Source organism: Phocoena phocoena, chromosome 15 (assembly GCF_963924675.1).
Source record: "Phocoena phocoena chromosome 15, mPhoPho1.1, whole genome shotgun sequence".
In the NCBI taxonomy this organism is placed as follows: domain Eukaryota; kingdom Metazoa; phylum Chordata; class Mammalia; order Artiodactyla; family Phocoenidae; genus Phocoena; species Phocoena phocoena.
In genome coordinates, this window is record NC_089233.1 from 82,906,260 (window position 1) to 83,047,494 (window position 141,235).

General features: G+C 45.3%; 3 protein-coding genes across 3 annotated transcripts; 1 reads left to right on the forward strand and 2 right to left on the reverse strand.

Moving 5' to 3' along the window:
• Window positions 1-811: 811 nt before the first annotated feature.
• Window positions 812-10,490, reverse strand: ANKRD60 (ankyrin repeat domain 60). Its single transcript, XM_065893315.1, has 6 exons — window positions 10,442-10,490; window positions 10,216-10,377; window positions 9,890-10,183; window positions 5,024-5,154; window positions 3,315-3,480; window positions 812-1,116 (listed from the first exon to the last, which is right to left on the reverse strand). The coding sequence occupies exons 1-6, from the start codon at window positions 10,488-10,490 to the stop codon at window positions 812-814; spliced, it is 1,107 nt and encodes a 368-aa protein (XP_065749387.1).
• A 2,722-nt stretch (window positions 10,491-13,212) lies between these two features.
• On the reverse strand, window positions 13,213-75,436 carry LOC136135443 (serine/threonine-protein phosphatase 4 regulatory subunit 1-like). Its single transcript, XM_065893316.1, is given in 21 exon segments — window positions 13,213-13,370; window positions 14,203-14,344; window positions 16,739-16,873; window positions 17,676-17,796; window positions 19,974-20,074; window positions 21,255-21,340; window positions 21,343-21,415; window positions 21,676-21,861; window positions 25,932-26,122; window positions 28,121-28,599; window positions 29,681-29,844; window positions 30,380-30,547; window positions 32,140-32,205; window positions 33,000-33,107; window positions 41,779-41,925; window positions 50,700-50,842; window positions 51,949-51,979; window positions 52,824-53,007; window positions 57,256-57,388; window positions 74,967-75,260; window positions 75,316-75,436. Coding segments are annotated over 21 exon segments (3,231 nt in total).
• On the forward strand, window positions 75,435-120,956 carry RAB22A (RAB22A, member RAS oncogene family). Its single transcript, XM_065892555.1, has 7 exons — window positions 75,435-75,470; window positions 76,485-76,564; window positions 106,559-106,640; window positions 115,206-115,277; window positions 115,369-115,475; window positions 116,106-116,215; window positions 120,859-120,956. Exons 1-7 carry the CDS (start codon window positions 75,435-75,437, stop codon window positions 120,954-120,956), a joined length of 585 nt encoding a protein of 194 aa, XP_065748627.1.
• Window positions 120,957-141,235: the final 20,279 nt, after the last annotated feature.

Sequence of the window (141,235 nt, forward strand, 5' to 3'; positions counted from 1 at the left end):
CACAGTAGGGATGCTGGAGCTACCCCAGTTCTAGCAGGAAAGGAGAAAGCTAGCGGGAGGGGGGTGCTTGGACCTCTGGGGATGGGACAAAAGGAAAAAAGAAGCTCCCAGCTCGAATCCTCTCCCTTACGAGCTCATCACCTTTTACACCGTCTCCTCCAAATCCAGTGCCAGCTTATCACCTTTCACCAAGAGTAACCAGGCGCCCCTGTGGAGAACCAAGCTCTTAGATGCCCCCCAGGTCAGCCTGGCTTCTCCCCCCAGCCCCACCTCAGACTCAGGCAGCAGACCCCTCCAGGAAGGTTCGGGAAAACTTCTGGAACATTGCTGGCTTAGGGAGCATCTAGTGCCATGAATTTTACAAACTGAAATTCACAGGTCACGCTGCCCACGACCTGGTGACGTTTGCCCGCGCTGGTTTTGTACCGTAACAACAGAGCTACTCTCATCACGGCTATTACCCCTATTATGCCAACGTGTTAGATGGTGTCCAGACCGGAGAGAAGGTAATTGGTTCCCATCACCCCAAGCAGCGTTACTGGATACAATGAACAAATAGCTCAAAATTAAAGGCTGGCATGGGAGCCCATTAGGTCTGTGATGGATTTAGGAAATGAACACAAACTCACCCACTTCCATCAATACCCTCCTCAAGTCATTTGCAAATAGGACAGATGGTTTCGTATCTGATTCAGAGGAACTGCCACGTTTCCCGGCCTTCCTGCTCACCCAGGGCCACTGGCCACCGTGGATCTGAACCCAGGAACGTTACCCCAAGTCAGAGCTGACATGCAAACATTCCCAGGTGGAGCTATGTTTTGTTCTCCTTCTTGGATCCAAACCCGGCCTTGACTCTCTGAAAAGCCTTGTTCACGACAGGGTCCATCGGGTCCTTTGTCCCCAGCTTCACCATCCAGTAGAAGAGGAACGTCTGCCACCTGCTCTGGCGGTGGCTCAGGTGGCAGGCGAGGGACATGGGCGTCTCCCCCTTGGTATCTCTGTCGTTGACGGAGGCCCCATAGTTGAGCTGGAGGCTGATACAGTCCAGCCGGCTCATGGCTGCAGCCACGTGCAGGGGCGTCCTGCCCACGGGGGATCTGCCCTGACAGTTGGCACCTGGGAAATAAGAAAGTTGGCTGAGGGAGGGCCCCCTGCCGGCAGGAGCCAACCCTCTGGAAACCCGTTCAAGAAGAGAAGCATGGGAAGGGCCGAGGCTGGGAAAGGAATGCTTGGAAGGACGAATAACAGAGTGCACGGAGGGGGGCACTGCTGCATCTCCCCCCTCCCACCCAGCATCCAGCACTGCCTTCCCCCCCCCCCACCCCATGCTTCTCTTATAGCAGCCAATGACCTTCCTACAATGCCTGTACCACTCTCCCGCTCAAATCCCATTGTTGGCATCTACCACCCTTGGGGCGATGTTCTAGGTCTTTACTGCTCTGTCTCACCCACCCACCACCCTTATCACTCCAGCATTACTCCCCTCCGTGATCTTCCTCGCCCGCCCATGCTCCACTTACACCAGCCTTCTGGCTTTATCCCGTCAGTATACCTGCTCCCTTATCCTGCCCCAGGATCTTTGCATACGCCATTCCCTTTGCTAACAACACTCTCATCCTTTTTTTTTTTTTTTTTTTTTTTTTCCTCCTGGACTAACTCTATGTTTCTTGAGGTTTCATTCACTTCCTCGGGAAAACCTTCCTTAGCCCTCCTCCCCACAAAACCCCCTGCATTTGTTCAGCAGACATTCTGCGTCTCCAGAACACACCATGCACGACTGACCATGGAATTAATTATTTGTAATAATTTGCTGACTTCCCTTCATAAACTCCACAAGGGCAGAAAACACACTTGTTTTGATCACGGCTGTTTTCATCCCCGGCACGTAGCACGATGCCTGGAGAAGACAGGCGCCTGGGAAATGACAGATGATGGGCAGCCTGACTCATGGACAGACTTCACTTCAACTGAATTCCTCACTGCCTCCTACAGATGGATGGGCTAATGACAGGTGTCCCATACAGACTTGTTGAATTGAATCAAATAGTGGGTAACAGATATCATGACACAGAAAACAAGGCAATTCAATTACATGCAGTTGACATTTCGGGAGCCAGTGTTTATGAGCTATGGCTGGTCAGTGAGGTAGTTTTAAATAGGTTTTCACAACACTTAGCCTCAGCCCCGGCGCCTCTTCACAGCCACTGTCTGCAAAGGACAGAAAACTTTGCAAAGCTGGTTGTAATTTTTTAACTGGTGCTTTCAAATACATCACAGTTCTATCAGAGGGAAAATGACTTTTTATGAGCTTAACGGACTGCTGGGTTGTGAAAAGCCCATATTTCATCTTACAACAGGAGAAGTGCAGAAAACAGTGGAGGAAGGAGAGGAGGAGAGTCAGAAAAACCTCTACCCATCACAGACGTGCGGCCCCAGCATCCTGCCTGAGCACCTGAGATGCTTTCCCAGCTTGGTTGGTGGAAGTGGGGGAAGCAACACAGAGAGCCTGGGCTCAAGGCCGAAGGCTGGGAAGGAGGGGTCTAACTTGGAGGCTAGTTGATATGGGAAACCCTCAGATGAGGCCCCCTCCTGAGCTCTAAACCATTGACCAAATACCACATTCTTCCTTTTTCCCCGAGGAAGCCAGTGGCCTGGGATATCTGCAACTGTCTACTGTTGGTGAATGGTCTACACCTCAATCAGTGGGCCTCTTTTCCCCAAAATACTCTACATCCAGGGAAGATAAAATGTACTCCCACAGAACCTCATGCAAAGCCCTTTAACTCGGAGACAAGGCAGGCTAAGGCTTCTATGTCTATGGACAGAGAGAGAGTGAGAGTAATTGCCCTTTGGTGGAGGAGAGATGAAAAGAGGGTTTGGGGCAAATTCAAAGAGCTTGGAGAAAGGAGACGGGCTAGCCTGCTAACCACCAAGGCAGGGATGCTGGTTTGGGGCTAGACCCCTCGGACCACTGCAGAAACGGGACTTCGGGCAGGAGGAAGTAACAAACAGGATGGGAATATCCCCAGCGGAGTGTCTGGTCGGACGCAATAAACCAGGAAGCCCTGTGGCTTGGTGTCCTGAAAGGTCCATCTTCCTGAGCCCCTGCCAAGAGAGAGGACACAGCCTCCGATAAGCATGTCCAAAGACCCCCTCAGACAGGGATTGAGTGGCCCGATGGGGACCTCCATTGGTGGTTGACAAACTTGGGTCCAGGAAACCATTACTGAAGGGACCAGGAGGCAAGCCGCTGTGTCCCCCTTGCCCTCAAAAGAACCCCACTCTTGAATGTCCTCAGCTGCTATCAGAATTACCGTGTTCTAGAAGGTACTGAACAGCCTCCGAGCGACCCCTGTGTGAGGCAACATAGAGCGCCATGAACACTCTCTGAGAAATCCACTTCTTCCACTGCTTGTCATCAAAATGCTGCGAATCTGTTGTTCGGTAGAAAGCATCTTCGGCAACACCGAGGCAAGGCAGCTGGGCGAGGGAAACAGAGTTACGCACGTGAGTCTGGGTGATTTCAGAAGTGCAGATACACACGGGTGATGGGACACGCTCTGGAGGAAAAGTTCGCTTGGATGCCACACGCAGGCTGGTGATGGGATCAGAGAGCGGAGAAACTGGAAACGAGCCAGGGGAAGACATGTAACTCTCTCTACACGTCCAGGAAATACGCATTTACCATCAGCCAGGCTCGGGAGGCAGGAAATTCTTCCTGTCCATGTTTTGAACAGAGAAAATAGCTTTTCTGGGTGTCCAGAGGAAGGGGGTTACGGCTCTGAAGGAAGACCCCAGCCGACACGGCACGGCCTCCCCAGAGGGGCACAGGCGTCTCTGGAGATGGGATGGATCCTGGCCTTCCGGTCTATTTTTGGGCCCATTGTCTCCATTAACTTTTGGGACACTCTGAACTCTGCTCCCAGGTGAATAACAGCCCCAGGATATAACCATCACGTGGAGAATTAAGGCTCTGAGCACAGGAGGACGACTACGGATGGGCTCCGACAGATAGGAACCCGGTCGCAGATGTGCAGCATCCGGTGTGGGGCGAAGCGGGATGTGAGGGGCCCCCAGCGGGGTGACGGCAATTCTGGCTCAAGAGAGGAGGGACTCACCCATCACTCATGTCCAGAGCAAGAGCCAGAAAGTCCAGGCACGGACACAGAGCCAGAGGGGAAGCAAGGGAAGGCAGGGGAAGAGGAGAAAAGCAGGAAGGAACCAGAGGATTATGCAAACAGCTGGATGGGCCCCGCCCTTCCTTCTAAGGCTCAGGCTCCAGGGCAGCAGGTCCTGGCCCCACCTCCCCCGAGCCCACTCCCCCTTCCCAGACCTAATCCCAACGCCCCTCCCACAACCAGCCTTCCCTGACCCCCATCCCAGCCAGAAGTAAACTCTCTCTCCTCCACAAGCTCATAGCTTCTCATCCGAATTTATTTTCCAGAAAGAACGTGCACTTGTCCCCTTGTGTCTGAATGATTCATCTTCACTGTTGGGTAGACACCCTGATTTCCTCCTCTTGCCTTCCAACTCCCACCCCAGAGCCCAGCTGAGCACCCAGCTCAAGGCCCGGCCAAGAGTTAACGGCACCCACTGTGTTTCCAAGTCTCTCCCCCTTGGGTGAGAGCAGACCCCCCAGAGGATTTTTTGCAGCATTGAACACTCTGGGCCACACGTTTCCAAGTGATCTGGCATTCTCCACTGTTAACTTAGGTTTTCAACTTTACAGAGTAGACACATGAATAGAAAACGCCCTGCCCTGGCTCCTTTTGGGGCACGGTGAGTGGGTTACAAGTCACAGCTACGTGGACGCAGTGAAATCGCAAAAGCCAAACGGCAAATGGCAACACTCGACTTGATCACGATGACATGAGTCCTTGTTGTCTTTTTCCTCTACTCTGAAACTTTTACCCAAATATTCATATTAAAGACTAAGCAAATCCCCCGCCCCCCCCCCACACACGTCCACAATTTACAGCTGGTTCACGAAGTATAATATCCATTTAAAGAAGCATGAAAACACCTTACTGGAATCCCCTTCCACAGCCGCCAAAACCAGTTCCGTCCATCCATCATAATGCCAGACACATAATGAAATAATTCCACCAGGAACAACATCGTGGCACTTCAGCATAGCGTCATCCATCACAATTCCTACAGGGAATGAGTTTTTTCTTTAAAAAGAAAAATCGGGCATTAAAGATAAACTGTTACATTGGTTTAGTTAAGAGATTACCTGACCTTGGGTATCACAAGGATAATTTGAGAGCCTTGAGCGCTACTCTCATTTGATGACCCCACATCCGTCTGTTTGTGGTTATTGATGCTTTTTAGAAAATTAATTTGGCTTAGCTCAAAGAGAAGCCAAACCAAAAAAAAAAAAAAAGCAACGATTTATAAGATTCTGTAATTGTAACTTGACCTATGGCAAAAAAATACATGAGTGAATAAAAGTCATTTCAGGAGGCAAACCGTAAGTAGAGCTACTTGAACTTGAAGTAACTGTGTATTACAGATGTGGTGCAATGCGGTTGGTTATACAAGTTATAGATGTTAAACTAAAATACTAACTAATTTTGGTTAATGTCATCATCAGTTAGCTTAAAGAGGTAATAATGACAAAAATTTGTCGGGTCTTTCAAATTGTAGTCTGTGGCAGCATTTCTCAACCTTGGCACTCCTGACATTTGGGGCCAGACGCCCCTCTGCCGTGGGGTCTGTCCTGGGCATTGCAGGGCGTTTAGCAGCATCCCAGGCTTCTACCCACGAGATGGCAGTAGCCCACTCACCTAATCGTGACCACTGAAATGTCTCTAGATGTTGCCAAGTGGCCCCTGGGAGACAAAATTGCCCCAGTGGAGACCCTATGGTAACATAAGCATCTCAGTGACGTGGGGTGGAAGAGATCCTTTCTCTGTTTGGGAGGTTCTCCCCAAACAGCCCCTTCCTCATATGAAAGAATGGGGGTCGGGGGGTAGATCCACTCACACTTCCTAAATTCAGACCCTCTGGGGCAGACCATCAGAATTAGTAGAAGAGGATTGTGGAAAATTTTAAGAAAAATGCAGTTGTTTTTAGTTTACTTTTTAAAACACACACGCTTCTTCCTACATGGCCACCTGTAACCTAGCTGAAGGATAACAGAGTCATTTGTTATCTCCAATAAGCAGTGCCAAGAATGGAACCTTTCAACTCTGCCCAGGTTGGATTATCATTTATTCCGAGTAGAATTCATGAGTTTTTTGGTTTCATGATTGAGTGATTTCTAAGTGCCTGGACCCAGCACCCACACGCTCTAAACCTCACGACGAGCCAAGTTCGTCCTCTCCACGTGCTGCAGGAGTGGGCGGAGGCTCGCATGGCCAGCGAACGGCAACGCTGGGACTCCAGACCTGCCTTTCCTCGGGCACCAGGCGATGCGCACTCTAGATTTTGTTGGCACCCTTTGTTCCCCAGCAACTCCAGATGGTGGATGTAAACGCGGAATAGTGATTAGCAAATCTGTTAATTAGGGTCTTATTTGTGGTTCTAACACAGAGAATAATCAGTAATTTGCCTAAGTAAGACAACTCGAAGACTTCCTAACAACTTTGAAAAAAATGGAGCAAGGCTGTGTTTCCCTGAGAAACACAAGAGCACGGTTCACACATGCTAAACAGCTCTTAGAGAAATCAGAGCACATTCTCCTTTTACAGGCAGGCAGCAACTACCTTCACCTTAGACAAATACTCATTACCACAGGCTAAATAAATTATTAGAGTTGACAACAGATGTGGAAATGTGACCCGCCTCCGGGAAGATGTTCACCCCCCTTTAGACTTGTGTCTCTCAGGGTTTTCACACACATTATCTCATTTGATCCTCCGTGGCAGCCTTTGAGGCGGGTAAAGAGGCATCAGGCTGGTTATGTATCAGCAGAAGCCCAAATTTCTTCTACTGACGGGATGTACCTTCTCCCCTTCTTGTTTGCCGTCAACAGTAAGGACGGCAACCAAGCTTGAGAGCGGTCAGGCCTCTAACAGTTGCTAAGTGCTTGCTGAGTCATGGGATTGTGACATCAGTGTTAAGCCACTCCATCCCTCTCATTCCCTCTTAGCTTTCTTGAACTTATGTCTCAGCATAGCTCATCGGCAAAAATAAATTAGGGGTGCCAGACAGCCGTAGTTCAGGACACGTAATTTTCGAATTACTTGTTTTGGAACTCTTATCAAGTTCTTCCATAGCTCACTTCACTTTTAGCACGTTAAGCACAGGTACATCTCTTTCCCCATAAAGCCTCAAAAATGCTCCAAAGCATCTTCCAAATACCCCTATAGCAAAGCAAATACATCATGAAACATGCTTAACCGATTTCCAAGAGGGCAAAGGAAAGGATTTTGGCCTTCAATATACCTTCTGAGTCTCCCGAGTCACTTCTGCCTAAAGGGGGACACGGCACTGAGAATCCCAGAGCTCACGGGGCTCTGCTTTACGGATTAGGAAACTGAGCCCCGGAAGCGCAGGGCCTGGGAACACGATTCTCGTGGAGACCGGCTGCTTTCAGACCTCTGTCTCCATGGCTTCCCGGTCCCTGCAGTATAACTGCAATCTCTCTGCAATTTGGGCCGTTCACTTTCTCTGTGCAGCAGACCAGAGTTTTTTTTGTTTGTTTGTTTGTTTTTTGCGGTACGCGGGCCTCTCCCGTTGCGGAGCGCAGGCTCCGGACGCGCAGGCTCAGCGGCCATGGCTCACGGGCCCAGCCGCTCCGCGGCACGTGGGATCCTCCCGGACCGGGGCACGAACCCGCGTCCCCTGCATCGGCAGGCGGACTCTCAACCACTGCGCCACCAGGGAAGTCCCCAGAGTTTTTTATATCTTCGTTTCCTTGAAGTGTTTTTGCATTGATTTCAACTGGGTGGGGAGATGTTGAAGCCTGGGGACTTTGATCCTGTTCTCATATCCTAAATACGGTAGGGATGGGATCGGGACGGCCAGGTCCTCAGGCTGAGGGAAGGAGACTGATGGAGGGAGATGGGGCTCTAGGGCCCTTGCCCACCACGGGGTGCCTCCCCCATGGGATTTGTCTGGACAGGGGGCCTTGGGGTCCTGATTCAGTCACAGTGAGCTTTGGGCACTGGGTTTCGATTCCGATTGGGCTAGCTTTGAGCTCCTGACATCACAAGGGTGCAGCTTGAGATTCGAGGTTCTGATACGGACTGGGTCAGTGCCAGTATTCGGGGTTCAAACGTGGACAGGGTTTGTTTTGAGATCTGGGGTCCCAATGAGGGCAGAGTTTGCTCTGGATTGGGGTTCTGATGAAGGTAAGGTTTACTTTCTGTCTGGGAGTCCTGGTATGGGAAGGGTCTGTTCTGGGATGCAGAGTCCTTCTGTGGGCAGGACTTGTTTGGGGATTTGGGGGTCTGATGTAGGCCTGGGTAGTGTGGCAACTGGCGGTGAGGAATCAGACAGGTCTGCCCCAGGATTCGGGGCCCTTGATAGCGACAGGTTCGGCTCTGAGATTTGGAGTCCTAATATAGGTGGGTTTGGTCTAGCACTGGGGGTTCTGGTGTGGATCAGGTTGATGAGGGATTTGGGTTTTCAAATACAAGCAGAGTTTGCTTTGAGTTCGGGGGCCCTCGTGTAGGCAAGGCTTGTTTTGAACTTTGGCTTCCTTACACAGATACGGCTGGCTTAAACCTTGGAGTGCCAGTGTGGACGTGGTTTCTGTGGAGGTTGGAGGTTCAGATGTGGACAGACTGGACTTGAGTTTGGGGTCCTAGTGTGGGCAGTTCATCTCACGTCTCGGAGCCCTTCTGATGACACTTGGCTTCGGGTTCTTCTGTCGTCATGGTGAGCTTGGGAACTAGCTTTCAGGTGTGGGCAGAGCTAACTTTGAATTTGGGGGTCCAGGTGTGGGAGGAGTTCACTTTGAGCCCTGGCGTCCTTACGTAGACAGATGGCTGACGGACTGGGGTTCAGATGCACAACTGGTTAAGCAGAGTGGGGCTCAGAATCGGGTGTACCTGCTCTGGGATCTAGGGTCATGATCTGGGTAGTAGGCTTCACGCTCCGGGACTTAGGTTTCTGTCGTGAGCCGGGGTCACCTGAGGATTGTATCTGAGGTTCAAACGTGCATATGGTTCGTGGAGAGACATGGGGTCCTGAGGAGGGCAGAGTTTGCTTAAGGCTTTAGTGTCCTTGAGTCTACACGGTTGCTGGGAGGACTTGGGGTTCGGATAGTCACATGGTTAGCCTGGGGATTGGGGGGTTCAGTCTTGGGCAGGTTTGTTCTGGACTTGGGGTCCTTGCACGGACATGGCTGGCTGGAGGGCTGGGGGTTCTGGTGTCCCACAGCCCAGCACAGGGACTTGACGTTTAATTCCATCTGGGTCCTGACATGAGCAGCCTTGCCCGAGGTTGTGAGGTCCCGCTGAGGACAGGCGTTTCAGACTGGAGGTCTCGTGTGGCACTGCTGACTTTGGGACTTGGGTCCCTGATGAAGACGTGGGAGTTTGATGTTCTGGTGTTGGAGGGCCCTGCGGTGGCAGCGTCTGTTTCGGGATTTGGGGTCCTGACGTGCACAGGGTTGGGCTCAGGTTGGCAGGCCAAACCAGACGGCTGGCTTTGGGCCTGGAGTCCCAGCACAGGCAGGATTTGCTTGCGGATTAGGGTCTTGCTGTGGACAGGGTCTGCCTGGAGATTTGAGGTCTAACGTGAAGCTCGGCTTTTCTGGAGCTGGGAAGTCCCTATGTGTCCGGGGTTAGCTTTTCCACCCGGGGTTTCACGGGGGTGGGGTTTGTTTTGACATCTGGGGGTCCTCCTCTGGGCGGGCTTCCCTTCCCCCACTGCGGGTTCAGAGGGGACTGGGCGCCCCGGGTCGAGGGAGTACGCGGGGTCGGGCAGGGGCCGCCTTGGTCCAGGTACTGGAGCCGCTGGAGGCTGAAGGGGATGCCGGCTATTAGGTCCAGCTCCTCTTTGAGCTCCCGCACCGTCATGTCGCTGCGGCAGCCTGTCACTCGGAACACCTCCCCGGAATCCTCCAGCAGCACCCGCATGACGAAGACGTCTGAGGCCAAGTCGAGCGCCAGGCTCACAGCCTGCGGGTCCCCGACGCGGCTCCGGCCTCGGGCGCGGGGCTGCGCGGGGAGGGGCCGCGGAACGGCAGAGCCCGCCCCCCGCCCGTCCGGCCCGCCCGCATCGGGGTCTGGGCGAAGGGCGCCCCCTCGGCGGCCTGGCCGCCTCCGCCGCCGCCGGGTGCCGGCCGCCCTGCCCGCCGCGCGTCATCGCCGCCCCCGCCGCGGCGGCCCCTCCGGGACGGCCGAGCCACCAGCGCCCGCAGTGGGCCGACGGGCCCGCCGTTAACCAAGGCGGGGCTCCACGTGGACGCGGGTGACGTGTCTGCGATAAGGGGAAAAGGGCCCGGGCGCTTCTAAAACACTGGGAGGATGCATTGAGACCCAACCAGAGGCCTCGCCGAGGCCGCGCGCCCCGCAGACCCAGCACGGCCGCATCCCCGACTCCTCCTCGCCGCTTCGGAACTGCTCTCACCGTCAGTTCCTTGAACCTGGAAGACGAGGCGGCTCGTGGCCGTTCTTAGGCAGCTGTGACCTCCTCTCCATGTCTGTTTAAAATACAATCATTGCACAATTCGGGGCCAACTACCTGTAGGAATTATGCGTGAATAATGCTCTAAATCATCTTTGCATGCGTCGTCGACAGAGGGTGGTAAAGTGCAGACTTTAGCCATGCTTAAAAATCGTTATTTCTTAGCATGAAGGAAAAAACCAACATTGCAGAAATATGACCCCTTTCAAGCCGATCTGGGCCCAACTCGACAGTGAAAAAACCCGATACTTGGCCACTCCGGAAGTGGGAGACAGACCTTCCTGAAAATTTATTTGCAAAGCTACATCAAAATCCGTCCATGTTGAAAACGTTCTCGAATTCTTGAAGTGAGAAAGGCGCTAATGAAAACACTTAGCAAGGAGGAAATGTCCACTTGGGGAAAAGCTGAGATGGTTCTATTGTTGAGATGCCTTTCAAGGCAGCTGTACCTGTGAGAAACTATCTCGTGCTTTTCCATTAATTCACCGGAGGAGGCCGAGTGCTCAAGAGAACAGGAAGCTTACCTTCAGTGGTCAAATCACACTCAACTCTGCACCTAAGAACAGTCAATACGTGAAGACCTAAACTGGTGGAGAAGCTACAGGAGAGAACAGCAAGGGCTTAGGGAAATCTCAGTTGTTACCAACGAAGAATAAAACGCAAGCTTTCAACATGCTTTCTGCAGAGAAGTTAGTCATAAAAATAGCTTTCCACTGGAAAGGCATGCATATTAAATTATAGAGGAATTTTAACACATAAACTGAAAATTTAAAGGTTAGATTATTTACCAAAGAGTCTCAACAAATCTGTACCAGCACATCTGATTCGGGAGGCAAACCCTACACATCACACCAACTGATTTGTCTTTTCCTTAATGGAAAGTGAAGCTCCGCACAGAATACAAGATTCCAGTTGGGTAATTCTACTTGCTGCTAGATCAACAGATTTTAACATGATAAGCTCAATTTCTAGGCAATAAAAATAAATTAAAAATTGCTTGCTACTGAAGCAAAACAATACCTCCGTCTATTTACTTTAGGCAAGTACTAAATACAAGATAGATTGATTTTTTTTTTTCCTCATTATGTAGTCTCCAATGTATTAACTTCACTCTTTGCTGAAGTCATCAAAATGCTATCCTGGGTTGCAATTCTCATACATGTGCCTTATTTTCTTTGGCACGGTATAGATTCCTTCCTTTCTTTTTAAAGAGTCAGCCCAGTGGAATTTGGGGGAGGGGAAAACATCCTGTATACCAGGAAATTCAATATATAGCTCCAGAAATTTTATCTTTTAAAAAAAAGAAAAGAAAGATAAGAAAAAGATCCAAGGGAAGAATGGAGACAGCTGGCGCGCCCTTTGCAGCTATAGCTCTGGGACCCCAAATGGGCTGCTCTTTCCTTCCCTTATGCTTGCCTTTGAGAAGATACAAATAGAAGCAAGAAAAATAACTTCAGCATACATGTATGCAGAATTTAATCAACTGTTTATAGAGCCTTGAGTTATTAACTAATGCAAAACCTGTTTAAATTCTAGAGTATCTTTCCCTTAGTCTAAATTTTAAAAGCACGAAATCTAAGTCCTGTGTACTTAGATTTGAAGAGTATCACAATTTAACCTCCCAAATCACTGGTATTTGTGGCCAACTATATAGAGTGATCAGAACTATGATTTCCTATTTTTTGTTAAGATTCTAAAGCATCAGATATAAAGTCAATATCCATGCACCTCAGTGATCAATTTCCCCCCACCCCCAAGTTCTTAAACAAATGATAATATATCCATATGAGAATGAAAATCTTTCTGCTTTATGCCTCTATCAAAGGCCAGTACCTATCTTTACGGAAACAGTTCCTGCAAGAAGAGGAGGGAGTGAGTGCTTGAGGAAAAGTTCCGAGTACAGTTTACAACAAAAGTACAATATTAGAAAGACTGCCATAAATCAGTCTTTAGTAGATTTCTTTAACTATCACATTTTTCAAAAGTAAACAAGTTGGGCTATATTTGCAGCCCAAAGTGCAAAGCTCAAAGTGGAGCATAAATTTAAATGATGTATTTGTTCTGTTCACTGATAGGAAGCTAATCTTACATTAATATATGTTCTTCCTGTCAAGAGTTATTTACATATGTACAGTATTTCAGTTAAAAATAATACCATAAACTATATTTTATAGGAAAGCATGAGGGAAGCCAAATATACAAGTCTATCAAAGACTTAAAAGCTTCTAATAATGTACTTTATTTTTGGGGGGGAGGTGTTGGCTGGGGGTTAAATAATATCGTCTGTAATAGAGAAAACAAACCGCTCACAGGCAGTCTGATGCCACGGAGGTCCCCCCACCCCCACCCGCAGTGAGCCACCTGGTTCTACAGCCTTTTAACAGATTTCCTGATCAGGCAGGTAGGGGCACAGGAGCGCAGCACCGGCCGGGCCACCTCGACTCCTGCCCATCCCAGCAGTAGTTCCCGCGAGTGCAGATGGGAAAGGGGTCATTTGAGCACACAACATCAGAGTTTCAGAAATCTGTCCTCCCTGGGCAGGTACGATACAATCAGTTCCCCTTCAAGGTACGGTAAGCAGCATATGCCACACATGAAATGACCAGACTGTGAGTGATCACACACTGGTTAATTCTGGTTTTCTAGCATGGTAGTGTCTATACTATTCCACCGCTTTGGTTCTAGGGTGGCAAAAAAGGAAACATCTTGGTCCCGGTCGGACTGCAAAGCTAAGACAATCTCTTCGACGACTTCAAGATGAGGGTTACCGGCACTTCTAAAATACACTAAAGGGAAAAAGACATGACATTGAATCACATGTGCCGTGAACTGTGTTCAAAAACATACTCTGGTTTGGTTTTTTTTTTTTTAAACCACACCTCAGGACAATAAACCATTTTTCATAGAGTAAGCCCTTTAAAATGATAAAATTGCTTGAATCAGAGTATTTCCTAAATTTTAAAGACAAACTTCTAAGAATAGGCATGCATATTTTTTCAGCTATAACTAAAAATCTTTTAATATTATCTTTTCTTCCCTCCAGTACAAAAGGATCGGCAACACAGAACACAGGCAGTGGGGAGCAGGTTGCTGGCCAGATGGGGTGGAGGATGGGAGGGAAGTGGCAACAAAGGGCTACGCAGGGCAGGAGATGAGATGTTCTCCCGAATACGTGGTGTAGACGTGAACTATACAAGGGACACAGTCTTATATTAAGTCCTGTTCAGGTTTAAAATAACTGACTAGGTTGGGGTATAAACTTTTTCTGACTGACCACAAAATCAATACGATTGAAACCTCACCATAGTTAATGCTTAAATTGACCACCTTTCATAATCTGTCTCTGTCATAACTTAAAGTTTATAAAAGTTTCCCTCATTTCTAGAAGACTATGTAATATTTTGCATTGCAGCATGTTTATTAAATATAAAACTGAGCTATCTTAATTCTTAGTCATTTTATAAATAACATAACTTATGCATAAAAATTAACATATAAATTTATATAATAGATCTGAAGTACGCTACCACACAATTTGCCACAATTCCCTAAAAAGGAGATTTGGCTGCTGCCAGATGAAGTTTAAACTCTGTAAGCTCAGGAAAACGGTCCGCGTACCCTTTCCCAACAGTGTCTGTTTTAGAGCTTTGGCTAGCAAAACCCTTACGTCTGGCACAGGATCTGATGCAAGGCTTGCAAGGCTGGGGAGTAAGTGTTCAACAAACTGGTCCACAGGGATACACTCCTCGCTCACCACTGCCTGTGATGAAGAGAAAGCCAGAGGCGAAAAACGGACCTTGTTCAATAGCGATGAGCACAGTTTTTCTAAAAACATACATTTCTGTAATTCCAAAGAAGTAATTTCAGGATCTTTTGGTCTGAGGAGTGTGTGTGTGTGTGTGTGTGTGTGTGTGTGTGTGTGTGTGTGTCTGAATTTTAAAATCTCAACCACCGAATTTGGTTAGAAACACAGTTAACACTTTTATAATTCATTACCAAGCACTGGGGTACAAGTGGTGTAATATTTGGTGGGGAAGTCAAAGGCTTTGGAGTCAGACAGGTCCAGGTTCAAAACCTAACCTGGTCACTTCTAGCTTCGTGGCCATGAGTAAGTGGCTTCACCTTTCCGGGCCGCGGTTTCCTCACCTGTACCGTGGAGTAGCAATGGGGATGGCGATCATTTTGGCAAAGGCTAGCGTAGCGCCCGCCAACAAGGGTTGGGAACCTTCACGCCTGTTACTCACCAGAGCTCAGGCTTTGAGGACAGGGGCCACGCCTATCGCATGACAGCCAAGTCCCAGACCCCAATTCAGTGCCCGGTCCTCTGTGAACAGCTAGCATTTACTGCTGCTCTACTTACAAAGAGTCGTACGTGGATTCTCCCATTTCATTCTCATAGCCAGCCACGGAAATCAGACTGAGCCTAGTTTTACAGGTGAGTGCAATGTTGTGGTGATACCCAAAGGCTCAAGACCCACAGGCAGCGGTGGAGATTCCAAGGCAGGAATGTGGATTCTGAATCCTGTAGCTCTTCCCACTACAGGGTAACACCAGCAGCTGATACGTGGTAAGTGCTCTCCAGGCTCCTGGCACCCTGCTTGGTTACTCGGGTACGTCAGCTCACTAAAGCCTCAGGGCCACACCAGGAGGCAGGCCCGTACCACGGGAACTCCATTTTACAGAACACGGAAAGGCCGTGCAGAGAGGGTGCTTTGCCCAAGGCCACCCAGCAGGGAAGCAGTAGACTCAGGCTTCAAAGTAACAGGTTTTGACTCCAAAGTCGGCCCCCCTAATCTCCAGGTTACGACATCTCCCTGCATTTAAATAGTAATCCATGTGCCCACTGGGAGGTTCTCTTGGCTGAGGACACTTTCCTTTTGTTTGTGTTACTGTAGGTTTTCTAAATCTTTAATGAAGGCACACCAAAAAACTGATTTTTCTTGAACAAAATTAGTCGGTGCCTTTTCCTTCTGTTTCGTCGCGGATTGTCTAAATCTCAGAAAAAGAATTTAAAAATAAAAGCAAAAATATCTCATTTACCCTTTCTCTACAAAATAGTGGGCAGCACTGACTTCTTCATGAAAGTCTGTGGTATCAGGCCTGTGCTTTGTGACTTTGGCACTGACCCTGCCCCCCACTGCCCTTCTGCAAGTAGATGGCCAAAGTACCCCTGTGATACCCCTGCGGGCCTACAGGGGGCCCTGGTGAGTTCCTCAGTAGGGAGGCCGGGTGGTTCCGGGGGAGGGAAAGGGGGCTGCTGCGGGGCCAGGGGTCAGGTAGAGCCCGATCACAGCTTTACTGTATTACTGACAAAGCCGGGTGACACGTACGTGCAGGTTCATTCTACTGTTCCCTCTACCTTTGTATATGATAGACCGTGTGCATGAGGAAAAGTTAAAACTGTGAAAATAACAGTTCAGCAGAAAGAAAATCATGGCTTTACACTTCCTGGGTGACCCTGAGCAATTTACCTAACCTCTCTGGGCTCCAACTCCTTCAGCTAAAACAACTGGTCTAAAAGTACATGGGTGCACCGAGCTCAACACCTGGCAGACCGTACTGTTAGAAGCAGGTGTAGGATGAGATGCCCGGCACACAGAGGCGATCAAAACTGACAGCCATCCTCCCCAGCCAAACATAAATCATGCCCTCATTTCCAAGATGCTAAGTAGAGAGGGCGACCTGAGGGGTTGACCTTCACCTGAAAGAGACGAAAGGTCCCCGAGCTGCCCCACTGCTGTGCCCCTCACCCCACCTTCCTCCTTCCCTACTGCGGCGGGCGCAGTGATGAGCAGCCCTGTGCTGGACATGACGGGAGCACGGTCTGGGCCTGGCCCCCACCTCCCTGGATGGAAAGTGCCGGAGAGCAGGAGGTTTTCCTCTTCCGTCTCCAGCACCTAGAGCAGGCCTGGCACACAGTAGGTGCTCAGTCACTACCCATAGGATGACTGCACAGAAGGGCTCGGTAACCCTGGGCAAGTCCCTTTTCCAAACTGGCTTGTCACAATCTCCTGTGAGATAAGGGGGTTCGGTCCGCTGCTCCCCAGGTTCCTGGCTAGTCCTCCGGGGCTGAGATTCTTTGCCTGGTGCTGTGTGTTGATATCACACGGCAAACATATGTGCAGGGTAGATGCTCCCCCCAGGCCCTGCTAACCTGACAAATGAAAGCAAACGCTTGCCTTCTGACCCACTTAGAACAGTGCCGGAACCTTAGGATGAGTTCATTGATGAAATTTAACCCCAACGCACTTTCACTGTTGGAATAGAACTTCTGCAGAATTGCTACAACCTGTGAAAAATATTAGAATAGCGAATTTAGAATGCTGCCATCTACTTGGATTATGAATACTACTCTACACGGAAACTAGACATTTTGATGCACCCTTCCACCTTTAAAACAAATTTATAAGCACGCGAGAAAGTCATTTTTGTCACAGTGATCATTAGAACACAGAGGAAAAAAGATGTTTAAATATATGGTGATACACACACACACACACACACACACACACACTCACACCCATAAAACCCTTCATAAAATGAAATGTGAAAAGGGACTGGCATTAGAAAAGTACATTATTCTTAAGATTCCAAGGTTTAGAAAATGTCCCCTTGCATAACATTACCTTTCAGAACATGTCATTTTCATAAAATTTTAGCACCATCAGAGTACCTTAGTAAATATTTTCAAATGAGAATGTTTTTCCTCAGTATTCAGCTGGTATAAGCCCACATAAAACAGGATCGGCTTTTCTTTGCTGAAGTTTTTGCTCACTAACTACTTTTCTACAGAACCGTGCTGGAGAGTCAACCCAATCTGTGTTGAAAAGAAACACTAAGCCATTGTTTAAAGAGTTTCATGCATAAGGTGACTTATCCACAATTTTCATCACTCAAGCATACTGCTTAACGAAAGAGCTATCTTACATACTGATAAAACTATAATACAGTTCCTAATTTCAAAACTTAAAAGCTGCTTTCATGGGTAAATGGACAAATTAAGCCCAGAAAAAATAAAGAAGTTAAAAAGGAAGAAACATAAATATTCCTTTTTCTACAAATCATAAACAGAAAAGGTCATGATTCCTTACTAGCTTGAAGGAGATCCACCGAACTTCAGAAACTTTATCTGCACACAACTTTAAGGCAATATGCACTAAATAATCATAAACATCATTGGGATTATAGAGTTCCAAAATCAGTATCAGCTGTCTGAAATTTAAAAAAAAAAAAAAAGAAAGAAAGAAATTGTTTGGGGGGTGAAAAACACATTATCAACCTCTCTTTATTCTCGTTTCATTTTATAGATAAAAATAGCCAGGCTGGGAGATCAACGGAAGCAGAAAGCTGAGTGAAAATGGCCACGCAAAGAAAATTGGGGGGAAAAAATCTTAATTCTTCATCTCTCTCACACACACAAATCAAACAGAAAGGAAATAAATTAAACTTTGTAAAACAGAGGCTGAGAAATTTATGAATAGGGATTCAATATTTCAACTTTAGGTTATCAGTTCGAAAGCACATAAAACTTTAAAAATCAGATAACATAAAAATAGCCAGGACGCCGAAGTTCCCAAAGATCGCCAGATCAAGGGAAAACACATGAGATTTCACTGTCTCCGCTGTGTTCCTGACGCTGCAAATTAAATTTTCCGCTTTTGCTGGCCGGCTCACGCACTGTTCACGAGCCTTGTCCAATCCAACAAGGTCCATCTGGAGAGAACGGGAGCACGAGCTCTACTCCCAGGGAAAAATTCATAAGATGGCTGGTGGGAAAAACCTACTACCAAAGCTTTCACTGTTTTCTAAACGGCGAAGGGGAGAAGGGTATGAAAATAAATGGCATTATTTCCACACTGGCAAAGAAAGGAAATGAAAAAGAGATCGGAAGGAAGCTAGAACCAAAAGCCAGGGGTGCCGGTGGATACGTTCATATCAAAAAGCACTGTTTTCAGAAAAGTGATACCAATATCGTGGGCATGGAAGCACAGAATTCATATCAGTGGCTTTGGCTTCAATAACCATCGCAGAGATGTTAAGTTAGATAGCCCGCGCTCGGAGATAACGCCGTCGGGCGAAGCGAGCCGAGCCGAGCCGAGCCGAGCCGGCCCGGCCCGGCCCGGCCCGGCCCCGGGAAGCAGGTCATCGCAGCCGGCACCGGCTCCGGCTCCGGCTCCACACCGTCCCCGTCGCTGGTCCCGGGTCCCGGGAAGCCGGTCAGCCGGTCCCCAGGCCCGAATCCATCCCCGGCCTCTGGCCCCAACCCCATCCCGGGGTCCCCAGTGCCCGGTTCCATTCCCATCCCCGGCCCCGACCCCATCCCCATCCCCATCCCCATCCCCGGGGAAGCAGGTCAGCCCGGCCCGAGACGGACCTCGCCGAGTTCCTGCACTCAGCCGCTAGAGGGCGCGATGCCTTCATGGAAAAAAACGTGGGCCTGTTTTTTTCCTCGGTTCTCTGAGAACACACGCCGGGAACATGGCATAATGACTGAAACCTCAATCTCTCAAATTAAGCATAATGATTAAGGATCACAGCAAAGAGAAAATCTCTCAGTTTGCCCCTGGCATCGGCCAAATCATATCCTGAAGAGCCGCAAAAGCCTGATGGATTTCTACAGGGAAGACAATTATTTGAGAGATTTCCAGATGAGGGCAAGAAAAATAAAAACTAGAGATACTGAAATAAATCTCGACAAGGTGAAAACTAAAACCCAAACAACAACACCACAAACAAATCCACTCAATACTGCGGAAAGCACATTATACACCTCGGGACGGAGAATTATTTAAAGTGACACTTTCACTCTTTTAGAATCACTAAAACCTTGAACATTCCTCCTGCTGGCACAAAATGGGGAATTAAATAACTCCTTCACACACAAAATGATGTACAGATCTGAGCCACCTTGGGGGACGTTTTTATTAAATAATCGCTTCATCTGGGTTAGACCTTTTCATATCTCTCACTGTAACACAATTTTCCTTAGTGGCTGAAGTGTATAAACTGCGTTGTACCCTTACACAGAGGGCTACACTCAGAATGTTCAAGAAAGCTTTGGCAAAAACTGCTCCGATTAATAGGAAAATATTGAAGAGCGGGTGATTCATCTTTCACTTGGTTCAAATAAATTGGCTTACAGAACAGCACAACACTCTAATTCCAAAGTGACTCTCGCCCTGCCTGCCTCTGAAAATGAATGTCTCCCCAGAGACTGTGGTATTTGTAACTTAGAGCTTTGGAATTCATTTTATCCCTTAATAAAAACATAATCTCTTTATCCAAAAGAACACTCCTACTGCTACTTTAGAAATCAATTATAAGGTAGGGAAATTAAGAATTATTCCATCTAGCTTGCCTTCTCATAACCCCAAACAGGCTTTACTTACTCTGTGAGTCCATATCGAAACCTCCAATTCCTGCTGTTATCGGTCACTACAGATTCTTGAAGCTGATACAGATATTCTCTCCTCTTGTCTTCATGAAGCAACTATTTTTTAAGAATGTATATATAAATAAAAATATATAATCCTTCAAAATGTCCCCAAATAGACTGTTTTATTACACTTCAGATTATACATTTGTCACCGGCCAGAACCACGCGTTTCCCTGACGCCTTGTACTCCATTACCCAGTGTGGCTGTGAATTAGCTTTGCTGTTAACGGACGTCCAACGCATCCCTGACTGCTTCCAACCTTTCTCCCCTGGTTCGTGTATGTGCTTGTGTGTTTCTACACGCCCCCTACTCATCCTTCTTTCACAATTTCCTGCCTGAAGAAAACCCAAAGCATGTGTGTGCTTGGAAGACAATGCCCCGGCTGCTTCCCAGGGAGGTGGCACTGCTTGTGTGCTCCTGCACCAGACAGGAAAATCTCCGGCGATGCGGCATGCGCCAGACTCCGTCAAGGGCAGCTCCTGGTCATGTGGACGCGAGTAATTAGTTTCTCTAGGTCATTTTTAAACTCTTAGTTTTACGCTCATTGCTCCTCTGGGGCGGGGGCGGGCAGGGGGAAGGCAAGAAGGGAAGCAGCAACATCTTGCAAGAAAGAGCCCTTCGTGCAGAATTGAGATTGGATTTCAGCTGGCTCTTCCCTTAGGTGACCCCGGGCAAGTCACACGCCACCCGGGAGCCCGGTTCCTTCTTTCTCAGAGTGTGCTGGGCCATCTGTCTACCATCCTCCATACAATTAGAACTCTAAGGGACGGGAGGATTAGGAGGAAAGATAAAAATATTTACCCGTCACTGAAAGAATGCCCACTTTAAGATTTTGGATATGCTTCAACTGAAGAAACCCAGACAGCTGTTTCTGGTTTTTTTTCCACTGATACTTTACATATCCAGGGTTTTAAAAAATTGTATTGGGACTTCCCTGGTGGTCCAGTGGTTAAGAATCCACCTTCAAGCGCAGGGGATGCGGATTCGATCCCTGGTTGGGGAACTAAGATCCCACACGCGCAGGGCAACTAAGTCCTCACCCGCAACTACTGAGCCCGCGCACTCTGGAGCCCACGTGCCACAACTAGAGAAGCCGGGCACTGCAACAAAGAGCCCACACGCCGCAAAGAAAGATCCCGTGTGCTGCAACTATGACCCGACACAGCCAAATAAATATATAAAAATTGTATTGAAGAGGGGAGATTTGTTTTTTGTTTTAATCCTTCTTCCTACCTTTATAAAGTCATACAGGTGTTTCAGAACTCCTATGCGTACTTCATCCAGGTCCTTTAAAAATCCATTGGAGATGGGCAGCAGTTGGCAGCCGTGAACTGATCCCCAAGGATCACAGCCAGCTCGTGGATGGAGAAGGCTAAGGCCTGACGGACCTTCCACTGGGGGTGCGCAGAGACATACGGACCACAAAAGGCAAGCACAATTCAGTGTTATCAAGAGCGTAAGTGGCATTTGTGGAGCCAAACTGATACTGCCAGGGGTTGACCACTTAAAGCTTCATTTGATCAGAGACCAGTAAACAAGCCAATGGCGGCCACATAAAATACAGGTCAGTGAGCAGCCTTGCCGCAGCTTCCCTTTCTCCCTAATTAGATGACCCATCCTATTCTGTGCCTGCCCCTGAAAAGGCTCCTTTTACCTGCACGTCGGAAGCCAGCGTCTCGTACGTATCTTTCAGGCAGTGCCAATTCTGCCTGCCCAGCGTCAGCGCCACCCCCGGGAGGCTGCAGGCACAGTGTTTGGCGATGTCGGTATCGACGGTCTGGGCTCGAGCTGGGTCAGTCATGGACACATACTGATCTAGCAGGGGCTGAGGCATTATATCCTGGGAAACAGGAGAGAAAGGGAACCATCATGCTTGCAGTAGAGAAGGAGAACACTCGTGAAAGACGAGGACATTGGAACCTGGAGGTGAAAACAGCAAAGCGGGGGTGTAAGAGGAACAAGAGGCCTTCCCAAAGCTCGGGGCTCTGGATTGCACGACCTTCTTGTTCAGCATGTCCTGAGTCAGCTTGGTCTTAAGTTAAAGCAGTGGCCACGCTCATCTTTCCTAAATTGGTCCAACACTGGATATCACAGAGCACAGTCTAGAATATCAGCGTTTGGCTGGTCTGGTACACACAGCTCTGGAGAATGCAAACTAGCTCCTCTTTTCTTATTAACTGCCCCCAGCACCTATGGCTAGAGCCACTACACTCTGCTCGCTACTACCTTTTTCCAACTGATGGGATGCTGCCTTCATAAGACGCCACCCACTTAACGTTTTTCTCTGCAAGGACAAGGGGATACAGTAATTGAAAACCTTTAAGAGAACTTCCATAGCACTAGAAGCTAATCCACAAGACAGAACAAAACCAAACACTGTTCAACAAAGGAAGCTGTCGAAAACTTTTCAGACAAAAAAAGGAGCTAAATGGCTTGTATAAACAGACACTAAATATTAATGTATACATGCCAAATTCTTTTCTCATCTTTGATCTGCTTTATTAAAATACCTTCGAGACTGTTCAGAAGACTTTAAACAATACTTGAGAATTTACTTTTTTTAAGTTAGAGAGGAAATACCAGCAGCACAGATTATGAACTAAGATACGCCATTAATATCGATGCAAGAAAAACATTTGGTTCCAACAGCCGTTCTTAAATTTAACTTCCAGGGAATGCAGTTTTGAGCCGCTTTTCTTTTCAAGGAACGAACCCGGGATTTAGATTTATCCTCTTCAAGTGGGCTGCAGCCATGCCTCTGGGCAGTCTCCAAATGGTCACTGGTTCCACTGCCAGGTTCACCTGGACCCTGCAGAGCTGATCCGGTACATTACCAACGTAGTCCAAAGGAGGAAGCTGTCCTGCCACTCCCCCTTCAAAGAATCCCCTTTCAAGGCCAAAAATGACTTCTGCAGACCAAGACCAGAGCTCCGCTGAAGTCAGTGGTGTCCCTCCAGATGTGAAAAAATACATTTGCACAGTTGTATATGATACCATACAGGTCAGTCATTTCAAGTGCATTTTAATCTCAAGACTGCTTGAGGCCCTTACAAAAGACAGGCTCTTGTTGGTGAGTACCAACAACTCGAGTCTGTATTTACCCTTCTTTAGGTCCCAGGGTCCCTGGTGTGGTTAGATGATGCCCTTAGGTAACGGTCGCACGTTTAAAGCAGAGGCCACTCCGGAAGGCAGGGCGAGGTCTGCAAGAAATGCTGAAGAGCACCTCCAGCATTTCTCAGGGATGAGAGAATACAGTGCTTTGGACTCCAGACAGAGGATGGAGAGGCGGCGGGCTGGGGGGACCCATTTAATCTGAGTGAAATGATGTGGCTGATGAAAGGGTATTTAGAAAACGGTCCTCAATTTTCACATGTACAAATACCTCTAATGTTCGCCGATGAACCTTTACATTAGGTTAACAATGAAAATGAGCTGGACCATCCAGCGGTGACATATTGGTCTCTGGTCATTGATTAACATTAACTGAGATGGACCTGACCTTCTCCTTCAACCATAACACGGATTTTCCTACTTGCACTTCAAATGTCATACCGTCTACCAGCTTAATGGATGCTGACAAATCAGCTCAATATATGATCCGGGAAGTCGGTTAATACACCGATAGATGCTTCGTTTGCTCTGAGGCATGCTACCAGAACCTTCAATTCCCGAGGTTTTCACTGAAATGTACTGCTTATTTTAACAGAGGACATGATAAAACAGAAATATTTTGGTATGATAACCTAAGACCCCAATTTTTCTAAGTTAATAAATTCATATAGATTAATAAGTAATAAATCGTTATTCTCCTGCTAGGAATTTTATTCCAAAGTCTTCAGTGCCGTAGTTACATACAGCACTTATTCCAGGAGCCAAGGTTTACTTAAAGTTTAAGTAAACCACCCCAAGTCAAGGCAACCCCAGAAGGAATTGGGAGGTCATTTCCCCAGAAAACTACCTGGCAGTCAAAAAGAGACAAGTGGGAAGAAACAGGCCCCTCCTTCCCCTGGGCATCTCGGGACCAAGTTGGTGCATGAAGATGGCGGAGTGGGAGCTGGACCGAGGTCAACGCAAGGGCCGAGGGCGAGCAGCTTCCCAGCCTCACCTCCTCTTCTGTCCTCATTGCTTAAGCTCTGAGTTTTTTTGTTTCTTTTTCCTTCTTTTGCAACTAGAGGCATCCTGCCTGATCCCTTAGGAACCTAAGAGTCAAATTCAAGAGCCCTGACATCCAACGCCATAAACCAAAAGCCCAATTATACAGGCCCCTTTAAGATCCTTCACTCAAGACAGCCAACTTGGAGGAATCTGTTCTCTCTTTTCCCTTTTCACTTCTGTATATGACAAAGAAGCCCGAATACCATCACGTCTCCCACCAAGGTAAACGTGACCACACCTTTCCACTTAACACAGGTGATTTTTATACTCCAGGTAACAAAGGTAACAATGTGAGCTTTCTTGCCTATTTCTTGAAGCAAATCAGCAAAACAGGATATCATCTCATTCCCTGCTAATCAAAGGCAACCTTAATAACCCTTGAACATTTTATATTCAGGCTTTTTTAATTCGTCTTTTGTTTAGCTTCACTGGAGTAGACCAAGGGGGTATAAGGAGGTGATAAGTTAGTTTAATCACGGACATCAAAATATAAACTGTGTGACTGGAGAAACAATTGGTGTTCTGACCCTGCAGACCACATTAAAGAGATTCTCCATCGTGGTACATGAAAATGAGAGGGGCCCACACATCATGACTTTATGATCACAGACCCCTTGCTAATTTTAATTCGCTAGTCTCACCACTACCTGTGAAGGACCCCAACTCAAAGGGGTCCATGTGCGAGTTTAGTAGGAATTAGGAAGGCATCAGAGCCTCCTACCACGAGCGAGCTGGAAAGCTCGAGAAACTCAAGGTGAGAAGTAAGTGCCAGGCTTCCTTTTCGCCCCAAACACGGAGTCCCAGCCTCACGGGGGCTGGTTCCAGACTAGAGGAGAAACAGTAGTGAGCTACTTGTCTTCTCAAAATCGCCCCTCCAAGGATTTCCCTGGTGGCACAGTGGTTGAGAGTCCGCCTGCCGATGCAGGGGACGTGGGTTCCTGCTCCGGTCCGGGTGGATCCCACGTGCCGCGGAGCGGCTGGGCCCGTGAGCCATGGCCGCTGAGCCTGCGCGTCCAGAGCCTGTGCTCCGCAACGGGAGAGGCCACAACAGTGAGAGGCCCGCGAACCGCAAAAAAAAAAAAAAAAATCTCCCCTCCAAGAAACGGCATCCAGCACCACTCCGAGCAAGCACGGGTTAAAGGAGGCCCACAGGACGGGCTGGAGGTAATGTGCAATCTCAAAGGTCACTGTCAACTTTACATTCTCGGAGTTGCATGAACTCACCTCCCCTTCCTACTGAAAGATATGAGCGTCGGTTTAGCAGTGAAATAAAGCATTTAGACCGTTAATCCCCCCAAAGAACCAGGTTGTCTTTGGAGAAGAGGGAAGGTGCTTTTGGTCTCCCCACGTTTGTTTCTTTCTTTGTGGTACGCGGGCCTCTCACTGTTGTGGCCTCTCCCGTCGCGGAGCACAGGCTCCGGACGCGCAGGCTCAGCGGCCACGGCTCACGGGCCCAGCCGCTCCGCGGCATGTGGGATCTTCCCGGACCGGGGCAGGAACCCACGTCCCCTGCATCGGCAGGCAGCCTCTCGACCACTGCGCCACCAGGGAAGCCCCCCCACGTTTGTTTTGTGGAGGAGAGTCGGGGTTATCAATCACCTGATTGATTCATTGTCTAGTTATCCAAAACATGACCTTAAGAATAAAATTAAATGTGCCATTTATCAATTCTGCCAGGATATATTAATAAAAGAGAACGCAGCTGCGTGATTTCTGTCACATCCTCGCCGGCTGAGGGAGAGGGCAAAGACTCACTGTGCTTTGTAGCGTCCTGGCCGCGGCGAGCTCATTCTGCGGGGGTGACACCACCGGGGCCGGCTGACTGCCAGGGCTGGGCTGGGATCTGAGCTGGGCGCCCCCTGGAGCCCCCGTCGGCGGGCGCTCGGGCTCATCCACAGAGTCTGGCTGTGCCGCAACCAGTGCAGCTGACGACACCTGAGCTGCAGCTGCAGGAAGAGAAGTTCCAGGAATTTGAATAACTTTATGTGGTTTGCAGGGACTGACTCACAACAAGACAGGCTGGACGTGGACGCACCGCACAAGCCCTCCCCTTCTGGACGTCGGGTGCCCAGCGCGAGCTCTCACCGAGGTGTTGATGTTTACAGCCATTAACTTTATTCCAACTAAATGCCAGCCACACACAGAGCGTCCGACCTGAACTCGAAAAGCCTCAGTTAGGAAAATCAGAGTCCAATCCCATCACCTTTCACAGAAAGACAACGCGATGCTCCTGAACGCTGCTGTCTGGGAGGCCCACCAACATGGGGGGGGGTCCCATCCCCCATTGATAAACCAGGGCGGCCGTTGCTGTGCCACACGCATATACACGCACGCGCGTGCTGGGATCAATCCATCTCCCTCCACACCGACGAGTAAAGACCGCGTGCACCCAGCCCCGAGCGCTACTCGTTCTTTCTGTCCACGGCACGGCTATTCGAGACTCTCCTAACGGTGCAGATGACACAGCTCACATGCCTTTCCGTAAAAACAAACTGATGTTTCCATGTCTCCAGCCTCCAAATACCACACACACACACACACACACACAATACTGCCTGCATCCTGTTTTCTACTAGTTCAATTCAACAAGAGTCCTTAAAATGTTTAGAGCTTACAAGGGCTCCCCACTGGGCCCAGGGCAAGGTGCCACCTCCTTAGCACACCCGAGGCCCTTTCCAGGGGTCTGAGTGACATTTTCAGCCATGGCCAGTTCACAAATACCCAACGGGTAGTTTATTTCTCAATCTTCTGGGGTCCCAGATCCCTTTGAGTGCTGATGAAAGCTGCGGGTCCTTCCTTACAAAGAAATTAAGTCTGCATATGCACACAAGATATTACAAACAACCATTTCAGGAAACTGGAAGAAACCTCTGAAACTCAACCCTCGACTTCTCGAGAAGATGGAGTCCTGGCCGTCGCCTAAAGCCTAAAGCCCACGTCAAATGTCAGCTGCTCTGCAAGGTCTTCTCCCAGATGCTTCCTCCGCCCACAGGCGGGACCGGCTTCCTGCCCTGTGCGCCCACGCCTGCCCCAGCCCGTGCCACTCCCTATGCCGGGTGGTTGTTTCCATAATCCCCTCAACCAGACCCTAAGGGCTTCACGTGTCGGGCATTACTGCCCCAGCACCCAGCCCGGGTCCAAGCACCGTATAAGGCAGCTTTAGAAATGTGTCTTCCAAAAACAGACCTTTGTCTATAACAATTAGAAGAGATATGTTACATGTGCTCATTCCTTCAGCAAACACTGACTTAATTTCCTTTATAAATTTAAAGACAAAGAATAATCACAGGGCTAACTGGATTTTCACATTTCCTTTCCCGAAAGCTTCACAAATCTTTGCCCGGCAACAGCAGCAAGTGTTGTTTTTTTCCAATTTCCCCAACTCAGGGAAGAATACAAATACAGCCCCGTTTAGAGAAAGAAGAGGCATGGTGATGGATCTGGACTGCGAGGCCTGGCTCCCGGATCAGACGCTCTGTGGGAACACCAGTCACAAAATGAAAAATACCCCAAAGAAGAAGTTGTGCTCCTCCTGGCTGTACAAAGGGAAAAACCTTAAGGTTTAGGTGAGTTAACAGGCTCCAAAAGGAGCACCATCCTTGGCTGTTCGTAACTAGAAAGGGCTTTGTCACATGGCGAGAGACAGAACCATGTCCAAGGAGCTAATAAAATTTCCACCGCTCCAGACACGCCCGAGAACTAGCCGCTTTTATCTGAGAACCGGGTCACACGGCTGAAAAGCAAGGAGGCAAAACCCTCGCAGAGACCTGCAACAGCAGGATCCCCGGCGTGAGGGCTGTGCGGAGACTGGGCCAGGCGCCCCCGTGGTGGGCGCGCAGGGTCGATGGAGGGAAGTACGCACACGTGTACAGCCACACGGGCCCGGCTGACACACAATCCAGAAAGATCCCGTTTTCTCTTTCATTACCGTGGACAACAGCTACCTTGCACACCTGGATCGTTCATCATATGCTCCTGCAAACCATCCAGGACTCTCTGAATCTCGCTCCTAGCCACACAGCTTCTATGCACGGCCTCGGGTGTGCCGCCACCTTCCTCCCGCGGGCCAGCCTCGCTCAGGAGCAGCTCTAAGTCCTTGCTTATGTCAGGGAGAGGAGTTCGCCAATAAAGGAAATTATTGAAAACGTCCTCAGGACTCCCTGGGCGGGCCCAGGCGTCTGGTCCAGGATGGCTGTTGACGGGGAGGTCGTTAATACTGGGGAGCTTCGTGGCCTTGGGGGAAAGCCTGGTCACCTCGGCTCCAGCCAAGACAGAGTCTTCCGTTGGGTTCTCCGTCAGGCCACTGGAGGAGCTACTGACACACGTTAAATTGCTGGTGTCCGTGGACGTGCCTTCCATGGGTAGAGCGGGCTCTGCCTGGCCCGGCTTTGTTGAACTAGTTTAAATTGAGGGAAGCAAATTTCTAGCACCGTGCAATAGACTGGAAGTAAAATGGGGAAACATCGGACCCCCATCCTCGCAAAGCCGGTCCTCCTCTCTACCTGGCTACCCAACCTCCCGTGTCTCCCGGTGCCAGAAGTTAATAACCTCACAGGGGATAAGAGGTCCAATCGGCGCCCTCTGCCCCACTGGGAGTATTAAAGCACTGAAAATGCCACAGGAAGGTTCACCCAATCCCTCCATTACACTCAAGCGGTGCGTCAGCCCTGGCTTCCGCGGGCACCCCTTCCGTGGCGAGACTTCATGCACTGACTGCTCATCAGTACCTCCACCAGGGGGCAGGCATTAGGAAATAAAAGGTGCTAGAGCTGCTAAGAACTGGCTACCGGTGAACCACTTGGAAAGTCTTGATGAGGAAGATGTGGCACACGGGCCCGACCTTCAGCAAGAACTCAATGCATTTTGGTGGAGAAAGATGGAGAGAAGGATGCACCAATCTTACGAAGCATCCGTGCCATCCGAGATGTGAATCACCTCCTCTCGCGGCTGAGGAGGAATACTCGCAATGGAGAGATGCGTGTAAACTACCTCGCGTGGCCTGCTTCGTACGCACCCATCGTCTTCCGAGGAAACAGGAAAAAACCCGAGATCGATCACTAGAACCTACTAGAAGAACAGTGTGGGCCTACTAACGGTGAGTCAGGAACGTCACCTTCATGTGCATGAAAAATCCTACGGCACAAAATTCTATTGGGGAGACTTCACATTTTCCCTGTGTAAATTATCCAAAGAACTTCATTAATCAAAAAGTAAGAGAAAATTTTCTTTATAGGTTATTTGATCACGACTCTGGGTGGATATTTTATCTAAATGTAGGAGACATAGTAGCTTCATTATTTATAACCCACTAGTCATGTTTCAAAATCATTATTGCAATTACTTTTTGCTTCTTTACATAATTAAAGCTCTAATATTCCATCGTGCCCAGAAGGTCACTGTTACTAAAGCTCCAGACAAGTTAATTGCTAGAATTTTAGGTGGATGCTTGAGGTGAAGCCGGGATCCTGATAACTACCCCAGCCGAAACTTACCAGGCTGAGGACATGTTCCCACGGCTGCCTGCTCCCGGTGACCCGGAGGTGAAACCCGAGTCCAAATCCGGAGCCGGTGGTCGGATGCTCAGGGTGCCATCTCCTCGAATATAAAGGCCAGCCCTGGAGGGGTTGGCAAAGGTGAAGGTGACGGGGCCCGGGGACTGGAAGGCAGCCTGGCGCACCCGAAACCAGAGAAGAAGGGCGCGGTGGACGCGGTGTCGGCCAGGTCTGATCCCAAGCTGAACAGATGGCTGATCACCAGCCAATTCACCGTCCGCCACATTATGTGTAAGCAAATGTACTGCTTTCTAAGGCAGTCCCTAAGCTCCAAGTAAACTATTTTTCAACAGAAAATCAGGAAAAATTTAGTGCCATCATGTAGTTTGTATGCTTCCAGAATATTAAATCTACATCAAATAATTCCAGACTTTGTACAGCATCTGAACAGACCTTATTCATCATTACGGGCATGGTTATGATCATAACAGAAGAGGCGACGATACAGTTACAGCTTTCTCCTTCTTCTCGTTTCTGTGATGTTCGTTTGCTATGACTGCTGAGGTGTGTGTCACTTCCTTACTACGCACCAGGCTTCTGAGACTTTAGGTGCCCTGATAATCCTCACAAAGTCTAAATATGCCAAATCCGTTACTGAAAAGTCACAGTAACAGTGCCCAGTCCAAAGTCACACCGAGGCCTGTGAGTGGCCGCACTCACCCATCGACAGGGGTCGCCGATCAGTGTGCTAAAGAGAGGCGAGAGCCTGGCCTGGCAGCCCTCGGGGGACGTGTTGTGGGACACGGCCACGAAGCACTCCGCACAGGCTTTCCTCATCCCCCATGCATTGCCTGAGCAGAGCTCAAAAAACTTCGGGAGCTACCAAAGCAAACAAAACCATGTCACCCGAAGGAAGGGCAGACCTGTTTCAATGATGTAGTTAAGGCAGAGCCTTAAGTTAATGACACAAAAGGGAACTAGCTATGAGTCCAAAAGGAATCCTCTGAAACAAACAGAAATTAGGATAAGTAACTTCCTTTACCTCTTAATCCTAGTAAATGACTGCGTTAAATTCAACAAGATAATACAGAAAACCTCCCCAAAGGCTGAATGACTGATATGCGCCTGTGAACTGTAGAGAAGAATTGTGAATGACTTTGACATTGTGGATTCCCCAACTAGCGGCCCCACCCAGGTGCCGCGGTCTTGGCTGGGGTACTTTAGTGAAAGAAGGCATACTGTTAAAACCTCACAGTACCGCCAACAGTTCCAGTCCACGGAACACAAACTGTGCGGTGGGATGCAATGGATTGTCATCACGCTGGATATACACGACTGTGAGTCCACTTACAAGTTCACACCGGTCGTCCTCGGTGTGACCGTAAATGTGCGGCGCTTCGGTTAAGCTAGCTGTGCTCCAGCCATACAGGTAGCACGCCCTGTCAGGTAAAGGCGGCATCCAGCCATACAGGTAGCACGCCCTGTCAGGTAAAGGCGGCAAGGGCTTGCTCAGCACGGTTCTCTGGGGGCCCGGTACTGGGTGGGCAGTGGAGAAGCAAAGGTGAACGTGATGGAGTGAAGTCCCCGTCAGCAACGCTGCAATGAGGCGTGGTGGGGGACACGCAAGCACTCTGAACAGAACGTCATGGAACGCTGAAAAGGGAGACCCAGTGGGTAGGTGAGTCCAGACAGGGAAGGAACCTGACAGAGGCAAATGCACACGCAAGCTGGGTGTGAAGTGTGAGTAGGGTCCCCCGCCAGGCAGGGAAGCCTCTGGAAGGAGACGGGCAGTAATGAGCAGGGGCAGGGAGGTGCACGAGAGCAGAGAGCTAGCTGCAAGGCCCTGAAGAGCCCCCCGGCTGCCTGGTGACGTGGTTCTCCAGACTGTTGTGCTGAGAATCACCAGGGACTTCAGCAAAAATACAGACCCCGGCCGTGCCCCCTTTCACCCTCCCTGCAGTTCAGATGCACGACAGAAGGTCAGGGCGGCGTTCGGGCCCGAGGGAGGCGAGTGGAGGTGAGGCAGGAAAGGTACTTGTGAAGGGAACTGAGGGGTCAACAAGGGTCTGGATTTTAATCTGTAAACCAAGAAAAAAATCCCACAGGTTCTGAAACCCAGGAGCGAGGTGGTGGAGCAGCGTTCTAGAAAGAGCAGTCGAGAAGGGACAGAGAGCGGCTTAGACAGTGAGAAGAGCTGGGGGGGGGGGGGGGTGGGCAAAGCGAGCAGTGAGGAAGCCACAGCAGAAGTCCCTGGGGAAGAGGGCGGGGCTGCCCCTGCAGCATCCCACACACCAGCTGCCTGAGGCTTATAAGAAATGTAAGCTTCAAGAGCCAAGAAACCTGAAACCGATGGATGCAAAACTGAGCTGCCATTCCAAAGTAACAGACTCATAAATACAAAACTTCACCACTGATTTCACAAGCGCCCTAAGAAGTGCATCAGCAAGTACAGCTGGCAAGACGTCACGTACCAAAAATTTCTCGGTGGCTTCTTGTCCGACAGCACGACAAATAGCACCAAAATTTGGGGCACAAACCTTAAAAAGGCAAAAGGCATACTCATTATTCTCCGATTTCTTCTTGTCTTAACAAATTGTGTAAACTAACAAGCAGGAGCCTTGAGAGCAACGAGTCCTCTGGTCGGGCAGCTAACAAGCACTTACTGAGCCCGGTGCCCCCACTGCACCGGAAACAGAAGATGTACAATAGAGCACCACACGTAGGACGCTGTGGCTCCTCGTCATCTCGACACGTGATGCTTTTGGTTAGCACTGGAGCAAAAGAGACCATGAATGTCCTCTGCGTGGTAAATGAGACCCAGCTCCTTGCCTCTGCTTCATGAGGGGAGACCACAGGGAAGACGGGCAGCTGCACAGCAAGGTGGACGGTGAGGCTGCTCGGGGAGGGGGCTGGCAACGGTCTTCAGAAGGAAGACTATGACAACCGAGTGACGAGCGATAAACGGGGAGGGCAGTGCAGGGGGCGCAGCTGGCAGGTACAGCAAACATGCGAGGGTCCTGGAGCCAGTCAGCCCCAGCGATGAAAGGCCTTGCACGCCTGGGCCCCAGCACTGAAGCACAAGCCAGCAATGTCTCTTCCTCCTGTGCCCAAGAGGGTCACCCTCATGGAGTCTAACCCTACGTCTCCACAGATGCCCGGATGGCAGGGAAAACTGGCAACAGTGTTCACTGTTTTCCTCACACAGTTCACACTGGCCACGTTTTTCATCCAGACTGTGTCTACTGAGGAAGTCCAGGCACTTTAAAGGAATCAATTTTGAATCTTGTTTAACTTCTTGAATTTCTCAAGTTTTGAAACTGTACGTCCCCACCTTCCGAACTTGAACGAGCTTCCCATCACCACACAGCTCACAGAACCGAGGGAGCAGCAGGCATTCAACCGCGCTCTTGCTCAGCACCGACGCCAGCTTGCAGGTTATCTACAAATAACAAGAAAACTTGGGTCACTTGGAATACCAAAGCGTAAATGTCCCACGTATCACTAACTGGATTCCGAAAGCTAATATCAAAAATATTGCCAAAATACCCAGGAGGTCAAAACAGAGAACACCTTCTTTTGCATTTTGTCGAGTTGTATCAATAGAAGGCCAATCGTTTTCAAGTTTTACTCAGATATGGTTTGTCTAAAGCTGAAGAGTCACCATTTGCCAGGTGCCTACCATGGTGCCCAACACGTGAATGAAAAATTTATGTGCATTACCTCTTTCATGTTCCTCAAACCCTATGACGTGAGTATCATTTATCTTCATCTTTCCAGATAAGGAAGCTAACGCTCAGAGAGGTTAAGTCATGTTACCAAAACCAAAGAGTAGTGAGGTGGGACATACAGTAACAGCTGGACAAGGCATAAAAGACGGCTCACAGGCGATCAAACACTGGTGGGGACTAAATGGAAGCAGACCCTTGAGAGGGGAAACCACACTGGGTACAACATGCACTGCTTGCCGCTGCCTTTCTGCCTGGGGCATCCTTCATTCTGTACAGCCATGCGGGGTAGCTGGACTTCCAAGTAAAAGCTACCGTTTTACTGGCTTGAGAAGTCAGAGGACAGAGACGGAGGTGGCCAGGGAGGCTGGAAAGTGAGGGTAGAAATCCTGGGAGGGAGGGAAGGATAGAGGAAGGAGGCTAAAGAAGGGAGAGCCCCCACCTCTGATTAAATCCTACTCTTATCCTTGGCTGAGCTCAGCACCACGTGGGCACAGGGGAGATGGTGAGTTTCACAGAGCAAAGCAATAGCTTGAAGGCAGAAGGATCTGTGTGGCTTCAGCTGCTGAGAACTGCAAAGGAAACAGAATCTGAACTGTTTGCTAGAACAATGTTAACACTCTTCAGAGGAAAAACACAGAATTCAGAGTTTCTGCAATGTTTCATTGAGAAGATACATTAGTCACAGACGTGAGAACAAATGGGAAAATGTGACTTACATTCAAGAAAAATCTCAATCACTAGAAACAAATCCACAGAAGATCCAGATGTTAGAATTAGTGGATTTTAAAGAGCTATTATAAATATGTTCAAGAACTAAAAGGCAAATAGAGTCATAACAAATGAACAGATAGGAAATCTCACCAAAGAAATGGAAACTATAAGAAAGAATCAAGACTTCTGGTAATAACACTGTAGCTTGGTCAGACTTACGCTCTTACAGGTAACAATTACAGAATCGTGAAAAAAACATAAAAAAACAATCATTTAAGAGTACTGGAGAGCAACCAAAAGGCAGAAACTGGAGCAGAGGCTGTCCTTAAAAGATGAACTGCAACAGGAGAAATTTGCAAATAAGGTCCAAAGTCTGTGTCTATATTTTGCTGAGATCTTTGGCTGCTGCTAAACTACACATATATGGGGAGACCCCAGGGACCCAGCAGAAAAGCAGCAGCCAGAAACTAAACAAACCGAGCAGAGGCATCAGCTGCTGCTCTCCACAAAGGAGACAGCTGGGAGCTGGAGATCAGACAAGACTACTGCCTGCTATGTAAAAAATCACTTTAGAAAAATAAAACAGAATCCAGATCTCTGTAGTGTATCATTTTTAATGTCCAGTATTCAATTAAAAATAACTATGTATTAAGAGGAAAAAGTGACCCATAATAAAGAAAAAATCAATCAACGGAAATCAACACCAAGATGATCCAAACGTTGCAACCACCAGACAATCACTTTCAAGGAGCTTTTATAAATATATTCAAGGATGAGAAAAAAATACAAGCATAAAGAACATATAGGGAATCTCTACATCATAGAGATATATAAACTATAAAAAAAAAGGTCAAAATGGGGACTCCCCTGGTGGACTAGTGGCTAAGAATCCACCTTCCAATCCAGGGGATGCAGGTTCGATCCCTGGTCAGGGAACTACGGTCCCACGTGCCGTGGGGCAACTAAGCCCACACGCCACAACTGCTGAACCCATGCGCTCTGGAACCCGTGCACCACAACTAGAGAATCTGCACACCACAACGAAAGATCCCACCTGCCACAACGAAAGATCCCACCTGCCACAATGAAAGATCCTGCGTGCTGCAGCTAAGACCCAACGTAGCCATAAATAAATAAATAAAATTTTTTAAAGGTCAAAATGGAAACTCTAGAGCTGAAAACGACAATAACTGAAATAAAAAATTTAATGGAAAGGGCTAATAGATTGGAGATGACAGAAAGAGTCACCAAACTTAAAAACAGATCAATGAAGGTCACTAAATCTGAACATCAGAGACAAAAATTACTTAAATAAACAAAACAAACAAACAAAAACAGAACCTCAAAGACCTACTGTTGGGACAATATCAAGGGTCCCAACTTTATAAGGCCCAGACTGAAAGGAGAAAGAGAGCAAAAGCACCTAAAGGAACAATAGCCAAACACTGCCCAAATAGGATATTTTCTCCACAGGAGTACGATGTGAATGACAGCTGACTTCCCCAGGAGACAACAGGGTGATATCTTTAAAGTGCTGCAAGGAAAAACGAAAACAAACCTCAATTCTATATCCAGTAAAACGATCATTCAAAAATGAAGGCAAAATAAAGACATTTTCCGATTAAAACTGGGAGATTTCATCAGCAGCCAACCAAATTCAAAAAAAGTATCAAAGGAAGTTCTTCAGGCTGCAGGGAAATGATACCAGATGGAAACTCAGACCTAGGAAAGGAAGCAAGAGCACCAAAAATGGTAAAAATGCGGGTATAAAGGGCTATGCATTTTTTCCCTTTTCTTACTTTCTCCCAAAGATAGAATTGTTCAAATCTAAAATCATAATACCACATTACCAGGATCATCATGTGATGTACATGTCATAATGTATATGACAACCACAGCACAGACGAGGAGAGGGTGAAGGGAGCTACGATGTTGCAGGGTCCCACATTTTTGAAAATCCTCAATAGAGAAATTAAAGTGCAGTATACAAAAATATCCAATTAGCCCGAGAAAAGGCAGGAAATAACAGAAGAACAAATGACACAAATGGAAAACAAATAACAAAATGGCAGAATTAAATTCAAATATATCAATAATTACATTAAACATAAATGGAATAAACACTCCAATTAAAAGGCAGAAACTATCAGATTGGCTATAAAACTCTATGCTAATGAAAGCAGGAGGATTTTAAATGTAAAGACATACAAGGTATTGAGTAAAGAGACGTAAACAAATATACTATGATGGGCAGTAAACATAAGAATGCTGGAGTGGTTACAGTAATATCACAGTGGACTACAAGATACAGATTACTACCAGTGATAAAGAAAGTCACTTCTTAGTAAAAGAGTCAATACATCACAAATATATAAACATTAAATGTATAGCTTTAAACACTTAAAGTAGACAAGAAGATAGGCTGAAAAATATTAAGCTTCCTCCTTAAGAAACTGGAAAACTACAAGCAAATTGAACTCAAGTAAGTAGAAGGAAGGAAATAATAAACAGTAGAGATTACCAGTATCATAAATGAAAGGGATAAAACTACAGATCTTCCAGGCATTAAGAGGTAAGGGAGGGGCTTCCCTGGCGGCACAGTGGTTGAGAGTCCGCCTGCCGATGCAGGGGTCGCAGGTTCGTGCCCTGGTCTGGGAGGATCCCACGTGCCATGGAGCGGCTGGGCCCGTGGGCCGTGGCCGCTGGGCCTGCGCATCCAGAGCCTGTGCTCCGCGGCGGGAGAGGCCACAACAGTGAGAGGCCCGCGTACCGCAAAAAAAAACAAAACAAAACAAAACAAAAAAAGAGGTAAGGGAATATTGTAAGCAACCTTATCCCAAAAACTTGATAAATTAACAACTTAGATGAAATTAATAAATTCCCTAAAATATACAGCTTACCTAATAACACAGATGAAATAACAACCCTGAATAGCCCATATCTGTGTTGAATCTGTTATCAAAAACCATCTCACAAAGAAAACCCTAGAACCAGAGGTTTTACTGGTGAATTCTAACAAATATTTAAGGGCAAAATAACACCAATCTTAAAAAAAATCTTTCAGAAAACAGAAGAGCAGGGAATACTTCCCAACTCATTTTTTGAAGCCAGAATAACCCCGATTCTAAAAGCTGACAAAAACATAACAGGAAAAGAAAATTGCTTACAATAGTCCACTTGAACATAGATGTGAAAATCTCAACAAAATGTCAGCAAATAATGGAGAAGGGAACGCTCTTCACAGTAGAGTGACAGCTGGAATCATCAGTGGATGCTAACACTAGTGGGTGAACGTTTGATGGACAGCAAACTTGTGTAGCTGCAAAGTAACTCCCCTTATTATGTCCAGAGGGGAAAAGCGGTGCAGAGAAACTTGGCAGACATCACCTCTGTCTAAGTCACCAGAGTTAACATCATCAATCTCAGGACGAACTGAAGTCCTGGGCCTCCTAACGTGACACATAAGGACACAACATTACTTCCAGGGCATCCCGCCAGAAATGCAGAGCCTGAATCTAGTCATGAGGAAACACAGGACAAACCTAAATTGGGAGACGTTCCACCAAAGCACTGGCCTGTCCTCTTCCAACATGTTAATGTTAACAAAATTCAGAGAAAGACTCAAGATCTGCCCCAGGTTCAAGGAGACAGAGGAGATGCGACAATTCAGTCCAATGTGTGATCCTGGACAAACGACAATATTTGAACATGAACCATGGGTGGGATATTAGTATTGTATCAGGGTTAAAATTCCTGATTTTGATCAGTGTACTATGGTTGTTTAGGAGAGAATTTCCTCGTTTTTAAAAAGGAAATATGCACTGAAGTATTTAGGAGTAAAGGGGCACAATGTCTCCAATTTACTCTCAAATGGCTCAGAAAAATATACACACATATGTGTATGTATATATCTGTGTGTGCACGCAGATGTGTAAAGAGAGAGGATGTGATTAAACAAACAGACGTAAGTATAAACCACTGGAGAAGTGAGATAAAGTATGTACAGGAGTTCACTCCTGCAACTTTTCCACAAGTTTGAAATTAAGACAGAATGAAAAATGACCCCCCAAAATGTTTAAAGAACTCTCCCACCCCCCCTCCAAAAAAAGAAAAAGGAAAGAAGGAAGGACTTCCCAGCCCTCATGTCTGCTCTGCCCACAGCACAGCACTGCCTTTTTTTTTTTTTTTTTTAAGCAGCAGAGCAGGCTCCTGGTTAGCAGTCCACCCACTATTCTACCTGGAACGTGCACATAGCAGACAAGAGGGAAAAGAGACCCAACTGGGGTGGGGGAGGAGGAAACTGTCCCCACAACACAAATGAGGCAAAGGCTGTGTCTCCCGAATTGAGGAGACACGTATTTCTGACCCGATGCTCGGCAGAACTGCATAGAGTGACAGCCACATAAATGAGCCACGAGGCTTCACATCCAGGGTGACGGACAACTAAGGAGGGCCCAGCGTCTCCATCCACCCTCTCCATCTGCCACGCCCACACGACCTTATTACTACCCGTGTGCAACAAATCCAGAAGCGTTCAAAAGTCAGCACTCCGAGCGACAAGAAATGACATTCCCGTGGCCCTGGGAACCACTTGTATGCAATGACGATCTTCACTCGGTTGCTGGGGGCCAACTATTCTTTATGGCACACAACCACAACATTCTTTTTAAATAAATGCACAAATAAAAACGAGCTCAAAACTAGGAAGACAACAAAACATAAGGAAGCCTTAATGTAAAAACGTGTTGTGAGAGAAAAATAGGCTTCTGACAATTAGTTATAATCTCAGAATGCTAATGGCCTTCCTGAGAGCGAGAGGAATTATAATTGGTCTCCGGTGGCCTGTTTATGCTGTCTAGATATAATTACAGGATACGGCGCTTCCAGGTTTTACCAATTCATTCATTCAACAACTAACATTTATTTAGTACTGACTCTGGGCCTGGCACTGTGCTGGGTGCCGAGGGCAGAAAGACACCTGTTGTTTAAGAAGCGCACTATTTTGAAGGAGAAATAAACAAACAAATGAAGTTCGCAGTTCGATTGCTAAATGACAGAAGACAGATATGAACCAAGCCTCCGGGATGCGTGAAGGAGGGAGTCGCTAATGTCACCTGGCATATTAGACAGACTTCACAGAACAAACCACACTTATCTGAGAAACCAGGACATAAGAAACCAACACATAATACATATTACCTGCACTGCACAAATCAATTTTAAAATGCCCATGCCATGTCCAGTTGGCTAGCTCCGATTCTCTCAATCATGTATACACTAGGGTTGCTGGCATCAGAATCGACTGATTGTAACTTCCAAAGGGAATACAAAGGCTAACGAATAGATGCACACTTTGTCTATAGAGGCACGCCGTTTCCTCGGAGCAAGAAGCAATTCCTTCAAAACGGCACTGTTCCGAGAGTGTGTGCCTATGGACATATGGACGTAGCAACATTCACACCATATGGCTGCAAAGAAAGCCCGAAATACAAGGGCATCGGAGCAGTGCAATTTGCTTCTTTTCTCACCTGTCACCTCCTCACACATACATGTTGGTAGCCACGGTGTTTGGGGTGTCACTCAGACCAGCTAAATGAGAGAGCGCTATCCTCCTGGGGAAGCTCTGCCAATCCCACACGTGGCCTCCGTCCCTTGAAGAATGAAATTCACTCCCTATTGTACTGTCATTTCCTAGCTGAAAAGAGAACAGCACCCTCTGTACTCCAGGACTCTGGGGGCCCAAGGAGTGAGACCCCCTCCAAGCCTCCTTGACCTCCAGGAAATAAGGGAAGACAGAGCAGCTTCTGGGTCTGACCCAAGCACACACGGGCCAGGCAAGGAGCCCCAAATCCTGCTTCCTTTGGGGCCCTAAGGGAGGAGAAGTGGCAATCTTCCAGAAGTGCCCTGAAACGCAGATGTGCCTCTACCTGAGGAGGGTTCAAGACCATTTCCGTTCTTTGCAGCCACGTTTAAAAGCTTGCACATTTCAAGTAATGAAATCGGCAACCCACTTTGAATAAAAAGTGCAGTTTATGTGAACTAATTTGTTCTGCAAGTGAAATGTGAAGAGAGCTTTTTGAAGACTTGTTATATTTTCCAAATATCTTCACCAAAAGAAGAATATTGCTGACAAGAATGGAGTGGTTGGAAACAAAACAAAATAAAAATCATGCAAAAACGCCTTTAAAATTATTTGTCATGGTATTTGGCAGTCTTTAGGAGTGAGATATTTGGTTGTCAGTTGTAGCTTTGGAAACTAGCCTAACCAACTTTCAAATGAAAAAGAAGATCTAGTTGGCAAAGTTTACCGCTCGACTGCCAAGCATCCCAACTAAATGACATTATCCAGGTTCATCCTGCAAAATGAATTTAATTTCTTACAGGGAAACTTGAAATTTATCAAAGAACCCTGGAGAATTTGAATTTTAATAATCAATTATTCTTCAGCCTGATTCATCTTATAAACATATGGAATATGCAAAAAATTAAATTAGTTAAAAAAGCCAGACCTTTAACTCATAGGTGAGGACAACTTTTACATAAATGAAGAATAATGGCCAAATGGTCTGATGCTGTATTACAAATTTTTAGCTCCATGGTGTACGTTTCCACTTTGAAAAAGAATTCCTTTTTCGAACATCATTCTTTCTCAACCAAGAAAACAACCATATCTTATTGTACTCACAATTAAGGCTTAAGATTTTGTAAATCCTTATGCATTTTCCTAAAATGCTGGAACATTCCTGGAGCTGTTTAGTTCTGTGATGCCAACACAAAGGGCCGGCCGGTGCAGCAACCCCTGCCTCGGTCCCTGGGGAGGGAGCGGCAGCTACGGAACACAAGGTAGCCTTGGAAGACCTTCCCCTGACCCACGAAGGAGAAGCCCGAGGACAAGCTGGGTCTTAGTCTAAGGGCAGCACGTAAAGGCCAGCACTGGCTCGTCAATAGCTAGTTTGTGAACAAGGGTTCCAGAAGCAAGTAGGAAGTCCTGGCTTGCATAATCACTTCATAATGGGCACAGAATCCTACAAACCCAAGGATACCACAAAATTAACTACTAAAAGTAGAAGACATTCAGTACTTACACTCTTTCTTTCATCGTATACCTTTAACTGACAAGAGCACAGAGACTTGGACACAGCATCTCCCAAACTGCTGTAAACATGATGGCCACATTCTTCAGATAGACTCTCTCTTATTTGCTGACATACCCAGCTTAGTCTCATCTTAATTTATAAAACAGACACACATGTCCATTCGATTTTTTTTTTTTTAATTGTCCAAGTACCACCTAAAAGCAGCTCCCATACCGCACTCGGTTCCTTACTTTGGGAAACAGGGTCCGTGACCCAAGCTGGCTCAAGGTTTACCTAATAAATCTCAGCATCTTGCCCAGCAGGAGTCCATGCCAGCTGCCTCACCTCTGCCCGAATCACTCTGATTTCCCAAGCTTTGCCTTCCGGAAACAACTGGATATAAGGATAATCACTTCCACGACAAGCTTGGATCTGAACTCAGAACTTTCTCTGATGGAGGCCACACCACCCGCTGCCTTGTTTATGGGAACAGAGCTGATCAGCACTGAACACACGTGACGCTTCGAGTCCCACACACGTCAAGTTATGGGACAGTCCGCCGAGGCTCGGGGCTGTCACTCCCCAAGGGACTTACACTCACGGCTTCTGCTTTGTACTCATCCTCACCGTCAGGGGCAGAGAGCGCCAGCGGGATTGGACACACTTTGTTTTCAATATCGTGCTGGAAAATTAGATCTTGTTCCAGAAGAATCAACAGCACCTCCTGACTTGATTTTCTAACCTGGAAGAGGCAAAAGGTGAAACACAGAATGAGCCAAAGTGCTTTCAGGATCAAAGACCAAACTTCCTACGGTGAGTGCCAGGCCGGCCCCTGCCTCCTTCCCCCGCCTCCGCCCGCCCCACCAAACGGATCTTCTGGCCCTTCGGTCACTTCCTCCCCCAGGCCTTAGATGAGGCCACCAACGGCACCGACTGTTCCTCTGCACTCAAGCCACACATCCCGTTTCCCACTCGGGTCGGATTCCCCATCTACACTCTGACAGCGTAACCAGGCTTGCACTTTGCCTTCACAACGCCTACCCCAGATTTCTACACACACACACACGCACACACACACACACACACACACACGCAGTTCTCCTGTATGATGACACATTGCTGTCTTCCCACCGCAGAGAGTGAACTTGGAGAGTGGGTACCATGCAGGCAGGGGGTGGGAAAACACGGCACTGTCCTCCCGACACCCTGTAGAGCCCTGGCGGGGAGGACCTGCTCTGCGAAGCGGGACACGCGCACAGAGGCTCCCGGGGCCAGAGACGGAAGGCTGGGGAGCTGCCTGCCCCTCACCGTCTGCACCCGGTGAGCGACCACCGGAGATCCAGGGCTCCTGAGAGGCTAGAGAGAGGACGTTTTGGGGAAGTGAAAGCACAGGAAATTCCAATCTGTAGAGGAAGTAATGAGACTGGCAGCTCACCGCAGTGATGGGAAGGCAGGAGAATGGAAACGGGGCCCAGAAACGTGCAGGCAGAGTCGCAGGTGTTAAGACAGGACCTGGTCATAAGGAGGCGAGCTTGGGAGGCTGGAACCCCGGAGGCCTGACAGCAGAAGTTTCTGAAGAGGTGGTGTTGTTCTAAGCCACCCAGTTTGTGGTACTTTGTTCTGGCAGCCCCAGGAGACTAACACCGCAAGCAGGAAAAGGGGAGAGGACAGCGTGCCCATGAGCAGAGAGGTGAACTCTGGGGAGAGGTCCCAGGTGACAGCATGGGGGCGGCGGGTGGATGGCGGAGTGCGAGCCTCAAGGGCCAGCAAGGTTGGAGCGGGAAAGGCTTCCAGGTCCCACTAAGACTTCTGGCGGCTACTGCGGCACCGTGGGAGCCCCAGGGTGGAAAAGCAGAGGAGTGACAAGATCGTCTTGGCCTCAGTGAGGGTGACAGCTTAGAAACCTCGAAGGCTTCTAAATGCTGAGAGCAGGCAAGGGGCTCCTGTGCAGCAACGCTTCCGGCTGTGACCAGGCATGGGCTTGGGGGCAGGGGACAGAGGGGAGAGGGGGTCCCTGCATGCATGTGGTCACAGAAAATCGAAGATGACTCGGGATCTTTGCCTCCAGGCACCAGTAAATAAAACAAGACTGAAGGTAGAGAGAACAGGTTTGGGTGCTGGAGAAGTTGAACTCTGCGGATCTGATGCAGTAGACCTCTAGGGAGAGCCAGCCACTGGGCTTTGGGGGAGGAGGTCAGCGACGCACCAACTCCGGAGGCCTGACTGAGACGCGGCATCCTGGTGTTCACACGCACAGGGACTTCCCCAGGCCCAGGGAGCAGATGAGACCCGGCACCATGAGAGAAAAAGACCAGACAACAGCCTGAAGGGCGGGCAAGGACCAGGGCTGGCGATGGAGACTGGGGAAGACACAGGCAGGGAGGGAAAGGCGGGGGGACGCTTCCGAGCCCAACAGGTGACACTGCAGTGGTGTGAATGCCGTGCCTGACCCGCGCTGTGCGACGATGACCAGTGGCGCCTCCTGGGCAGGGGAATCAGCCTCTTTGAGCCTCAATCTCTTCACCTGTAGAAGTGGGCAATGATAGCACCTATCTCACAGGTGGCTGTGGGGACGAAACGACCTCATATACATAAAGGACAGTGTCCGGGGCATATCGGGATGGAGCAACACTAATTGCTGAGTGGGCGTCCAAGAAAGGTTTCTTCAAAACCGCAAAAGCAGTTAACAGTGGCAAATGGGCAAAAGGATCAAACAAAGGAAAAAGGAAGTCACTGGACAAATAAATGGTGAAAAAAATAGAAATGCAACACCATAAAATAGTTCAAATGAGTGACCAAGAGCTCTCTGGATCATCGGGGATAGATCTTAAAAACGGGGGGAATAAAAGTAGGTGGCAGAAGGGAAAATACAGCCTGATGTCGTTTATGTGAGGTTTTAAAGCACCCGAAACAAGACACTCTCTTATTCAGGGCCACTTACACAGGCGGTGTGACTATAAAACCCAGCATGGAAGGGACACACCAAGCCAGGGTGGCAGGTTCCTACAGAAAAGGGAGAAGGGAGAATGGGATGGAGGAGGGGCCCGGTGCAGTTTTCACCGTACCTGCAACCTATAAATAAAAATAAAAAGGTTTGAAGCAAAATTGCAAAATGTTAACATTTCTCAAATATAGGCGGTTAGGGATATGGGTGTTTATGACATAATCCTCCCATGTGATTAAAATATTCTATGAAATTTTAAAAATTAAGACTATTTTTGAAAAAAAACAAAACATCAGATTTCACAATGAGATTAGTTGAGTCCATGGCAAGATACCTCTCACTGGCTTCGGGACCACCAGCTGCAGTACAACGAGCTGACCCCTGAACGGGAGCCCACAGAGGGTCAAGGCCACAGTGCAGACACTTGGAAAAGGAGTGATGGTGCACTCAGGGTCAAGGCCAGGGGACACAAAGATGGGAGACTTAGCCATGATTATAACTGAAAGAGAAAAGAGAGGGACTGGAAAATAAGTAAGCTATGAACAAGAGATGGGACCAAAGAGGGGAAGGAAGACATCAGACTGGAGGAGGAGGTCGGACGGCCGTTCCCCTGAGACAGAAGGCAAGGAGCCCGGGACAGCTACGTTACCAAAGGGAGAGTTTACAGCCAGTGCAGTTCCAAATACCTACCAGCCACCAGACCCTTTGCTAGGTCGCAGAGATAAAGAAAGAAGACCCAGGTCCTAGTGTCAGGGGCTCAGAGTCTAGAATGGGAGAGAAACTATTGGTTACAATGTCCAGTAGACCTGGGCAATCCCAAAACATACAGCAGACGAGCCTCGTGAGCCCGGGCTCCCAACACACACAGCCGCACTTCTCTGCACCTCGGCTTCCTCACCTCTAAAACAAGGACGAGCTCACCGGCATGCCCATCCTTCCCGAGACGGTTAGGAAGAGGAAACGAGAGCATGGTACGTCACACGGTGACAGCTCAAGACATCGCAGCTGTTAGCAATCGAGGCAGTCATGGTGACAACACTGCTGTCGTGCCCAATTCTGTGAATGTTATACCTCACAGGAGTCACCGCACGTTCAATGGTCATGAAAAGTACCTGATGATGAACAGAGAAAGACAGCCTGTCCCGAAATGCAGGTGCTGGATGGGGCCTGGCACACCCACTGCCTCAAGCAGCGAAATCTTCGTCTTGGCCCAATTATGAATCGTAACTCATCGGGGACCTTCAGGCACTGCGAGCAGCCCACACGGTCGGCATCTGTCAGAGGGAGGTGGGGACCGATGGGAGGAGAGAGGCATTGGGAAGGAGCAGGGAGACCGGCAGGAACGGAAGGAAGGGGCGGGGCAGACGCCTGTGGTGTCCACGGCGGGATGGGGACCGGAGGCCCATGGAGGAGGCTGGGCTGTGCCTGAGGGCACTAAAGAGTCTCAAGACTGTTCACTAAGATGCGACTTCATCATATTCCTGTGTTTAAAGACGACAGGAAGGGCAGAGGGGGTGTCTCAAGAGGTTATGTGTTTGTTACGGAAACAAAGGAGACTTGGGTCTAACCAGCTGTAGGAGGTGAGAGAAGGAAAGATCTGGGTGGTTCCCAGGTTGTGGCTCTGGGGAACTGAAGAAACTGGATGGCGGTTCCATTCACTGAGAGAGGGGATGAAGACTGAAGGCCTCTGTTTTCTCTGGGAAGTGAAATGCAAAGCCACTGGCTAGGCACAAGGCAGGGTGAGGTGAAGAGGCTTGATGAAAGTGGCAAAGGTCTAAAAGAGCTGCCAAGGATAATGTGAAAAGCAGCTGACGAGGGACAAGTAAAAGGATTGCCAAGCAGCACTGCAAGTCCCGCGGCGACCGGAACCCATAAATTTGCAATGGCCCCAGTCAGTGCACGATGTGACTCCCCTACCAAGATGGGAACCCAGGATGGAGGGGGCCGGTGGGCTGCGGGCGGCAGGGCCGGGAGGGCGGAAGCACGGTCCAAGGGAAGGAACTGGAGCGTGATGGTGGAGACGGCCTAAAGGGCAGGATGAGAGAGGGAGCAGCTGAGGAAGAACAGGAAGTAACAGCAGGGCACAGAGGGGGTCGGGGAGCCAGAGGTCTCCAGGGCAGGTGGGCTCAGGGCGGTAGGAAGTCAATGGTGAGAGAGTGGACGACATCTTCAGGACTTCAGAGGAGGCAGCTCTGGAGACCCCAGGAAAGGAGCGACCGAGGTACAGCAGGGCGGAGGCGGGCAGTGGAGGTGCGTGAACAGCACAGGCCGACAGTGGGGAGAGCCGGCTCTGCGCCATGGACACGACTCCTCAGCAAACACAGGCTGAGTGTCAGGAACCACGCGAGAGCCTGGGACCAAAACCACGGCTCCTGCCTCCCTCCTCTGGAGTCGAATGTAAGACAGTGATACATGACAGAGGCCAAGGCCAAAGGCCAACCCGGCACAACTTCATTTTTAAGAATGTATCCAAAGGAAAAAGAAAAGCCGACAGAAAAATAAAATTGCACCTTTTGTGACGCTCACTGCGTCTACAGGACAAGAAAGCTGAAAGGAAGCTAAGCATTCAAAACAATTAAAAATATGAAGACTATGAAGATGTACAACGTCTACGACACGCAGACGAGCTTCCTAGGGTAGAAAAATCCGTCCTACTCATCTCTTCATCCCCAGCAAGAAGCGCCATGCTCAGCTCGTGATGGGCGCTCAGAAGCCGTCTGAACAAATGCATGGACGGGGGAAACCGCATCGCATTATGATGAGACCTACGTAGGAAAACATGTAAGCGCCCGGAGAAGAAAATGCGAAAATAACCAAAATAATGACGACAGGACAGTGGAGGCAGGATGACTTCTTTCCTTATTTAAAACCATCCTTGGGCTTCCCTGGTGGCGCAGTGGTTGAGAAGTGGTTGAGAGTCCGCCTGCATCCTTGGGCTTCCCTGGTGGCGCAGTGGTTGAGAGTCCGCCTGCGAATGCAGGGGACGCGGGTTCGTGCCCCGGTCCGGGAAGATCCCACGTGCCGCAGAGCGGCTGGGCCCGTGAGCCATGGCCGCTGAGCCTGCGCGTCCGGAGCCTGTGCTCCGCAACGGGAGAGGCCACAAGAGTGAGAGGCCCGCGTACCACAAAAAATTTAAAAAAAAACATCCTTAATCCCATCACACTGTCTGATAGTCAAAAGTGAGCATCTGCTCTTTTAAGAATGCTTGGATCAAAGGAAAAATACAAGTCAAAACTGTGGACTTTCTTGGCAATGACAATAACAAAAACTTGGCATATCATAAAAAAATTAGTGGAAATCCATCCCCAGAATCAACTGACAGAAACAGAAATGACACAAGGTTATTTGTTGCAACAATTTTAATGTGGTAAAGGGTAGACATGACCTAAGGTCTACGGATAAAGTACAGTGGAGTGCTCTGATGCTGGGAAAAGTAACGAGGACGCCTTCCCTCGCCTGTCACGGGCTAATCTCCGGGACACCAAGACAATGGGAAAAGCAAGGGAGAGAGCACCAGGGACAGTATGCCACCTCACACCTGAGAGCGGGACAAGGCGGTACAGGATACAAGGACGTACGTGTATTTGCTTAGAGTTATTTGTGCGTGTGTATTTTTTGAAGGCAAGAACAAACCAAAAGCTAATAAAAATGAACATCCATAGGGGAGAGAGAGAACGGGGAGGGAGACAGGAGTAGAAATCAGATTTCTCTAAATGTACTTTCTTTTACAGTTTTGACTTTAGAATCATGTAAAAACATTTTAAATAATTACAAGTCTAAATTAGGTCAAAATGTAAAAGCTAAAGCAATTCTTAAAAATGAAAAATACATGAAAACAAATGAGCCTAACTGTGTATCAGGATGGCAGCTTAACCACAAAAAGAAGGGTTAATGCAAGTGACTTTAAGATACAGTAGTATTAATACGACTGTGCATCTCTACTGGGAGATAGCCTAAAAGCAAAAAGAACCGCAAAGAAATCTTAAACTACATTCAGTCATCCTACCAGGTTGTTAGTAATACTACTGGTATTTTTATTTTAGATACACACACACACACATCACACACACACACATTAATACCATGGAGAAGGAAGATTTATACTGCGTAAAAAACAAACAAATAAAAAGATACAAATATAAAAATCAAGTAAGTAAAAGCCCTATAATCTTAAATTTGAGTTGGAAATATCAATCCAACTAAACTCATGAGGAATTTTTATTTTTTTAAGAAAATAAATTGCTCTGTCACTAGAAGCCATGACCACTCTTGTAGCAATGAGCATCTCTGGTACCCACATTCTCGTTTCTTATTATTATTTCCCTCATAAAGGAACCAGGGCTCCTTGGAGAAATAGCTGATTCCAGGTAAAGTGAGCTAGCAAAGTCTACTGGATCACATTAAGAAAATTCAGGAGCCAACCTGAAGGGTTACCTCTGGTCAAAACTAGGACAATTTGATTATTAAAAAGAATAAAAACTACAGTGGCTTAAAACATATCTAATATGTTAAAATTCAGGAGTTCATAATAGTACTCAACATAAAATTTTAAAACCTAATTGGTAACCTTGTAGATTATTAGGATACCAATTATTCTAGAAACTGGTAAATAAAGGGTAAAAGTAAATCATTTAACCTGTCTCCCATAGACAGTTTCTCAGAGTTACCAAATAGCTGAGGGGGAAGTTCTTTATGGAAGAATTCCAGCTATTAAATTAAGAAGGAATGATGAGGGATTCCCTGGTGGCACAATGGTTAAGAATCCACCTGCCAATGCAGGGGACGCAGGTTCGAGCCCTGGTCTGGGAAGATCCCACATGCTCTGGAGCAACTAAGCCCATAACTACTGAGCCTGTGCTCAGAGCCCGTGAGCCACAACTACTAAGCCCGCGTGCCACAACTACCGAAGCCCACATGCTTAGAGCCTGTGCTCCGTAACAAAAGAAGCCACCGCAATGAGAAGTCCGCGCATCACAGCAAAGAGTAGCCCCCTGCAGCTCACTGCAACTAGGGAAAGCCTGCGGGCAGCAACGAAGACCCAACGCAGCCAAAAATAAATAAATAAATAAATTTATTTAAAAAAAGAAGAAGGAATGATGTTGATAACAGATACACACTACTATACATAAAAAAGATAACCAACAAGGACCTACTATATAGCACAGGGAAATACACTCAGCATTTTGTAATAACCTATAAGAAAAGAGAATCTGAAAAAGAATATATATACATATGGGGCTCCCCTGGTGGCGCAGTGGTTGAGAGTCCGCCTGCCGATGCAGGGGACGCGGGTTCGTGCTCTGGTTCCGGGAAGATCCCACATGCCGCGGAGCGGCTGGGCCCGTGAGCCATGGCCGCTGAGCCTGCGCGTCCGGAGCCTGTGCTCCGCAATGGGAGAGGCCACAGCAGTGAGAGGCCCGCGTACCGCAAAAAAAAAAAAAAGAATATATATACATATGTATGTATGTATGTATAACTGAATCACTTTGCTGTATACCTGAAACTAACACAACATTGTAAACCAACTATACATCAACAAAAAATAGAAAATAAAAGAAGGAATGACGGAATTAGAGCATCACAATTTTGCAACCTCTAACAAAATCCCAGATCTAGGTGATGATAACTAATGGCTGATCACAGATTGATGAGGAACTCTGTCATAAACAGATACGGCTGACAGAACGTAATCCGGCGACGACACTGCTTTTGTGCTTCCTGATTTGATGCAGCAGGAAAACACAGCAACACCTAAAGAGTGTTCTCACTATACGATACAAAAATCTGAGTCTGACTGAGCCTCTAGACTTCGCCAGTTTGGAGGAAATGCTGGGAAAAGAGGGACATCTCAAACAACACTGGAAATGCAATCAGCCGGATCACAAATGTGGACAAACCTATAGGACTAATGACCTAGTTTCAACAAATACATAGCAGAGGAGGAAGAACTGTTACAAATTAAAGGGGATTTAAAAGACACATCAATCGAATGCAATGTGTAGACCTTGTGCGTATTCTGATTTGAACAGACCATCTGCAAAAAGCAGATTTATGACAAAACTGGGAAAATTTGAACAGTCACTAGATGTTAGATGATATTAAGGACCTACTGATAGTTTTTATACTTGTGATAATGGTACTGTCGCTATGGGGATTTTTTTAAGTGTCTGTATTTCTTAGGGAGCAATACTAAAGCATTTACAGTTGAAATGTCTGGGAAATGCTTTTATCTGGGTTGGATTTATCTGGGTAAGATAAATGAAAAACTACTGGCCAAGTGTTAATGATAGTTGGAGCTGGGTGGAGAGTACATGGGCATTCATTTTAATACCCTCGCCACGGCTAGGTGTGTTTGAAAATTTACATAATGAAAAGTGGGGGAAAAAAAGAAATATGATAATAAGAATGCGTGCCATCTACCTTCCTATGTGATTAAAGAAACTGGGCACAAAGGGACCTTTCATTCCTGAGTCACTTAACTCTAAGCAGCTGTTTCCTGAATTACGAACATCAGCGGAAATAAGACGAAAGAGAATTTGCTACGACGACCTTAAGGTTATAATTTTTCACACCTGGTTGTTTGGATCTGCGAGGCACCGCACCACGATGGGTATGAGATGTTCAGAGAGCACCACTGGAAAATCAGACCTGTTTTCTTGTAGAAAAATGGCAATAGGAGGAATTTGTTCCAGCAGCTCAGCCCACACTGTGGGCTCTGCAGCAATGAAAAAATGAGACAAAAGAATTATATAAGAATAAGCCAAGCATCTTATATAGTATATATTGATAGTTTCTAGCTTTTCCTACTGAAATACTTCATCAAGGAAATTAGACAAATGCAGGTTAAAAATCATTTCCCATTTAGAGTATTTATGCTACAGACAAGCTTAAAAAGCTGATAAGCTATACGGCAATACAAAAACATAAAAAGAAGAGAGAATGACAACTCTATTATAACAAGCCATATATAAATCAAGGAGGGGGCAAGACGTCTGCATGCCGGGCCAGCGTCCAAAACCGATTACAACTAATGGCATATATGCGAGACCTACGGGTTGTGCTTATTCAAATTCCAGCCAGAATGTATACGTTACAAATAATTCTTTCATAAATGCACTCCCCCACAATCCACGCACCCCAATTGTTTCTAAGGCAAAGCATTAAACAAAAGAGCGGCTCTAGCTCCAATATACCACATTAAATTTAACACATATAATTGCTTCAGCACTGTAAACAGTGACTCATTTACAAAGAGAATCCATTTAAGGACTCAAAACATCCACTTGGGCCTTTTTAAAAGCGTTGTGTCACACTCATATGAATATTTTAAACTAATATGGGAGCTATATGGAAGGGTTTATTTTTCTATTTTCAGTTAAAATGATCACAATCTAAAGCAAGCCAATCAGCTATCAAAGCTTATATACAATTTCTTGGAAATGTACAACTTAAAAATATAAGTGGGCTTCCCTGGTGGCACAGTGGTTGAGAGTCCGCCTGCTGATGCAGGGGACGCGGGTTCGCGCCCCAGTCCGGGAAGAAGCCGGAACAGACACTATGAAGTCCCTGATTACATTTCACTGGACCACATTCATGGCAGCCTCCCGGGGGAAATCAAGCAACTAAGATCCCCAATCTGCTTGTAGGGCCATAGAACAGATAGACAGAACTGCATGCAGCCTCAAGTGGTCACAGGAGGCCTGCCCTCTTAAGGAAAGCAAGGAAAGGGGTAAGAGAGGGCCCTGAAGCAGGGGCACATCCACCGCTGTGAATGCAGAACGCGAGAGAGCTAAAGACGCAAACACATTGGTGCTTTGGCACCAACACTTTGGCTGCTTGATGTCGGAATGACCTGGCGAGGTCACAGCGGATGAGCAGAGTCCAGAAGCATCAGAGTCGATACTTCTGTCAGCTGTGCTAATGACATGAAAGAACAGTGGACAACTGTGCACCTCAGGAAAGTGTGAGGAAGCTTAAATGAGATCATGAGACCGTGCACGGGAAGCTCAGAGCATGGCACCTGGCACACGATGAGTCCTCTAGTGCATCAGCCATCGACCGTATTACGATAGAAGCAAAGAATTGCAATCAAAATGTCTATCAAAAGAGGGAAGCTAAAATAAATTACGATGTAGCTATACACTGGCATGCCATACAACCATTTTTAAAGGTACCTAGAGAAATACACTGAGTTAGAAAGATGCCCATGATACATGAAATGAAAAAACAAGAGGAAGAATTTTACGTACAGTATGAACCCATTTCTTAACAAAATTATGTTTTTGCATAGGTGTGCAATACATGTACATATAAACACACTCATATGTACGTACACTCATTTAGGGAACGTGTGGAAGGATATATACACTGAACGGCTCATGGGTACTATCTAAGATTATAGTGTGGGAGGGAGGGAGACTCTCACTATTTGACTCCTGAAACTGCTAAATTTCAAAGAGCATGTATTATTTCTGCGAATTTTTTTTAAACATAAAGAAAGAGGATGGCTTGATTTCACATGGCAATGTTCCCTGGAAATGTCACCACGGAAGGAACGCTTGGTGTCTCGTCCCTTCTTTCCCTCACCCACTCGTGCAGTTATGATCATGAGTTAGCCCCACTGGCTCTGGACTAGGGGCAGGAAGCCGGGGGTGCGGAGACCAGCAAGTTCCAGGTCCCGCTCTGAAGGAGCTCACAGTCGAGGCCTGTAAGGAGGCAGGAAAATCGATGATGACCAACAGTGATGCGATTCTAAAGACGGAGAAGAAGGACGTGGAGGAACGAGGCAGGGAGACGAGCGTGCGGATGAGCGGGTGTCGGGTAGGGAGACGTGGAGGGGTGAGGTTATCGGCCGCCGACGTGGGAACAGTCAGACGAGGACTTGAAAATAAGTCTCATTCACGTGCTGCAGGTCACTGGAAGAGATGGGCATGCTGGGGCAGTTAGGGAATACGGGGACTCTCTGTGCGTCCTGCTCAGTTTTTCTACAAACCTAAAACTGCTCACAAAAATGAAGTCTGTTAATTAAAGAAAAAATTAAAGTGAAATAAAAGCCTCCCAACAAACGAAAGCTGTGAGAATTCATTGACAGTGGTCTTGTGCTAACAAGAATTGTTAAAGGAAGTTCTTGAGGCAAAAGGATATCTGAGAGAAATGGACAGTTTACAAAAAGAACTAAAAAGCACGAAAATGGTAAAAATGATATAAAAAATATTTTTCACGGGCTTCCCTGGTGGTGCAGTGGTTGAGAGTCCACCTGCCGATGCAGGGGACATGGGTTCGTGCCCCGGTTCGGGAAGATCCCACATGCCGCAGAGCGGCTGGGCCCTTGAGCCATGGTCGCTGAGCCTGCGCGTCCGGAGCCTGTGCTCCGCGACGGGAGAGGCCACAACAGGGAGAGGCCTGCGTACCGCAAAAAAAAAAAAAACAAAACTCATTCGATTTTTCTTAAAAAGGCAGGAAAAGAGGAAAATACCAGGAAGAATTGAGACAAACAGAAAACAAAGTGCAAGACAGTAGATTTAAACTGAACCATATCAATAGTAACAAATGTAAATGAGCTAAACATTCAAATTAAAAGGCAGATTGTTAAACTGGATAAGAAAGCAAGACCCAACTATATGCTTTCTACAATAACCAGGCTTTAAATATAAGACATAGGAAGGTTAAAAACAAAAGTATGGGCAGAAATATACCATACAAACACTAATCAAGAGAAAGCGGAAGTATATATATTAATATTAAACATAGTAAGCTTCAGAAAAAGGAATATGACTAGAGATAAAGAGGGACATTGCACACTGATCAAGAGATCAATTTATTCAAGAACACAGGGTAATACTAAGTGTGTCCACACCCAAGAACACAGCTTCGAAATACACAAAATGAAAACTGTTAGAACTGAAAGAAAAACAGATAAATCCATGATTATAGTCACAGATTCCAACATTCCTCTCTCAGTAATCGACAGAACAAGAAGATAGAAAATAAACAGGAATAGACAAGACCTGAATAATGTTTTCAAACAACTTTCCAAGTTGACATTGACAGGATACTCTACCCAAAAACGTTGGGATGCACGTTCTTTTCAAGCGCACATGAAGCATGCAACAAGTTAGAGTAGATTCCTGAGCCATAAAACAAACCTCAGCGACTTGTAAAGAAGAGAAATAATACAAAGTATGTTCTCTGACCACAAAAGACTTAAACTAAGAATCAAATAACAGAAAGATACCTGAAAAATCTTCAAATATTTCTAAATTAATCAACATACTTCTAAATAACTCATTGGTCAAAGGAGAAATCATTATGGATGTTAAAAATACTCTGTACTAAAAGGTAATGAAAATATTGCCTATCAGAACTTGAGGATGCAACTAATATAATGTTTAAGTGTTTATAATACTTAATATAGTACTTAAAAGCAATCTTAAAATGTAAAATGCAGATGTTATAAAGGAAAGGCCAAGAAAGTAAAATGTTGAGCATTCCCCACAAGAAGTAAGAAAAAGAACAGCAATTAAATTCTCCCCCCCAAAAAAAACTCCGAGGCAGAAAATAATACAGATTAGAGCAAAAATTACTGAACTAGAAAATGAACATATAACAGAGGAATTCAAAGACAAAACTTGATTCTTCAAAATAACTAATAAAATTGATAATCCTCTGGTTAGAATCATCTAGAGAAAAAAAAGAGAAAAGGCAACCAGAGCCAACAACAGGATGGAAAAGGGGGCCGTACTACAGATTCCACAGACACTTGCCAACAGACAATGAAATAACAGATCTAAGCGGTGATTACTTGTGACCATTAAAATCATTAGAAGAAAGGCTGGTAAGGAATTTTGTAGTGAAAGAATCGAACACCTGCGCCCACTGCTCAATACTAACATCTCGACCAGAACTTGCCTCCTGATGTTTTGTAACACAAAGTACGCAAGACAACATATGAAGTATTGTTTAAAAGAAAATTGAAGCAGAATCTAATCAAGTCTCCAAGTTTAATTTTCAGTTTACAGAAAATACAGAGAACAAAAGAACACATGAAATTATACCATGAGAATAATGACCACCAAATCCAGAATGTGGAAAATTCTACAAGACTAATGACCCCTTCAAGAGGGACTTCCCTGGTGGCGCAGTGGTTAAGAATCTGCCTGCCAGGGCTTCCCTAGTGGCGCAGTGGTTGAGAGTCCGCCTGCCGATGCAGGGGACACGGGTTCGTGCCCCGGTCCGGGAAGATCCCACATGCCGCGGAGCGGCTGGGTCCGTGAGCCATGGCCGCTGAGCCTGCGCGTCCGGAGCCTGTGCTCCGCAACGGGAGAGGCCGCAACAGTGAGAGGCCCGCGTACCACACACACACAAAAAAAGAAAGAAATGATACAATTTACATTAGCCTAAAAGATCAAATACTTAGAACTAAATCTAACAAGATACAAAAGATCTCTACAACAGAAAATCATGTATTATACTTTTATAGTTATTTATGTGTATGTTTATACATGTATATGTATATATGTGTATACACACACACACACACACACACACACACACACACACAGGGAAAGTGAAGAAAACCTTAAAAAATGGAAGGAGTAGAAAACTAGATATTGTAAGGATATCAATTCTTTACATATTGATTTATAGATGCAATGCAATTGCAGTGAAAATCCCAGTAGGTTTTCTTTTCTAGAAACCAATAAACTGGTATTAACATACACTTGGAAATGCAAAGGGCCAACGGCAGCCAGGACCATCTTGGAGAACAAAGCGGAATAGCAAGGTATCAGGTAACCTCTCTGATACCAAGAATTGGATGACAACGTTGCAGTAATGAGGATGGTGGGGTCCTGGTGCTACGACAGATACACAGCCAATGCAGCAGACTAGAGAGTCCAGAAACGGACACCTGACTGAAGACAAAGGTGGCAATGCAGAGCAGAGATCAAAGCGCTCTCAATGAATGGCCCTGGGTTAACTGGAGACCACAGGAGGGAAATGAAACCTGACTTCTCCCTCACATCATACCAAACAAGAAAAGCAATGCCAGGTGGACTGTGGCTCCCAGTGTGAACGGCAAACAACAAAACTTCAGGAAGACAGTGTAAGAAAATATGCTAGTGGCCTGCGGGGACGCAGACATCTCTTACACAGGACATGAAAAGCACAGACCCTAAAAGAGAAAGTTGCTAAACCGTGGACTCCATGGCTCAATGAAGAGCGGCTCATCAAAAGACGCCGCTCGCAGCACCCTCACTTCCCCAGCTGTAGATCTGGGATGATAACTGGGCTCGCTCAGTAGCACTTGCTGTGAGCTCACCTTCTATGATTTAACAGATGTAAAAGCAGAGACTATAATTTTTTAAAGGAGTAGTAAGAATAGACAGCGAGTAGGAACCAGTCTTAACGGAACCTGTCCTTCAGGGAAGGGATGCAGGGAGGGCCGGGGAGAGTCCACAGAACTGTCAGAGAGAGAGAGGGTTTTGAAGTGGAAGGAAAGGGCCCGTAGAAGGGGTGACAAGGAAGAGACAGAAGACGGAGGGAGACGGGAGACGAGAGAGCGCCTTCTCTGAGGGAGGAGGGAAGTGCCGGCAGATGCAGGTTTGGGCGGATTGGGAACTGAAAGGGATGCCTTAGTCCCTGCTTTCCTCCTGAAGGAAGAGTCAAGGTCATCTGCTGAAGGGAAGAGACGTGGGCTGAGCCCAGAGGGGGGTCCTGCCAGCACCACGAGGAGTGATAGCAGAATGTGCAGGACAAGTGGCACAAAGGCCCCTGAAGCCCAGTGCCGTCAAGACACAAGACAGGCGAGCAACGCACCGAGCGATGCTTCTCAATTGTGGGACACGTTTTCCTTTTCTGAGCACCATACATGTGAAGGAAAGCCAGTTAGCAATCCTAATTATTTAAATCCCATTAAATTTCACCACCGTCTCCTTCCTGGCTTACCTGGTGGTCAGTAAAACAGCAACAAGAATAATGGGAAACCTTAATAGCGCAGTGCTGTTCAGGCAGACTCCCAGCATCCAGGGAACAGTCCGTATTCCACCTCCACCACGCATCCTGCAAGGCTGTCACAGACAGGTGGCCGCCAGTGGCCCCTTAACCGTACGCAGGCCAGGCACAGCTTACCAGTTGAAGATGTTGCCGCTGAAAGTGTACTTTTCCAGGCGAGCAAGTGCAGACAGGTTGTCCTGGCCCAGAACGTCCAAGAAGGCTGTCACCCTCATGCCGTTGCACGAGGGACCGTAGTCCTCCAATCCACCTAGAGGGGAAGAGGTTAAGAAGGTTGCCGAAGGTCACGCAGCTACAGAGTGGCAGAGTCAGAATCTGAACACAAACAGTCGGACTCTAGATGTTGCACTATGCTGTCCTGCCAGAAAGGAAACCGAAATTTTAATCTTAATTTTCAAAGAAATCCCTCCCTCCTCCCTGCCCGGGATTCAGCCACAGTGGCATTCCCTGAGTTCTTCAAACACACCAAAAGCCTTCATCTCGTTGATTTTGTACGTGCTGTTCCCACTGCCTGGGACACTATCACTCCTTAATTGCTACGCCCTACCCCAGCCTGGGTGTCACTGTCCAAAAGAGCCTTTCCCTGACCTTTGGGGGAAGGCCAGTCCCTGGCTACAGCCTCTCCTGGAGCTGTGGCTCTCCCGTCCTGACGCCGCCACAGAGGTGCTGGCACCAGCTTTTGTGGCTGCTCGTGTCTGTCTCCCAGCAGCTCTGCCCGCTCCACGGAGGGGCTGTAACCCCAGCGCCCAGTATAATACCTGACAAGTAACAGTTGCTCAATAAAAAGTAGTGCCGTGAAGGAACACCAAAAGAAACCTAAATGAATGAAAATACTGAATTTTTTTTAAAAAAAGAATGTTATAATATAAAATCATAAAGAAGCAAGAAGGAACCTTAGCACATTCCTTGATAAATTCCCTCATTTTATATTCAGAGCCCCCAAAGCCAGCAGCAAAACCTGCAATTCTTAGAACCTAAATGTTCTGCATTCTGGCCCCAGCGCTCTTTCAAGAGATGTGCAGAAAGACCTACTGAGATGAAGGCTGAAAGCACAACAAAGCCAAAGGCAAGGGTTGTGGCCTCCGAGGCAACTGAAGGAAGGCGAGAGAGACTTCCGTTTCCAGCCGAGAAGGTAAAAGACCTGCAAGGTTTACACAACTAGAAAAACCAGGAAAAATATCAATGAAACAAAAGTTTCCAGGCACTGGACAAGAAGCAGCCCAGCACTAGGATCTCCCAGAGAAGATCTCTCCTTGTCACAAACAAGGAGAGCCCTGAGGTGGCAGCGGCTGACCGCCTGGACGGTTCTCAGCTGCCCAGCAGGAAGCGTGAGGAGGCCAGGCGAGGGGAGGGAGCCGCAGAGATCAGCACAACAGCCCCGGAAGATAAACCACTTGTGTGTTGCTAGGAAACAACCGCTTTAGCAGAAGTTGACACCCTATGGTCAACATTAAAGACCTACATACAGGTAGGGCTAAGGCACTAGACTTCTGATGCTTATACGGGGATAAAAAATACCGGTGGTGAATTTGAAACCAAGCCCCAATATAAGACAATTGTGGAAAGGGGGCTACAGTTAAGGTGGGAGTAGGGTAAAGGACACTCACTCCTGAGAAATCAAAACCACAGCCTTGCATGACCTATGGGTGTAGAGACCAGATTTACACGACTTGCAAAGTGTAGGCGCCTCATACTGAGCAACTGGGAGGACCACTGTCCAGATTTATTCCAATTCCAGGCATCCCTGCTGAAGCAAACAAGCTGTTCTAAAGAGACTTACAATCCAATAAGCACGCACCTTCATAAAACAACCCCTGCTGAAGATAAATAGGCAATAAAAATTTTCACACTATACATGGTTACAAACCATCAAGAGGAAGGGTTAACAGACACAACAAATGAGAATGTGCACCCCAAGATTAGAGATATGAGAAAAAAATCTGAAGTACGCTGTCAAAGAATTATGCATAGAATGAATAGGAGTTTTAAAGTCGACACCGTAATGAAAAGAGAGGAGAGTGTGGGGTGGGAGGAACAGGCACATTTGAAAAAGAACCAAGTAGAAATGAAAGATAGAGGCAATTTATTTAAAAATTCAGTAGCTGGCTCAAATAGTAGTTTCGACACAGCTCAAGAGAGAGTTAGTGAGCTGGAAGATTGATCTGACAACTCACCCAGAACACTGCACAGAGAACTAAAGAGATGGAAAATACGGGACAGCAATTGAGGCACATGAAGAATGGAATGCTAAGGTCTAAGACAAGTCCAGTAGGAATTCCAGGACGGATTAGTGAAATAGGAAGAGGCAATATTCAGAGATAATGGCTAACGATTTTCCAGAATATAAGAGATGAATATTCAATTTGAAGAAGTACAAATCCTGAACTGTATGATTAACAACAAATCCATACTTAGAAGCACCGTAGAACACCAACGGCAAAGAAAAGCATCTAAAGAACATGAAGAAAACTTGAAGATTAAATCCCAGACCTCGCACTTAAAAGACGTCAGAGGCATAATGTATGAGTTGAAATAGCTGGTTCTGAAATCCAGCTCTGCCTCTTAGAAGGTGCACTCCAGGTGAATATCTCACCTCTCTGATTCTCAGTTTCCCACTCTAGTAAACTGGATGCCTACGTCAGGTGACTGCTGCAGGGTGGGTTAAATGACAGCAGATGGACACACAGATATAGTTATGTAGCACGCGACACACATAAGCGCTTTAGAAATGTCAGCTGCTGCTGTTCTTATGGCTGAGCCACTGAGCGCATTATGTCACTCGTATTTTTTAGGCTTCTACCCCCCCAGGGTTCAGGGTAACCACAGCAACTAGAAAGTGTGTTGCTGGGTGGGGGTGGGGGGGAATATGAGGGGAAGCCCTCGTATTAAACTCAGCCCAAACTCTGGCTTGACCCCTAAACCATGCCCCTGTGTGGTAAACTCCAGCATAGCTGAGGCTAGGAGAACTGAAATGAGATTTGGGGTGCTATCCACTACAGGAGAGACAGTGGGAAGAGTTGGATTTCAATTTAAATGCCTACTGAAATAAAACAAAACAAAACAAAGAAATCAACACTCTTTGGAGGCATATAGCAGAATTCAGAGATTTTTACAGCACATAATATTCACTATATCCAGGTTATACTCCAAAATTACTCAGTAAACACAGAAACAGAAAACTTGAACTAGCTAAAAAACATCAAAGCATATTGAAAGGATCAAAATTTTAGAATTACAGACAAGGATTTTAAAACAACTATTATAAAATGCCTATGGATATAAAAGAAAATATGCCTATAATGAGTGAAAAGATAAGAAAGCTCAGCAAAGAAATGTTAACTATAAAAAGACACGAAATAAAAATTCTAAAATTGAAACAATATCTGAAATTTAAAAATTCACTGAGCGGACTTAACAGAATGGAGATGACAAAACAATGGCCAAAAATTCTCCAAACTCGGTGAAAGGAACAAATACATAAAATCAAGGGTCTCAGCAAACCTCAAGAAGATAAACACAGTTGGCCCTTGAACCACACCGGGGTTAATCCAAGTCTAACTTATAGTCTGTCCTCCAAATGCGTGGTTCCTTTGCATCCACAGATTCAACCAACCACAGACCATGTGGCACTGAAGTATTTCTTACTGAGAAAAGACCTGTATATAAGTGGGCCTGCACAGTTCAAGTCCAAGTTCTTCAAGAGTCCACGGTACACAGAAAACCACACTTAGACACATCACAGTCAAACCGCTAATAACCAAAGAGAATCTTGAAAGCAGCAAAGAAAAACAAAAATTACGTACAAGGAGTAATGATTTGAATGTCCCCTGACTCCTCACCAGAAATAGTGGAAGCAGAAGACCGTGGAAGCACACCTTTAAAGGACTGAAAGAAAAACCATCAATCTAGAACTTGACATCCAGTGAAATATCTTTCAGGGAGAAAGATGAATGAAAGACACTGTCAGACTAAAAAGGAACCAAAAAAGCACACACACTAAGAATTTATTTTTTAACACACTCTTTTAAATATTGCCAGCAAATGTGGACTGAAAGAAATGCTCAGTGAAGTCCTACAGGCGGAAGAGGAGTGGTACCACTTGGGAACTTTACCTTCAAAAGGAATCAGAAGCATTGGAAACAGTAAATATGTGGGTAAATATTTTAAAAACTATTTTTCCTCCTGATTTTTCAAAACACACACAATGGTTTAAAGCAATACGAATCAAAACTTACAACTTCGTATTGGAGAATTTATAACACGTAGATGTACAATGCAATAAAAACAGCCACGTAAAGTGGGAGGGTAAGAAACGGAACTATACAGTTGTCAGTTTCCAACATCGTACGTGGGGTGGTGCGTTAGTAACTCTAAGTAGACTGCTTCTGTCTCCACGGCTAGACTTGGGGGCCCTTACGCCCTGGGACCACGTCACATAACGCCTGGTACATAGCCCACACTTAATACATAGCAGTTTCTATAGAAGTCAGTCTCCCAAGACTTCGACTACCTGGATTCAATTCATGAGAGTCTAACAGCCCCTGAGAAGCTGAGAAAATCTAGCTTCCGCCAAAAGAAACATGAGGCGCAGCAACTAGCCTAAAGCCACCTGGAGCCGCGCGCACAGCGAGTTAGTAAGAAACCAAGACATTAACTCATTCGCCTCTGCTTGCAAAAATGAGAGGTCTTAGTTTCAGGGCGGGACGCAGGTCAAGACTACCACATAGCTGCTACGATAAAATGAATACATTCCAACACCCGATACAAAGCACATGGGCTCCTCAGAAGTATTCCACCACCCTAACGGTGAATATAGTAGAATTAAATTTTGGTGATTCATATTAAGTAGGTAAAGAGGGACAGAGGGAAGAAAGACGTGTAAAATTCACTGGAAATACTAAGAAATCTGAATTACAGGGATTTTTGTTTTAAGAAGTGGAATCACAGTGTTAGTGCTGTACAGAACAAAGAACCAGCTTATCACACGGCTACCTCCCTGGGAGCGCTCTGCATTAATAGACCACTGGTGGCCAATCAGAGCCAAAGAGGACCGGCCTCCTTTACATCCCAGGTCGGTCACGTACTCTCCAACTGCAGCTCTGACCTCACCAGCGAGTCTGCAAATGCACAGCCGTCACCTGGCCTCACTATGGACAGCTCAGGACGGCACGTCCCCCAGTGTGGCACGGGGAAGGGACATTAAATATCCCTAAACCACACAGTGGGAAAGTTATTCCCTTCTCAATTCTCTGATTAATCAAAGAAAGTTTCATTTCGACTAGCGTGTCTTCAACACTTCCCTAAAACCGGTTCATCTTCCTTTCGAACACAGAGCAGGGCTCACACTCAGAATCCTTCGCAGACAACTGTGTCTACCTAGAATTTTATCATGTGATTTTCCTTTTGTCTTACGATATTTTGGTTAAGTTTCATGTTGAGCAATTCACACAAGTTCCCCAAAATGTGTTTCAATAAAAGAAATTATTTGATACAAAGAAAAATACAGGTGGTATATAGATACAGCACAAATAGGAAAAGCGGTACACAAATGACAGACTTCTGAAAAATACTGGATTGGTATAATCCAAGGACAATATTCCCTACTAAGAGCATCACATTCATATGTGAATAATAGTATCTTTTACTCCAAGTTCCAAATACAGGTAAACATTGTTCTTTGTGTGGATCAACATCCTGGCCCCTTTCAAAATCCTACTTGAATCCAAATTGATGAGGTTATCAGTCAGACTATTACTATTTACTTGTCAATGATGTGTTAAATTTTTTGAACTACTCCATAAAAGCACCAGAGTTTACTAAAATGTACATGCAAGGCAGATGTGGAACCCCTTGCCACAAAGTGAATGAAAACAGCCAGCATCAACGTCAACTCTTCAACGTCAACTCTGACAGTATTCTAACCAGATACCGTGATTAATAACCTCTTTCCCTGACATTTTAATGTTGCTGTTTTTTTATTAAGTCTTCAAAGACAAACTGAATCAATCAACAGCTGATGAACTATATAATAACAGAGCAGGGTTACTCAGCCTCAGCATGACTGGCCCTTGAACCACATTCTAACAGCCCGAGGCAGGGCTGTTCTGTGCATTACAGGACATTCCGCAGCCTTCCTGGCCTCAACTCACTAGATGCCAGGAGCATCCTCTCCCCACTTTGTGAAAATCAAAAACGTCTCCAGACACTGCCACAGGTCCCCAGTTGACAACCACTGTGAAGATAAAAGCTAGGTGTTACCTGAGCAGCCCCCGGTGAGTGGATGGTCCCATAAGGGAAGGGGCTTCATGTCAGCAGGAATGACCTGGCCCCCTTTGGCCTCTCTGACCTCATCTCCCACCCCTGCCCTCTCCTCCAGCCACGCAGCTCCTTGCTGTTTCCCCATGACCCCAGTCACTTCCCTGGCTGAGGGCCATCACACAGCCCAGCACTTCCCTCTGCCGAGAACTCTGCTCCCCAAGATGTCCTCTTTGATAACTTCCTTCTTCTCAGTAAAAGCTTTGCTCACTCATCCTCTCAATGAGGTCCACCCTGACTACCTGATTTTGAAATTGCATGCCTCCCATCTACACCCCACCGTACCCTGATCTACTTTTCTGTTTTTCCAGAGAATGTATCACCTTCTGACACACAGAACCTTTTCTTCCCACGTCTACTGTTTATCAGCTGGGTCCACCCCCCAATCCTCCACCATCGCACCCAGGGCAAAAATCTTTTACTGACTCCTTGATATGCCTGGCGCACAGCAGGCCATCAGTAAGAGCTGCTGAATGAATGAATGAATGAATGGTAAAGATCTGTCAGGCTAGGGGCTTCCCTGGTGGCGCAGTGGTTGAGAGTCCGCCTGCCGATGCAGGGGACGCGGGTTCGTGCCCCGGTCCGGGAAGATCCCACATGCCGCAGAGCGGCTGGGCCCGTGAGCCACGGCCGCTGGGCCTGCGCGTCCGGAGCCTGTGCTCCGCAACGGGAGGGGCCACAACGGTGAGAGGCCCGCGTACCGCAAAAAAAAAAAAAAAAAAGATCTGTCAGCCTAGCTTGCTGCGCCTCCTGGCAGTGGCAGCAACACATAAAATAACTCCTGCTCTCAGAAAGAATTATCTAGAATTTACATTTCTAGCCACTGCTAAGAGGGCAAACGGGCAACTATTCACGGAATAAGGAGCAACGGTCTGTGGACACGGTGCTATCAGGAGCAGTCGATTATCCTGAGGATCCACAAGTCCAGGTCATCCACACACATCAGGAGTCTTAAGCATTCAAGCTAGAAATGAAACATGAGGTAGCATATGAATAATGCCTTGTTCAAATTTTTTCATTCTATTTTCCTACATTTGAAAAAAAAAAAGTTACCTACTCCACTCAAGAAAGCTTAATATAACACAGAAAAGCAAAGCCTTCTTAAGAAAATAGTCTCTAATACCTTCAAGCCTTCTTGGCTCACTTAAAATATTTTAAAAACAATACTGATCCTGATCCGCTTCATTTGCTGTCTCCGCGATGATTGACTTTAGGCAGCAGCTGCTTTCTATGTTTCTGCCACGTGTGAGCTTCATTGGCAAGTTTGCACAGGACATCACTGACCCTTTACCAAAAATGGCTAATAACTTAAACCTAACAAAGGGAGGGAGAGGCTGAGAAGTACGATTTGACTTGCAGGGGTAGGGCCCCTCCTGCCACACCTTCTGCTCAGCACCCTGTCCCCACCTGCACACCCACGTGTCCACATGTTCCCTGAACCGTAGGGTCCACGTCCCCGTGGCCCTGGTGCATCTCAGGGCCAGGGGGATGGTCCAAGTTAAAAAAGCCAGCTAACCAGCTAAGAGATATAAAGCTCACCTCCATCCAACCCAAACCAGAGGGTCCTGAAGCAGTAGCCTTAAGCTCACCCAACTGAAGATGAGGCTGGCTCTACTTCAATGAGATACTGATCAGTTTACAAAGTACAACAGAATTATTATCCTTTGACTCTGATGCTAGGTGAGTAAGTAAAAAACAGGTGAACAAACAAAAACCTCCTCCCTCATTAAATGTGTTTCTGGAAGCTACAACCGCGGGGGAATAAACGTTTTTCACTTTCCCAGATCCTCCTCAGCACCAACTGGTTACTCAGGGGTTATCTACCAAACATCATGCACACTGTCAGTAGAGTCATCATTTAAAACAGGCGGGGGGGGTGGGGCTTCCCTGGTGGCACAGTGGTTAAGAATCCGCCTGCCAATGCAGGGGACATAGGTTCGAGCCCTGGTCCAGGAAGATCCCACATGCTGCGGAGCAACGAAGCCTGTGCACCACAACTACTGAGCCTGCGCTCTAGAGCCCTCGAGCCACAACTACTGAGCCTGCAAGCCACAACTACTGAAGCCTGTGCACCTAGAGCCCGTGCTCCGCAACAAGAGAAGCCACCGCAATGAGAAGCCCAGGCACCGCAACGAAGAGTAGCCCCGACTCACCGCAACTAGAGAAAGCCCACGCACAGAAACAAAGACCCAACACAGCCAAAAAACTACATAAAAAAATAAAAAATAAATAAAACAGGCTGGAGCGCAACATAAGTTGGGTGAGGTTGCTCTGGCGAAAACACACAGGGGACCCTGAGCACGCGCCTGTGTGTCAGTGCTCTTCACAAGACACCAATCTGTCTTAAAGCAGCCTAAGTGTGAATTAACGCTTTAAGTATAATGTTAGGTGAATGTGCTTTACGGGTTCAAAGTACAATAGATACGATCTAATAAAAAGAGAGAAAGAAAAGAAATTTTCCAGGTCATTTTGCATCACAAAAAAGATCAGAAGATCTAGTACGAAAAGCAGAAGGCGTGTTAACAGCAAACCCATCTCAAACGTCCTCTCCCCACCCACCAGGGTTAATTTCAGGTGACAACAGTAAACTATAACTCAACATTCGACAGAGTACTGGCGGTTCAGAGATGACAAAGGCATGGTCCCCAGACTCCAAAAGCTGCCAAGGGAACAAAGATCTTCCCACACATAACAACCCACAACAACCCGGTGGCAAGAGCCATAGGGTACAGGTATAAACAAAACAGGGAGGAGACCAGCTCTGCTTGGAGGAGGAAGGAGGGGGTGGGAGATGCTTCCCTACAACAGCAGTGATATTTGAGCTGGGCCTTGAAGATTGAGTAGGAGTTTACCACACAGGAAGAGACAGAGGATCTGGGAAAGGGAAAAAGAACATTCCAGAGGAAGGGAAGAACACAGCAGAGGAAAGTGCACTGGCTGTCTGCTGCCTTTGAGGGGTTCGGGAAGCCAGAGATTTCTCACGAAGCCACCAAGCCCTAGCTGAGCAGCCACCCCAGAACTGGTCTGAAGTGGAAAGGTGAGAAAAAATAAACACAATAAAACATGTCCAGTGAGATAACTTTATTGGCCCAGACATGAACAGAGGTAGAGACGGAGGCAGAATGTTAGAGCACGTCTATCCCGGCAAGCATTTTCATTAAGAATCCGTTCTCCAGGCATTCCCAATATTTACGATTCTCCATTCAACATGTCATCCTGTCACTATAACTCTGTGTGAGATACGCCACCCTGGGCCAGCCCAATTATCCATACGATCCAATATTCTGTCTCTAACACAGCACTAGGGGACGATGGTTGGGAGAAAATGTGACAGATGTGACCCACTGTCTGTGTCCACTTTCAAAATGTTAGAAGATTAGTTGATGGTGGCTGAGAAGGAGTCTAGCCTTATTTGCAAAATGTGTACTTAAAAAAAAAGAGAGAGAGAAAACTGTATTAATGTAGAACTTATGTAATTGATAATTCTTAGCGCTTCTCATTAGCCACTCTTCGATGAACAATAACTAAGTCTCTGCAAGGCCTTATATGATTTGGGGGGAAACTAGAGTAAACCATCCATTAATGCATTATTTAAAGTGGCTTCATCCTTCTTGCTAACAGGCTTATAAATACTAATGCAGATTCTTAAATTGGGACTATTTCTAAAAGCTACACCAGACAAACCCAGCCCATGTGAAAGATAAAGAACGTTCTTGCTTCTTCACTGACTTGGTGGGGGGGGGGGCGCGGAAGGTGGAACTGACCCCTGCACATGGCAGGTCTTTGTTGACTTAACTAAATTTCAATGGCAAGCTGCGCAGGCAAACTTTCCCTGTATAAATGCCATTCTCTAACAAGACCCACACTGATTTATTAGCTCCTGTATGAGCGGATCCGTCCAGTGCATAACGTTTTGTATCACAAATCTTTGAGGGCTACTGATGGTTATTACTAGCACTACGCAGTGGGCTGGCTGAAAAGACCGACCCAGCTCACGAGCAGCCGTCCTTTCTATACCACGCATACATGGAAATTCCTCTTTGATTTGTGGCTTTAATCACGGCTTCCAAAACCCGTCGTTATTTATGACTCTGACTTTTACGCTGACGGTCAACGGGAAATACTGACTCGGGTCACCTGATAGGCGAGCACTCCGCAGCTCCAAGCCGCTCGTGGGCTCCACTGTGATATTATACATCTCAATTTTCCTGCCAACCCACCCAGCTGGGGACAGAGCTGGAGGAGGTGTGGGTGAGGGGGCCAGACTCTACACAGTCTGATGGATGGAAGAGCGCTACTGAAAAATGCAGCGACTTCTCCACTCAGACTTGAGGCAGATTCGAAAAGGAAAAAAAGGTTGCAAAACAAAACCCACAGCCCCTGGGGTGAGTGTATGCACATGGGGGGCTCTATTTTCCTACTGTTCAAAATATTTGAGACAATCAAGCAATACTGGCCAACATTACACCACTTTTCTAATGACCGCCTTGGCCAAACTGCCAGGAAGGTCGCCTTCCTCCTTCTGGAAAGAAGCAAACTCCTCCGCGGATGCACCGAGTTCCATGCCTGTCTTACATGGTCCAACCCCGCCATCACCCTCCCCTCCCGCTCTCTGCCATCTTCCCTTTGCACGGACTCCTTCCCCCCATCCACGGTTATGCTCTCCCCTGTGCCTTGATCTTAAAAAGCAATTCTTATTTTTTTAACTGAAGTATGCCATTCACACAGAAAAGTACACAAAAAGTAAGTGTTCCACGTGACTAATTTTTTAACTGAACATGCTTGTGAAACCAGTCCTCAGCTCAAGAAAGACAATTTAACCGGCATCTCCAAAAGCCCCCCATGCTCCCTCCCACTTACTGCCTTACCCAAAGGCGACCACTCTCCTGCCTTCTACATCAGATCAGCTAGATTGCTGTGCTTGTTTCCATACTCTGTGTAAACAGAATCATCCAGTCTCTACCCTTTTGTGTCTGGCTTCTTTCACCAACCACTATGTTTGTGAAGTTCATCCATATGTGTGTGACGCTGTAGATAATTCACTCTTATAACTGCATAGTTTTCCATCGTGTGAACATAACCACCATTTATAATCCATTTTACTCACGATGGACATTTGGGTGGGTTCCAGTTTTCGACTATTAAGAATAGTGCAACTATGACCCTGTTTTTGTGAAAATATGTGTTCACGTTTTGTGGGCAAGTAACCAAGAGTGGAACGGTTGGGCCATCCAAATCCTTTTTCTTTTTTTTTTTAAGATTGTCAGAGTAGATATAAATAATGCAAAGATGTTCTGGCTCTCTTATCCAGGAAGAAAAGCAACCCCTCCAGCTGCTTCTTCTCAAAAGGGTCTGTTTTCCTGGCTACACTGGGAGCTCCCAAGAACAATGACCATTCCCCAAAATGCCCAATGGCCAGCCAGCGTCTGGAATACAGTGGGTGCTCGATGCATGGACTACAGACAACATATCCTCAACTTCCCGATGCCACTCATTCTGGCCTGGCTTCTGGCCCCTGGTTGCACTGGAGAAGTTCTCACTGAGGTCACTCACCCATCGCCCTCCTTGGCCTGACCCAACTCAACCGGCACCTCCCATCTGTGCCATCTCTACCCGCACCTTCCCTCTAGGTGGGAGCAGCTCTGGGATGGAGCCCAGGGTTCTTCATCCCTCTATCCGCGGTGCCTCCCACAGGCTGGTGCCCGGGAGGAGCTGGAGAAACATCTGTTACATGGATGAATGACGTTCCAAACAGGGAAAGCAAGCACTTGCCCTCGTCTCTTATTTTTTTCCTCATTAGGCTAAGTGGTGTTTTGAAGCTCAAAACCACTTTCTCCTTCATTAGCTAGGTTTCGTTGCAAAATTTCTGCTTAAAAAAAAAATCTTCATTTGTGAGGTAGAAAGCCATATAAAACTCTCTTTTTAAACAGAGACAATTTCAGGGAATCTCTAATGCTCGTCTGTTTGTCTCATAGGAAATGGAAAATACAGAACAACAAAAGTAAAATGCATTACAGTTATCAGCCGGGAAGCACAGTTGACTCGGCCCACACCATGCTGACTCTTTTGTTCCTTGCTCACCCTTATCCTGTTGGGAGGAGACAGGCGCATGCTTTTAATCCCCAACACACCAACAGGAAAAAGGAGACGTGAAGGCTGAACAACTTGTCAAGGGCTCCTCAACAAAGCAGGGTCTGTGCCGGCAAAAGTCAGCTCTTCAAACTGAGCCCAGTGGGAAAGGCAGCCTTCCAGGTTGGCTCAGCTAATCAACAAGACTTCTGGGTGCGGACAGAATGAAATCAAGTTTCAGAGAAAGACAAATGTATGATACCACTTACCTGTGGAATTTAAAAAAATGATACAAATGAACTTATTTACATAACAGACTCACTCACAGGCATAAAAAACAAACTTATGGTTACACCAAAGTGGAAAGTGGGGAGAGAGAAGTTAGGAGCTTGGGATTAACATATATACACTACTAAATATAAAAGAGATAACCAACCAACAAGGACCTACTGTAGAGCACAGGGAACTATACCCGATATCTTGTAATAAGCTATAATGGAAAAAGAATCTGAAAAAAGAATATATATATAATAAATATATTATAAATATATGTATATACAACTGAATCAGTTTGCTGTACACCTGAGCCTAACACGACATTGTAAATCAACTACACTTCAATTAAAAAAAAAAAAAAATCCCCCCCCCCCGCAAAAAAAGGAAAAAAAATGAAATCAAGTTTGATTTAGAACCGAGGGCCAAAACCAGCCCTGTGTTTATAAATAAAGTTTTATTAGCAAACAGCCATGTTCATTCATTTATGTGTATCTGTGAGTGCTACCAGGCTACAGTGGCAGACTTGAGTGGTTATAGCAGGGCTTCTGCCCAGCAAAGTCTAAAATGTTTACTATCTGATCCTTTACAGAAAAAAAAATTTGCCCATCTCTGACTTGGAGAATAGTCTGATGTCTGGATTTTGTTCTATTTCCCAACTATTAGCACATTCAAGTTCCTGTTCAAACTATTTCATTCAACAGGGAGGTCTTTAAAAAAAAAAATTGACAATCTTTGATTTGAGTTTATATAATAGTTCAGAGAGAAGGTTCAATGGTTTGGTTTGAGGCTAAAATTAATCTATTTTCTCTGCTTGGCTGTGGTCCTCAAGCAGAACATTTTTACAAACCTGGACTAAAGTGGGCAGGTGAAATGGAATGCATTCTGCTCTGGAGGATGTCTTTTATTCAAGCTCGAACATACACCACTCCTTCTAGCATTAAGATTCAAAGAGTCAAAAAAAAAAAAAAAAAAGATTCAAAGAGTCTATCTGTATCCCTCTGATTTAGCTAATCCCATTTTCAACAAAGGTCCAGATGTTATTTGTTGGCACCTAGCTTTTCTCATCAACAGAAGTACACCTTCTTCCAACTTCTTTCATAGATACCTCAAAAACTAAACATTTGAAAAGAAATACATAGTCCCTCAAATACGAATAGATTCTCCAAGTCTGTCTTTTGAAGCTAAACACATCTTACAATAACATGGCAGCTGACTTCAGAATTGAAATCCAGCTTTAAACTCTTCATGTAGATGTTTGATCATATATGAAACTTTCAACTCATTTTAAAAAACTTTCTATTAAGGAAATTTTCAAACACATGCAAAAATAGAATAGTATAATAAACCCCACACCCCTAGCAACCAGTTTCAACAAGTATAAACATTCTGCCAATTTTTCCCACTCATCCTTCTTCCCAACTTTTTGATGATTTATTGTTTGTTGCAGCATTTTCAAAGCAGACCTCACACATTAAATCATTTCACCCATAAATGCTTATTTGTTTCTGTTAGATAAGGTCCTTCTCCTTTGAATAAAACTGTGACACCACTATCGCATCTGACAAAATTAATAATGATTCTTAATATAACCTAATACCCAGCCCAAGTTTAATTTCCCCCAACTGTCTCAATAATGTCTTTTTATAGCTGATTTGTTCAACTAAGGATCCAAATATGACCACATATTGTATTTTGTTGATAGGTCTCTTAGGTCTCTTTATACCTGCAACAGATTCCCCTCACTTTTTTTTCACCCACCGCTGGCACACACTTAAATTCCAATTGGCCAAGCAAACCTTACCAGGAGTAACACCTCTTCAGCCTGCACCTGCTTTAAGCAACCTAGACAGTCACAGGACTTTAAGCCCCTGAGGCGTAGACGCATCCAGCTCCACCTTCTACGTGCAATCCACCACCAGGACCACTGCGCCAGACCATCCCACATACTTTCTGCTCTCAAGAGAAGGAATCTAGATTGCTTCCGCAAGCTAATTCACTAAAATTAAATCTTTTCTGTGCTGCAACGACCCGAAGACTCAATGATTTTAAAAGACAAGGCAGCCTTTCACTACGGCTTTGTTTTGAAGTTAGCCAATTTAATCAAGAAATCACAAAGTAAATCGGACAAGACTCGTCATCCATTATCACTACCAGTAATGACATTAATTGAACACCTAGATTATGGAGGACACTGGGTGATAAAAAAAGACGACCTATGTTCCTGCCCAAAGCGACGTAGAGCCTAAATGGAGCGGTTATCCCATCGTTTAGACAAAAAAATGCCCAAAAAGGACAACAGATGGAGAACCACTACAACCAACATCCATGCTCTTGCCATTAGCTTAAGAATATTTGTGAGGTCAATCTGTGTGATGGAATAAAAAAAGCAAGACTCAGAGGAACAGAGTTGGTTGCTAGTTCTATCACTCATGACCTGTGCCATACTGGATAAGTTAGTTAACCTCTCTGATTCTCAGTTTTATCATTTGTAAAACAGGAATAATCCCACCTACTTCACAGAGTAGCAGCCCTTAACACAGAATCAGAAAATCGTATACGAGTGCCTAGCAATAATGATGATCGTTAAAATAATAACAGTAATAAAATCACTGAATATAATACTCTATACCAGGCACCGGGCTAAAATGTTTTATGTGTATTGTTTCATCTAATCCTCATATCAGTCCTATGAAGCATCTCCAATTCTTATGTCATTTTCCAGATGAAGAATGTGAACAGAGGGAGTGATCTGCTCACACTGACTCAGCTAAAGGCAGGAAGTGGGTTACAGGACCTCAGGGTTCTTGCTATCAATCACAGCATGATAATGCCTCCCAAATACCTCCCCAGTAAAGTGCAAAGGTGGGACCCAGGGCTGCATAAATTACTGGGGGGACAGGCCCTCCTATTACGGCTATTTATCTAACCAATTATATTGTAATTTCATAGGAACAGCACCCTGAAGCCCCCACCCCTGCTCAAAAAAAGAAGCCCCAGGAGGCTCCCAGAGTTGCCCTACCCATGGCATGGGTGTGTTCAGAGCCACAATGCTGGTTTTCTTCTTTACTGGGACGAGGCTTCAGCAGTCTGCTAAAGAGTATTTATGGCATTCTTTATCACGAGTCTCAAACACCCAATATTTGCACAAACAGGGCCAAAGGAAAATCAGAATTATTTTTTCCTATGTAATCTCTTCCTTTTTGAACACATATACAAAAAAGACAAAAGGAAGCTAGCTGCCAGAAAAGAGGTCCAAATGCCTGCCGTCACCACGCTGTGAGAAGCCCAAGCTAGCCAAGTGGAAGAAGCTCCTGGAAGAGAACTGAGGCCCTGACCTGCAGTCCCAGAAGATTTCCTGGCCAAGAGTCACGTGAGGAAAGCCATTTTGGACCTTCTTATCTTCCCAGAGTTCACAGAGAACACACGAAGCTTCTGTATCACCCAGTCAAGGCACAGAATTGTTAGAAATAACAAAATGCTGTTGATTTAAGCCACTGAGTTTTGGGGTGGTTTGTTAGATAACTGATATAGCCAGAAATCAGCTTTTCCAGCCAGGCCAAATATCGAATCTATGAATGAGAGGTGCCTTAACAACAGCTTACTGTTGTTTATCAAGAGAAAGGCTACATTCCTTCCATTCGAAGATGCCCGCTGGCCGAAACATTCAGCTCTGTAAACCTGGGGCCAACACTGTACTTTGCCCCACAGTGTGAAATAATCATGAATAATGATCACAAGAATAATAACGGCAGATAATATTTACCCAGCGTGTCCTATGTACAAGGCTTCACGCTAAACCTTTTATTATTTAACCTGCGTGGAAGCCTTTTGAGGTGGACTTCTACTATGCCCATTCTACAGATGAGGCAATGAGGCTCCAAGTGGTACAGTGACGTGGCCAGGATCACACAGCCAGTACACAGTGGCTCAGGACCTCACCCTCTGGCCATCTGACTTCAGCACCCATGCTCCTAAACACTGGCCCCTTCAAGTGTCATTCTACTTTACTAAAGTTGCCTCCTTCTAAAAGAACTAATGTGTATAAAGGGTTTAAACTGCGCCTCCTGACCTATGGTGTTTTCTGTAAACTCCAGTTCTTGTTAGTAGGAAACTTGTAGATGGGGAAGGGAAGCGCACAGTAAGCCCCCATTCATGTTGGCTATTGTGATGGTTTGTACAGGCCTCCTTCATGAGCAGGCAACCCCGGCGTTTGGTAATTATCTGTTTACAAGTCGGCTCTCTCCCTGGACTGTGAGCTCCCTGAGAGTCGTCACCGTTTTGGGTTCGAGTTTGTAGGTCCCGGGCTCCGCGCATGGCCGGCCCAGAACCAGCAGGTGCTCAAGAAATGTTTGTTGAATGGAAAGGAAATGCTTCAGTCACCACAAATGCGAACTTGCATTTCCAGGAACACCTTCCCCAGCCATCAGTCCTTAACGTGATTCTAAAGGAAAGAGCAGGAAGGGACAGGTGAAGGATACCCACCCAAGGGGCTCCTAGGGATGAGAACGGAGCTGGGCTTGTGGCCAGGACACTGGAGAAGTCTGTGCGAGTCTGTGGCCGGCCACACGGGGAGCCGGACCTCCCAAACTCCCCAACACTCTGAAAAGTCCCAGGGAAAAAAGTGGAGACCCTGGGTGGAAGCCTCCGACCCCCAAGGTGGCCACGCCTCCTCCCTGCCGGAATCACTAGGAGGAGGGCCTAGCCCTCCCGCCCCTCCCGGGCCGCCGCAGGAGAAGGAGGAGGAGGAAGAGAAAGAAAGTGACAGGAAGTCAGAAGTTTCCCAGCAACAAAAATCCTCCCCATCCTCGGCCGCCCCGCCCAGTGAGGAGGGACCGCCGCGAGTGCTTAAGGCAGTTGGGGGTCCCGCTATTCTGGGCCCAACACGGAGAGCCCAGCCCGTAGGTCCCACTCCCGCCTTTCGTGCACCCCGAACTCTATGAGAGGTTCCCAGGGAGGGACGGGACGCCCGAACTGTTACTTACAATCGTCTAAGTCATCCTGCAAGTCCACAAAGTACTAGGGGATCCCTGAAAACCAAGAGACACATAAGAAGTTACAAGGGGTCTGCCGCAGGCGGCCTCAGCGGCGGGCGGGGGCGGTCCCCGGGCCTCGAGGGGTGGTCCCGGCTTGGGAGGAGGGGGGCGCCCCGGGAGTCCAGCCCCACTCACCCGCCATCTTGGAATGGGCCTGGAGGCGGGGCCGGCGCGCGAGGGGCGGGGCCAGAGGGAGAGAGGCGGGGATATCTGGCTTCGGATCCCGCCCCTCGTCGGCGGCCCCGCCCCCCCGCCCCCCGCCCCCCGCCTCGAGCCTCGCGGCGCCAGCCGGCCCCGCCCTCGCGGCGAAGGTGGCTGCCGAGGTGGGCGGGGAGGTCAGGTGACCCGGCTGGCGTCCCAAGATGGCGGCGGCGGTGGCGCTTGGGAACCCGCGGCACCGTCCCAGCTGCTGAGGCGGGTCCCGCACGGCTGGTGACGGACGGGCCAGGCCGAGGACCGGCGAACGGGCGGCCGCCGCCTCTACGCGCCCCGCGGCCGGGGCTAGGCCGTGCCGCGGCGGCGCTGGGGGATGCTCGTGCTGGGCCGGGCCTCTCCCTTCTCAACTTAGGGCGGCGGCGGGCCCGCGCCCCTGGCTCCCAGGCCATGGCGCTGAGGGAGCTCAAAGTGTGTCTGCTGGGGGTGAGTGGCGGCGGGCCGGCTGGGAGGGCCGCGGGAGGCCGGGCGGGCCTGGGACCCGGACGTGCCCACGTCCCATTTGCCCCTTCTCTCAGTCTCCGTGCGGGACGCCGCCTACCTGCCCCGGGACCCTCCTTCCAGCCCCCTCCCCCGCCCCCGGGCCGTCCCGCCCACCTGGCCGCACAGTCCTGAAGATTTTGCTGGCGGGAGGGACGTTTCCCCTCGTCCCTCCCTGGAGCCCAGGGTCTCTTCCCGCCCCTCAAAGGGTGAAGAGCCCTCCCTGTCTCTCCATTGCATCTGGGTTAAGAGCAGCTCTTAAATAGCTTCCCCAGGTACTAGTTGGGAGTTGGCCAAGTCTTGCGAAGTACAGCCAGTAACAGGTCTTTAGGTTTTACGAGCAGCAGTAGTCTCCTTTGCCATCTGCTTGGTGTTTTTGAACTTGTGGGATACCTCTGACACTTCTCACAGAGTTACTTTCCTTGGGGCGGGCGGGGGGACATTCAAATCAGGAAGCCCCAAAGACTAGTTTGAAGCTTCAGCTTCCTGACTTGTCAAGGCAACTTTGCTATTTCAGAGCATACTTTCTGAAATTGATGCTCTCTTGCCTGGGTTGCTGCTTTAAAGACTGAAAAAGATTTCAATAACTAGTCTTCCCCCTTCCTAGATAGGGTGGGGCTAGGATCTGTCAGGGATTACTCAGAAGTAGTTCAAGAGTTCATAGTTCACTTAGACTTATTATAAAGCAAGTGAGTTCGTCACTTTGCACAGTAAGCAGAAACTTTGGATCTTTCAGAAGATCCTGTCTCTTAAAAACTTGGAACCCCTCTCCTACAATACATTTTGAAATCTCCTAGTTACTCCACTGAATTTTTATGAAAACCTTTTTGTGTTTCTTAACTTCTAAAATTTACCTATCTGGAATGATTTTCCCAAAATCCTGAACTTAGGGCACAAGGTAGTTTTTGGTGTATGCAAGCAGGTAAAACTTCTTCTTCTTCACCTCTCATTCTCTTTCAGGATACAGGTGTAGGTAAATCAAGTATTGTGTGGCGGTTCGTGGAAGACAGTTTTGATCCGAATATCAACCCAACAATAGGGTAAGAGATCAAGTTTATCGAATGTGCATCTAAAGGTGTATTGAAAAGTCCATTCAAATAAAGGCTGTGTTACAGGGGTTAGGCATCCCCATTTTAAACTCTAGTGAATTTGGAGACAGTGGTTCCCATCATCTCTAGAAGAACTTGAAATGGTGGAGTGAGGATGGATGTGTTTTAGGAAAATTGTCTTTTGACTTGTGAGGAATGAAAACCTCAAAATGAAAGTATGAATTAAAGTTTTACTTGTTAGAATATACATAGAGCCTTCAATCTATGAATAGTAACAGCAATTACGCCTTGAAATAAGGCAGAAGAAAACAGGCCCTAATACTTTTATTTCCCCCAGCATGTCACCTAAAAGATATTTTAGGTGGCTTTAGCTCTTCGTAAAAAATAGTTTGGGGTCCAAACCCTTCTCACACGTTCCAGCAGTGCTACCTACACGTTCCAGTAGCAGTAAAGAATTAACAAATTAATGTCAAAATGGAAGCTTTTTTCCGGGTATCTGGGTCTTAGAATAAGTGAAATTGACTGGCTGTTGGTTTTCGACTCTGTGAGAAAACTTTTCAGGCTGTTTAAATATCATAATATTAATACTTTCTCTGTGAGAAGTTGTGTTTCGTGGGTGTTAATACTTTGTCAGGCTTGCACGACTAGATAGCTACTATGCAAAGCCCCAGTCGAGGGGTTTCTTGCATTTAAAGAAAAATTCTGTTCTGCCTAGTCGGGAAATACCTTACAGCGTACACATACACACTTGAAGGCACCAAGATGAAACAGCCGCTAATCCTCTGAAATGAAAATGCCTTTCAATACCCTTCAAGAAAGAACTGGGTACGGCTACATGTTTGAAGTGTGAACTCATCCTCCTCTGGGCCTGCCTGTCACTGCCCGCATGGGAAAGTGAAGGGACAGGGAGTGATAGCAGGTCGTGCCGGTGACTCAGTGAGTGACACACCTCACACCAGGCAGCACTGAAAACCCGAACGCCAGCTGGGTTAGCAGTGCTGTCTCACCAGAGGAGAGGGAAGGTGGGGGCCTGTGGCCCTGGCCTGGGTGGCCAGCCCTCGCAGCCCCACAGGCGCTGGGGTTCTTCACCTCCCCGAGCCCCGCTCTCTTCACCAGCGGTCCAGGCGCACGTCTCGCGGGGAAGAGGATCCGAGGCTTCCCCCTCGTCCCTTCCACCGTCCTTGTTCCTCTGTCCTCAGCAGGTGTCCTCCTCCTTCAGGACCAACCCCACACGCACCTGAGCTCTGGAGCCCTGCCTTCTCCCCTTCCTTCCCCAGCCCTGCCTTCCTGTCGGAGCCTGCAGACACGCTCCCCGAAGACAGGGCCGTCCCCCAAACCTGCCAGGCAAACGGGGGGCTCCGGAAAGAGGACTTCCTCCTTCCTCAGCTGCTGCTTCTCCTCAGCCCCCTGCTGTCTCCATCCCACCCCACCGCCCCACTGAAACCACCTCCCCTCAGTACCTGTTTCCATCTCATGGCCAAAGCAACGGCTTTTTTCTTCCTTTCTTCATTCATTGAGTGCCTGCTGTATGCCGGATGCTAGACTGGGGGCTGGTGATTTAGACCAGGGCTCAGCAAACCGTGGCCGTTTGGCCCACCTCTTGACTTTATAGATCAAGTGATACCGTGACACATCACATCCGTTCATTTATATGTTGTCTGCACCGCTTTCGGGCTACAATGGCAGAGTTGAATAGTTGTGACTAAGACCCTGTGGCCTGCAAAGCTGAAAGTATTTACTATTTGGACCTTTTCAGAAAAAGTCTGCCAGCCCCTCCTGCCCTCATGAACCTCTCCTAGAAGGACAGAGACATATTCTGTAACTAAAGTACAGGAAGTGATTTCTTTGACCATTTTCTGTGCTCCAAAGGAGGAATGTGGAGCACCTGTGAGAGCCTGTAGCAGGAGCCTCACCCAGGCCCAAGGGCATGACTGGTTCCTGAGGGGAACAGTGAGGGCGTGAGACGCTTGGAAGCCCTGACATTTCAATATTGAAAGATGAGTGGACTGTATTTCGAAAAACAGTTTTTGAAGAGTGGAAGGTAACGATGGGTGGTGTTGAGGGCAGTGAGTAGCACGGGGGACAGCAGGAGCTATGAGGGTGGGGGACAGGGCACACTGGATGGGTGGCCCGGAGGCTGGGCAGGCAGCAGGGCCAGGCCCCAGACGTTCTTTCTCTCCCTGGGTCCGTGACCATCCCCCTCAGTCTTCTCCCCACCCCCACCCCCCTGCTGAGTTCATACATGTTTGGTCTTCCCCACACTGTGTCCTCCTCCGAGCAGTGCCTTTCCCAAACAGTAAGGGGCTCTACGTATTTGTGACTGAACTCATAAACTCCCCATCAGGGGCTTGGCCCTCTGCTCCTCTTTCCGTGGACCTTGCGGAAGAGAAAAGGACCAACATGTCCTCAGGTACCCAAGCCAGCAACCTGGGCATCCTTCTCAGATCCCCCTCCTAATGTCCCCTGCCCTCCCTGAAGCCAGCATGAGTCACCAGCTCCTGTCCGGGGCTCCTCCTGAATATCCTTCCATACCTGTTCTCTGTTGACTTCTAGACCTTCATCTTCCCTCGCGGTGGTTCCAACATGGACTCCGCCACCTGCCAGCTAGTTAACCCTGAATCCGTTTCCCCATCAGCAAAATAATAGTAATACTGGCACCAATTCCATATTGTTAGGGGAATTCCATGAAATACTGTATATAAAATGTTTAGCTAAACGCCGGGGACACTGGGGCTCAATACATGATAGCATTGTTGTTTTTAAAAATATTTACATCTTTTTAAATCTTTAAAAATTATTTTTATCAAAGTAATGTGCATGTGTTATTTTTCTATAACAGTAAGGCTTATAGGTTAAGTATAACAGTCCCCTGGTCCACTCTGACTCACTCCCTAGAGACAACTACTGTTGTGATGTTGTTTAGCTGGTTTTTTCTGATCTTTCCTCCAGATTTTTTCATAACATGCATATACTGCTAACTCTTGATCCCTTCTCTCTTCTCCCTAACCCCATCACCCAATTTTAGGCATTATCTACTGATTGTTCTCTTGAGAGATGGGAATTAGTCATCCTACTTCTCCCACCTCCCTCTGCTCATTTGCCCTCCCTCCATCTTTCCAGTAAAGCACTACCACTGAGCGTCCATGTAGCGTTTAGAATGCAGACTCTCAAGCCAGGCTAGCTGCCTTCACATTCCAGGTCTAACACGTAGTCGCTGTGTGTCCTTGAGCAAATTATTTAACCTCTTTGTGACTAAATTTGCACATTTGGGAGAATAAGTTGCATCTCATTATAGAGTTGTGAAAATTGAGTTAAACACATAAAAATTAGTTAGAATGGTACTTGGCATATGGTAAGCATTTGTTATTTCTTAGCAACTGTTATTTTTTAATAAGCCTCTAACACTATAGTTTTTTTTTAGACTTTATTTAAATGGAATTAGACCAGTAGGTATTGTTTTGTATCTGCTTATTTTATTCAAACCTTGTGAGATTCATCTATGTCATTTCATGTAATAATAGTTTATTCTTTTTCATCTCTGTATAGTAAGTCACTCATTGGATAAATATACCACAGTTTATTCTACTGATGGAGATTGTGGTTGTTTCTAGTCTGAGGCTATTACAAATAATTTTGCTATGAACGTTTTCGTACGTGTCTTTTGTGCCCATATGTATGGAATTTCTTTGGCAATTGGCAGTGGAATTCCTGGGTCAGAAGGAATATGTATCTTAACTCTAGTAGCTACCTTGTAAAGTATTGCGCCAATTTACATTCCTGCCAGCAGTGTTTCGGAGTTCCGGTTGCTCCATATCAGCTACAACATTTGGTATTATCAGTCTCAAATTTTAGCTGTGTTGGAGGGTGGGCGGTAGTACCTCATTCTGGTTTTAATTTCTGTTTCCCATATGACTAAAGCTATTGAACACATTTTCATATGTCTATTGGTCATTTGGATATGTTGCCTGTTTGAGAATCTTGTTCATTTTTCTATTGGGTCGTCAGTCATATCCTTATTGATTTGCGAGAAAATATCTGCAATGCTCAGAACCAACGAATGACTATTCCGGATACTAGTCATTCGTTGGTTCTAGCATTGCAGATGTTTTCTCGTACTCTGTGACTAAGGTTTTCACTCTCTGAAAGGATCTTTTAATGAAGAGTTGTTACTTTTAATATATCCATTTGATCAATCTTTTTCTTTATGGTTAGTGCTTTTTATGTCCTTTTAATAAACTTTGATTTACCAAGGTCATGAAAATACTCTCCTGTTATCCTATAGAAATTTTGTTTCACTTTTCAGATTTAGATTTAAATTTTACCTGGAATTAATTTCTGGATGAGATGTAAAATAAACGTTAAGTTTTGGGGCGTTTTGACTTTTTTTTTTTTTTAATTCCAACAGGGTTATCCAGTAATCCTCATCCCTTTTTTGTTTTTTTAGACCATCCATAATTCAGTGTTCTATGCTGAGACGTGATTGTCATAAATTGAGCATCTGTATTTATAGTGCACTTTTTATGGGTTTTTTTTTTTTTTTTTTTTTTTTGCGGTACGTGGGCCTCTCACTGTTGTGGGGGAGCACAGGCTCCGGATGCGCAGGCTCAGCGACCACGGCTCATGGGCCCAGCCGCTCCGCGGCATGTGGGATCTTCCCGGACCGGGGCACGAATCCCTGTCCCCTGCATCGGCAGGCGGACTCTCAACCACTGCGCCACCAGGGAAGCCCCTGGATTTTTTATTATATCCCATTGATCTGTGTTTTTAATTGACTTTACTGAAGTATAGTTTACATGCGATAAAATGCACCCATTTTTAGTGAATATGTTGATGAATTCTGGCAGATTTATACATCTGTGAGATCACCACTGCAATCAAGGTGTAGAACACTTCCTCAGTCCAAACTGTGCCTTTCTGTCCCGTCCTGTACTCACCCCCACCCCTACCACTGGCTCCAGACTTCCTCACTCCAAACTGTCCCTTTCTGTCCCGTCCTGTACTCACCCCCACCCCTACCACTGGCTCCAGGCAACCACGGATAAGCTTTCTGTCACAGAGATTATATGGAATTTTTAAATTTCAATTGTTTGTTACTAATATATACATAAAATGGATTTTTACGTATGGACCTTGTGTTGTGTGACTTGGCTAAACTCAGTTAGTTCAGGCACCTTTTTAATAGATTCCTTGGGATTTTCTTAGGTGCACAATCATGCCATCTGTAATAGGCAGTTTTATTTCTTTCTTTACAATCTGTATGCCTTTTATTTCTCTTACCTGCCTTAGCACATGAGCCAGGACCTCCAGTACTGTGAGAAGTGGTAAGAACAGACATCCTTTCCTTATTCCTAATCTTGGTGGGGGAAGCATTCGGTCTTTTCCATTAAGTTAGACATCTAGGCTCTAGGTTCTTTTTATAGGTGCCCACTGTCGTGTTGAGAATGTTATCGTCTACCCCTAAATCAATGAGATCTTTTTTATCAAGAATTGTGTTGAATTTTGCCAGGTGGTTTTTTTCATCTTTTGATCTGTTCTTGTGCTTTTTCTTTTTCAGTCTTAAAATAGTGAATTACAACAATTGATACTAAAATATTAAGCCAACATTGCATTCCTCGGATACATTTCACTTGGTTAATATGAATTTTTTAATACATTACTGAATTTGATTTACTAAAATTTTGCCAAGCATTTTTGCCTCCATGTTCATGATGGATATTGATCTGTAGTTTTGTGTAATATGTTTCTCTAGTTTTGGTATCACGGCCTCATAAAAGTAAGTTGGGAAGTGTTTTTCTCCTCTTCTACTTTTTTGGAAGAGTTCATGTAGAATTGGTATTTCTTCCTTAAAAGTTTGGTATAATTCATAAATTATATCCATTTGATCAGTGGATGAAGCCATCTGAGCAAGGAGTTTTCTTTGTCAGAAAAATTTAGCTACCAGTTCAGCTTCTTCAATAGATATGGGCCTATTCATTTCTTCCTGAGTAAGCTTTCGTAGTTTGTGTCTTTCAAAGAATTTGTCCCTTGTATCTGTTTTTTAATTTATTGGCATGAAGTTGTTCATGATATTCCTCTATTATCTTTTTAATGTCATTAGGATCTGTCCAGCTATAAGTTTAGCGATGTTAATGGTCTTCTCAAAGAATCAGTTTATTTCATTAATATTTCACTCTTTTCCTTGTCATTGATTTTTGCTTTTATCTTCATTTTTTCCTTCCTTTGCTTATTTTGGCCTAACTTCTTCCTTTTTAGTTTTTTAAGGTGGAAGTTTATAATACTGATTTTTTTAAGGCTTTTTTTATATATGCAATTTATACAATTAGAACTATAAATTTCCCTGTAAGTACTTGTTTGAGTGAATCCCACAGATTTTGATATGTTGTGTTTTCATTTTCATTTAGTTCAAAGTATTTCTTTCCCTTGTGACTTGTTTGACCTGTTAGTTGTTGGAAGTATGTTTTCTAACTTACAATTATTTGGGAATTTTTCCAGATATTTTAAATTAGTGCTGAATTGTAGTTTAAATCCGTTGTAGTCAGAGAACATACTCATTATTATTTCAAACATTTGACATTTGCTTTATGGCCTAGAATGTGGCCTTCATGAATGTTCCATGTGTACCAGAAAAGAATGTATTCTGCTACTGTCGTGTGGTGTGTTCTGTAAATGTTAAAGTATCAACTTGGCTAACAGCCCTGTTCCTCTCCTTTGTATCCTTACTGATATTTTTTTCCCCTTATTTGAAGTGAAAGGAGTGTCTGAAATCCAACCCTAATTGAAGATTTGTCTAGTTCTGTTTGTAGTTTGATCAGTTTTTGTTGATGTTTTGAAGCTCTTATTATTGAGTTTACCTACATGTAGCATTGTTATTTTTCTTGATCACTTGACCCCTTCACTATCATGAAATGTCCCTCTTTTTCCCTGGTAACAGTCCTGATTCTGAATTCTACTTGGTCTCATATGAATACAGGCTCTTCAGCTCTCTGTTGGTTGGTGTTTGCATACTTTTCCCATCCATTTACATTTAACCTATATATATTTAGAGTGAGTTTCGGGCTTCCCTGGTGGCGCAGTGGTTGAGAGTCCGCTTGCCGATGTAGGGGACACGGCTTCGTGCCCCGGTCCGGGAAGATCCCACATGCCGCGGAGCGGCTGGGCCCGTGAGCCATGGCCGCTGAGCCTGCGCGTCGGGAGCCTGTGCTCTGCAACGGGAGAGGCCACGGCAGTGAGAGGCCCGCGTACCGCAAAAGAATAAAATAAAATAAAGTGCGTTTCTTGCAGACAGCATTATGGGTCCTGCCTTTTATTTGGAGTGTTTACACTTGTACCGTCTAATATAGTAGCTGCATGTGGCTATCTGAACTTAAGTTAAAATTTAAACTTCAGTTCCTCAGTCACACTAGCTACCTTTCAAGTTCTCATTGTAGAAGGCTCTGTTGTATAGTACTGGTTTAGACCATTTTTATTTTTTGTAACTGTCAATATGGTTTGGTTTAAATCTACCATCTTGCTGTATTTTTCTACTGCCCATATTAATGGTTCCATTTTATCTCCACTAGTGGCTTGTTAGCTGTACCTCTTCTATTATTTTAGTGGTTGTGCTAGGATTTGCAATATACTTCTTTAATTTGTCAGCCTACCTTCAAATAATATACGGTTTCACGTATAGTATGAGAACCTCCTTACAAGAGTATACTTTCATTTCCCCTCACTCATCCTTTGTGTTATTATTGTCATATATTTTATTTCTGCATCTTATAAAGTCCACAATACACTTATTTTTTGCCTTAGTCAGTGATCTTTTAAAGAGACTGTTAGTCTTTTTTCTGGGTCCTTGTGCCAGTGTCACAGTTTGTTAAATCCAGTATCTTTGTAATAAGTCTTAATGTCCAGTAGTATGAGTAGTTCTATTTTATTCTTCGGTAATTTCTTGGCTGTTCTTGGCCTGTTACATTTCCATGTAAACATTAGTGTTATCTGTTTTCACACACACCAACACACTAATCCCCACTGTGTTTTTGATTGACATTCCATTGAATTTATAGATTGGTTTGGAGAGAAATGACATCTGTATGATACTGCATCTTCAATGTATGCACGTAGATTATTCTTCCATTTGTTAGGCTTCTTTATTTTTTTCTGAGCATTTTTTTCTGCTTTTCTGTGTAGTGGATTTGCATATCTTTCGTTAGATTTAATCCAAGGGGTTTGATGTTTCAGTGCAGTTTTCTGCTGTCAATGTGCTAAATGGTATTGGTTTGAAATAGCTTTATTTCTAAAACTTAAACTTTTTGTATCTTTTATTGAGTTGAGTACGGATCTGCAGTACTGTGTTGAATATAAATGGTCATACTGGGTATTCTTATCTTATTTTAATCTTAGCAGGAAAGCTTTCTCTATCATACCATTAAATATGTTTGCTGTAAGGTTTTTGTACATACACCTTATCACATTACAGTGTCCTTCTTTTTATCGTATGCTGGAGTTTTGTTTTTTTTTTTAACATGAATAAGTGTGGAATTTACCAAAATATTTTCCTACATTTATTGGCTTGATCCTGTAATTATTCTTTTATGATGTTAATGTGGTAAATAACATTGTTGAATTTTCATGGAGTAAATCCACTTAGATTCTGATATCTTTTTCTTTTTACATATCACTGGCTTTAGTTTACTGTGTTTTTTTAGGACCTTTGTGTATATTTTAGGACCTTTGAGTAAGATTGTCATGTAATATTACTTTCTATAATGTACACGTCAGATTTGGTATGAAGGTTTTGCTTCCCTTATAAAGCTAGTTGAGAAGCTCTTCTATGGAAGAGTTTGTGTAAAATTGCTCTTATTTCTTCTTTAAATGATTAGTAAAATGTATGTGGGCTTCAAGTTGTCCTTGTATAATATAGTTTAATGAGTCAATTTCTTTCTTTTTTTAAAAAATAATTTTTACTTTTTTTTTATTTGGTTGCACCAGGTCTCAGTTGCAGCTTGCTGGCTCCTTTGTTGTGGCATGTGTGCTCCTTAGTTGTGGCCAGTGAGCTCCTTAGTTGCAGCCAGTGGGCTCCTTAGTTGCAGCTCACCAGCTCCTTAGTTGTGGCATGCGAACTCTTAGTTGCAGCATGCATGTAGGGTCTAGTTCCCTGACCAGGGATCGAACCCAGGCCCCCTGCATTGGGAACGTGGAGTCCTTAACCACTGTGCCACCAGGGAAGTCCCTCAATTTCTTTCACAGTTGTAAGATTATTCATTTTCAGATTTTCTATTTCTTCTTGTATTGATTTTGATAGATTGTGGTTTGTTTGGGGTTTTTTTTAAGGATTTTTTAAGGATTTCGTATACTTTTCCCAATTTATTGGCATAAAGGTGTTAAGATTTTATACTTTTTACATTTTACATATATCTCTTTTACATTTCTGATATTAGTTTTACCTTTGGTCAACTCTGCAGTATTTCTCTTTTTTCATTAATTCCTGCTCCTATCTTTATAGTTTCTGTTCTGTTCAATGTGCAGTTCTTTTACTAACTCCTTGAAAGAGATGATTATATAACTGATTTTCAGTCCTTATTTTCACTTGTATTCCTTATGTTTTAATACCTTAGCCATGGCTTTTGCTGGATCCAAGTTTATGTATATCATCATTTCATTGTCATCCATTTCAAAATATTTTCTGATTTTTATTATGATTTCACCTTTGATCCAGGTGTCATTTAGACATGTGTTTGTTGATTTCCAAATATAGGGAAATTTTCTAGTTAACTTTTTTTAGTGATTACTGGCATAATTGTATTGAGGTCAGAGAACATATTTAAATCCTTTAATTTCTGATGCAGTTTGCAATTTACCCAGTATATGTTGATTTTGGTAAATGTTTCATATGTGTTTGAAAAGATTATATACTTTGCAACTGTTATTTGCCATGTTCTTTGAGTGGAATTAGGTCAGGTTTATTAATCGTGTTCATTTCTTCTGGTTTTTTGGTCTACCCAAATCCATCAGTTACTAAGAGACTTAGTGGGTTAAAAATCTCCCACTATGCTTGTGTATTTGTCTGATTATCCCTTTTGTTCTGTCAGTTTCACTTTATCTGTTTTGCAGCTACAGTAAGTACTTACAAATCTGGAATTTTGTATCTTACTGATAATACAGACCTTCTAACATTCTGAAATGTACTCTTTAGCTCTGGGAATGCATTTTGCCTTGAGGTCAAATTGTGTCTTAATATAACAAGACTATTTCCCTTGGTCAGTATTTGCATGATGCAACTTTGTCTCATCCTTTTGTTTCTAACCTTTCTGTATCTTTCTGTTTAAGGTGGGTTTCTTGTAAGCAGCTTATGATTTGAATTTGATAAAATACATTCCATATAACCACCACTTAATCAAGATCCAGAAATTCTCATCACCTCAGAAGGTTGTTTCTGTGAGTCCCACTCCTCACAAGTGACCACTGTGCTGACCTCAATCACTATGGATTAATTTGCCTGTTCTTGCATTTCATGTAAATGAAATAATACAGAAGACACTCTTTGGTGTCCTGTTTCTTCCCCATAAAACGATGTTTTGGAGATTCAACCATGTTGTTGCATGTATCATAGTCCCTTTTTTTAATTGGTGACTAATATTCTCTTATATGAATAGATCACAGTTTGTTTACCCATTAGTTTTGGGCTACTATGAATATAGGTGCTGTGAAGATTCTTTTAAAACTCTTTTTGTACACATAGGTTTTCATTTCCTTTGGGTAAATAACTAGGAATAGAACTTGTAGTTCATAGGATAGGTGCATGTATAACTTAGTACGAAGTTGCCAAAGAGTTGTCCAAAGTGGTTGTATCATTTTACCCTCCCACCCGCAAGGTATAGAAGTCCAGTTGCCCTACATCCTCACCAGCATTTGTCTTTTTAACTTCAGTTATTCTAGTGGATATAAAATGGTATCTCATTGTGCTTTTAGTCTGCATTTCCCAGATGACTAATAATGTTAAACATTTTTCTTATGTGTATTTGTCATTCATATATCTCTTATGAAGTCAGCACTCAGGTCTTTTGCCCATTTTTACTGGGAGTTTTTGCCTTATTTCTTACAGACTTGTAGAAATTCTTTACATATTACAAATAGAACTCTCTTGTCAGGTATATTTATTGTGAATATTTTCTTCCATTCTGTGGCTTGCCTTTTCATTTTCTTAATGAGGAGTTTTAATTTCAATGAAGGCCATGTTATCAGTTTTGTCTTCTTGGGTTCATGCTTTTTTGGTCCTCTCTAAACAAGCGCTGCTTGCCCCAAGTTAAGTTCTCAGAGATGTTCTCCTATGTTTTCATCATAGTTTTAGCCTTACTTTTAGTTCTTTGATCCATCTCAAATTAATTTTTCTGTATTCTGTGAGGTAGAGGTAAGAGTCATTATTTTCCCATGTGATTATCCAGTTGTCCCAGCATCATTTGTTGAAAGACTTTCTTTTCCCCATTGAGTAGCATTGGCATCTTAATAAATTATAATACTGAGTCTTCTGATCCATGAACATGGTGTCTTTCTCCATTTACTTAGGTCTTCTTTAATTTGTCTCTGTTGTTTTGTAGTTTTCAGTTCAGGAGTCTTAAGAGTATTTTTGTTAAAAATTTTTCCTAAATATTAATGTTTTTTAAACTATTGTAAGTGGAATTGTAATTTTTTATTTTATTTACAATTGTTTGTACCTGTATATAGAAATACCATTGATTTTCGTATATTGACCTTACATACTTTAATCCTGTTAAATTCAGTTATTCTGATAGCTATCTGGTAGAGTCCTTAGGTTTTTTTTACATGCACGATTATGTTGTCTGAGAATAAAGTCAGTTTCTTCCTTTCCTTTTAATTTTTTCCATATCTTGCTGCATTGGCTAGGACCTCCGGTACCATATTGAATAAAAGTGGTGACCAACATCCTTGCCTTTTCCCAATCTTAGTGGAAAAACATTCAACATTATACTATTAAGTATGATGTTAGTTGTAAGGTGCCCATTATTAAGATAAGGAAGCTTCCTTCTTTTTCTAGTTTGCTGAAAGTTCTTTTAAATCAAGAATGGGTCTTGAATTTTGTCTTAATACTTTTCTGCATCTATTTAGATGACAGTATGGTTTGTTACCTCCTTTTTTCTGTTAATGTGGTGGATAACTGTGTTCATTATCAATTGCTAAGTAACAAATTATCCCAACACTTAGCGGCTTGAAACAACAAACATTCATTATCCACATTTTCTGTGGATCAGAAATCAGAGTGGCTTAGCTGATATGGTTCTGGCTCAGAGTCTTCTGTGGTGTTGCAGTCAAGATGTCCCAGTCAAGTCAGGGCTGCAGTCATTTGAAAGCTTGGCTGGGGTTGAAGGATCTGCTTCCAAGATGGCGCACTCACATGGCTGTTGACTGGAGGCCTCGGTTCCTCAGGTATTCACCATGTGGGCCTCTCCATGGGGCTGCGTGAGTGTCCTCACAAAAGGACAGCTAACTTTCCTCAGGGCAAGTGACCCAAGGGAGAGCAGGGAAGAATCTGTAGTATTTTTATGATGCCTTATAAGGGAGTTACTAAGCCCATCCCAGACTCGCAGGGTATGGAATTAAGCTCCACTCTTGAAGGAAGGAGTATCAAAAGGCAAAAAACGAACATATTTTGTAACTACCACAATTACATTAATTGAATTTCAAAAGTTTAATCATCCTTACTGTATCCAATCATGTTGTGAGTAAACATCAGATAAACTCGGATTGAGGAACGTTTTACAAAATGACAGGTATATAATCTTCAGAAGTCTCAAAGTTTAAAAAGTCAAGGAAAGACCGAGAAGCTAACCCAGACTGAAGGGGACTGAAGAGTCGTGGCAGCTGAGTACAGCATGTGTTTGGAAGTGGATGTTGTACCAAAAAGGGTGTTATTAGGACAATTGGCAGAACTGAAATGGGCTCTGAAGAATAGATGGTAGTAATGTGTCGGTGTTGATTTCACAGTTTTGATTATCTTATTCTGCTCGCGCAGGAAGATAGTCTTGTTTGTAGGAAATGTCCACCAATGTTCAGAGGTAATGAGGCAACTTACTCTGAAATGGCTCAGGATAAATAACTTCTGTACCGGTAACTTTTCTCTAAATTAGAGACTGTTTCAAGTTTGTTTGTGTGTTTTTAATGATGACTATTTTACTGTAAATAGACATTAAAAGACAACCAACTTTTATCCTCCGAATGTCATTAAAAGACAGCTGGTTGCTTGATTTAAAACAGTATAACATTGAGCTGTTGACGCACTCTTCACCTTACACGCCGGCTCTGTGAGCCTGGGTCACCCCACTCCTCCGCCACATGTATCTTCCTGCTTGGCCCACCTAATTTAAGCCATTCTGAGATTTGAGTAATTATTCAGGGTAGAAAAAAAGAGGAAATGCAAAACTCATTTCTTTTTATTTTACACCCATATTACCATTTCCATTGCTCTTCATTCCTTCCTGTAGAATTGAGTTTTCATCTGTTGTTATTTCCCTTCAGCCTAAAGAACTGTTTTAGCATCTCATGGATTCTCAGGGCTACTAGTGACAGATTCCTTCAGTTTTTGTTTATCTGAAAAGGTCTGTATTACATCCTCACTTTTAAAGGATATTTTTGCTAGATAAGGATTTCTGGGGGGGGGGTTTCCCCTTTTTGTATTTTGTTTGTACAGCATAATGATTTGATATGGGACCATATTGTGAAGTGATTACACAATAAGTGTGGTTAACATCCAGTCACCACACATAGTTAGAAAAATTTTTTTCTCGCTATGAGAACATTTAGGATTTACTCAACAACTTTCAAATATACAGTACAATATTATTAACTATAGTCACCAAGCTGTACGTTCCATGGGTGAGATGAGTGAAGATGTCAGAGGTACACACTTGGAGGTGTAATGTACAGATAGTTTTCTTTCAGCATTTTGAATATAGTATTCTACTGTATGTAGAATACTGTTCCCCTGTATGTAGCATATGTTTTTATCATCTGGCTGCTTTAAGATCTCTTTATCTTTTTTTTTAATTAATATTTATTGGAGTATAATTGCTTTACAATGTTGTATTCGTTTCTGCTATACAGCAAAGTGAATCAATTATTCATATACATATACCCACTCTTTTTTAGATTCTTTTCCCATATAGGTCATTGCAGAGTATTAAGTAGAGATCCCTGTGCTATACAGGACGTTCTTGTTAGTTATCTAGGGTCTCTTTATCTTTTGTCTTCAGCAGTTTACTGTTGTGTGCTAGGTGCTTGATATACTCTGGGGTAACTGAGTTGCTTGGATTAGAAATATGATTGTTTGGGACATTTTCAACCATTATTTTTTAAAATATTTTGTCTACCCCATTCTCTTGCTCCACCTGTAGGATTCCAGTCACTCATGTATTAAACTGTTGGATATTATCTCACAGGTGACTGCGGCCTGGGTTTTGTTTTGCTTTGTTTTCCATCTTTTTCTCTTTAAGGATCACGTTATTTCTGTTGATCTGTCTTTAAGTTCGATTGATCCTTTCTTCTGTCTTTAAGCACATCTAGTATATTTTTTTCACTTCAAATACTGTCTAATTCTAGAGTCTTTGTTTTTTATATTTTGTAAGCTTATCTGTTCACTCAATATGACTCTTTGTCTTTAAGTCCTGATTATATTTCTAATAGCTTTTAAAGCACATGTCTGCTAGTGCCAACATCTGGATCAGCTCAGGATCTGTTGCTATTTACTCTTTTTTCTCTTGACCTTGGGTCACATGTCTTTGTGTATGTAGTAGCTTTTCTTTAATTACTATTGTATACTGAATGCTGCAGAGGTATGTTGCAGGGATTTTCTATTCTCTTTTATCTTCCACGCAGTGCTGAGTTTTGTTTTAGCAGAAAGTTGAACTGTGGGCTAATCACCTTGAACTTGGAGAAACATGCTTTTACACTCTGTTATTAGGATGGTTCTGTTGGATTGTTGCCTTCAGCCTCATGGCAAATCCTTATTCCTGGGACACAGTCTTTACTTCTGAAGGGTGGCCTACCTGGCTTTTCACTCAGGGTGCTCACTGGGCCCCTGTAAGTCAGCAGGATTCAGACTTCCAACTCTTTCTCCTGCGGTTGGCAGCAGCTGAAATCCTGCTCAGCTCTTTCAGCCTTCCATCCACACTGTCCTTGGAGTCTCCCCCGCACATGTGCGGTTCAAAGTCACCGTGGGTCTGAGGGGACTTGATGCATAGATTTGAGGCTCCCTCTGCAGCATCTTCCTTCCCAGGGCATCCCATCTGCATTTCCAGCCACACTGGGAGCCCCAAACCCCATCCTCCAGCCAGCGGCACTGGTTTTCTGCTTGACAGGCTGGTGAGGATTCTCCCAGTGCGGGCTACCACCACCGTGCCTGGGCTCAGAGCTCCTGGCTTTGACTTTTAATTTGAGTATTTAATTATTTTGCTTTTAATATAATTACTGATGTATTTATGTTTAAACACTGCATTTTTACACTTTGCTTTTTATTTACCCTGTCCTTGTGGGTTGAATTTTGTTTTGTTTTGCTTTTAATGCCATATTTCCCCCTTTGTTACCTTGGAAATACATTCTTTAATTGTTCTTTAATTGTTACTCTAGCAATTACCTTATGCATCCTTGACTCTTTTGAGTCTAATATAAATTACCTTCACCACATTCCCACAACGCAAGGATCTCAAATCCAATTTCCCTGTTTCCTGCCTTTTATGCTTTTACAGTGCATTTTAATTCTAGACCTTATAGGACCTTTATTATTGTTATACAGTCAACATTCCTGTCAGTTTTCTCCACATGTTTACTCTTCCTGTTGCTTTACATCCCTGCCTGCGTTTCTGACCTTCCATCTGGGATTATTTATTTCATTCTGAAGAACACTGTTTCATATCTCCTTTACAGTACTCTTCTGGTGCTGGGGGTTTTTTTGGTCTGAAAATGTCTTTAATTTCATCTCTTTTAAATAGAGCTTTTATTTACATACAATAAAATGTGTAGTTCAGTGCATTTTTGCCTTGTGCTTGTTTAAGTGCCATCAAGCTATAGAACATTTCCATTACCCCGGAAAGCTCCCTTCCCTCCCTTCCACCCCTGCCTCATCAGCCTAACATCTTCAGCCTAACCTATAACAATAGAGTAAATGTGTGTTTTAAACTCCATGTAAATGCAGGCTTACTATATCTACTCATGTGTGCTGCCTTCCTTTGCTCAAAATACTGTTTTTGAGATTCATCCATGTTTTGCACAAATCAGTAGTGTGTTCCTTTTTATTGCTGAGTAGTGTTGTATGAATATACCACAGTTTGTTTATCTAGTCTCCTATTGATGGACATTTAAATGGAGTCCAGTTTTAAGCTATTATGAATAAAGCTGCTGTGAATATTTGTATACAGTTTTTGTGTGTAGATATGTACACGTGTCACTCTTGAGTATATACCTGAAGATGGAATTTCTGGTTCAAAGGCATGTTTCTTATCTACTATGTGTAACAGATTACCCTAAAGCTTAGCAGCTGAAAACAGCAATGAACACCTATTGTCTCACAGTTTTTGTAGGTCAGGAATTCAGGAGCAACTTAGCTGGGTGATTCTGGCTCTTGCCATATTGACCTCTCCATAGGATTGCTTGAGTGTCCTCACAACATGGGAGCCCAGGATGGAAGCTACAGTGTCTTTGTGACCTCACCTTCATTTCAGTAATAACCTCTTGGTTACACGGGTCAGCTCCATTCACTGTGGGAGGGGACTACACGAGGACATAAATACCAGGAGTGAGGATCCTTAGGGCCGTCTTAGATGCTGGCTGCCACAATAGGTTTTAAGGCATGGTTATAAGAACTTGCTGTTTTTCAAAGTGGTTGCATGCACTTTTCCATTCCTACTAGCAATACATGACAGGTCCATTTGTTCCACATCTTCAACAGTTGTTTTTAATTTAAGCTATTTTGGCACGTCACAATCATTCTTTAAAGTCTATTTTCATTGGATATAGAATTCTTGGTTTTCAGTTATTGTCTTAGGTCTTTGAAAATATGTATCCCATTTTCTTATGACTTCATCTGTTTTTATTGAAGTCAGGTGTCAGTCTTGTTGCTCTCTGAATATTAATGCATCATTTTTTCTTCTGAGTGCCTTTGAGATTTCCTTTTCGTCTTAAGGTTTCACCAGTTTTACTTTGATGTGCTTAGGTGAGACTTTTGTTGTATTTATCCTGCTTGGGTTCATAGTATTTCTTGAACCTGTGGTTTGATGTCTTTCAAGTTGGAAAATTCTCAACCATTATCTCTTCAATATTGCTTTTGCTCCATTTTCTCTCTTCACATTCTCAGACTACTATTACATATAGTTTAGAATTTGTGTGTGTGGCTTTTACACTCTTTTCTACACTTTCCATTATTTTTTTCCTCCACGCCTTAAACTAGGTATTTTCTCCTAGCCCTTAATCCAGTTTTTAATCTTTTAAAATTTTTCAACTAATTCTAATCTAATTTTAAACCTATCTTTATCCTTTATTTCAGTTATTATTTTTCTAAAGTTCTGGAATATCTGGTTGGTTTGTTTCTTTTAGTGCTCTTTTCCTTGCTGAAATAACCACTCTAATCACTATTACCACATAATGTTTTGTTATCTTCATAGTAAATATTAAAATCTATTATCATTTATCTATTTATTTACTTACTGTCTGACCCCACCACTCCATAGTTCTATGAGAAAAGGAACCTTATCCAGAGTGACTACAGATGTAGCCCTAGTGCCTAGCCCTTAGTTATGTGCTCAGTAAAAAAAAAAAAGATTGTTCTTTAATTATAAGATTTTTACAATTGCATACAGTCATCATCTCTATTTACCAATCTCTGATTCATTTCAGATCCTCCTCTTATCGACATCTGCCCTATTATTCCACTGAAACCACTGTTGCAGAGTTTAACATCAGCTCGTGAATGGCCAAGTATAATCCATTTTATTGTATTTCTGCTCTCTAGAAGTACCTAGCATTCTTTATTTTTTTCTGCAAAGCCTCTTGTTACCTGGGATACAGTTCTTTTTTTTTAAGAAAGTGCAAAGGTTCTGAGACCAGGGTTCAGTTTATTTATTTGTTTGTTTATTTATTTATTTTGGCTGCATTGGGTCTTCGTTGCCATGCACGGGCTTTCTCTAGTTGTGGCAAGTGGGGGCTACTCTTCATTGCAGTGTGCTGGTTTCTCATTGCAGTGGCTGCTCTTGTTGTGGAGCACAGGCTCTAGGCACGCGGGCTTCAGTAGTTGAGGCACACTGGCTCAGTAGTTGTGGCTCGCGGGCTGTAGGGCTCAGGCTCGGTAGTTGTGGCGCATGGGCTTAGTTGCTCCACGGTACGTGGGATCTTCCTGGACCAGGGCTCGAACCTATGTCCCCTGCATTGGCAGGCGGATTCTCAACCACCGCGCCACCAGGGAAGTCCCTGGGATACAGTTCTGATTCTCCTCCTTCCTACCTCTTGGGATAGTTCTCCTTTTTCTGTTTCTTGGCCTTGGTGTCCACCCCTAAAATGTGGAAGCAGGGAAGATTTCTGCCATGGCCCTGGGTCTTGGCCCAGGTGATTTCATTCACGCTCACAGCCTTGAGGGCCACCTTTCTCCAGCAACTGCAGATGACTGCTGTGTCACTGCAGACACGCCTGGGACACCACATATCTGCCCCTGAACTCCTCTCTCCACCTTTCATCCCAAAGACCTCATCCTCCTTGTCAGTGCATCCACCACTGAATGTGAATTGATACAACCACTCCCAGCTCCAAGCTGTAGTGATGATGTTGCTCACACTTTATACTTCAAATACGGTAACTTAATCCTTAAAACAACCCTGTGTGCTTACCATCCAGATACAAAAAGTCACAAAATTCTCATCCAAAAATAAACAAAACCAGCAATATAAATTTTTAAAAGCCCATTAGACATCTCAGCTCACAAAGTAACCTAAATGAACTAAACTTCAGAAAGTGACAAGCCACTCACAAGAGAGAAGTGATCCATATCTGCCCTCCTTCCCTGCAGAGACAGGGACAGGGAGAAGCTGCCGTAGACGGGGCCCTCAGGCTGTCAACTGTGGAGACTTGAGGCAGCTGGTGAGCCCAGAGAAACATCTCTGAGGGAGTCCCTGCCTTCACTGGACGTAGGGTGACAGCAGCCAGGGCACAGGGATCCAGGCGGGGAGCTGGAAGGCCAAGAGAACTCCTCAAAATCCTGATCATGTTTGCCGATCCTTCCTCTGCTGTGGCCGGTCAGCCATTCAGCTGATCTAATAAAAGTTGTATTTAAAGTCAGGTCAGTAGACTGAACCACAAGGGGAAGAAAAGAGTTAACAAAACAACAAAAGGACGTCTGGAATCTGTAGGACAATATCAAGGCAGTTTCACTGTCACTTTTTACTCATGACACCTCTTCCACCAAATGTGTGGTTTTTTCCACACCAACAATCAACTCTCCAACTCTCCAGACAACCACTGGACAGCCTTCAGTCCAGTTCGTTTCTGACACTACCTCCCCAGAGTTGTGTCAGACTCCACAGGTTCACACCTCAGTCCCACAAGACTGCTGGCTCTCCTGGTGCCAGTCCAGTGTCACGTGCCTAGGGCACCCACACTTCTGTCTGACGTGGCTACAAAGTTGAGACTCCCCCCCCACACACACACACACATACCCCTCCACCCCTTTGAGGTTTGATAATTTGCTAGAATAGCTCACAGAACTCAGGAACATACTTTACTTACATTTACTGGTTTATTATAAAGTATACAAATGAAGAGTGAGACAGAGAGGTCTGTAGTGCTGGAAGGGTCCCAAGCACAGGAGCTTCTGTCCTGTGGAGTTGGGGGGATGCCACCAATCCAGAAACTCTTCAAACCCCATTGTTAAGGACTTTTTATGGAGGCTCGATTGCTGGGCATGACTGACTAAATCATTGGCCATTGAGATTAACTCAGTCTCCAGCTCCTCCTCCCTCCCCAGAGGATGGAGGGTAGGGCTGAAAGTTCCAACCCCCTTATCAAGATCTGGTCTTTCTGGCAACCCACCCTCCCACCCCACAATCTGGAGCTATCTAGAGACCTGCCAGGATTCACCTCATCTGAACAAAAGACACTCACTCAGGATATTCCAAGAGATTTAAGAGCCCTGTGTCAGAGCCTGGGAACAAAGACCAAATATGTATTTCTTATTATGCCACACTCACATACACATCACTGGCATCCCAGAAAGAAAGGAGAAAAAGAATGGCACAAAAATATAATTCAAGACATAAAGGACAAGAACTTTCCAAAACTGATGAAAGTGATCAATACACAAATCCAAGAATATCTCCAAACGCCAATCAGAATAAATACAAAAGAGTTGATCTTAAAAGCAATCAGAAGGGCATTAAAAAACACATTATATACTGAAGAACAGTGATAAAAATTGTCACCGACTTCTAAACAAACACTGGAGGTCAGAAGATAATGACATGGCATCTTCAACACAGTAAATAAAGGTGGGGCAGGGACCTGCCAAGCATGAATTCTATATCCAGCAAAAATTTTCTTCAAAAGTGAAGGTAAATTAAAGATATTTGCAGGCAAAAGCTGAGAGAATTTGCCTACAGCAGACCCATATCATGAAAGATACTAAATGAAATTCTAAGAAGACTGTTGGCTTTTAAAACAAAAATAACAATTGTATTACTGTGTTTATAACATTTGAAGAAGCTAAATATAAGGCACCGAGCACAATGGGTGGGAGAGGAATACATGAAATTAGATTGTTGTATATCTTCCATTGTTCATGAAGTAGCACCATATTATGTGGAAATAGACTGAAATTTAAAGATTCATATTGTAAACTCTAGAGAAACATTGGAAAAAATAGGCACACACAAAAGGGTATCGCTAAAAAGTCAATACAAGAGAAAAAATAGAATACAGAAAAAAGTGTGATTTATCCAAAAGAAGACAGAAAAGGAGGAGCAGAGAAACAAACAGATGCCAAAATGAGAAACTTAAAACCAGTCATGGAAATAATTACATTGAATGTCAGTTTTCTTATTTCTAGCATTCACATATTTTATAGACTCCACAGGACATTGTGCATTTCTACATACACTATATTGATGTCTATAAATATGGTCTCTGTGACAGTTTTACTGTTTTTACAGTCTTGGTGCTTTTTTTTTCCTTATTGTATTGACTCAATCCTCCAATACAGTGTCGAATACAGGTGGTGAGAGTGGACATCCTTGCCTTGTCATAAGGTATGGCTGACATTAAAGCATAACAGCCAAAATGCTGGTGAGAATGTGGAGCAGCTAGAACGGGATACATCTCTGAGGGGAGTAGGAAATAGTGTGACTGCTTTGGAGGACTGTGCTCTATTTTCGTATTAAGTTAAACATATATCTAACTTAGGACTCAGCACTTCTACCCTTAGGTATTCACCCAAGAGAAATTAAAATATATGTTTAGAGAAATACTTGTAAAAAAAATGCCTTATTCATAATAGCCAAAAGCTTGAAACAACCCAAATATCCCTTGACATAATGATGGGCAAAGTCTGATATATTCATACAATGGAATACCATACAGTAATAAAAGAAGAATTAGCTATCAAATAATATAGATTCCTTTCAAAAACGTCATTAAATGAAAGATGCCAGACACAAGAGTATATACTTTCTATGAAATCCAAGGACAGTCAAAACTAATCTATGAAGTAGGAGTCAAAAGGTTTTGCCTGGGGTAGGTACAAGACTTAACTAGAAATGGGCAAACTTTCCTTAACTAAGGAAACTTGGGGGGTTATAGAAATGTTCTTTATCTTGTTTGGGGCAGTAGTTACACGAGAATATGAAATGTCAAACCATATGCTTCATTTTATTGTTCGTTAGTTATACTTCGGTAAAATGTACATATATATTTATATATATAAAACGCTTTAAAGCCCTGTGTTATAGGTACGGAAGGTATTCCTAGTTTTCAAATGAGAGAACTGAGGCAAAGAAAGGTTAATTGACTTGCCCAGTTGGTGGCAAAACTAATAAACAGAGCTGGGTAGTCTGGCCGAAAAGCCTGCACTCTTAGTGCGAATGCTGTTGTCTCAGATCCTTGCCCAGAAATTCTACTTCTAGGGCTTTATCCTTCAGATAAACTCACAGAAGTTCCAAACAACGAGGTTAGTAACTATACCGGGTTAGTCCTTGCAGCGTTGTGGATTAGCAGAGGGCTGATTATATTATTTATAGTGTGATCACTTGATATAATATGATGAAGGGGAAAAGGCCAGCTTGAGAAAACTTTATATACTTATATTGGATGACCTCCTAGGTGTAGTGTAGAGTGAAAAAAATCAAAGATACGTACTATATTCTACCATCTGGGTTAATAAATAAAAGAGGATGCAGGGGAAACTGTATGCACATATGCTTGTATAAACCGCAGGTATATCTGAAAGGAAACCTAAGAAACGGATGAGATAGTTTCCAGGGAGAGGAATTGAATGGCTGGGAGAGAGGGGTGCGAGGGAGACATTTCAGGCCAGTATACCTGCTGTGTACATTCTGGGTCACGAAGCATACGAGTGTATTACCTATTCCAAAAATTAATGATATAGTAACAATTTGGAAATGACTGAAATAGCTCATCACACACATAGTTGCCTGAGCTGACAGAAGCCTGCTTCAGACTTCTTAGAACTGTCCCTCTCACCAGTCCATCCCCTGTGGCTTTGGGGTATCAGCCTCAAAGTTCCCTTCCTACCCATCAAGCCTACCCCATCTTTCTCCAGGATTGTTTCAGGGCCTCCTAGCTCGTTTCCTTCCCTGTTTCCCTTTTGTGTCCCGTTCCCTCCATCTGGTCCAAGCTCTCACGGTGCTTAGTATCCCCCAGGTTTTGCCTAGAAATCCATTTCCACTTCTGCCGTGTAAGGTCCTTAAAAATAGACATCCATCTCACTCATCCATGGGTTATTAAGGGCTTGGTATCTGGCAGAAGGACCCCAAAGGCCTGTTGCTTCCAGAATTCAGCTTTCAAACAGGTCTGATAACACTGTGTCTTCCTCCCCCTCAGGGGCTCCTCCCACTTTTAGCCGTCTTTCCCCAAACAGCATCCTCCAGATGACTTCACATGGTGCACAGGTGGTCGTTTTAAATTTATATTGTTAAGTATTTTATGGTCTGTTAGAAAAAATAAACTAGTCCATGAATCCTGCTGGGTTTTAATTTTACCAGTATTATTGCTCAGGGAAGTTTAAGTTAAAAAAATAGAATGATTTTTTACAATATTCAGTAGTAAGTAATACAGATGGAACATGGATATGGCAGAAATGGTGACAGTGAGGCCCTGGCCTTCGGGAGATGCTGACATACAGGAAACAGGGCCTCACGCAGAGCAGACACTCATTGGTGTGAAGATGCAGCGTCTCTTTGACCTTCACCACCTGTCTGTCCGCGCCCTGCCTGGAGCCTTTTCTGTGGTTACCTGAATGTGCTGGCCACCCCACCCCACCCAGGCTCACTTTGCAGAACCACTTGGATTCGTCTTGCGCGTTCACCATTCTGTGCTTTTGTTCCTGCTGTTTCTCTTTATAGAATGTGATCCCCCCACCTTAGGTCCTGTTGCTGGGCCTCTGCTGGGCAAACTCTCTCCTGAAGGAAGGTTCAGCGGGGTTCAGCTCCAACTTCAGCTCTTCTCATGAAGTCCTCCCTAGTGTATTAGTTTCCTATTGCTGCTGTAACAAAATATAGCAAATGTCACTTGCAAGAGCGCAAGTTTATTGTCTTATAGTTCTGGAAGTCAGAAGTCTGAAATCAGTTGCACTGGCTTAAAGTCAGGGTATTGGCAGAGCTGGTTCCCTCCCCCAGAGGCTCTGAGGAGGGAATTGGCTTCCTTGCCTTTTGCAGCTTCTTGGGGCTGCCTTTCTTCCAGCCTCCCATACCCGGCACCGCTGCTCTCCCGGGTGCTTTTTTTTTTTTTTCAGTGTAGACAGTCTTTATGGGCAGGTGTTAAGAACGCAAAATAGTAACAAATCCAGAAGGATGGGAAAGGAAGCAGGGCATGGCTCTCCTCCCCTACGTGAGGACCCTGGGAAACCAGGCCAGTGGGGTGGGGCCTTGGCCACTTCGAGCCCAGCACCCTCTGGAAAACAAGCTCCCGTGCAGGAGAGCGCCTCACAACACAGGGGAAGGGAGCAGCGCCCCAGAAGATGCCTTTCACCCATCTTCAGGGCACATTATCCTGGTCTCCACTTGCATCTTACATCACCTTCTCTGGCTCCAGCTTCTCCTCGTCTCCTTCTAAGGACCCTTGTGATTACATTGGGCCCATCTGATAATCCAGCATCCTCACCCCATTGCAAGATTCTTAACCTAATCGCGTCTGTAAGGCCCCTTTTGCCATGGAAAGTAACTTATTCACAGGTTCTAGGGTTGGGGTGTGGACATCCTCTTGAGGGGTGTTATCCATCCTCCCACACCTGGAGTCACCCTTCTCCTGGGAACTCAGATGTGGCTCTACCTCTGTGCTCCCGCAGCTCTCTGTCCATCCTTCAGTATCTCGTTGAGTATCTGCCTTATAATTATCTGTCATCTGACCAGTCCTTTCCCTGTGAGCCTCCTGGGGGCAGGGGTGAGGTTGCAGCCTTCCTGCCTGCCCAGACTTCCTGCCGGACAGAAGAAGGCATGTGTTTGAGGGAGTCGACCACCCAGTGCACGACGGCCCTGCGGTGCTGCGGTTCCCAGGCCAGGCTCAGGGCCCGGCCGCCTGGTGAGGTTCCCAGCTGTGCCACTCACTTGCTCCGCCCCTCCATGCCTTGTCTGCAAAATGGTGCTGACGAATCGAACCCAGCCCAGAGGCTAACAGCAAGGACTAAGTGGGGTCACACGCGTGAAGGACGAGAAGAGCACCTGACCATCATGACCACTCAGGGCAGCTAGCTCCATCCCTGTTGTTGTTGATTTTATTGTTTATGTTGTGAAAAGTTTTTCTGTTGTGTAAGTTATTCTTGACAAACTTAGGAAACTTAGGCTACACTCTTTAAGTCTAATTGTCTTTAGGTTTAAAGTAATGTTTTCCTTGATTTTAAATATTTTTGCAAAAGTTTTTAGAATGACAAAAATGTAGAAAGTACTAGAGAACTTGCTTAGGGTGATCGTGAACCTGTGGCCTGGCCGTCTCGTGTGCACCCACCGCTCTGGTTCAGGTGGGCAGGGCTGCCTAGACAACAGCCCTGTGCAGAGTGGTACGAAATGGCACGTCAGACCTTAGATCTCTGAAAGATGGTAGAGTTTAAAGATGCATGTGACTGTGGAACCTACATGAGGAGCTGAGGTTCTGGACACTCAAAGCCTTCCTTACAAGGCACCACAGACCATTATGGGGATGGCAGCATCCATGTGTCATTCCAAGGAAAGGGCTTGGAGGTACTGGACTGTGATGCAGAGCACACCTGTGTTCTGAGAGAGCCGAACAAGTCTACTGCAGTTCGAGGAAAGGCATTTTGAAAACACCTTGTAGCAAGTACTTTCATTGGGAACACATGCTCCTACCAGAGATCATGACTACTTGGTGCCCATGAAAGTCATGAAAAATGGAGAGGCATATGAAAGGCATTCTAGCTTTAGGAAATAATGCTAGTAGGGACCTTAGATTTAAAAGGTAATAAGACCTGCCTAGGCAGAGCGAAGAGAGATGGTTTAGCAGTGAAGAATAAGTTATCAGACAAGTAAATGGCAGGCTGCACAATAAGAATGTATCATTTGGATGCAGGAAGCCATCGCCTGCTTTTCAAAAAGCAAGCTACTGAAGTTACCATACCGTCCGCATCGTTTAACTTGAACGTTAAAGGAGTGATCCTGGAGTTGGAGTCATGGTGGGAGGGAGAAATTGTAGTGGTCCCGCTCGAAGAGTAGGGTCCAATTTATGAATTTATTTCAGGGGTTGAGGTTCGAATGCAGATTAAATGTAAAATGAAGAACCAGACAGTTCTCTGAGTGGATGGAAGTAACAAAGGACAAAGAAGAGTTGCAGACCAGTGTCTGTTCCGTGGAAGGCAGACACCATGTTCTGATTGAGAACTTGGAATTGGGGACTGTTGTGGGAGTGGAGTAGAAATAAGCCCCGTCTTCACCGCATCATGTGTGAGATGGGAATGAAGTGTCTAGATTGTGGAGCTGAGCTGAAGGCGGTCAGATTTAGAAAAGCGCTGTCCCCCACGGATGAAAGCCTAAAGCTGTGGGACAGGATTCACTCTGGTGAGCGGTGCGGGAGGCCTCCTGCCCAGGGCCGGCCGGCACGCAGGGACCACCCGGGAGAGACAGTGGGCATCACCCCCTGCCGTGTTTGGCCCGAGTCAGGGTGTCGTCACTGTGTAGACTCACCAAATGCAAATGCCGAAGGGGAGGAAATGTCCTTACAGGTGTGAGAGGCCAAGATCTCAGGTTCTCAAAGATCAACAGAGATACCTGTTGCAGTAAAGAGGCGTCACAGGCTTGGGGAGGAGAGGACAGGGAGGCGTGGTGGTCACGCCACAGCCACCTGAGCTGAGACCCGGCGGTTGGGGAGGCACTCCTGCTTCAGCCGTGAGTGCCACAGCCTCTTCCTTAGCATGGCTCTGGAAGTCTGGGCGACAGAGGGACACGGGAGTCGGTCACTGCTCAAGACGCCTGGCTGTCTCCCGGTGCCTGTTGGCTGGCCTGGAGGTGAGAGCTGGCGGCCAAGCAGCAGCAGGTCGTGAGGACTTCCCTGGGCGTGGTCAGCCCTGCTGGTGGCACCCACCCCCACCCCCAGAGGCCACCCACCTGGCTCAAGAGCCCCCAAGGCTCCTCTGATCTCAGCTCTCTGTGCTCCAGAAGCACTTCTCACTTTATGCTTTGGGGAGTGCTTGGCGGAGACTCCCTGGAGCTGTGGGCGTCATGGAAGGCGAAGTGGCTTATGGCAACATGGTAAATGCTTTGTCAGAATTCCAGGATAGCAAGGAGGGAGATGAGGAAGATACGCCTATTACAGAGAAAGACGTACAACAAGGTCCCTACCTTCGTGGCGCTTACATTTCTCATGGGTGAGTTAGGCATTGAACAGGTAAATTTTAAAATAGATAAATAAATAAGCCAGGCTGATATCATACAGACCTTATAGCAGATGCCCTGAAGACAAATGGGATGATGTGTGTGTTGCAGGGTGAAGTTGGGGTGCAAAGCTGCCTGGCTTGGGTGGACCACACAGATTTTTGTGATGGTTGGCAGCTGAGCTAAGACCTAAAACCTGAGGAGCATTTGGCCAGGGAGGAAAGCATTCAAGGAAAAGGAACAGTCATCATGAAGGTAGAAACAGAACAACTGGGAGGATTTGAGTCTGGGAGGAGGAGACCAGTTCGATGACTGCAGTGGCCCAGGCAGGGTGTGCTGGGACCATGATGAGAGCAGTGATGATGGGTGAATCGAAGACAAGACATCTCTGACTCAGCAGAGGCAGAAAAGTGGAAACCATAGCTGGTGTGAATGGAAATGTGTTTCTTCTCAAGTTGGGATGGTTGATGGGGGAACATGTGGGGAAACTTTGGGCTTATAACCTCTGTCTTCTCTGAGAAGGCCGAAACAAGCTGTTGCCCAGGAAAGAGGGGTCTCGGGCAGTGGTTGGGAGCTGGAAAAGAGTCATAGGAGTGCGGGATCGTTGCTGTGTGGAATGAGAGGCCTGGATGGGTTCAGCTGAAGTAGGACAGTCTTCACACCGGTCCTCACAGCTCTGTGACTTTCTTCCAGCAAGGCAGCCACCCCACCTCTCTGCGGAGGAATCAGGGAGAGAGGCTTTTCCAGGTAGTTGAGACAGAAGGACAGGCAAGCTTCCTAAAGAACTGGCACAGTGTGGCGAGTGATGCTGGCGATAAAAGGACAAGAGGCCAACAGATGTGTAGATCCAAGGAGACCTAAGTAGAGAGCTTTGGACGTGACAGGACCTCAGTGCAGATGGGAAGGAGTTGTCTTGAGAGTGACCATGGGGGAGAGGTGGAAGGATGGCCATGGGTCACAGACAGGAAGTTGGGTTTAATCCTTTTAGATCCCTGCATTGCAGCTGCCATTTTGTCTTTTCTCCTCCTGTCTGAGTAATGAATCTGTGCTTTCATTACAAGGGAAACGGTTGGCAGGTTGGTTGGATTTCGGTGAATTCAGATCTAATAATGAAACATTTCCTTTTAATTGTTGTATATATCTTTCTCAGCTTTTTCTCTACTTAAAGCATATTTCTCTCTTGTTCTTCTCTTGTTGGATGTGTTGGATGCAGTGGCTCTGTTAACAGGTGTCTGTTGTCACTCTTACAGCTAACACCACAGCCATAATTGATGGAGAGTTGACTTGCATGCTCTTAGGACTAATTGCAGAGTCTAAACTAAAACATTTCCTGCAGCTGCCTTTAAATAACAATAATAACAATAGTAATAATATTTTGTATAGGGATAGTACTTTACAATTTGCAAAGCGCCTTCACGTACATCATATCATTTAATCTTCACAGTAAATAAGGCTTTTTGCATGCTTAGATCTTTCCTAAAGTGAGAAATCATGGTGCATATCTTGATTTAATCATGCTGAGTTGCCAGAAGTTCTTGACATGATAAGCATTTATTGAGCACCTTCTGTGCCTAAAGCACTTTACTAAGGACAGCACGGGGTAAACTTCCCTTAAGGAGATACCAAGTAGCCGCGGCCCAATAAATGTGATCTTGCTTCCTGGCTCACTCCCCCTTCCTCATCACAGTCACTGTTTTGGTGGCTGCTTGCTAAACCATAAATGTATATAAATATTACTAGGAATTCATTGTATCAGAGTTTAAGTTTTAAACCTAGGATTCTGATACTTATCTAAGCTCAGTAATACTTCAGAAAGTCATTCTATCGATTTCAGCTTGAACTTTCTTGCAGATTATGTCTCTGTTACTTGAATCTCAAGGATATTTCAGCTCCAGCACATTTGAAGATGTCCAGCCATTGAGTTGGTTGTCTGATTAGGATGATTAGGCTAGGACTCCAAGAGTACAGCTTGACCCTTGGCCCCAGAAGGCTTATTCAGTGGGAAGGAAGACATAATCATCTCTGGGTTCTTGAGCCAGACTCGGATGCACTGAGGAGACTGGGAGAGAAAGGGCTTCCCAGGAGGGAGCTTCCTGGGTGAGATGGGGAGTAGAGGGTAGCATTGGAGCCGAGCACAGGCCCAGGGCAGGACTTCTGAACCTTTAGCCAGGAGCCCCTAGAGGGTCCAGGCGTGTGTTCTGGGCCACCACAGCCGCGCACAGATTCTCCAGAAAGCCCCAGCCCCTGCCTTCACAGGCCTCTGGGCAGAGTGGCGCCTCACAGAGAGCAGTGAGACCTGCACATCAGCATTCCTTTCCCCACGGAGGGCTGGGGCGGCCCCTGAGGCCTGATGCGGCCCATCAGGACCACCCAGGGGCTGCTTGTTACTGAAACACAGAGGTACCGGCTGTCTTCCTGCTTCTTGTTTGGCATCTTAGTTTTATTAAGTCTAGTATTACACTGGCTCTGTATGTGGTCGTGTGGTTTAGGAATGGGTGAGGACACACCTAAGTGGCCTAGTGCTTATAAGCACACTGATTTCCTGGACACAGTTTTTTTTACAAAAGTTTTCCCACGGTGCCATCTTTTTAAAGAACAGCTTCTGTATATTACAAGGGAGGCTAATATCTGGATTATCGAATTACCTCTTGGTTCTTTTGATATGGAGCTCAGGCAGTCACAAGCCAAAGAACCCTTCCTTTGTGTTGGGCAGATATGCCTGACACTTTATTTTGACACAGAATGTGCAGCCAGCATCTGAGCATCTCGTAAATACTCCAGAGAGGACCCCGATTAGCATGTAGTGTGGAGCGGGAGTTTGAACGTGAAGTCTAAGTGGTGTTTCCCGCTGGGGCTGGCGACGCGCTCTAAATAATTGTATTCTGATCATTTAGGTCTCTCTTTACAGGGCATCTTTTATGACCAAGACCGTCCAGTACCAGAATGAGCTACATAAATTCCTAATCTGGGATACAGCTGGACAAGAACGAGTAAGTCACTCTAATTCACTATGTGTTTTTCTGAGGCCCAAATTAAAGCTCCAACAAAACCGCCAGTTCCTGTCATTTCACGTCACTCACCTCACTTCTCTGCGCTGGAGACACGTCTTTCCATTTGCGTGGGCCAGCCTTTTTCTTTTCAATTAGAACCACAGAGTCCACCGATGGAGAAAGTGATATGGGCACTGAGGACATTTTTATACTTTTTAGTGTCTTCAATTAAACGCTGAGTAACAAGCCTGATAAAACCCTGCTCAGAGTATTGTGTGTAATTTGGGGCTCCATCCTCTAGCAAAGATATAAAAGAATTAATGGTAGAAAGGGAGAGTTAAGCACATCTCATTTATAGTCGCCTTTTAAAAGCTAAGGAGGGAACTTTACAGCATATAAAGTTTGAGATTTAAGTGAAATGGATGAGCTAACACAGTGCCGTGCAATAGGTGCTTGATAAACGCCTGATGATGAAGTTGTCCAAGGTGGTCGTCTGCCTCAGGAAGGGCCTGGACCAGAGCTGGGGCCAGGAGCACGGCATCACCGTGCAGAATGGCATTTGGCAAAGCCCGCCCAAATCGGACGGGGTGGGAAGGCGGGGAGGGGACCAGACGCTGCTGCCACCTCGTTTTCCCTCTGGGCCCAGAGTCTCATTTCCCTGTTGAGGTGTGTCTGGCAGCTACCCCATTATTCAGCTGCTGTTTAATGTTGTTTTCAAACAGTATTATCAAAACAAGAACATGTGATGGATGCACAGTGCTACCTTAAGCTCTTATAGAAGAAGTAATCAGGAGAAATAGTCTGTCCTCACAGTCTTATCTGAGACGACGTAGATACCGCAAATGGTGTAAAACCTGACAAGAATCATCACGGACACGTGGAGGAAAACCCAGCAAACCATTACTGTTGTCCTAGACGTAGACAGCATACATTTTGTACAGATTTAGTGTCTAAAGTTTGCTCTGTTTGGTTTCTTCTGTTTTTTTAATGCTGGATATCACACCCTGTGTCCATTTCCTCATCTTAGATGCATCTGCTAAGTCTCCGGTCCCCGCTGCTCCTACGTTGTTTGGGCTGTGCGTCTCCAGCAGGGGTAGGCTTTTGCTAACCATCACTCTGCTGTCCTTCAGAAGGGCTGCTTGCCACACAGTGTTCCTGAATATATCCATTGCCACAGCCCTGGCATCTAGCCTATTAGCCACGAACTCGTGGCTCTTCGTACAAGTAATATATGTGCCCTTTCACTGAATCCCAAGTTACCCCCTCCCATATATTTGATGACACAGCAAAACCCTCATTATAAAGCACATGCTATGCTATAGATTCCATTATGCTTTGAATCAGAGCCTGTCCTGGTAGACATGGTGATATGTAACATCTCTCCTTTCCAGAACATAAAAAAAGAATAACACAAGGGTTTATGCCTCTCTCTTACTGCTACCATAACAGCAGGATTCTGTGAAGTTTTGTAATTAGCTGGTCTGCATGCCTCTCGTTTCCCCATTTCTAATTGATTCTGCACCAGGAGTAGTTGCCCTGAGATGCAAATCTGCCTCACCCCTACCTGGAGCTAGATCACTGAACCATCCAGGGGCTCGCGCAGGGAATGTAGATGAGCCCAGAGGGCCCGGAAGGCCCGCCCATCAGAGCCCCGCGCCGAGGAGACCCTCAGGAGAGGGGTGCCTGCAGTGAGCCCTCACTCCAGCTGGTTGTTGCCAGATCACAGGGTTTAAGAAGAGCGAAACATCTGACAGCTAACCACAAGCTGTTTGAAATGCTGTGAGGATCCTCCAGGGCGCATGTGTGAGCTTGTCCTTCCCGCTTGTCCTGGGCACAGCCTTTAGGGCCCGGACCGTGCCCACCTCGGCCTGACTCTCCACCTTCACCTCCTCCCACCAATTCATCCTCCAAGACCAAGCTGCATAGGCTTCTGTGGTGCGCCAGGCCAGTCCACACCCTCACACCCATGGCTTGCCTCCCCTCTGCTCAGAATACCCCCCTCCCTCTGTGAGCCTAGAGAGCGCGTGCTCAGCCTTCGGAGCTCACGTCTGATGTCGCCCAGGGAGCTTTCCTCACCACCCCCACAGTCCTCAGCTGGCCACGTGCCTGCTGTGCTCAGGCGTGAACGCGAAGGCTCTCCTTGACCCACTCCCCGTCAGCCTGCCACGTCGGCGAGACCGCGTGTCCCGACAGCTCCGACTTCTAATGCACCTCAGATCCGCTCGGTTCTCCCTGTCTCCACTGCCAGCTCTCTGCTCTCCGCCACCTTTAACTCTCACCTGAGAATTCCTTTCACCTTTGAACTGGTCTTCCTGCCTTCTCCTTTCCCAGCCCCACTTAGTACCTTATCCTCCCACTTACTGCCCTTCAGTGACTGCCCACTGCCCCTCTCCTGGGAGCCACGCCCTGCCCACTGGCCTGCACAGCCCTGCATGGCCTGTTCCACCTGTTCTCCGGGGCCCTCCCGGTCCGTCCACGCTCTCACCCGCTGAGCTCCAGCCCGCTGCCTCCGCTCAGTTCCTCAGACTCTCCAGAACCAGGCCTTCACACACGCTGTTTCTCGTACTGGAACTCTCTCTTCCCTCTACTCGGAGCCTGGCCAGCTGGCTCCTTACCAGCCTTTTCGTCTCAAGTTCCATGTCACACCTTCACAGTTTTCCCTAACCCCTCTGCACCTAAGCACGACCCCAGCTCATTCTCCGTCGCTGCCCTTTATTCATTTCCCTCAGGACCCTCATTCCAAATTGTAATTAGATATCTGTCTACACACTCTTCCTGACAGGCTGTCCCCACAGACTGTGAACTGTGAGAGCCAGGACCACGGCGTCGTATTCCCAGGGCCCAGCACAGAGCCTGACCTGGGGTTGACGCTCAGATATTGGGAGGACCGATTAGCAGCTGAACTCTTTAGTGTATCTCTTCGGATCCTGAATAGTCTTTGCGATTGCCCACATCCGTGGGATTGTCCCCCGTTTCCTTACTTGTTTATCTTCCGTTAGACTGTGAGCTCCTTGGGGGCAGGGACCGTCCTCATGTCTGTGCGCTCAGCCCCTGGCACACAGATTGATGCCAGTGGATTTAGATCAGGTGATTGGCAGCCCTACTTTGGCACAGGTAAGGAGGAACAGATCCTCTGCCTAGTTTTACCATGTGAGTATTGCATGCCTCAAGTTATACATTTCTGATATTTGCATATTTATTATTCAGTTCTCTATAGTGATGACATTTATCATGGAACCAAAAGTCATCGTAAAATGGCACCCCTTTACGATGAACTGACCATTCAAACATCCTCCCCACTCGACCCTCGCGTTTTCACAGATGAATCATCTTTCTGATGGTCCAGTGACAGTTGGTTGCAAAGTAATTTCATTAAGTCAATGAGAGTGATTTTGGAGAACTTCGCAGATGTCATGCGAAGCCATGGACGCTGAGGGCTTTGTTACATTAAGTGAGGAGAAACTGCTGATCAGAATGATGACATAAGTGCTTCAGAAGGCAATGGTCTGTGTATCAGAAGGTTGAGAGGCCTAGGGAAAACGGGCGGAGGCCTCAGATATTTTGTAAAAGTTCCTTTTTTATGATAGGACTAGGAAAGGCAAACGTGAAATGAAAGATAGATATCACATTGTGCCAGCATATGGCTTTATCAGAAGAATCACAGCCAAGTTCTCGATCAGCTGACTCAGTGTTCATTCAGGAACCAGCTCCTGGCTGCAATAATAAACCTAAGTTTTTTCTAGTATCAGATAAAATGAAACTCGTTTTCATAATTTTTTTTCTCAAGATAGAGCCTTTGTCAAACCTTTTCATTCCTATTTGCTATCCTAAATGAATTCGTTTTAAGTGATCTTTTCCCACCAATCACCCTTCACTAACAGGGACTCCTGCAGAAGCATGGAGACAGACCCAGCCCCTGCTCAGACATGCACCTCAAGTCCATATCAGAAATACACCGTAACTGTAGCAGCAGCATTTCAATTACTTGCCATCTGTCTGTGATCGTGTAAAAGAAAGCTTCTAACCAAAGTCTAATAGACACTGCATCCAGTCCTTGAAGGTTTATGGCCCTGAATCTTACTGTGGTTTCTCCTAATGACTGTTTCTAGAGGGCAGAGCACCAGGAAGACACGGACTCATCCACTGTCACAGGAGCCACATAGGAGTTGTTCTCGTGTCTGAAATCAGGAAAACGTGTAGTGGCTTAATATCTAGAGCCAGGGTCCACACTGTGGCCCACAGGCCAAATCCAGCTTGCTTCCCGTTTTATCAGAACACAGCCATGCTTATTTGTTTACATATTGTCTATGGCTACTTTCATGCTTCCGTAATAGAGCTGAGGAGTTGCGACAGAGATCATATGACCCTCAAGGCCCAAAATGTTTACTGCCTAGTCCCTTCCAGAAAGAAGTTTGCCAACCCCTGATCTAGAGCCAGATTGGGAGCAGAGCTGTGCGGACGTCCCTTTAGTCTCTTTTTAAGCTGCCGCCTTCTTTCTTTACACCAAAAGGACATGGAAAGAGTTTCAGTGTCAGTAATGGTAGAGTGGCTTGTAACAGACTAACCCTCCCACAGAGAACTATTATGTATAAAGTCTGGACAAAACATTAAACAACTCTCTGAAGGTACTGCCAAGCAACCAGATGCAGTTTGGGGACTGAAAAGGGAACGACATTGAGTGAGACTCACATTTTCATGGCTTTTCCCCAGAGGGCACTCCCCAGACCATGCAGCACAGGGTAGCTAGGACTCCAGCAGAAAGGCTGTCTTCTTAGCTTGCAGTATTTGAGGACAGAGTTGAAGGTTGCTAGAGCAGCTGGGAAAGAAGGAGGCAAATCCCAGAAAAGATGGATCCAACAAGGAGGGAAGCCCCCAAAATCTGCTTGTAAATTCCCTTCAAGGCTTCGCTTAACCCCCAGATTGTGACTGCACAGGGGCGACACTAAGAGACCCAACGGAAGCCAACAGCTGGAGGGGGGACAAGCCGGGGCAGAGATTCAGCTGCTGCTCATCACAGGAAAGTCCAGTCCTGCCCTGTTCGGGGGGATTGATAAACACGTTGGACTTCCCTTGAAACTTCTGAAGGGCCATGTCTTAAGAGTAGAGACCCAAGTAGACCCACCCTAACCATGTGTAAAACCAATCTCAGGGTGATTAGCCAGTGTTTTAACACTCTTCAGAGAAGATAATGGAAACCAGATGGTTTAGAAATGTTCAGAGATTTAAAGGAAAAGTAGTCTTTTTTTTTTTTTTTTAGGAAAAGTAGTCATAATCTACTTAACTACAGATGGGGAATCTTACACAGAATGGCAACTAATAATCAGACGGAAATGCTAAAACTGAAAACTGTAGTATTTAAGATGAAAAGTCCACTGGGTAAGTGACAAAACAAAAGAACAAAGAGTGGAAGAATAGGAACATAGTCTTAGTACCATAGGGACAAATTCAAACAATCTAACATATGTGTAACTTGAGACCCAGAAGTTGTAAAAAGAGGGGAAGGAGACAGAAAGAAAAGATATTTTGAGAAATAATGGCTGAAAATTTCCCAAATTTTGTGGAATATATCAACTCACAAATCCAAAAGTTTAGCAAACTCATAGGTACAAAGAAAACCACATCTAGTTCCATCATAATCAAACTGCTGAAAACCAAAGTTAAAGAGACAGATCTTGAAAGCAGCCAGAGATAATAGTATAGACACATTATGTGCGGGACACAACAGTATGAATGAGGGCCAGCTTCCCACAGAGTCAGTGGAGGCCAGGAGACAGTGGAGCAGTGTATCTTTAAAGTGCCAAAATTATCTTTAAAATATGAAGTCAAAGTCATGACACTGTTAGAAGAAGAAAAGCAGAGACGATTTAGCAGCAGCGGTCCCAGAACGGTTCTCGGGCTAGAGGAAATGACACTAGATGGTAACTCAGATCCGTAGGAAGAAATAATAACCACTAGAAACAGTAAATATAAAAATCTGTCTTTTTTCTTATTTAAGAGACTACTGGCTATTTAATGCAAACATTATAATATTGGATTGTGTGGGTCATCACATAGCTTTAAAATATTTGACAGCACAAAGGACAGTGGGATAAAACAAATCTTGCAAGGTTCTGATCTTTTACATGAGGTGGTGCCTTTTTTTTTTTTTTTTTTTGCGGTACACAGGCCTCTCACCACTGTGGCCTCTCCAGTTGCGGAGCACAGGCTCCAGACGCGCAGGCTCAGCAGCCATGGCTCATGCCGCTCCGCGGCATGTGGGATCCTCCCGCACCAGGGCACAAACCCGTGTCCCCTGCATCGGCAGGCGGACTCTCAACCACTGCACCACCAGGGAAGCCCGAGGTGGTGCATTTTAAACTCTACGTCAACTGTGAGGAATGTATATTGTAGTTACAAGAGCAGCCACTTAAAAAGTCATACAGGAAGGTATAACTAAAAAGCCAATGGACAAATTAATAAGTTAAAATTGAATACTAAAAAATAGTTAATGCAAAAGAAGGGAAGAAAGGAAGAACAGGGTTTTCTTTTTTTTAATGGAACAAATATAAAGCAAACAGCAAAGTGGTAGACCTAATATTAGTAAAAACCAAATATATCGGTAAGTACATTAAATGTAAAGGAACTAAACATTCCACTTAAAAGGCAGAGGTTGTCAGATTGGATCAAAAGTCAGGATCTAACAAAGTGCTGGTTATAAAAGGATTCCCTTAAATGTAAACCCAGAGATTGCTTGAAAATAAGAGAATGGAAGAGGATATTCTATGCGGATCTTAAGCAAGAGAAAACCATTGTGGTTATATCAATAAAATAGACTTGGGTATTCAAAGATAAAGAAGGGGCGTGAAAAGAAGAGCATTAGGGAACTTTCCATGTTGATACAAACGTTTTATATCTCAGTGGAATGGTGTTTACGTGGTTGTATACATACACATTTATTGTTTTACCAAAACTTAAGACCTTTTATCAAACTTAAGATCTTTGCACTTCTCTAAATGAATTTTACCTTACAAATTTAAATGCAAAAAACAAACAAAGAAAACAAAGCCAAAAAACCAACAATCTTGTAAAGCATGTTGCCAGAACAATGCATCAAAAATGAAAGCTAATGTCATTGCCTTTGCTCCTGTGACTCTCACCCCATGAAAGACAATCCAGAATCTTTTCTACCTAATAATCTGGTTTCCTTAAAGTTGCTTACAGGTTTTATTATTAGTGGTGTTTTTTCTTCTCTAAAACTTAACATATTTTATTGGAGGTTATCAGGCTTTGACCCCAGAAGCAGGGATCTTTCTCACTGAGACTAGTAAAACTTCACATGGATGGTCATCTGGGTTTGGCATTTAGTTTGACCTCCTCCTGCACCTAAACAGTTCTTATTCCCTTATTCCCCACTTCTTTCTGGCTTACTACAGTGTGCCAGGCACCTGGCCCAGAGATAAAATGGGGTACTAAATAGACATGTTCTCTTCCTCACGGAGTTTACAGTCATAATTTTACTTTCATTTATAAAACTCAAATTAGCATGAAAGTTTAAAAGCCAAAGGTTAAGTCATTGGGTAAGAAGTTGTGGAGTCTGTAATTCTGTATATGGAATGTATTCAGATGCTCACTTCTGATGGCAGTTCCTACCTGTGTTTTGCGGGGAAACCACAGAACAGAGAGCCAGAGGGGGAGTCCAGTGGTATCTCTCACATCATATGTAGGGATCAGGTTTCAAAGTCAGGGTGTAAGACAAAGGTCAAGCGTAGATAAGAGTCTTGTCTTTCAACACTGGCATCACATTCACTGAGCAAGGTGCTCACACAGATGCCCAGGAACCAGGGTTGACTGGAGAGAGAGCTTCCCATTTTCCATCTCACACTCTATCACGAGAAATTGCCCACTAAATCAGCCTCGCTCTTTAAATTGTTATTACTCTCCCTTTCCTTCTCTTCCCTCCCTATTGTATTGGGGCAGGGAGGTGATTGGTGGGAAGGAGCCCTGCACACAGAGTTAAATTCATGTAAATGAAATGAGATATGTACCTGCATTTGGGAATTGCCACGTGTGTGGAAGTTACCAAAAAAGCGAGTTACAGGCTCATCCAAGTGGTGAATGTAAATGTGTACTCATTTCTGTAGCACAATCAGCATGTAGGTTACAGCGTTACCTTTTCAACACCCAAATGCAGCCGCTTCTCTGGAGAACTATTTACAGCATTATTTTTATCTCTTTGATAGTTTGGGAAGCCAAAGTTTAAAGGACTATTGAACAAATGAATTTGGGAATTATAACATTGAGTTCAATTAAGAAGCCTTTTTAGCTGAAACAATTGTTTATAGCACCATATTTAATTCCTATAAAAATGTATTCTAAACTACCTTCTGAGAGGCATTTCAGTGTTACATTAAAAGGTTTTGCCTTTGGTAATTTACTGGTTCATTTGCTTTAAAGCATCATGTCATCTTCTTTGGATTAAGAGAAAGATTACCTTTTGTGCAGGGATAATGGGGTTAAAAGTCTAGTAAAAAACATATTTAACCAGTTTTCCCAATTTTGTTTTTTATTTTTCCCTCTTCTCTGCAGTTTCGTGCCTTAGCGCCAATGTACTATCGCGGCTCGGCTGCAGCTATAATTGTTTATGATATCACAAAAGAAGTAAGACTTATATACCGTTTTCTTTAGACTATTTTGAAAACTCTGTTTTGGTTGCTTATATCCCCAGTTGCTTTCCTCCTCTGTGTTACAGGAGACATTTTCAACATTAAAGAATTGGGTAAAAGAGCTTCGACAGCACGGCCCACCCAATATTGTAGTTGCCATTGCAGGAAATAAGTGTGATCTTATCGACGTAAGGTAAGTTATTAGAACGGGAGATTACGGGGCTGATTATGTGTTCCTTTTCTTACAGAGCAATAGCCAATATAAGACTCTTGCTTTTATTTTATCTCTGACATTGAAAAATTCCTTTCTGTTGTTTGGTTGGAGTCCTGAAGTTTCAAACTAAAATTTAAGAGTTCAGACATTTGGAGCTAATTAGATTATATATCGAGACAGTTGTGTAATATATTTAAACGTCATTTGCATCATACTTGACATTATCTGGGATTAGTGTAGCCCTCAGCTCTCATGACATAGGATACCTGAATGGGGAAGGATATTTTAAGGAAAGCACGTTTATTGGCAGTTTCTCTGGACCACTTCCACGATTCCCCAAGCAAGGGCTCTACTTTGAGGGGAAAAGAAACCCCGGTGATTCTCTGGCCATTCCATTGGATGCATTGCTAGTAGTCCCGAGTTCTTTTCTGTTCTGTTTTCTTTAACCGTAGGAGTGGTGTAATTGGGAGGACCACGGTGTCAGGGCTCATTCACCAGCCATTCGTGACATCCTTTATCATCATAAATCTGGTTAATTACTGGGTAGGTGGGGATCACATTAAGCTCTTGATGGGCAGAATTTCTGATTTGCAATCCGTTGCCTTCCAGAGAGGTCATGGAGAGAGATGCTAAGGACTACGCCGACTCCATCCATGCAATTTTTGTAGAGACCAGCGCAAAAAACGCGATAAACATAAACGAACTCTTTATAGAAATTAGTGAGTATCTCTGTGCCTTACGGGTTTCCTCTGTGCAGAGCAACTGAAAACAGAAGTGTCTCGCCGGGTAGACTTTCCTCCTTACGTAGAGTGGTCTAGTCTCTGGTACTGTTCTCAGTGGAATGAGATTTGAGAATGTAAGAGTGGCGGTGGGTTTTCGTATCATGCTGTAAGTGCTGCAGGGCTGCTGCCTGATGACTGTAGCCCTTCTAGAATGTTGTGCTGAGTAAGGGGTGTGCAGGGCCTAGAGGCCCTAGAAGCTGTCCTCTCTCCCGCTCTCTTCAAATGCGTTTCAGTTAGTTGTCCAGAGTCATTGAAAATGAACAAAGTAAAGGGAAATGAAATGCGTGTGTAATTCCACTATAAGAAAGCCCTCAAAAATTAATACTAGGCACTCGCTAGTGAAACGTAAGACCACTTTTTCCCACCCCTCCTCTTTCCCTTTCCAGAAGTGTTAATAGGATGGCACTAGGTAGGAGAGAGGCTGCTGCGTGCCTTTGGGGTCCTCCACAGATTGTATCTGTTTATTCATTTCGTTCAGATTCATCAGTATATTCGTTGAGAACCGTTCCAGGCTCGGGGGAGGCAGCGGCGAACAAGATGGGGTCTGCCCCTGCTGGCCTGGGGTGCACGTTCCACTGTGGGAGAGACAGTGAACACACAAATAAGTGAGGTCCTTTCAGATGATGAGCAGTGATAGGAAGAAAATAGCATAGGATGAAGTGAAAGAGTTTTCTGCAAGCGGTCGGGGAAGGCTTCTCTGAGGAGGCGATACTGAAGCTGAGACCTGACAGAGCAGGTGTGCAGAGCCCTGGGGTTCATGTTAACTGAACAGGTCAGACTTCCCTTTGGAGGACAGGAGAAAGCCAGCAAAGCACAGTGAACTTATTCATTAAGATCCATCCTTTGGGGGAGGTCTGAGAGAAGTGGAAGGGCCCTTGGCCAACATGTAGAGGAGGAGCCACCGGGGCCGGGCAGGGACGGCCCAACAGAGGAGCAGGCCTGGGGCAAGCGCTGAGACCTGGGGGGCTGCAGAAAGCCCTGGTGACCCTGACAGCTTGCAAGGGCAGGCCCAGCTCCAGGAGGTGGACTGCACTGGGATTTAGGCCCTTGGCTGCTCAATTGTTGGGGTTATTTTCGGTGTTATTGTTTTTTGATGTTTTTAGTTTGTTCCGAGAACCAGAGATCTGAATTTTATGTGACATGTCACACTCTTTAGATCTGGCCACTTATTCAAATATTTTCAGAACACCGTGCAGGCCTGCCGGGCCTGTCTGCTCCCTGGGACGCGGCTGGTAGAGGCTGGTGTGCAAGCTCTAGTCCAGCCCCTTCCTTCCAGCGTTGAAGAGTCGCGATATTTATCGTTTTCCCAGATTGTAAATAGCAGTTACCCAGATGCATTCTTGAAAGGCAGTGCGAAGCCCGTCGGGAATTTTTCACAGTTCAAGCTGAAATATCTAAGTGTGTGGTGTCATGAGTGCTAAAATTATCACTGTTTCTTTATAAAGTGTTCTTTACTCCAGCAGTGTTAAAGAGCAGGAAAGTGGTGAATTGTACCAATAATGAGAATTCCTGTCTAAAACCGGCCCGCGCATACTCATCTTAACTGCGAGAAGTAAAGACGCACGCTCAAAACATTAGAAAAATTCAAGGAGATGCAAATCGAGTTTATTATTTACTGGGCTGTTGTAAAATTGCATTAGCACAGTGCCTGGTTGCTAGCTTTTTATTAAAGTCTAATATACATGCTGAGAAGTGCTCATATCAGAAGTATAAATATAAAGCTCCAGGCATGATCACGGACTGTGTAGACTCCTGTAATCGGCACTCACTTCAAGACCCAGCAGCGTCCCAGCAGCCTTCCTCCCCGACTCCCCACCCGGGGAGGCACCATCCTGACCACTGACTCTTCCTGTTTTGCCTGTTTTTATATTTTATGCTTTTTAACACATGCTGGGTTTACTCTCTTGTGTCTGGCGTCTTTAGCTCTACGTCACATTTGGTAGATTCGTGCGCAGTTCATCCTCATCGACAGAGTGTGTGTGCTAGGGCGGGCGCGGCCAGGGATACCCACAGTGTGGATGGGCGTTTGGGTAGTATGTCCAGTTTCGAGCTATGACAAGTAGAACCTCTGTGAACATTCTGCTTCATGTCCAGCGTGTACACGACAGGTACACATTTTTCTTGGGTCTGTTTATACCCAGGAGAAGGATGGCTGAGTCTTCAGGTATGCGTGCGTTGAGCACAAGTTTACTGTCAAACAGTCTTCAGGGTGGTTATATTGGCACGGACACCAGTGGGGTCTGCGAACCCCAGTCACCCCGACGCGGAGGGGCAGGGTAGTGACCTGCACCTATGGCAGTGAATGAAGTCGAGCACCTTTCCGATGTCTGTTTACATTTTTATGATATCTAGATACTCTCTTTTGTGTAGTTTTGCCAATTTTCCTGTTGGGTTTATCTGCCTTTATCTTAGTGTTTATAGTTTATTTTGACTATGAGTCCATTGTTGATTATGTCTATTAGAGAGATGCACTGTGTGCCTTGGCTTTCATTTTTTTTAATTAATTAATTTGTTTGTTTATTTACGGCTGTGTTGGGTCTTCGTTGCTGCGCACAGGCTTTCTCTAGCTGCAGCAAACGGGGGCTACTGTTCGTTGCGGTGTGCGGGCTTCTCATTGCAGTGGCTTCTCTTGTTGCGGAGCACGGGCTCTAGGCGCGCAGGCTTCAGTAGTTGTGGCACGCGGGCTCAGTAGCTGTGGCTCGTGGGCTCTAGAGCGCAGGCTCAGTAGTTGAGGCACATGGGCTTTGCTGCTCCGCGGCATGTGGGATCTTCCCGGACCAGGGCTCGAACCCGTGTCCCCTGCATTGGCAGGCGGATTCTTAACCACTGCGCCACCAGGAAAGTCCATTGACTTTCATCTTTGAATCAACTGCTTTAGTAAATTGGAGCTTTTAATCTTAATGTAATCCAATTTATCCTTATTTTCCCATATGGTTAGCATTTTGGGGCTCCTGTTTAAGAAATCCTTGCCTATTCTCAGGTCACGAAGGTGTTCTCCTCTGCATTCTTCTAAAAATATTTCAGAGATGGCTCTAATACCAGCTGTGTTTTCAGTATCCATTTATTGAGAAATAAGGAATGACAAGAAGAGTCAGTGAAGCTTTTAAATAAATTTGCATTGTATTCACAGCAGTGCATATAGGCGTTTGAAAGTGCTTGTAGGACATACTGGAGGATGCTTCCTAGCCATGAGGGCACCATGCTGTGTTCTGCCCTCTCCCTCCCCAACCCCTGATTTGCAGGCTGCTGGATGTGCCAGAGGCTTCAGGTTGGGCACCCGAGGACCTGAGAGCCGGCAGATTCCCGCTCAGCCTCATTAATGCCGGAGATGCAGGTGTCAGTTCCTTCGTGTTTTCAAAATACCTCGGTGCCAGGTGCTATGCTAAATAGATACTGGAAACATAAAGCTGGAGATCTCTTCCCTTGAAGAGCTTTGGGCCTCATTAGAGGGAGCTAATGGAGATGGTTGCGTAAACAAATGTGTAGTACCTTGCTTCTGGCTCCTGACTCGATTTTAGCATCTGAGATATTGGACAGAGTTAGGAAGTGGGAGGGTTTCAGGAAAGCCTTTGTACAGGAAGCAGCCCTGGAGTTATCAGTGAGGCAGGTGGATGGGTGATTTAAGGCTGCTCTCGAAATTGACGTTACGATTCACAGAGCAGTAAAGTGAAACCTGTTCATTCTCATGCATTGTTGGTAGGAGAATGAAGTGGCACAGCCTCTTCAGAGAGCAATTTGGCAGCATCTGTCAAAGCTGAAATTGCACGTCCTTCTTGCATTTGTGCTAGATAGACACTGGGAATACAGTGTCGGTGTCAGATAAATACCCGGGAGTAGAATCGCGTGACCTGGCTCTTCCACGCCTGTTAATTTATCCCACACATGCACTCATGGGTTTACAAACACAGTCTTTGCATTGTTTTTAAAAACATCAAAATACTGGAAACAGACTTAAAGATCTATCAATAGGGGATAAAGAACGGTACATCCATACAATGCGGTATCACAGAGCTATTTAAAAGAACGCTCTGGCGGAACAATCCCCAGGATATATTACGTGAAACAGTATTTGCTCCTGCGCTGGTTTTAAGAGCGTGTGTGTACTGTGCATGTCTGCACACACCTGTCTCTGGAAGGTGGCCTCTGCCACGAGACAGAGGGACAGGCACATTCTGATGCAGTTTTTTTAACATGTAATTTTTTTAGTTAAAAAAAATTGTACTAAACGCCATGTGATACCCTTCTTTGGACCCTGGAACAGAAACAGGACATTAGTGGGAAAACTGATGGCATCTGACAAAAGTCTGGGGTTGTGATGTTCCAGTGTCGAGTTCTTCATTTTGCCAAATCCCATGGTAATACTATAAGATACCAAAATCAGGGGAAACTGGGTGAGGGGGATACAGCAGTGCTCTGTGTTATCTTTGCAGCTTTTCTGTAAATCTAAAAGTCTTCCAGAATTAGAAGTTTTTTCAACTTTTTAAATTTTAATGAAACCTGTCAAATTGCATCTGCAAAATGGAATGAACAGATTGAGAATGTGAAAGCTCATTCCCTTCCCTCCTGTCCTCTTGGTTCAGGTCGAAGAATTCCATCCACTGACGCCAACCCGCCTTCCGGTGGAAAGGGCTTCAAACTCCGAAGACAGCCTTCGGAGCCAAAACGGAGCTGCTGCTGACTGAGCCTCGGCCTCCAGGCTCAACGGTGAAGTAGGTGGTCCTGAAAGTTAGCGGGAGGGCTGGAGCCCTGTCGCCAGGGGTCGCCTCGCCGGTCTTGTATCTTCTTCGGGCAACAAGGATTCACAGGAATTGACCGGTTCTGTTTCCTCTTTGGAGACTGCAGCAATAATATTTCAGTCTGTGGACTTCTCTTCTGTAAAGAATCTCTGGTGTACAAAGGGACTTCATCATAGGCTTTTGACCTTGCTGAGAAGGAGTGTATGATCGTATGGATGGTAGGACTAAATTGTTGAGTAGTTTTGTAATCAAGAGTTTATGTAACATTTGTAAAGGGAAAATTAGCACTTTTGTGGTTCTTAAGGGAAGAAAAAGACCTTGTGGAGATTATCATTTCCTTGGTTTCCCATTGGTACCCATGATACCATTTCCTTGGTGGCATTTAGAACGTGGTCAGTTATCATGAATGGAAGGATGGCAGTTCTTATTATTTGAAGCTGAAATGGGTTATTTATAAGGGCTGATGGAGATGGTTTCACCCCTGCCGGCTCTAAAGCACTTTGCATTGGGTACATCAGCCCAGGACATGCACAGTGAACTCACAGCAGCAGCTGCATGCCTCACCCTGGGTTTGCATGTGCCGCCAGGCACATTTTTGGCACCTCTGTAAGGAAGCTGTCGCGATCAGGGTGGTGGTGGTAGAGAAGCTGCCTGGAATAAACTGAACTGCAGGTGATTAAACTGACTAGCCGTGGTTTACAAAGAGAAGAGAGGGAAAGTAAAGAAGGTGGTGTAAATGCTGTCAATTTTTTATTTAACCGAGATATTTTGGTGGGGGAGGCAATGACCTGTTGCTTAGCTTATGTAAAGTTGTAGTCTATATTTACGAGACCATTGCTTACAGATTATAAATTATGTAAATACATTAACAAATTCTGTGTTTCATTCAACACTCCATCTACTCTCGCACTGTGCCCGCCCACTTCGCAGCCTGTCCACAGGAGGCTCCTTGAAGCACGTTGACATGGTGCAAAAGCTTAGAGCCTGGCTTGTGATCAGCCAGGGTTTCTCTGCCTTCCCTTCCCGCCACCCCCGCCCCTCCAGTCCCATCTGGAAATCATTGTGAAGGCTATGCCACTTGGACAAGCCTGACTAGCCCTTCCCCGACTAGCTTCGGGGCAAAAGGTTAAGGCCCCGAGCTCTCCACATTTACCTACCTGGTCTTGGGGGTAAGTTTTCTTTTAGCTTTTACAGCGACCTCAGGCCAACTGTTTTGAGAGAGTTTTCCTTGTTAACAATTTTAGCCTGTCTTTCCGTTTCCCTTGTTTTCCTCTGCCTCTGTTAGTGGTTAAAGCTCTTTTCCTTCAGGGAGCCTACTGAGGTTTTTAATGTAATCTAAAAATAAAGCACTGAAGTGAAGTTGGTGAAAATTTGTTCCTGGTCTAATTTGGCACCCTTCCAACCTGAGTATTGTAAGGGAAGGAAATGTACGAGATTAAATAGGAAATGAAACAGTTTGAATTTCAAACTAAATTGTGCTTTCAGAGCTATCCTTAAACTGAACAGTTGAAACTTTTAAAACGAATGGTTATTTCTTTGTGCCCCCCACTTGATACGGCTAGATTGTAATGGGAAAATTATAACTCAGATTAAGTAGAAAACGATTCCCTTTCCCCTGGTGTGTGTGTTAAGCATTTGGAATTGCTTATTCTCTTACCGAAATCATATAGAAGGGACGTTGGTAGTGAAAATTCTAATGTTTTGTTGAAAATAGGTGTGGACTCTGTGCCCCTGCAGCATCTAGCTTCCTTCCCAACGTGAAATTAGCAAGCTTTCAGAGAGAAGGCCTGACTCCAAGAGCTGGGCTCTTTACACCTGAAGGTGGTTTGGCTTTGTTTCATATACTTCCAAATGGATGGGGCCATCAGGCCACTGCCCTGGTTTGTCCCTAACATTCCCACTGCTGGGCCTCTATCTCCATGACAACAACATAAAAGAAAGGTTGCTGGATTCACGGAGAGGCGACGCGTGTGTGGCCCTTTCCCTCTTTTTTCACCAAAAGATGACACGAATCTGTGACCTTCACATGTTTTCAACCAAAGCTGTCAGTCAGCGTGGATGATTTCATGATGTCTGGGTGCACAGGGAAAGGCGAAGTGCCTCGGTGCCTCTCTCATTGGTGAGGCCTCCGAATGCCTCTCATCCTGTTGTGTCCTCTACTGCACGGAGCCCAGGGCGGTCCGTCCTTCAGCCCTCCTCAGCCGCTTTCTCATCCTGGTTCCTCGTTCTCCGTCCCATGTGCTCCTCATGCGTTTCAGGGCCTCTCTCGCTCTCATTTTCCTCAGTCCGTCTCAGAAGTTGCCATGGCTGTTTCTCATGTGGTGTCTTTTTAATACTTAACAATAACAGCTACACATTGCTTTCTCAGAATTCAGAATTCATACTCGATGAAAACAGGGGGGAAATGTTTTCAGTTACCTTATTTGCTTCTCAAATGCAAAGATGAATATTAAAGTAAGAAACTGTTTTATTTTGAGCCCACTTTGGATTATTCACCTGACTAAAGAGTGATCTGGTACACGTTTTATATATTCTTTATTCTTATTTCTTATTATGAGAAAATGCTAGATTGTAAAAGAATTGAGACATAGCCCATCCATAAAACTCTTCTTTTGGTTCTCTTATGACGCAGGGCCATCTTTAAAAACTTTGGGGACTGAAAAGAGAAAGAGCATTAATTAGCTGCAAGTGTATATTCATTCCTCTCAGAGAAATGGAAATCAGCTCTTTGCAGGTGTCCAATCTTAGTAACCATTGGTCTTAAGAACTCTCCTTTCACACAAGTGTTTTTCTGATTCTGTGATAACTCATTAACTGTCATTTGGTGATTAAAAGAACATAAAGTATGAGTATGATTAAGTGTCCTTCATTTTAAACTCTCTTTAAGAAGTGATTAGGGAGAAGTGCCTATCACAGGCCTTTCTGGTTCCAAATGAAACCTCCATCACCTGCTTTTCAACCACAGGCCACGTTCTACACATAGCAAAAGAAAGGTTTGATTCCTTTAGAATAACACACTTCCTGGTCGCCTGTGTGTGATTTTGTTTGAGGTGCCTGCCTCCCGTTGTACACAGGCTTCCTGGATTCCTCCCCACGTCTGAAAGGACTGACCCTCCTCTGTTGGAGGCCCAACCTCCTCTAAGTGGGCTGGTGTCCTTCTTGAGGTTATCGGGTTTTATTATTTCTAAATACATTAAAAGGGAAAGAAAACCACATTTAATTTCAGAACTTCTCTTTACGTTTTGTGTTTATTTCTTTTCTATTCTCAAGAAGGAAAATAGGTCTAGGAGACCTTATAAATTAAACTCTGGGAGACAGAATAATGAAAATATCTTCAGACGACTATTCCATGGCTTTCCTGGAGGCGTCACACCAGCGTATCTGTACTGTTATGGCGTTGTGTTAAAATGGGCAGATTTAATTCAGTCTACACTGCACTCACTGGCATGTCAGCCTCAGAGCTTGAAAAGGCATTTGTTCACTGTTACGTGCATCCTTTTACAGGCTGAGAGTAAGTTGCAAAAGAGGTTGTATAAATTCTTACAAGCATTTTTTCACTTGTTTTTTTCAGAACACGCTGAGAAGGTGATTCATGGCCCCTTAGTGTGTAAGAAAATACACGCACAGTGTGATATGTATATGACAGACGAGCCCCCTACACATTCGGATGTCTTTGCAAGAACCTATATAAGTAATGAGAAAATCCTTTCCTTCTGGGGAAAAGTTATTAGAATCCCCTTAACTCTGATCTATACTAGGTACCTGCTGTAGAACATCTGGGGGAGAAGTGACAGCCCACAGACTCAGGCTGGCTCCTCTCTCCCAACTCATTCGGCTGCAAGTGTTCCTCCTGTCTCTGTAATGAAAGTTAAACAACAGTGATAAGCTAGAGAGTGGAAACCTGTAAAAATTCTTCATTATTTAAATTTGTTTTAAAGGGACTATAGCAGCATGACTTGTTTGACTACAAGAGATCGTCTACCTCTTAACAGTTAATATTTTTTAAAAGAAGAAGCTAAATGTACCTTCAAGGGTCAGGCTGTGACTATATATATACCTGCCCTCAGTTAGCTTGGTCCATCAAAAATTTTTAAATGATTCAAGGTAATGTTTAGATGTGTTTTACCTCCTGTGGTACCGTGATGCAAACAAACAAACAAAAAAAAAAACAGTCCAAGCAACAGATTTATCCAGGAGATAAACATGATACTGTACAGTTTTAGCAAAGGGAGGTGGAGGTGGAATTTAGCCTTGGACTGAAAGAAGTGACCTCTGCCCATTTCTCTTGCTTGTCTTGACTTCCAGTAATAGAAATCCAGGCAATGTGGTTATCCGGTTTTCATGAAATATTAATGGAATTCTGGGGCATTTGTCCTGTTTTATGTGCAAATGAAAGTCTTAAAAAAAAAAATTAGGAGGGTATTACATTTTTCAGGAGCCTCCATTTTTTCAGTCCAAGAGAATGATAAGTGAGCCACCTGTTATTGATGAAGTTTCATTAGGCAGAATGAAGAAAGAGAATAAATAGAACCAAGAATCTCCATCTTTCTCAGTTTGTCCTTCAGGATTCTCCTAGCATGTAAGGAAAATGATTTACTTCCCAAATCTAGAAGGACTTCCAGTGGCATAGATCAACTTTGATTTTTGGTCTGTACCATCAGAAATAACTAATATCTGTGTTCTTTCCTCTTAGAGTATAATCAGTTCCAGATAGGCTAGAATTGTTTGTGGCTTTCAAACAAAAGATTCAGAAGTTTAATAAAAAGAAAAATCTGAAATCTTCCATCTTTTCCTTTCATTATCTTGAACATTTTAGACAGATAGTAAGATTAGGATGTGTCATCAGTAGATACTAGAATTAAAACCATGGAGTCTTAAAAAATTAAACAGAAATTTTAAAAAACTCATGGCCAGTTCATTTTCAGATCGGTGTGCATGGTCCTGGCGGCCGGTGCCTCATCAAAATGCTTCATAATTGAAACAAACAAACTTCTGGGTAGCTTTCCATGAACAGGAATTCACGTGCCAGGAATTCAGCCAGTTAATGGGAAATCCTCAGATAGGAATGATTTTTTGAAAGAGCCTTCTATACTTGGCAGTTTTAAACTGTAGACCTTAATCATCTCCTTTGCAATCCTGCAAAAGAAACAGAATGCTCCGGTTTTGATGCAACTTCTTGATTCAGGAACTTTTTCGTGTTTCCAGAAGCAAATTGTTTAAAGCGGTGCTTCAGAGGAAATCATCTTTAAAACAGCATTTCACACACAGGGCTGACAATCTTTACTCAGAATTGCAGTTATCCAAGAGACTCCCCGTCTTATGTCACGGAGAAAAGCCGAGCACCCCTTCTTCGCCTGGGCAAGCCCAGCACCCAGTGAGCACCAGCTAGAGTGGGACAGGCCCGGGGGCGAGGTGGAGCACGCCCCCTCCCACTTCAGGAATCGTCAGCACCCAGCAGCCTGTGACATCAATTGGAGCTTAACCCTTAATTCATCGTTATTAATTTTTTCATGAAATTTATACTTGAATCATCAGTTTCACCCACTGGAAAATGTTGAAAGTGGGGCTTAAACTTGTGTACCTCCGCTGACTCTGCCTATGCGGTTATTACCTAGTTTAGGAAACTTTCTTAATGTGGGTCATGCACGTGCTGTCCAAGTGACTGGTCGATTCAGTGTGGGGACAGTTAGCAGCAGCTGGCTAGTCAGAGCGACCGATGGGTGGCTGTTCTTTAAACCATTTGTTGTATTGTGTAGACGGAGCTTTATTGCCCTGGAAAAGATTTTTTTTTTTTTTTTTTTTACTCTCATCCAGCCTCTCAGTCTTTCCATCATCTCACTTTATGCGTCACTCATGATTGTCAATCATGCCTCTGACCTTCTTAAGAACGGACGTCTTGCCTTCTCTGCGATCGAAGCCGACTTCTTGGCCTTGTTTCTCTTCTTCTCATTTTGCTGCGGGCTCTCCCTTAAAGACGCAGGGCTCCAGCCGCCTCCTCAGCTCGTGTGACATGCCTTCCCGCGCCGCCTTACCTGGTCGCAGCAGTGAAGTTTGCCCACCACATCCAACAGGGGAAGCAGTAGGCAACCTGTACTGTCAGATAACACAAAGGCTAATTTTAGGGGAAGAAGTCCAATATTTCCAGCGAGGAAAAGGGCAGTACTAGCTTACAGCGGCAACATGACTGCGGAACAAAATGTTTCTTACCGCGGGCGATGAGGCAGTTTAAGTGTCAGCACCTCGCTTAGTTTGTAGTAGAACATTTGTTAAAGTATGTAAAACCCCAAGTCTAAAGTCTTGGAGAGAAACGGCTGTGGAGATGAGCCTAGACATTAAAAAAAAAAAAAAAAAAAAAAAAAAAAGCTAAGCCGTTGTACCAGCAATTCTTATTTCTCCTAAGAATGTCATGCCTTTTCAAGACCTGATGCAAGGAGTAAGATATTTGTGCCTTTCCATAATAGCGTCTATTATGAAAAAAATCAAGTTGCTTACAGTTTAGGCCGCCTTGTTGCACTACAAACAGCCCAGATTTGTAGCCGTGGCATCTCTGCATGACGCATCGCTTGACTCCCTGTGATGAAATATTGTAACGATGGCTTGCCAAGCTTATATGGATGTTTGAAGACTTTATTTTTGCAGTCTTAACCTTGGGCGGGACCTAAGTCTATATATAAACTGTATGATGTCTGTACTGTTTGTAGATGCTGATGAAAGAAAACTTGATCTTTTCATTTTTGTTGTAAGATTTTTCTTTTTACATTTAGGCTGGTAGTAGATAGTTTGCCATGGTGGTTGATTTGGCATACTTTTAAACTATATTGTTTTAGCTTGAATATTCTATGCTAAACTTTTATAGAGTATAACGTGCTAAGTCACTACAAAATTTGTTGTATTGTAAGGAGAGTGTAAACATTTTGTTAATAAAAATGCTATGTTTCCAGATATATGTATTTGCCTTTCAAGTGGTTTTTCTTTGTGATAGTCTTTTTTATTTTTATTTATTTATTTTTTTTTTTTTTGCGGTACCCGGGCCTCTCACTGTTGTGGTCTCTCCCGTTGCGGAGCACAGGCTCCGGACGCGCAGGCTCAGCGGCCACGGCTCACGGGCCCAGCCGCTCCGCGGCATGTGGGGCCTTCCCGGACCGGGGCATGAACCCGTGTCCCCTGCATCGGCAGGTGGACTCTCAACCACTGCGCCACCAGGGAAGCCCTGTGATAGTCTTCATCACACGTTTGTCTTAACCAAATCTCCCGGAGTCATTTTTAAATGATTTTTGAAAACTGGAATGCCAGAACTTCGATAGCTGTAGTGTCTGGTGAGCAGCACGGTATTTGTATCCATCAGTCCAGCTCCCAGCATCTCTCTCTTAGACAGCTCCTTCCTGTCCATGTCCTTGCAGAGCTCAGATGGGGAACGATGATGGAGGCAGGCCTGCAAAGCCTCCAGCGAGCGTTTGGAGGGAATGCTGCTTCCCAACCTCGTGAGCAAAAAGTTTCACACCATCTTCTGTTATCTGCTGGATTTCATCAGCGATGCCAGCATTTCCATTCAGTGTGGACTTCAGCCCTGGACGCCCTCAGTCCGTGCACTGCCCACAGAAGCACAGCTTCACACACTCGTTTTCTCTTTGATATCCCTCTACGAGAGAAGCACAGTTGTCTATATGCCATGGTTGTGTTGACAGGACAGATGTGTTCTAACGAGGGAACCAGAGAGAGCAGCGAAGCCAGGAGATGGACAGACTTGGGTTTGAGCTTCAGCGTAGCCCCTTTCTAGGCCGGGTGGCCTTAGACAGAGTTGTTAACCTCTCTGAGTTTCAGGGCCTTCATCTGTAAAATGGGAAGATAATAGAGCACCAACCACATGTGGCTGTTCGGGGGAGATACCTACATACCTGGCATTCAGCACAACATTGACAAAGAGTAAGTGCTCGCGTATAATTTGTTTTTAAAGCCATCTCCCTGATAATCTTTATCTGTTTCAGTTAAAATAACTATTTGTCATTAGTTTGGTTTTTTGTTTGTTGCCATTTTTTTTTTTTGAAACGTAACATACAGAAAGTTCTATAAATCTCGTATACACCTCAATACATTTTCACAAAGGAGACATACCCATGTAACTACCCCTCAGCTCAAACAGCAGGACATCATCACATCCCAGAAGCTCCACCTTGTGCCTCTCTGGAGGAGATTAATTTTGAACTTTACCATACATGCCATTTGGAACCATAGTGTATGTACTCCTGGGTCTGGCTTCTTTCATTCAACATGGGCTGTAGTATTCACATTCATTCTCACTGCTCTGTCGTATTCGACTGTGTGAATAAACTACTGTTTATCCATTCTGCATTGATAAGCGTTGGGTTGTCTCCAGATTTTTGCCATTACGAATGTACCACAACAAACATTCTTACACGTGTCTTTGGTGCCCGTATACAGATTTCTGCTGGACATATACCAGGGAGTGGAGTTACTGAGTCATGGGAGAGAGCTATATTTGTAGATTGGTTTATTCATTTTTGCTTCAGTAGGTGCAGTTTTCCTAACGTGGCATATCACTAGAACTCCCACCCACAGCGTATAAGAATTGCAGTTGTGCAGCATCCTTGCCAACACGTGATATATTCTTCTCCATTTTAGCCATTCTTGCAGGGTGTCGTGGTATCATACGGCGGAATTTGCATTTTCCTATTCAGTGTGTTTTTTAGTCCATATCCCCCAGTGTTACAGTACATACACCCACAGCTAGAGCTGCGTGTGTGGGGAGATGGAGGAGGATGATGCGAGGTATGGCGGGGACCCCCAAACCCAGCGTCAACTCCCAGGTCCTTTATCTGGCTACTGGAGAAGATAGACCAGAAAAGGCCATAGATGAAGTTGAAAGGTGAACCAAAACGTGGCGGGGGGGGGAATGTTTGCCGCATATATGATGGAATGGATTACTATCTAAGTCTGCTAAGAGTGTCCAGAAAACAGAAAGAACCACCCTCAAAAAAGGAAATAAAAGGACCCATTACATGAAAAGACAACTCACAAGAAAGAAAATACACATAGCAAATTAACAGGTTAAAGAGGATAAACTACACTGATGCACATCCAAACCAGTGAACTCCTCTTTGGCCTGTTGGTGAGAGGGAAGCACACCAAGCCCTCTGTGGGGGGGACCCCTCCCTTGGTCCCCATCTAAAGGCATCACCGCCTGAAGGTACTGTAGAAGGATTCACACAAAGAATAGTCTTTGCAGCCTTGCTTATAACTTCTGGAAAAGGAGCATAAAGGAAACAAAACTGTCACATACAAATTAACATGGAAAGGTGTGCCCGATATATTGTTGAGTGAAAAAGAAGATCAGTTTGTGTGTAGAGTATGCGTCTATTTGTATAAAACAAATTATGCACATACACGCATTTATATGTGTGCATGCTTGCAAAATCTCCTCCCTGAGGAGAGAGGCTTGGTTACAGAGCTGTTAACTTTTTTTCACTTTCTGCTTTATCTGTACTTCTGTAGTTTTAAAACTTTTTTACTGCGTGTTAGGTGTGGATTTTTTATTAAAAAAAAAAAATCATGGGGACTTCCCTGGTGGTGCAGTGGTAAAGATTCCATGCTCCCAATGCAGGGGGCCAAGGAGCTAGATCCCACATGCATGCCACAACTAAGAGTTCGCATGCCACAACTAAGGAGCCCGCCTGCCGCAACTAAGACCCGACACAACCAAATAAATAAATAAATAAGTATTCTTTTTGAAAAGTCATGAACTCCTGCACCCTAATTCACTCTTCAGATTCTTCATGAAAACTGGCTCAATACGTACACTGAATTTGCATTGGTCTTATTTTTCCTTTTTAAAACACACAGGGACTTACCTGATGGCGCAGTGGTTAAGAATCCGCCTGCCAATGCAGGTGACACGGGTTCGAGCCCTGGTCCGGGAAGATCCACACATGCCGTGAAGCTACTAAGCCCGTGTGCCACAACTACTGAGCCTGCGCTCTAGAGTCTGCGAGCCACAACTACGGAGCCCATGTGCCGCAACTACTGAAGCCCGCGCGGCTGGAGCCCGTGCTCCACAACAAGAGAAGCCACGGCAATGAGAAGCCCATGCACCGCAACAAAGAGTAGCCCCCACTCGCTGCAACTAGACAAAGCCCGTGTGCAGCAACGAAGACCCAATGCAGTCAAAAATAAATAAATTAAAATAAATTGTAAAAAAATAAAATAAAACACACACACACACTCCTTCAATTTGGTTAGTAAAAAGCTTAGAGCCGGATTGGGGCAAGTGTTTAGAAGTTTACAGTCCACATTTATCCTGATATCTTTTCAAGCTGCCCTAAATCCACCTAGAAGAAAGGGTGGTGGGGAGAGTATAAATAAATATATGTTAAGAAAAAGAATATTAGACTGACTGTCACCTGTCAAAATAGTACCATTACAGAAGCCAGTCTCATTTATAGATGCCAAGAAAAAGAGAAGACTGTCAAAAGGGAAGAAACAAATTAGCACACACCCGAAACAAACAGGGATGTTTTAAATGCAGACACAAAACAACTGGGCTTTATTTTTCCACAAGCAACTGGCTTTTGCCTTACAGCGTATAAGAACTAAAGTATGGACCCAGGTTTCTAAGCAACCTTAATGTTTATTGCAGATTTTTTTTCCCCTTTAGAACTTAAGAACTAGATTTCCATTAAGATGGCATATTATAAAAATAAAATGCAAAGCCTTTAAAATTTTCCAGTTGTTTGGCTTATAATAACACTAGCCAAAAACATGATTCTCCACTGAAAATGTCAGTGTTGGTTGGGAAGTCAAGCATCATCAGCCTTCTAGGATTTACCAAGAGTATTAAATTATCAGTTCTCTTTATACCCTTTCTGAGAGACTGCTGGAGATTGTAAGGGAGAAGAAAGGAAGAAAAGACTTCACAGCTAACCCCTTGTCAAAATGAATCACTGTATTAGTAATGATTTTAATCAGACCTCTGGTCACTTAGATTTTTTATTTTCGGCGTAACCTTTCAGCACCTTGCAGGAAACAATGTAAGAACGCAGAGGTCACCTTTTGAGATGTGTTCATAAAGCTGATTTATATAACCACAGGTATCACTGTTTAAAGGGGTGGGAAACAGGACAAGAGGGTCAGAATTCTCTTTATTAATACACAGTGTAGAATATTATCACCTTCGGGCCTCTGTTAAATAAAATATATGGAAAACATGATGGGAACGCTACCAAGGCTCCACTCCATTAGAGAAAGGTCACTTTTAAGAAGAAAATTGTAGGCTTGTGAATGTAAGTGTGAGGTTAAATGCACAGTATTAGGGCACAGAGGCCATACCCATGGTATACTATCATCAACATTAGAATTTCAATCGGCTGCTCCAGCGATGGGGTCAGGTCACATCTTCTTTGCTTATAAATGGAACACATCATAGTTTTTGAAAAAAGTGAAAAAAACAAGGAAAAAAACAGATGCTACAGCAATGACATAGGAGATCTTTACCACCAGGGTGATATGAGGTCTGAATCACCGGTTATGAATACACGGGGCCATCAAATCGTAAAAGATCCCACTAAGAATGTTTTGCTCGAATGTTTTAAATTTTATCTTTATGCTTTTTATGTCCAATGTGACAACCTCATGTTAGAGAAGTAGGATCTCCGTGGGTTTTCTTTCCCTGGTTTTAAATTACTTCTCCCCAAACGCATCTCCTTCTGAATGTAATAGGAGACGGGAACATGGTAGATAAGCGGCAGTTTTTATAAATGGGCTGTTAAGAACCTGGTGGTGCCGAAAGGACAGCCTCTTGTGGTACAAATATGGAGATGATTATTGTGTGAAACAAATCACCACCACCACCACCACCACCCCCAAAAAAAAAACCTCAGCCACCTCGAGTGGAAGACCAACCTGGAAAGGCTCCTTGGCATTAGCTGGATTAAAATGATGTACAGGCTTAAGGGATCCAGTAATCTTGAAGAGATCTGGTAAAATTACATTTACTTGGGCTCTTCTCTAAACTGAATGACTCCAGGCTCACTTTTCGAAGGGGGCTCTAAGGCCAACCAGAAGACATTTAGTATTTTGCCGGCTCAGTGACTACTTAAACTTTGGCTACCTCCTCTGCAAGTCAACGTGTGATTTTATTTGCTAAATGATAATGATGCCGACTTCATGGGGCTACTGTGAATAGCTAATGATGGCAAGCCGTCAAGCTCTATAAATCAATATTATTAATCGCACCAATAATAAACATACAAATTCCATTGTTAGCCCTAGCATCCTACAGCCTGTTACAAAACCACACACATTGAGTACCTGCTTTTCTTCACCAGGGTTCCTTTGGGGACTTCTTTCTTGTTTCTGTATTACAAGCTAAAAAATATAAGAGTTTGTCTTTGTTTTTCATAATGCTGTAGTTTGAATAAAAATACACCCACATATGCCTGAGAGTACAAACACAGAATGAAGCAAAGGCAATGACTTAAATTGCAAAGTACCATGAGAAAAAGACAAAAGATGTCTTGCAGCCGCAGCAGCAGAATAGCACAGGATGAGAAGGGTTTGCACCGGAGAACTCTGAGGCTTGGGGTGGGGCGGTAGGGGATGGACAAGAAGAGCTGAAGGGGCAGAGTGCCTGTGCCCAGCCGTGGCGAGACAAATGCCACCGCTTCCCCTCCCAGGTACCAGCTTTCAGAGGCTGATCCATCATCATTTATCACTTGTATCGTCAAATGTTAAAACACTCCTGCCACCGCAAAGACCTACGTCTCAGACACGGAGAAATAAATAGATGAAAGATCACGACAGGGTTTTACGACCCCTGTCACACACCATGCGTTATCACAACAAAAATACGTTAGGACCTCACGAGGGAATTAATCTTCTGAGAGATAAAGCTGGTTCTTTGTGATACCTTTCCCATGGGAGGAAATAACTGCAGGTATCTACTACATGCCCCTTTTTCTAATTGCTACGAATGAAGAATCGTTTGCTTTTATTGAACAAAAGGTGGGGGGATGGGGGATGCCTTCACCAAGTTACAAACTGATGATGAAGGGCCAGTTTTTAATGCCCTGTTTCCTGGGTGTGCCGTATTTGGGGTGAGAGGGATTTACCTATGCGATGAACTCATTTCCTTCACAATGTGCCAAAAAACTCACCCTGCAATAAGTAAAATCTCCAGGAACAGAACAGCTCCCAAGCCCACACAGCATACAAGCCTCCCAGACACAACACAAGAGACCGGGAGAGCTGTCTGCAATGCCACCCTCGTGGTCATAGCTAATATTTTATTGAGGAATTACTATGTGCCAGGCACAGGGCACTAAGAACTTTACTTGCATTCATTCATTGCATCCTCCCCAAACCTTAGAGAGGGAAACTTTGATTATTCCCCACGTTACAGATGAGGCGTGGGCAGGGAACGAAAAGCAGCTCCTGGCAGCCGGGAGCTGGCCTGGCACTCACAGCTGGTCCTGATGTCCTCTCTCCTGTTGAACGGAATTCCACAGGGCCCCAGCATCCCACAGGGCCACTCCGTGACCAGGGTGGGTCGAGACAATAGCAAGACCCCTCCGTCATCCTTCTGAGCCCAGACAAAACAAGGACGTTGTCCAAACCCCCCAAACTGACCTCTCCCAGCTAATCTGAGTGATGGGGTAGGCTACTGCTTTACCAGTTGGTTACAGCTGTAAGCTGCCTCTGGTCTGCCCTCCCTTGCATCTAATCCAGAGTGAAACACTCCCTCAACTCGCTCCCTCCGGGTATTCTGAGCTACCTCCTCTGCACTGCGGTGAGCAATGACGCCCCCTCAGTCCGCTGCAGCTGTGTCCCGGGGCATTGCCCACAGTTTAGGAACCTGCCGGGGGCAGGGGGGGTCACACACCTAGTACATCTCAGAGCTGCTAAACTGGTCTGTGGCCCAGGCAGCAGCCTCCACCACCCAGATGGGTCAGCAAGGCCTTTCCCAGCGTGAGATGATGGGGTCTGCTGCAGCTGTCTGGATTTCCTGAGAACGCTGCATTTGCTTTACACAGTGTGATCACTTGTTTTTGTTTCCCCGCGCCCAGACAGAAATGCAAAGTCGTGACAGTCACTTGCAAATCTGTGGCCCTAAGCATTCCTGGGAGCAGGACACAGGAACGTGGAAGTGGAGAAAGCAAACCTTGAAACACGTCCACCGCAACACCTGTCCCTCCCTCCCTCACACCAGTGCTCTCTCCTGCCAACCCCTCCCTCCCTCCAACCCTGGGCCCTCCCGGGCCCTGCTGGGCGGGCTCTGCCACCGAGTTCTGGGGGGTCGTGTCGCAGGGGACTCCTCCTCTTCTGAGCCTGGTGTCTGGGGCTGCAGCAAGACGTCTATTCTCACAGGGCCTTGGGGGTGGCCAGTGGGTCAGAAAGACAGCGGACGTGGGGGGACTCGAAGCTGCATTCGCAGAGCAAGGAGAGTTTTTAATCAAATCAGTAAAAGCTGCCGTTTTCTATTGATGGCTTCCTTCACTGGTGGCTTTTTTTTTTTTTTTTTTTAATGTACTAATGTCATCTATTTGGGGTGGCCTGGGAAAGAGGCCCATAGAGATGACCTGGAGGGTCCAACACCTCCAGCCCCCTGCCACCCCGTGGCGGGGCCACTGGAGGCTCTGTCTTGCTTGGCTTTGTTTCTGGCTGGGCCTGGACGAGGGGTCTGCGTGTCTTTTGTCCCTCGGTCCCCACGCTCGGGTGGTGTGCCCCCCTCCGTGAGGGAAGGCCGCTCACACGGTGGAAAATCACTCGGGCTTGGGGAAAAACGAGGTTTGCAAATTACACACACACACACACACACACACACACAGTTGCAAACGCACAAATGGAGGTGTCCCCTGTCCCCTGAACACCCCCCGACAAGCTGGAAATGATCTAGGGGCCGCTATCAGCTCTCCCCACAAGGAGAGCAGGCTTACCCCGTCTCATCAAACACGCATCACGTAGCGCCTCTCCTCACACCGCCGGGGGGTGGGGGGGGGGACAGGGAGGTAAATATGCCTTCCTAACCCCTAAGGAGCTTGGAATCTAATTATCTTCTAGAGATCCTTTGGGGATCTGCTTAATAAATCAATACCAATGATTTGTAATTAGAATATCAATTATTTGTATGCACATGTGGCCTTCTGGGTGCTTGGGGATGAGGCCTGAGGATGGAAAAGACTCTCCCCACCCCACCTTCAGATTCTTAATTACATTATTTCGTTCATTCATCAGCCGTACTGAGCGCAGAGACGGGGACCACAAATCCATCCCCCCGCAGGTCGCTCGCAGTCAGGAACGACGAACTAAGGGAGCTCCAGGCAGCAGGGAGAGCTTGCTCCTGGGCGGGGAAGGGAGAAAGCATCCGTCTCCTTCCCCTGAGCAGGGAGCCCTTCCCGAGCCCTCCTGCCTGAGCCTGGAGGGCCCCCCTCTTTGGACAAGGGTTAGGCCTCCTCGGGCCACACGAGTGCACCCCTGTTTGCAAAGAAGTGGGGTGGCTCTGAGTCCATGACCCTCCACCTCCAACTGGGCCGGTTTGGAGCTGCTGGGTCCACGTGGGTTTTAACACAGCGTATGTGTGAGTTGGTCCTGAAATTTCAATACCTGGTGACCCTGGATCTTCTTCCCTCCCTCCCTCCCTCCTCTACTGATTGCTGTGCTTGGAGGCTTCGCTAGGAGCTCACATCCAGCGGGATCCTTATGAAGCTTGTGTCCTAGTGGGGAGAGGGGCCGCATATAAACAGATCAGTAATTCCACGTTGACAAGTGCCGGGAAGGAACAGCCTGGCTTAGAAGCTGGCGTCAGGGAAGCCTCACAGAGCAGGCTTCTCAGGTGGGTGTCCCGTCCAGCTCACACCCACCCGCCTTTGGACCTCCAGCGCCCACCACTCCCCCTCCCGAGGTTCGTTTTCGCCTGCGTGCACGTGTCTCCACATGTGGCCGGGACCTAGCCCGGTGCTCCGTGCGCAGCAGGCCGTCAGGAAGTGGTCGAATGACGGTGACAGTGTCAGGTGGCCCTGGGAAGGCCCCCGCAGGAGAGGGAACAGCCAGCGGGAAGGGCCTCGGGCAGGGCCACGGGATTCTGTGGTCGTCCCCCAGTCCCTCACCGTGGCCTCCACTTCTGAGAAACGCACCCCACCCTCACCCCTGTGGTCCCTTTCATCCACGTCCGTGTCCTCCAGGTCCAGTTTCTCACTCCTCTTGGGAGAGTGTTTAAACCTCCCTGTGCCTTGGTTCCCTCAGCTTCAAACTGGAGAAAGTGATGTTATCACTCATCCTTTTGAGAATGTAGGAGAAACCCGTGCCTCTCAGGATGGTGCCAGTCATGTGGCACTTGGTCCTCGGAGGCTACAGTTGATGGTGACATCACTCCATCCCCCAGTCAGCTTCCAGAGCATCTCTGTGAAAAATGAACTGGCTAAATGCAGTGTGGTATCCTGGACTGGATCCGGTAAAACGACATTTGTGGAAACACTGGTGACGTCCAAAAACAGTCTGGAGTTTACAGTGATAAATGTTCCAGTGTTGCCACCACAGTTGTGTAAAATGATGTAAAATGATAACATTGGGAAAACTGGGTAAGGAGTAGACAAATCTCTTTGTACTTTTGCAACTTCTCAGTAAGTCTAAAATTGTTGCAAAATTAAAAGTGTACTTAAAAACAATACATTTTTGTTTTTGCTTTGAGCATTTTATTTATTTTTAAGGCTTTCTAACTATTGGAATGGTTTTATTTATGTATTTATTTTATTAAAGTATAGCTGTGCTATACAGTAGGTCCTTGTTGTTTTTCTATTTTACGTATAGTAGTGTGTATATGTTAATCCCAAACTCCTAAGTTATCCCTCCCCCTCTTCCCCTTTGGTAACCATAAGTTTGTTTTCTATGTCTGTGGGTCTCTTTCTGAAAAACAATGCGTTTCATATGTATAACTGAATCACTTTGCTGTACACCTGAAATGTAAATCAACTATACTTCAATTAAAAATAAATAAGTAAAACAATACATTTAAAAAACAAAAATGAAAAAAAATTTAACAAAATGAAACAAACAAACAAAACAAAGAACCAATGCATTTGGTCATGTTACTCATCTGGATAGGACATCCTCTAGGATAGCCAAGGGTGACACCTAGACTCTATAGCACAACAGAAGGCCCATCACCCTGGCCCTTGCTGGTATGCTTCTCAGTGCTTTGGTCTCCTCGTCTGTAAAGTGGGGCTAGATCACCCTCTTGACATGGTGATGATTAAACAAGTTAATATAAACAAAGCACTTGGTGCAGTATCTGGCCCACACGTACACACTCAATACATGGGAAGTAGAGGTCCATGGGAGAAGAAGGTCGAAGATGCTATGTTGCTGGCTTTGAAGATGGAGGAAGGGGCAAGAAGCCAAGGTCTGTGGCCAACCTCCAGGAGCTGGAAAAGGCAAGGAGCCTGCAGATGGAGCACAGATGGATTTTAGCCTCGTAGGACCCATTTCAAACTGCTGACCTCCAGAACTGTAAGATAATAAATGTGTGCTTTTTAAAAAATTATTATTTTTTAAATTAATTTATCTATCTATCTATCTATCTATCTATCTATTTTGGCTGTGCCAGGTCTTCACTGTAGCATGTTTAGTTGCGGCATGTGGGATCTTTAGTTGTGGCATGCGGACTTCTTAGTTGCGGCACTCAGACTCTTAGTTGCGGCATGCATGTGGGATCTAGTTCCCCAACCAGGGATCGAACCCAGGCCCCCTGCATTGGAAGCGCAGAGTCTTACCCACTGGACAACCAGGGAAGTCCCGTGTGCTGTTTTAAGCCACACTTTTGTGGTCATTTGTTACAGCACTATAGGAAACAAATACATATGCTAACCTACTGCCTGACACAGAGCAGGAGCTAAATGAATTTGAGAAAGTTGTATTACTCCTTGCCTTTCCCCAGATAGGCCCTGGCAGGCCGTGTACCCCAGGGCCTTTGCATTTGCTATTCCTCTACTTGGAGAACTCTTCCTTCTCTTTTCTGTCTGGCAAGATCTTTCCTACTGTTTTCCCAAGATTATTCTCTAATACCCTATGAGCTTTTAAGTTTTCTCCCAGTCCCCAGAGTAAAGTTCATTGTCTCTTGGTATCTTTCTTCTTGACTCCCCTCACTAGACAGTAAGGTCCTTTGTAGCCAAGGTTAAATCTATCCACTGCAGGATGCTGATGCAGTGGATCCTGGGAAATGCTGCTTGGATGAGTGAATGAATGAAAGAGAGAACGAGTGAGTGACTGACTGAGGCCAGGAAGGATGGGTGGGATTTGGACAGCCAGGGGTGGCGGCATTTCCGAAGCAGGAAAGGGGGTGAGACACCAGTTCGACAAAGCCACCCATTTCTTCAATGTGCTTCAACCTTATGCTTTCTGGTTATCAAAGAATTTGAGGGTCAGAGAGCAACCGTAACTGATTGCACTATAGAGAATGCCAATTTAGGTGTTTGAAAATCCAATAATAATATTTTAAATAAACTTTTAAATTTAAAATAGATTTGGAGTTACAAAAAATTTGCAAAGCCCGGGGGGAGGGATAAAATAGGGATTTGGGATTAACATACACACACTACTGTATGTAAAATAGATAACCAACAAGGACCTACTGCAGAGCACAGGGAACTCTACTCAATATCTTAAAATAACCTATAAGGGAAAAGAATCTAAAAAAGAATATGTATATGTATAACTGAATCACTTTGCCATATACCTGAAAGTAACACAACATTGTAAATCAACTATATTTCAATAAAAATTCTTTTTAAAAGAAAAGTTGCAAAGATAGTAAAGAGAGTGTCTATGTGCCCAGCACCCAGTCTCCTCTATCTCTAACGTCTTCCATGTGATACGTTGTCACAACTAATGAACCACTATTCATGTGATGACCATGTTACTGTTAACTGAAGTCCATATTTTATACAGATTTCCTTGGTTTTCCCTGATGCCCCTTTTCTGTTCCAAGACCCCACCTAGGACACCACGTGACATTTAATCATCACATCTCCTGAGGCTTCTCTGGGCTGTGACAGTTTCTAAGACTTTCCTTGTTTTTGATGACCTTGACAGTTTCAGGAGTGCTGCTCAGGTATTTTGTAGGACGTCCCTCAGTTTGGGTTTTTCCAATGTTTTCCTTGTGATTAGACCGGAACTGTGGGCTTCGGCGGGGGCGGGGGGGGGAATACCACAGAGGTGAATTGCCCTTCTCATCACATCGTATCAACGGTCCATGCTCCCACCATGACTTATCATTGATCACCCAGCTGGGGTACCATTTGCCAGGTCTCTCTTCATAGAGTTACTATTTCCCTACTTTCCATCTTGTACTCTTTGGAAAGAAGTCACTAAACATAGCCATCACTCAGGGGGTGGGGGGTTATGCCCCACCTCTTTGAGGGAGAAAAAGCTAACATAAGTTATTTGGAATTCTTCTGTCTTTTCTACTCTATTTACTCAATAAATGATTCATATCAGTATGGACTCATGGGTATTTATTTTACTCTTCAGGTTATAATCCAATACTACGCTATTGATCGCTGTTGCTTAAACTGTTCCACTGGGAACTCTTTCACTGGCTCCTGTGTCCCTTTGACATACCACCTAGTTTCGTCTTTTGAGCACTTCCTTATTTCCAGGCACTCTAAGATGCTCCATTTCATATGTTCCATGCTCCCTTCTTAGAATCAGCCATTTTTCTGTGGCATCCTGGTTCCATTTATTGGGAATGATATTAGAAACTGAGATCTGAGAGCTGGATGCAATGAAAATATTTTAACATGATAAAATAGATAAACGACAAGGACCTACTGTATGGCACAGGTAAATATATATATGTGTGTGTATATATATATATATTATATATGTATATTTATATATATATTATATATATAAAACTGAATCACTTTGCCATACACCAGAAACTAACACAACATTGTAAATCAACTATACTTCAACAAAAAGTTGTTTGTTTTGGAAAAACAAGATAAGAAAGTATTTTAACATGAAAACCCTCTTCATGAGACTCCTATTTCTGTCAGTATGGAGGAGGATTGGATATTCTGCGTGACCCTCCCAATCAAAACAACTCGTGTTCTAAGAGCATCGAGCAGCTGGAACCAGGGGTGCCCTGATGCCAAAAAAGAAAAGGAGATTGAAACCCTCGTTGAGAAGCCGAGTCCGGAGCTGGGTTCTGTCC

Coding starts and splice junctions, on each gene's coding strand:
- ANKRD60 (XM_065893315.1), bottom strand. CDS start 10,490: ATGCGGCCGTGCTGGGTCTGCGGGGCGCGCGGCCTCGGCGAGGCCTCT. Junction 10,378..10,441: donor CGGCCTCGGCGAGGCCTCTG/GTTGGGTCTCAA, acceptor CCCTTATCGCAG/ACACGTCACCCGCGTCCACG. Junction 3,481..5,023: donor TGGAAGGGGATTCCAGTAAG/GTGTTTTCATGC, acceptor TCCCTCGCCCAG/CTGCCTTGCCTCGGTGTTGC.
- RAB22A (XM_065892555.1), top strand. CDS start 75,435: ATGGCGCTGAGGGAGCTCAAAGTGTGTCTGCTGGGG. Junction 75,471..76,484: donor TCAAAGTGTGTCTGCTGGGG/GTGAGTGGCGGC, acceptor ATTCTCTTTCAG/GATACAGGTGTAGGTAAATC. Junction 76,565..106,558: donor AATATCAACCCAACAATAGG/GTAAGAGATCAA, acceptor CTCTCTTTACAG/GGCATCTTTTATGACCAAGA.